The following is a 144,179-nucleotide window of genomic DNA, read 5'->3' as shown; positions in this document are numbered from 1 at the left end:
TTTTGACCAATTGTAATTTTTCTGCAAATAAATGATCTAAATGACAATATTTTTATTTGAAATTTGGTAGAAATGTTGCCAGTAGGTTATAGAATAAAACAAAAATGTACATTTTACTTTAACACATACCAATAAATAGTAAAACCAGAGAAACTGATAATTTTGAAGTGGTCTCTTAATTTGGTCCGCGGCTGTATATAAACACACACACACACACACACAGTGTGTGGCTATTAAATAACAAGACTGTAATTACATGCATATACAAGTTATGCAAGTATAATTAGTTATCTTTATTACAATTTAATTACATCATTAGTCTCATTATTTAATAGCCACACCTTGAGTTTATATATACAGCTCCGGACTTTATTTTTTGCAATCACAGCTTTCATGTGTCTTGGCATGCTCTCCACCAGTCACATTGACTTAATGCCACTCCGTGGTGGTCCTTCATCCACACCTTCACTGACCTGGCTGTGTGGCATGGAGCATTGTCCTGCTGGAAAAAACACTCCTCAGACACACACACACACACACACACACACACACACACACACACACACACACATATATGAGTCTGTTGCGCTTTTGAGTGATTTGCAGACAAATTATGGTTCAACCTAGCCTGACGATGTCATACTCATAATTCTAGTCAGAATATGAGTCTGAGACCGGACTATTGGGCTGTGATTATGGGGCGTGTTTCAACGAACCAGGAAAGAAAATTCCTCTTCGCTGAATTGGATACCTAGAACCAATCAGAGCAACGTAGTATTTCCATCTGATAGATTAAACTTTTACCTGATCCCGTAGGAAGGACGGCAAAAACATCTTTTCAATCGACAAATGCCTTGATCGCGTTTCTCTGTTCCTCTTTCAAAATGAATGCGCTGTCATATCTGTTGATGTTACTTAATTAGCACTCAAGGCTAGAAGCTACCATTCGTTTGAATGTTTTTTTTTCTACGCGTTAGCATAACCTATCAATAATGCTCTAGAGTGCTTCAGTTAAGACCCATAATCCTGGGCAACACTCGTTTTGCGTATACACAACTAACCGAGTCAATGTAGACATATAAAAGTCGTGTAGATAGCTTAAATCATATAAAATATGTCCCACTAAGCTTCCGAGACGGCGCCATCTTTGTTCGATGTATACCGGTATTCTATCTATATCTGTCCATCAACGTATAAAGCCCGCCCTTACAATTTGAATGGTCAGATCACTTTTCGGGGCCGTTTAAACCCTCCCAACTAACTCGACTCCAGACTGAATCTCCAGACCAAAAATTTTGTGGGCGGAGTTCAGGCTGGTATCCAGGCTAGGTTCAACCCACTTTAGGTAAAAGTGGTAAGCAGGTGCTTCTTAATTTTTTGGAAGTACAGGGGTGGGAGGTAATTCTCAACACCTGAAGGGCTCAATGTTGATTCAGCCATGAAGATGAACCCTTCTCTCAAAGCGGTACATATTCTAACTACAGAAATTAGATGAATGATAACTCTATGCAATATAAAAAGCAATATTAAAAACGACATAAAGGAGGGAGCTATGCAGCATGTGAACTCAATACCATAACATTTATTTCAGGCTTACAAGCTATGCACTTAACAGTATTTTAATTCAGATGTAAATGTATATACATCAATAGAGCACTTGAACATGAAAGTATTACTTCATTGTAGTTGTACTAATTTAGAGTATTCAGATGGCAATAGTGTCTTCACTGAGAGACTGTGTGTAATCTGTGTGCCGATGTGAAGACAGAAGAGACAGCCACTTAAATTGTCAAAGTGAGTGACAGGGAAATAGGGGACAGGTTCACATATAAATCCATGAGAGAATGAAGGAACTGGAAAAAGCTTCCGATGGGAATTAATGTTAGCTTCTAAAAATAGGCATGTGATTGACAGCGGCGACAAATCTCTGGCTTGGAAAAAAATATTCTCCCAGGAAATGCATTATTCAACAGTCGTAATATCTGAATTTCAGATGTACTTGTGTTGACTCGCTGGTCCTTCAGGTGAGACCCAGGCCATGGGCAGAATGTGAGATTATGATGACAACCCTCAACACGAGTCTTCCCCGCTGAAAACGTGGCTTGGCTCAGTTCAGTTCCTGTGGTTCGAGGACTTGGTCTAGAGCTATAGCGACTTTATTGCTTATTAATTCAAGAAAATCTACAACTAGTTAAACCACTTGGTGTGTCTTACGACAGACACAACTTGAGATCAATGGCTGTTGCAAGGGATTCGAGGATTAGTACAGTCGTGGCCAAAAGTTTTGAGAATGACACAAATATGCATTTTCACAAAGTTTGCTGCTTCAGTGTCTTTAGATATTTTTGTCAGATGTTACTATGGAAGCCTGAAGTATAATTACAAACATTTTAGCAAGTGTCACTGGCTTTCATTGGCATTTACATGAGGTTAATGCAAAAAGTCAATATTTGCATTTGCATATTTATCAATGCTTGGAGTTTGTCAGGAATAGTTTTTTTTTGTTTGTCCACCCGCCTCTTGAGGATTGACCACAAATTCTCAATGGGATTAAGGTCTGGGGAGTTTCCTGGCCAATGGACTCAAAATATCAATGTTTTGTTCCCCGAGCCACTTAGTTATCACTTTTGCCTTATGGCAAGGTGCTCCATCATGCTGGAAAAGGTATTGTTCATCACCAAACTGTTCCTGGATGGTTGGAAGAAGTTGCTCTCGGAGGATGTTTTGGTACCATTCCTTATTCATGACTGTGTTCTTAGGCAAAATTGTGAGCAAGCCCACTCCCTTGGCTGAGGAGCAACCCCACACATGAATGGTCTAAGGATGCTTTACTGTTGGCTAGCGCTCACCTTATCTTCTCCGGACAAGCTTATTTGCAGATGCCCCAAACTATCGGAAAGGGGATTCATCAGAGAAAATGACTTTACCCCAGTCCTCAGCAGTCCAATCCCTGTACCTTTTGCTTTTTCCTGGAGATAATGGCTTCTTTGCTGCCCTTCTTGACACCAGGCCATCCTCCAAAAGGCTTCGCCCCACTGGGCACGCAGATGCACTCACACCAGCCTGCTGCCATTCCTGAGCAAGCTCTGTGCTGGAGGTGACCCAATCCCGCAGCTGAATCATGTTTAGGAGACAGTCCTGGCGCTTGCTGGACCAACACATCCTCCGAGAGCCACTTCTCCCAACCATCCAGGAACAGTTTGGTGATGAACAATGCCTTTTCCAGCACGATGGAGCACTTTGCCATAAGGCAAAAGTGATAACTGGGTGGCTCAGGGAACATAACATCAAATGCAAATATTGACTTTTTGCATTAACTTCATGTAGTTGCCAATAAAAGCCAGTGACACTTATTAAATGTTTGTAATTACACTGCAGTCTTCCATAGTAACATCTGACAAAAATATGTAAAGACAATGAAGCAGCAAACTTTGTGAAAATGCATATTTGTGTCATTCTCCTTATAGGTGTACCGCTGAAAGGCCGAAAAACTTGAGTGTATCCCTTCCATTACGCGCTCTGTTCCCAGTGGAAACAGCGATACTGCCATCTGCTGTTACTTAAATATAAGCCTCGGGGGTCAATAGAACACTAATAACATTTTTGTTTATAGTTGATGTAATCATGTTAATTGTATATGTTCATTATGTAATACAATGTGTCTTTATTTTCCAAAGGTATTTTGCGTTTGGAAATTAGGCTGCCACAAACATCAAGACATGAACGTCGACAACACTGATACAGTTTGTGGAGCTCTTTCTCCGACAGATGGCAGTGAAAGCGTATGGTCTCTAACATAGCCTACATGAAGGCGTTGGCCGAGCGGATGATGTACAAAAATGCCAAACAGAGAAAAACACAGCGTAAGAACTGAAATCCAACAGTTGAATGAATGAAGAAGAAAAGATCACTAGTATTAGTGTTGCTGCGACTATCTCTGTGTTACAGGTCAGGGTTTCAGTCTGACCAATATAGATGGGGTGGGATCCGGCGAAGTTGTCAAGACACTTACCTTTAGTGTACTTTGTATACTCTCTAGGTGGCGCTACACTGCGAATGACAAACTTTGATCTGTTGTAGGCTAAACAGAGATCCAATGAATCCTATGTTGCCGAATGGTTTCATCCAGGTTTAATAAGCATCGTCTCTGGGCTTTGTGGCTCACTGTTTGTTTGTTGGAGGATTAACTGGATGCACAGTGGACTATGCTTATTTGTTTGACTAAGAAAGGAAATCGAGATTAACGCCTCTGAGTTTGCTTTAGTTACTGGTGAATGTCTACACCAGATACTATATAGGCCTATCCTTTTTCAGCATTTCTTTAAACATAACCATTAAGGCAAAGAGTCTTTTTCAATGAATTACTCCGCTTTCAACAACGCTGATGGTGGGCTGCTCTCCAATGGGAGTAGCGATGGCTTTCTTAAGTGCTGCAACCTGTCACCTGCGGTCATGAATAACGGCTTTTTCGCCACCACGCTTGACGATCGGAACTACCTCGCGATGCGTATGGTTCAGATCGCGGTCATGTGCATAATAGCACTCACCGTGGTCTTTGGGATATTTTTCCTCGGCTGTAACCTGCTCATCAAGTCGGAAGGAATTATAAACTTTTTGTTGACAGATAGGTCGACTGGCATGGGGGAAATGTCACCTGTGTGACACCTGCATATTCAAAGGATTTGTTTTTGTCCAACATGAAGAAGGGCTGTAGCAAACATATTTTGCATTATTACTGTATCTTCAGTGTTATACTTAATACGTCATGCAGGTATCAAATATTCATTTATAACAAGTGTAGTTCATGGATAAAGAGTTTTATTCAACCAAATCGAACCTATTTATGTACTTTCCCTATATATTTTGCATTATTACTGTATCTTCAGTGTTATACTTAATACGTCATGCAGGTATCAAATATTCATTTATAACAAGTGTAGTTCATGGATAAAGAGTTTTATTCAACCAAATCAAACCTATACATGTACTTATTACTTTCCCTATAGGCCTACAAGCGGAAGGTCACGAACTTTCCGTATAGCCTAGGTTACAGTAAGTTACAAAATCTTTCTTTTCTTTTTTTCCTAACTTTTCGCGACAGGAGATTGAGCTGATATATTCACTAATGACACGGTCAGGTGGTAGAGACCCCTCTGCAATGTTTTAGGTTGATTAGGCTACATTTTATTGGCGCTATATGGGACCGATAACATGAAGATCAAGATTAGTATTTTGAAAAACGTGTCAACCAACAGATATTATATGTAAGGAAACTATCAATAACGTTTTTTTTTAAATATATATATACAGTATATTTCGAAAAAAAAATAGGTTTCTAATACTCCAGAAGAAAAAGAAAAGAAAAATGCGATTGGAATTTCACAGGATCATTTTCCTATAGGTGGCGCTATTTGCGTGTAGAAATCAACGGGTAAGCTTGCTGAAAGGCTTTACTCTGACTCCTCTCGTATGGAATGGTTTCACCCAGGTCTAATCAGCATCCGTGCACCAGTGTTCATGCACTGTGGTCTGTTTAGAAGGATGTCACGGGAAACCGTGAGATATCTACCTTGTACAACTCGGCCCCACAAACACTCTCCGGGATTTTCAAAAGATCTAAGCACTCTTAATTTGGTGAATGTCTACAACAAAGGCAACAGATCTTTTTCTCCACCTCTTTCAACTTTTTGCGTGTCACCCTGAACTTTATCCGAGATGAATTACACGGCATTGAACGTCACCGACACCAGTTTGTTTTCCAACAGTAGCGATGGCTTTTTCAAGTGTTGCAACGCGTCCTCGGTGGTCACGGACAGAGGCTTTGAGGCAACTGCGCTGGCCGAGCGGAACTTCTTCATCACACGCGTGGTCCAGATCGCTGTCATGTGCGTGCTCTCACTCACCGTGGTCTTCGGCATCTTCTTCCTCGGCTGCAATTTGCTTATCAAGTCCCAGGGGATGATCAACTTTCTTATGACGGACAGGAGAGCATCAAAAGATGTCGAGGCCGATATTGTTGGCACGTATTAGAGCAGACATTCCATTTGAGAGATTAACTTAAGTATCATGCGATGTCACTATTCACTATACCTGTCGGTGTACCCAGGGTATAAGATCTTTGTCCAGGCAGACACGCTTGACAAACCCTTGCTTCTGGACTAAGACTCTTGCTTCTGGAAAAGAGGTCAACGGCATTTCCCAATCTTCTGTTTTATGTGTCACAAAATCGGGCTTGCCCATTGTGAATGTAGCCGCGTAAAAGGATGGATGTGTGTCATTACCTTTATAGTTTCTAAGAATAGATAATATGGAAAGGTTTCTGGAAAGTTGACAGTGTGGTGTTTTGGTACACTTCTCCTAACTTTTGTGAGATTTTGGAAAATAATGTAAAATTAATGTTATATTTAACCTGATCAACGTGGTGTGCAAAGAGCCTTTGTATTTAGTTTTGTTTAAATCTGACCCAGAAAATGCTTTCTTGGGTAACATTCCACTAGTGATACAATGCATGTTTTTTGATCGTTGTCCAAAGTGTGATGTAGGCCACAGTATTTTGGAATAAATGCAACTTTGAGCATACAGTAGCTGTCATTCCGCTCCTTTTTATTTAAAGAATTTTACTTAAATACACAACAATACATGAACTGTGAATGGACAGAAATAAGTCTACATATAGAACAGTTTCTTCTTAATAATTTGGGATTTCAAGTGGTGCCTTTTCAAAATTCCTTTTATTCCAAGGAGTCAAAAAGCATTGTAGGAGTGCCTCATTTAAAAACAAAAACCAAATCAGTCTACTTATATTGCAAAATACCACTCATGATAACATGCAAGGAAGACAACCAGTCTTAAATCGCTTGTTAACTATTGATTAGGTTTTTGTGCCAATTTGTCATCAATGTGAGTTATTTCTGTTCATAATGTCCCTGCATTTAATACAATAACCCCCACACAACTTTCCATGTATTTCCTTCTCTGATAGCACACGTAAAGACAGGCAGTCTGTCAAGAGAGGGGAGCAGAGAGGGCCAGAGTAAAAATGTCATTAGTGGCCACAGCAACTTGCCAAATCTGGTTACATCTCCTGGGCTGCCAGCAATGATTGTCCTCATGGACAAAGATTGTTGCTTTAAATAAACCCCTGCATGGCAATAATAAAGCATGCAACCGAGCTGCCCTTAGTGTTATTGAGTTATCGTTCATTATGTAGGCACTGTTCTAATTATGTCATCCATCACTCCTGCACATGTTCCATGCATGTGTACATGGAGAGTGTTTCGTTGGGTGACAGTGAAATAAACACATGTCGATGTAAGTGTCAACCACAGCGCATAGTGCTCAGCTCCTAAGCATCAATGACGTATTAAAAACAATCATCTCTCTGTACGAGCAAACTATAGGAATAGTGTCAGGAATGTATGAACATTTCAAATAACACTTCAGGTGTGGCTACCTCAGCGGGTATTTTTGAGGTCAAAAGCAAACCCCCCCTCCCCTTTTTATACAGACTGAAACATCAGGAACGTCTCGATTCCGGGGCAAAGAAAAGCAAATGTGCCTGTGATAAACAGCCTCGCTCCGCGCGGGTGAGAGTGCGTCATTGTGGGGGTCGTCTGTGGTCAGACTTCTGACTGAGGTGCCTTTCCCAGCGAGCCCAGAGTTTACTAAACACACAACACTAGGGGAGAAAGCCCACGCATTATATTATCAGTCAGGCCAGCTGCACCATAGCGTGTGACGTGTGAGGTCTACCCATCTCACACACACACACACACACACACACACATACACTTGGGAAATGTGGTGTCGTGCTTGTATTGACTTGTCATAACACTTTTAAGAGCAAACATATTTTCCTCTTTATAGCTACCAATGTTCCTAAGTTTTGATATAGTAGTCTAGTTGAATTGGGCTTAATAATTATATAATGAATTCCTTGGTACACAGGATATGGTTGTACTTTATTTGTGTGGTCTTCACTTACACATACGAACATACAGAAGATCATAACTCAACATGTACAATAAAACTAGATAAAGCTAAATATTAATGTAATAATAAAATAAATCAATAAAATCACCTCACATATTTAACGGGGATTTGAAACAAAAAATGTTAAAGCTGTAGGTTAGGACGACTTATTAAATATGCCCTAATAAGGAGAAACGCCTACCTGTGGCTGGAGACAGTGGTATGAAACATTGCCATGAGCTAAATAATTAACTGTCAATCACAGGGCCAACTCTAACAAGCAGTGTATATGTGTAAAAAGAGAAAGAGGACAAGGAAGAAATGCATAAACAGGATGATATAAGGTTATGCACAAGCTTCTCCTAGTACATTTCTGTGAAACTAAATCTGACAAGATATTTTTATCCCACCTTTGCTAGTATCCAAGCAACATACACCACTATTTTTTACTAGGCTTGTCTAGCAACATTTCCAGTGCAACCAGAATGAAAACAGGCAGCAGGCAGAAGAAGAGAAAAATCGAAGCGAGCATTGTGCAAAATCCCTAGGCTGATCGTATGGCAGACTGAGAATGTAGGTCCCAGGTGCTTTTCTGGGTAAAAGAATGAAACATCAAACAGAATTGCTTTTTTGACACAGGCCACTGGTGGAGATGCCACAATTGTGAGAAGACACTCAAAAAGTTGTGCTTGATACATAATAGATAGGAGCCTAGAGAATGCCTTGAATGGCTTGTCCTATGACAACCTTGACGAGTTTGGAGTCTTACAGACCATACAGCCTCAAGACTAAAAGCACCTGAGTTCAGAAACAGCTGTGTCCGCAGGGAAGGGTACTCATTCAGTTCTGAAAGGTTGTTGAATGACCATATGCTGATGTGCATATTTAGATTATTAGAGTCAGTCCTCTCACCAGCTGTTGCACTCTCACAGCACACAACACAGATGGACAGGAATGAAGGGTGACGCACTCTCTACTAAAGAGACAACCTTTTCCACAAGCACGCTGTCCTGATGTCAGTTGCACTAGTGGAAGTTCAAATTTAAATGTTGGTGACAACAACAACATCCTCAAGTAAAAAAATCATGGCCTTTTTCACTGCACATATACAGTAAATGAGCACACGAGAGTTGTTATTACAAAAGTTGCATTTTGAAAGAGTAAAGTGATTGGAAGGGCACCTGGTACGACCACCGCGCCTCAAAACACAAACACGTCAGTCAATAAACGTTTCGTGTGAAGAGGGATGGTTTTTCTAACTACATCAGCTTATCAATAGTACTGATCTGAACAAATTATGTAATAGGACGGGACACGTGCACAGAGAAGCCCTGGGCAAGATCGCATTTGATGAAAGCTCAATCAATAACAAAGACATCCTGGCCTAAACACTGGCATATCAAACAAATACTACGCCTCTAATCTCAGAGGAATTTCATAAACATTGTCTATGTTTGAGACACAACAGGGACCCACAGGCTTCCATCAACCTCACGTCCTACACAAGTCTGCACATTTCTTTGATGTGTGAATGCTTATGCAGCCCTGTAAAAGGATGGATGTGTGTCATAACCTTTATAGTTTCTAAGAATAGATAATATGGCAATGCTCCCGTCATCACTCCATTGTATATCCTATTTTCCAGTTATTTCACTACTCCACTGCCAGAGTTACCCGTTAATTCGTCCTCATTTTCTCATGTCAGTCTCGAACCCTCCAGTAGCCTGTGGTGCTTTTTCTATCCCCCCCCCCCTTCTCTCCCCTCTCTCATGGGCTTGTACAGTGGTGACACTCTCAGGGGTCAGCATCTGAATACTTTCCACAAAACTGGGCCCTGGGGCGCAAATAATAATGTGTCGGGATGCTCTCATTATCGACTGCCCTTCGCCCTGCCCTCTGCTCCTCTCCCCCCCTCGCAGCATCGGCCCCCTTTAGCATCTGAGAGGAGGGGCTAGAACGAGCCCAACACTGGGGCTGCTTTTCACATGCATAATGCTGCATGGATGTCTTCATCATGGTTTCATTCCCTCCATCAACAAGGTTATGCTGGTGTTGCCATTTGTTGGTCTGCTTGTCTGTCTGTCGCTCTGTTCGTCAGCAGGATTACGCAAAAACTACCAGGCCAATCTTCATTGAAATGGTGGAGGGTGGTAGTGCCACAGGCCGAGGAAGAACCTGTTCGATTTTGAGAGCGAAATCCAAATAAAGGATTTTTTTTTTCACTTTCAGTAACAATACGTGATGGGGTGTTTGGCTTTTGACTGAGGTCTGCGCTCTCCATGTGCCCTTCTAGTTTATATTTTTATATAGTTTATATATTTTACTTGAAATTGTGACTGATAGGTTGGTGAGGCAGAATAATACAAGCGTAAGCGGTGACCACTCACCTACTGTCACACTCACAGACACTAACACAGAGTACGCAGGTTTTGTCCATCTCATTAATGATTCCACAAAGGTTAACGTTAGAACACATACACACACACAGTCAAACAAGCAATCAACACTTCAGCATCCGTTATGTAAGACTTGCCACCCTTAATGTGTCAACATTGACATCTACTGGCACACTGTGACCCTTCCTTAAGGCACTTCTTTAAGGCCATCCTCATTAGCTCAGAAGTAGGGGACTGGGATGACATTTGAATCATCATTATAACTGGATGTGTTCTCAACACTGAAGACCATCAATCGCTCCAATATCTAATGAGATAGTATCTTTACTACTTAAGAGTACTGCTTTAGGTTTGGATTTTTGCAGTAAAATCATCGTTCAGCTCCTTCTCCTTGCATCACTGAAACCGACCCCGCAGTATTTCATCAATGTTCCATTACACAAAGGGAACAGGCTTCTCACATTGACAAGTGCAAGTGTGTTGTAATGTTCTAGTCTCTGTTTCCTGTGGCACTCTGCCTGTGTGTGTGTGTGTGTGTGAGACAGCATAATTCCCCAGGCACTATTTCACTCTGTTGGCAGCCAGGGCTGGGATCATGCTCACAGACCAAAGCGAGAGACCAAGCTGTGTGTAAATTTAGTCAGAGCCACAGCACACACACACACACACACATGCACGCACCAGCCATCTTCCCTCAACATCTCATACGCAGAAACATATGGGATGGTACAGCCTTAGGACACAAATAACATGACATGGCACTCTATGATAGATAAATTAGTCTATCTTGCCTGAAAAGGCTATCAAATAATTGTTTTTTCTCCTGCCATTAGCTGCCACAAAGTGCACAAAATCCCTCTCGGTATCATTCTGTTCTACAAAATAATTAGACTTTCCACATAGCAGCAGGACCATCATGAGTAGGGGGCGGGTGGGGGGATGAACTCCCTGGTGCAGAGAGAGGGGACACGAGAGACGTGCTAATCACTGCTCTACTTCCTGCAGGTAAGCTAGAACCCATTCAGGCTCAGTGAAGCATGTCAGGCAAACTGGCCACGCACAGCACAAAGCATGCACTCACTCACACACACAACTTAAGATCCCTCCTGGGAAAGGTATGTGTTGGGAAACAACGATACAGAGAAACAATAGAAAAGGTACAATATGAAGAAGTGAACGATGAAAACATGTCGTTACATTCATTACACTGTTGGTCCTTTATTTGAAAGGTCTTGGCAAAAACAAATGCATCCTGTTCATTTTCTGCAGCGTATTATTGCTAATCCTTTGATGGAATCAAAATCGGAACGGCTGTATGGATAAAACCAGGGATTTGTTTTCACTGAGAATCACAATCAGACTGAACAAACAGCAAACAAACCAACCATCCAATGTACTCTTTTTCTCTGTTTGAGACATTGTGTGTGTGTGTGTGTGTGTGTGTGTGTGTGTGTGTGTGTGTGTGTGTGTGTGTGTGTGTGTGTGTGTGTGTGGGGGGGGGGAGGGCTCTCAGTGATAACACAATCAAGGGCACAGAAAGCTGGCATCAGCTCAAACAAGTTGCAAGGGTACGCTCTGCTTTAAGCTAAAGTGAAAAATACTTGGACGAGGGGGGTAGGATGGGGTGTGTGTGTGTGTGTGTGTGTACGCTTGGCTGGATAGTGATGAGAATACCAAATTGAATTCACACTTAAACAGTTGCCATGCCTCTGGGGCACACTCCTCACTTTGGCACATCAAGATGCCAGGTTGGTTTCTTTCTCTCTCTCTCTGCTGTAGGTAGCGCTCCTTTGCTCCCCTCTCAGCTCACTCCGTAGTCAGCTTACTCAGTAGTCATTAAATCCTATTAAAACGACACTCAGTTGTCGCAAAACATCATTGGAAAACATCATTCATTATTTAACCAACATCTCGAAGCATTATTAAGAGAGCTAGGTACTTGTAGCTATTTACTGCAAACATACACAGCATTACACATCAAAATACTGAGAGCAAACACTGAGCAAATTATCATTCCTAAGCTTTTCATTCTCCAAGTCACTGCTTACACAAAGCACAGGTTTACTTATTATCATTGTAATTACACAACTAAAAAAGGAATACTTCCAATTTAACACCCTGATTAACATACACTATGGGAATAATTATGGCACTCAAGACAAACAAATAGGTAATTATCATTTCTGAACGCACATAGGGCACAGTGTAGGACATTAAACATTACATTCTGAAAGCACATAATAACAGACTGTGGTTATTTGAACCACTAAAAGGCACTTTATACAGGATGTCATTACTGCACTGGAGCAGCAAGGAATCATGGGAGACGTGTGTCAGGTGAAGCAGCCATTGGTAGTAAGGTTGAAGTCGCGTGGCAATCAGGTGAGACACCAGATGACTGTGAGTGCTGCAACAATGCCATTGAGAATAGCCATGCTATAGCCCATATGAAAGGAGTGTCCAGTCATTCGCCTGCAAACAAAGCACATGATGCAACAGACAAAGTGAATGGATGTCAAAGAATATTTCTGACTTGTGTGCAATTTAAGTGAGACTTAAAATGACAAGCAGTAGTTGCAACATGTGCAGATGCAACATGTGCCTAAAGAATTGATCTTGTTTATACTGAGAATTGATCTTGTTTATACTAAGATAACTGGCATTACCTGAATATGACCACGACTGAAGCACTTAATGGAACAACTTTATCTGTGCATGCAGTATTGGTAGTGAACTGAGCTTTACCACAAACATGAGTTCTTGTATTTACAACCAACCAGAAAATGCTTTGTGTACAAACAATTATAACCATGCACTGATGCTTTTCTGAAAGCATGCAATGTACTTCAAATCTAAAAAAGACAGGTTAATCTGTTCTAAAGGATGACCTCATAATTTTTTCTCTTCCCTTTCAAAACCAACTGGACCAAAGCTCAAATGAAACCTGGTCTGCCCTAATGCTGTTCATTTGAAACAAGCGAGTCAAGTTTGTCATTACTAAAGTGTCAACACATTCATCCCTAGAACGATAGCAGTCGCATCAGTGAGATAACCAATTACGCAGGTGAGCAGCTTCATTAATATATATATTTTTTGGAGTACATGATGGCAGTACCTCATTGTAGCCTATAGCTAGCCTATAGATGGAAAAATTAAGCATTGAAGTGATGCCATACCTCCAATTTAATGATATATTATTACTTGTAAAGAGCTGTATCGCATACATTTGCTGCTCCTTCCAGACAACATCATTCCACCATAACAGGAATTCTAAGTGCTTCAGTTAGTCCAAACAAACAGATGGGTCGGAGGGTCACATTAGAAATTGGGTTGACGACAACAATTAAATAACACTGAATATTCATCACATTATCATATCATTAACGCATAAACTTTGACATCCCAAATTTGAACTACAGTTAATATCTTTTTAGGAAGCCTCATTTTGGTAGCTCCAGTCATCAGCAAAAAAATGACCCCAGTCCTGACAAATCCGACACAAACCCAAGTACGAATAAGAAAAAAAATACACTTAACCTCTGTTGGCAAATTTCTACTGGGGAAAACAGCAACAAGTCCGAAAGATAAAAATGGATATGGCCTGGGGCTCATATCATTTGTTATTAAAGTTTATTCATAAACACTTCCAACAAACGCTCTATTATGCACTATGGCACACACTGTGAACCTTCCACCGGGACAGCCATCCTCATCGGTTCACCGGTAGGAGACCTTTAAAAAGTTTATTTATAGGCTTTTATTGTAATAGGATAGCAGATGTTGACAGGAAATGAGGAGGACATAGATTGGAGAAAGGGCCTCAGGAATGACCTCAGCAAAGGCGCGAATGTAGGTCCCTCAAGGGCGGCATCGGATACATCGTAATTAAGTTCTGAGTTCATGAATAATCGGAGAAACTCGTAAGTACTAATTTCTATGATACCACAGTTGTGACATAGAGAGGAGCGTGTTGTACATTAAACATATGTATATTGCATTATTGCATATTTTCGGTTAACATGATTGCTGAACCTCTGTTTGTGACTGAATTTACTGAATAAAATTGACGTAGTATGGCATGCATGTTTCTCTCTACACATATCTTCTTATGTCTAAGGTTCACTGGGTAAGAGGTCGTCTGTCAACAAGACCGCTTTGTACGATTTAATTTTGATGAGAAAACATCAACCATAAAAACAGTGGGCCTCATTCTCGAATGCAGTTGAGAAGAATTTAAGAAGGGACTTCTTCTGAACTCCTCTTCCGGTGGATTTAGGACAATATTGGCCATTCTCGAACATTTTCTGATCTGGGATTTCTTCTGAACATCTGAAAGACTTTCAGAACACGAAATAGCAGTGGTAAATCTGCCGGAGTAGTCTCAAAGGCGATTCCTTAAAAAAAAATGACAAATCGCATTTAAGAAAGTGTTAATGCTGAATTTGTGAGAAATCGTTTGTAATTGCGATCACATCAACTCTACAGACATCCTCGGATTCAAATAATTATAATAATAATAAATATGAGAATATACGTATCATTAACAATTACGTTCACATTTATAGTCATGATTCTACGAGGCATCTTGATGTCATGAAATAAATTAAAGGACTACACCAGGATGCTGCCCTAGACTAGTGAGTGTCGTTTGGCACTGCCATCTGTTCAAGTACAGCAATCCAGACTAGTTTTATTTGCAGTGATGCGTCTGAACACGTTGAAAGAAAGTTAATTTACAGTCCTGTATCCAGTGTTGCAAAACCAGTCAATTGTTGCGTACGCTTTCTTCTACTGTCTATGCCTGGCAAGTGTGAGAGCGCCGAAGTTGCGTAGAGGCCGAGAGCGGTATTGCAGACAGATAGAGATTAAGAAAAATTACTGAGCTGCTTTCGCGTAGACTCGGTCGATTCCCACTAATCACGATACTGCTGTTGCGTGCCCTTATAAGGAGCTGGCGGGGCGTGTATGTATGCAAATCCAGGTGCACATGAACGCGCATTCAACTTAACAAACCACTTCCGGGGGAGCCAGCTTAGAAGACTTCTGCTGCTGATGAACACATTTTCAAGCGTGCAAGAATGCAGCGCAGTCTTTTCCTTACGTTGTTTTTCCGAAGTCCGTAAGAAACATTTCAGAAGAAATCAGACTATGATCGAGAATGAGGCCCAGTGTCTTTGACAGGTTGTCCATTTTTAAAAGAAGCTTCCTTGTTTATGCTAGATTTCCGACCACAGACTTGAATGCATGACGTTATCACGATTTTTAAACTCGGAAGGATGAGCTTACAACATATACTACACAGGGCAGCATTAGACCCATTCTGATTTTGAATGACAGTGCACATCGCAAAAACCCCCTCTTCTTATCAGCAAAATGCTTGTTAACCTGGTCTCTGTCACAATCTGTCCTGTGCCTTATCAAACTGGACTCATCCTTCCAGTTCTCTGACATGATAATGACCCTTTACTGACAGCTGCACCCTGCTGTGATATAATACAGGCCTAATTTAAATCCTCATTAACATGAATGTCAATAAAATGTTTTAAATGTGTTTGCATTCCGCAGTGCACTTTTCCATTAGGTGAACTTACCCCCAGGCCTCACAGACAGCTGGCCGGCGTCACTATGGTTTAGTTCTCTGTGGCCATCAAGCCATCAGAGCATGTTAAGGGTACCAAATGGACTGAACAGGAGGGGCGGGGAGGGGGGACAAACACATATCGATTCCCACACTGGATTACTAAGCTGCAACATGACACACGCACACACATGCATGCGGACAGAAGCACACCCATGCACGCGGACAGAAACACACACACACACACACACACACACACGTGCACAGTAGGGAGACTGATCTATGCATGTGTGTAGAGGCACACAAACACATCATTACAGATTTTTTCACATTGAGCACCTCTGAGCATTTGGCACTGCTTGTGGCTTCTAGCTGATTGAGGTATTTAAATGGCAACCGACACTACCAGCGGCATCTCTGGGGAAATATCCACCTGGAATCATTACCTGTTAGGAAAACAGTTGGGGCTCGCTTGTATCCTCCTAACGCAGCATGGAGAGGAGATGGAAAAAAAAAAACAAGTGCTAAGGATCATCAATAGCCATAGTTCCACTGGTCACAGATCAGATCAGATGCAACGCGTTTAAAGGGTTGGGCATGTGTAGGAAAATTCCACTGGCTTAAGAACAGGGTGCAGCCACCTTTGACCTGCAACCGTGTGACTGTTTTTTGTGTGTGTGGGTATATCGAATGAGAAGCCGACCAGGAACAGGACATGCTCTGGGGGTAGGGGTACATCCACCTGTGTGCCCACACACCCACACCCACACCCACACGCTATCTGATTGCGACAGTCCAACTACATTAAAAATAGATTCAGGGCCACCACTCTGGAACTGGAAGTAGCCTTGGAAGGGTACATACACTCTCAACACACACACAAACACACACACACACACACACACACACACACACACACTCACACACAGGAAGTGAACAAGGAGCAAGATGTCAAGGCCTTCACATAACAGAGAATTTCTCGTTTATTTTGTAGTTCTCATTTATGTTAGGCTAGTGGGCAAACCTGCCACCTCAATGAATGGTTTTCATTAGAATTTAAAGGTCGTGCCATTTACAAGAGTGTGTGTATGCAAGAGGGAGCCAGTTAGAGAGAGAGAGAAAGAAAAAGAGAGAGAGTGAGAGAGAGAGAAGAATCTCAATAAAGACACTTATCCTCTGATGGGCAGAAGATAAGTGTCAGTAGGCCTAGGTTTCCGTGGAAACACAGCCACAATAGACCTCATCAAATAATCCATTTTCTTTATTGCCAACTGTCTCTGCTCACATGCCTCTCGCTGGCCTTTCACTGTTTCACCCTTTCAGCGACAAGCAGCACATCCCTGTGGTCACAGACCATCCCAGACCAATCATTCCAAATTAAGAGAACGACGCGGACAAAACAATAGCCCTCCAGGCGGTCCGAGCCTCTTCTGGACCTTGCCACCCAAACAGTGGTTTTCAGGGTGAGTGGCCGGAACATCCACAAGCACACCATAATGGCGTGGAGCAGAGGCGGAGGCTGGACGACCGCGGACCATCCCTGATCGGGGTCGATAACCACTCAGTGGACTCAGAGAGGGGGCAGAGCAGAGCCGAGGGTAGTGGGCGGGTGGAGTTCCGCCTGAGCAACTGCACCTTAGATTGGCTGGGTTGTTGTTGTTATTGTTGTCATCGTTGTGTGTCTGTTCCCTGGTGTGGATTCAGTGTGATGCACACCTCCCTGCCTCCCACACTTCCAAAGGAATGGTCGTCGTCGCTTTCCTCAGGCCCATAGCGCATTGACGCACGACATTAGGGAGGAATTCGTACAATAAACAAGCTAAACGCACACGCGCAAACACAAATAACTGTCCGAGACTCAGGAAAGGGAGTGTTGATCACCCACTCCTCTAACTTTCTTACTACAGTGCTAATAATTTAGAGATTTTCCTCTTTCAAAAAAAAGAACCTCTGCTTCTTTGGGCCTGAAGAGCTGCTAATGAAATTTCAAATTAAATCTCCTCATCTCGCAGAGGCCGAGAGGGCTGCTTTCAGGAGCTCCCACGTTCCCGCTGACAACCTAACGGAACCCCTTGCAGTGCCTTGGAGCCGTGCTGCAGCAGCTGTGTGACCCGGGTCACAGCCGGGCCCCGCTGTCGTCACCGACGCTCTGTCTCCGAGTGACGTGGGTGCCCGGGCTTACCGTTAGGCATCGCGGGGTCTGAACTTAAGCCGAGATGACTCTCGGCTAAGAGACGTATGCCACTGAGGGTCCTGACCATGTGTGTGTGTGTGGGGGGGGGGGGGGGGGGGCATGCAGTCGAGATAATTGGGGCACAGCAGTAAATGCTCCTCTTCTTTTTCTTGGTTTTTGTTACGTACTTACTCTCTCCCTTTCTCTCTTTCCCTTTTTCAGTTACTAAGGCAACTAGCGCAATACTTTGACAAAAAAAAGAACTAATACAGGGTTACATACAGTTCAACTACAGCTTTCACTATTGGCCATGACTGCGGGGAAAAATATGAAACGCTGTACTGTCTAGAGTCTTCTCTTATCACTTTGTCTGCCACAAACAGCCACAACCCCAAAAAACTGCTCAGTCAGATAAACAGAGGAAGACAATTCTGTCCTCTTGAATACAGGGTCAAAAGAGCCTCTCCTACAAAGCACCCACTTGCATTTCCTCCATTCTGTACCAGTCCACGTGGTTTATTTCATGTGAATACTGTTGCTATTCATTGCTAATTAGTGAATCTAGATGTTTAATATATCTTCAACAGCAAATCTTCAAATCACATATCTGGTGAGATAATATTTTTTTACTTGATTACAACCAAGCCCATCTCAATTCCTCTCCTTACTTGGCCTAAGGCGCAAAACCCAAAACAGGAGAATTCTGGCTTGACTAAGCAAGTTAGATGTTTTGTGCTTGGAGTGTGTCAGAAGAGCCAAACAAAAATAAATAATAAAAGAAAATAACATGAAATTCATTTATTTCGTTCTTTCTTGCAACCTGAAGACATTTTGTGGTTGCAGCACTATCTATTTGTCTGTGATAGTACCATAATACAAGGTTAGAAGGCCAGTTTGAGGAGGGGATAGCGAAAAAGGGAATTGAAAGCATAGAAAAAGTACTCTTGCCACATGAGCAAAGCTGAGGCTACAAAGTAGATCGGACCTACATTAACCTACCCAATTTTCTCCCCGCACAGCCTCTGAATCATAGCTGGCTGTAGGATGAAACTTACAGCTTACGAAGTACAATATGCTCCAGCTCACAGCCAAAATGATGACAGATGGAATCGTATACGAGATGGGATGGGAAGTCAAGAGTGACATCAAGAGATGATGGATGAGAAGGAAAGACCTTGAGACTCTGTTGTGTGTGTGTGTGTGTGTGTGTGTGTGTGTGTGTGTGTGTGAGTGTGTGTGAGTGTATGGCAGATGAAGTTTGGTCCTTTGGTTTGGCTTAGTACTTTATTCCTCTAACCAGGATGTTGAATGCAGATAGGTGTAACTAATGCAGAGGCCAAATAACAGTCAGGTAAAGAGAGAAGCCATATCCTACAAAAACCATGAACCTCAGTAACTCTGCTACACTTAAACACCCTTTATACATCAGGGCCACGAAGCGGATAGATGGTTTCTTTGTGGGAACTTTTGTTGCCAATTTCCAAACTACAATCCCAGCAAAAACTAGGCAAGCTAAAATATAGTCTGTCAGCGGCAGTCTACTCTTAACCATGTTTGACACCTTTTATGGGCCATGCTGCCAATTTTCAGGACTGTCTTGAATGAAATAGAGTAGGCATACTGCCATTTTAAAAAACAAATAGCTTTCTTAATGACTGATCGATAGTTGCTGGTGAGAAAACTGTCCTGTGATAACGCGAAACAGCGACTAGATATTCATAATTTCGATCATCGCTTGGTTAATCTGAACTATTAATATATTTAAGGCATGATATCGTGTGCAAGACCAACAGCTATTTTTTGAACAGGTCAGAGCTTCTTTTAGCATACTGGTGAGTGCATGACTTAGCATTGCCAGTGTGGAGTATTCACATGGTTACCCATCATATCAGACCATCTTTCTGTAGGCTATTTCATTTTTGAATATCAAAAACTCTATAAAATCATTCTTAGAATAGTGGTTTAGTGGTTGGGGCGACTTCTAGAAGCGTGTCCACTAATGTAAAAGAAAAACGAATTGTAAATTACCTTAATTTTTATTTTTCATTGTTTTGTACAGATGCCTACTGTAAGATATTCCACCAATTCTACGAAAAAAAATCAGTGGTAATTTTTTCACTTCCCTTTTTTTTTATTGTTTACTGTTACTTTTTTCTCTTCACTCATCTTTTTCTTTCCTTCTCTCCCTGTCATTACAAAAAAGTATTCCCTCCTTTTCAACTCAACTTGAACTTTGTACATAAATCTGTTCAATGTAAGTTGGCATCTAATGTACACATCCATTTATCCATTTCTCTGTCTGTCTCTCTTGTTGTGGTTAGAGGACATTGGTGGGGAGGTAGGGGCAGGCTTGCCTGCATGTGTACAGGGCCCAGGAGGCCAATTTTAGAAGAGCTTTGCCAGCTCTGTCGTGTCCGAATGTCTGCTCGGAAGATGAAAACCAATTACTGCAAAATTGCTTTTCTGTTCTCCGTTGGGCCAAAGCGTGTCCGAGGGACTGACTCAAATCGGAAGGCTACCATTGCCAAGCTCGGCAGAAAAAGAAAAAAAAAGAGACTCATTCTGTCTGACATGCTACACCACCATTGACAGCCCCTGGCTGAAATGAGAGAAAAATGGCTGGATAAGCATGGAAAGCGAAGCCGACAGGCCGAAAGATCTTTGCCCTTTCTTTCACCACTCCTGCCTTCTCCCTCCCCATCCCAATGTTCCGTGAAACTGTGCTTAGCTACCTTGCTTAGTCACAGACTCACAGGCAAGGGTTCTGCTTAGTCACAGTGTAATAGGTCATGATTGACCCAATGCACGGCCGAAGAGATATGGCTTTAGGATGTAGAAGGAAAAATTACTTTAAAAAGCTGTGAAAGGAGGCCCAATCACACTAAGCATGGACAAAACCTTTAACACAAAGCTAGTGTGTATATTCTATGTACCCTGAAAAACTTTGTAGGCGTTGTTTTTTTTTTCAAAGGAAAGTGTATATAGTTAGACCTATACATATGTGCTCACCTAAGTCTCGATGAAGCGAGAGGTGTTGGAGGAAACATGCCAGGGTCATAGGAATCGAAGTAGGTCAGCGTCCAGGAGAAACTGCAACAGGAGATCCCAGCCAATGAGGAAAGGATCAACAAACTCCAAAACCCTGTTAACATAAGCAAAACAAATCCACATAAGCTTCAGAATGGCAGAGGCAATTAGAATACAAATGTAAAGTTGAAATATGTGTTTTTTGCTTTGACGGAAAACGTCAACATCAACGTTCCTTGAAGTACAACAAGTTTAATTCCGGGAAGATGACTAAATATTGTCTTTCCAATATTTGCTGCTTGCTTCAGACCTTTTATCGCATTTGTTTACTTTTCTACCATTCCAATAGGAATCAAGTGGAAACGTATACCGATTCAATCATAAAAACGGCACACAACTTCACAAACCTAGTAGTTTGACTTCTGCTCCGTCTTCTTTTATTATTTTTTCTGTTTTAAGCTCTGAAAATTAGGTAAAAAACATGATTACAAATGTATTTTTCTTATCAATGAAATAGTTCACTTTAAGAAAGGGGGCTACGAGTTATTTCCTTACCTTTTAATACAACATAGACAAAGGCAAAAAATAATGCAATAAAAGACGCGACGATGACGCAGAGCAGTATGGACAGTATCCGGGCGGACCACTTCTTTCCGTCGCTCCAGTATGTTTGCTGTAGGGGTGACTTAGTCGACATAGAGATGCTTTGCTGAGACGTTGTTTCGTGGAGAGAGGCTTTCTGAAAGTATGTCCCATCAAGTTCATGTCTGCTTGCGTCCTTGTTCAACCCTTTCGCAAATATTAGCCTCTGAGCTAAAGGCTCAGTCGTCAACCTGACACTATCGGCCGCTGCATCATTGTCAACACGGGGCATTTCTGAATGTAAGAAGTTGAAACAGTAAATAGTCAATCACAAAACTAAAATCGATCTGTCACACCTATTAACGAAGACAGTTAGCGGAGTGACTTATCCTTGCTATCGCTACCTGAAGTTTCTGGATGACATCCAAACAACGCACCTCAGCAAAAGGTTCAGTATCCTGAAGGTAAAAAGACCACAAAACAACCCCAAAGATGTTCAACGTGAATTGAAATTTCTCTATGTATACAATCAAAAAGATGGACTTGTTTTCCACCAGCGAAAAAAAAAAACTCCGAGGCTGTCGCAAAGTTTGTTCAAACTTTCAAAACACCGCGGCTTCGGCTTCCGTGTCGAACGGGAAACACCGCCTGTTCTGCTTTCCACCAATAACAATCATAGGCCCAAGTCTGTGCGCTGACAGCACATTGTTTGGCCTTGGTAACTGTCAATCAAAGAGAGAACACGTAGGTAAGGCTGGAAAGAGAACGCATGGCCTTCAGTGAAGACCTCTGTAGGGTTGGCGCCTAACAATAATGTTTTGTCTGTGCCCAGATAATTATGACTTGACAGCTGACAATGACTTAAGACTAAATTAAATGTCATGGCAGAAGCTCTGTGTTTAGAATGTTAGTAGCCTATCCTGAGCCTAAAGGTAGGAGAGTAAAGTGAAGATAATTGAAAAATGTGGTCATTTCCTCAGCACAACCTGCCCTGAAAGGCTTTGTAATGAACACCGAATCAATGTGTTCCCTCTGTCTCTCAAAATGGTCCTGTGACTGCAGATAATGTGATGTTCAGTGTTGTGTCAGTAGGCGCAGGTAATGGTGTTTTCTTTCACAGCACCCAGGAAATGAACTATCTGATACTGCGCTCTTAGTCGATGCCTCTGCCCATTGTAGTGTGCGATTGAAGTCGCACATTTCACACCTGTTTTATTTCCTCCATATGTGCTTCGTTCCCATTTCCCATTATTTTCATTTCCTATTCCTTTCTTTTTCTATCTACCCCATGACAGTCACTGCACCAACTGCCTTGGTCCTATATGCATTATGCTACGCAATTTGAGATTAATTTAGTCTATCTAGATCAATGCTGGCCATCATAACTTCCCTAATAAGACATGTGTTTGGCTAGAAAGGGTTTTCACATCAAGAAACATCAATTTGTTTTTAAGCCACTCTCAAACGAAAAAAAGACAAATGGAAGAGTGAGTGAAAAACTGAGAGAGAGAGGGAGAGGGAGCAAGAGAGAGTCAGTACTGCTAAAAAGCTTAGGAATCTCTTCAGTTTCATAGTGTTTGGACAGTGGTGACAGATTATTGATAATTCTTGCCTATTTTATCAGGATGCAAATCCAAAACACATGGAACAGTGGCTGTTAGGGCATTTCTGTTTTATTATGAAATGTTTAATTTTTGCTACTGAATGCTTTTTCTGTACCTTTTGTTCTCTGTCCAGCTGAGAGGCTTTGGGCTAGAGCCATAGAGAGGGTCCCTCTGTTCTTGTTAACTCTGCCATGCTGAAACAAAGTCTGTAACTGAGACAACTGGGGTTTCACACATGACTTGGTTCAACGGTATGTACTTGCACTTCTACAAGCACTTAACTTGCACTTACAGCATTTATATTCCTGCACTTTTTTTCTATTCCTTATGTAAAATATTACTATTGTTACACTAGGTCTCCCTCTGTCTCACAGGGGTTTGCTGGCCCGCGGGCAGCTTTAACTACACAGTAGCAGGAGTTGGTTGGGCTTGACGTGCCGGGACAGCTTGTACACGACCCAAAGCCTGTCTGGCCTCACGTGGTATGAGACTGTAATCTTTTACCTGGAAGACAAGAGGCGAGGGAAGAGGACTAACAACTCAACTCCTAAACATTCCCCCTTAGATGGGGGTTGGGCTTGGGGCCAGCGCTCCCACCCCGTAAAAAACACAATAGCTACCGAAACATTGACGAAACCCAAGAAATCCTTACCCCTTGGGAAAGAAGCCTCTACAGCACCTCAAGCTTAAGAGATGATGACGACGTGCCTGGAAAACCGAAAGGAGACAGTACGTCCGAAACTGCTTCTGACCTCAAGGCGACCCACCAACATAGCGACATGGAATGTGAGGACCATGTACGCTGGGGGAAAGGCAGCACTGAGATGAAGAAAGAAGGGCTGTCCTGGCAACAACTGGAGCGGAGGGCCCTAGACAGGAGATGATGGAGGGGCTTTGTCGATGGCCTATGTTCTTCTGGGAACTTAAAGGCCTAAGTAAGTAAGGTCTTTATTGCTGGCAGCTTGACTGTTCTCTCCCTTGTACGTTGCTTTGGACAAAAGCAACTGCTAAATGAATAAATGTAAAAGTACATATACTTGTTGAGTGACAACAGATTTTGAAAAAAGTGTTCTGATATGATGTTGATTTGGATTTAAGAATCTTAGACTTCTCTGAACTAGTCGGAGACGGGCAGATCAATCTGATGCTCTGCATTTATCAGAGACTAGAGAATCAGTTTTGTGATGCTAGTCTCCCTCTGTGCACAAAGATGTAAGAATAAAGCCTGGTCCTTTGACTGATCACCATAACAGAGTGTCCTTCTCTGCGGTAGTACAAAATTACCATCAATAGATGCTAGAGGCTAGTGGGTAGGCCACAGTGATCCTTTGATACATTCAGCCAACACCTGTATTTCAACGTAATTGTAAATCAAAGCTGGGCTTACTGGGTCCTACTGTGTACAGTGGATTGGATTCTCCACTCTAAACATTAGCATCAGTTTGCCATTACATTTTATAATTGCTGCACGCTTGCTGAGCATCAGTGTCCCTGGCTCACTGTTGTGTGAAACATTTTCATGAGAAGTGAAAAGTGAGTGTTGTAGGGTAGGCTTGTGGTCGGGGGAAACGAATGCACAGCATCTCAGAAATGAGGTGAAAATTGAGAGTGAAATGAATGAGTGAGAGAGAGTGTAAGAAAGAATGACTGCAGACGCTTAGGTGTCACCCTTCACACTGTTGAGAGTTGTTTATTTTGGTCACGATTATCGATTATTATTGTATTATTATTATATAGTAAGCTATTGCATGGCACCATAAGTATGTAACATAGATTCCTTTTAAACTTGTATTTAGTGCATGTTTTGGGCTGTGATTGAATAGGTGAGAGGGCAAAAATAGTCAATTTTTCCAAGCCCATAAATACTCATATAAGCCTCTCTTAGAGACTGTGGCTGTGCAGTGCTGGGTATGCATGTCTGCTAGGCGGCCTTCTTGCGTAAGAATGGCCTGGGTTTGGCAGCACAAGGTGAGACTGACTGCTGCCGCCTGCTTCGCCTCGTGCTGTGAGGGACATTCAAGGAAATTTGCGCCTGTCAGTTTGTATCTGTCACTGTTCAAATGACTCTGTCGGAAAGAGACACCGCCTCTGGCCCACAGCAGGCATTCACCGTTGACTCTTTCGACGATAAATCCGGCTGGCTTGTTGTGTCTGTGTCACTATTATGAACCATAACACGCATTTCTTGGAAGCGAAAGCACACATCGGTCAAAAATAAAGCACAGATTGGTTGTTTGCTTTAATGGTCACAAGGCAACCATGTCACATATTTCAATTACTGACACACAACTTTAAATTACCGCACTAATGGATCCCAGCTTTGGTACCCACAAGGAAGAAATAAAATGCAAATAGTCTGTGACTGAAAACAAAGAAGACAAAACGCTAATGGGAAGAAGCACCATTAAGACTAACAAGAAGACAACAACACAGTAATGTGTTGTTCTCCGAGTGCCATTTTGCCCCCCTTTTAAAGTCTTCCTTGTTTACCCACCACCGATGGCAAATGGACCCATTAGCATATGCTGCTGCATTCATTGAATAAAAAGCTGAATCAGAGGCTAACCCTCTCCCATCTGAAAATCCAGGGTCAGATGAGGTAGAGCCGGCAACCTGTTATGTCTGTGTCCCACGGAGATGGAGGTCTTGCTTAAGGGACAGTGTCAGAATTGCAGCTTTAAGGTCCCGTCTGCACAACCTCCGCTAATACACTCCCAGCACGAAGACAGACTATTTTTCTTTCCTGGCTAATGTTGGCAGGTTTTTTTCCCCCACAGTTTTCCTTTTTTATGTTTTGACCTTTGGCTATTTTTGTCGTGCCTCTCCTCTCCTCTCCTCTGTGAGTAGGATGTATTTCAGCGATTACCGTTTGAGAAACAGGCCTCCATTAGGACGGATGGCGCCAAAGTGCACCGGTGGGGCTAAAATAAGACTCGGATACAAAGAAAGAGAGCTAGAGGTGCTGTGTGATATTTGCTCATTATGGATGAGGTGGCTGTTGTCCCTCTCTCTTTTTTCCTTTGGTTTTTGTGGAGTAAGTTTAGTAGGCCTGTGGTCTACTCAGTGATGTTAGTACTGTACTGTATGTGTGTTGGAATGGTTAGCTCTAGGTTTGGAAGGTCTGGAGTACAAAGACAAGTAGCTACAAAGATATAAGGAATATAATTTACCAGTACATCTTCTTAAATACTCCAAACCCTGTAGGTCAGACTATTTATATCCTAAACTTAGACTACGTTTGTGTTTGAATGACTGTAGTTTCATACTGGCATGTTAAAGTTTGAGCAATCAGTAATTATCTTGGTTTGGTTACGTTGGGATCGGGAAGGTCTAGTTTGAAGACCAAAATGCACTGAACATCATTCATGCATCTAGTTAAACGAGTGCAACAGGGTGTGCAGTCTGTTAATTGATTTCCCAAATTAATGTTCTAGCTTGTGCTCTCTGACTAGTTCTTTGTTGTTGCTGGTTTTGTTTGGATGTCCATGTTTTGTTCGACGTTTTACTCGGGTCTACCGGGGTCTGGGACTTCTGCCTCCGGTTGTCATGACAGCAGCACTGTGGGGCTCCACTGGCCGTTCCCCCAAATGCAGATTGATCCACGTTCCTGGTCCCTGTTCCCTCCGCTCAGCCAGGGATTCATCCTGAACCCTCAAGAGCTTCTCCTCGGCAAAGGGGCGTGCCGTGCTGTGCTTCACAGGATGCCACAGTTGGCCACCCACCGTCTCGCCCCCTCCTCCCGTGCCAACCTTTTCCACAGGTCGCCTCCCGAGAGTTTGTGACAGTGGCGGTTGTGAGGTCTGCTGGCATGCCCCCTGTGGCGTGAGGAGCTGTCACCTTGCATTCACCTCCTCTTTAGTTCTGCTCTGTAGACTGATCTCTGCTCTTTGAGAGAAGCGTGTGTGAGAGAGAGAGAGATAAAGAGATAGAGATTGAGAGAGAGAAGGGGGGATGCAGCCGTAAGAGTAGCTTCTGGTAGTCACAAAACAAAACCTATGATTCGACACATTCCTGATGTGTTTATACAAGACCTAGAACTAAACAGTCTAAGATTTGGATATAATCCCTGTTATGTTGAGAAAATGACTTTGTGTACCAAAGACACCCTAACCATATACAATGATGTATGTGTGTTTCATAGAGAAGCGCACAAGGGATGTGAATGAACAGGGACACCACATCAAACAGAGGTGTGGGATTGGAAACGTGAACAAGTGGCCTCTCACTTAGGCAATCCATTATTCCTGTTCCACTGTGACATTAATCCACTGTAGCTGGCACTTAACCCAATTAGTTCATGAGAAACATTAGTTGCACAGAGCTGCAAAATGAAAATGAGCTTGATATTCATCATACACAGATATGCAATTGAAAATACTTAACAGGATCAGTATTACTTAAACTATAGTTCACAAGAAGGACATGGAAGTCACTGTTTATGGTGCGCTATTGTAGCCATATAACGTATAGGAGTTATATGGCGGTGACTGGGCGCCATCTAGTGGTGGACATGATATAATGCAAACACTGGAAGCTTAAAAGATTTTTTCTGTTTACCACTCGGTGGGTGTCAGATCAGCTACATGTGTAATATGATATAATCTTGGATGGTATTTGTCCCACATAGGGCCGCCTGACTTAGACAAAGACAGTTAATCTCTTTGGGTATGTCTCCCATGACCTCATTCTATTTTAGAGTAGGTCATCAGTCACAGCCTCACTATTTCTGCACAAAGGGATTTAAGCATGCACATGCTATACAATTATAAGTAAGGTGAGCATAAAAACAAACAGAGTCGAAATTATGACTAAAGTTAAAGTGACAGTATTTGTTGTTTTATTTGATGACAGCCATTGAAAGATCAGGGTTCCAGTTTTGCGGTACAGGAACAAGGTAGAAAAAGAAGGTGTGCTACTCGGTGTCCATTCAGGTTTTCAGTGAATAACGTGCAAGGACAGACAAATCTATCACATGTTACAGGAGTGACGAGAGAGAAGTAAGATGTTAGGTCAAAGAACGGGAAGATACACTTTTCATAGGAGTTGACCCAAGGTCTTCACCACAGTGTTAAATAAAATCTACGTAAACAACATAACTTAAAAAAGGCTCAGGGATCGTAAGGGGTTTGTTAGTTCGGCTCATGTGATATTTACAGTATTACAATGGATGGACGATGTAAAAAATAAGATGTTCGACTTTCGTAGCAAAATATATGTACATTTACAAATTGTTTTTTTAGTTTTGTTCTTTCACACGATTACTTCCTAATTTAAAAAAAAAAGAACGAACTCTCATGACGACGTTCATTCACGTGAACACAACCAGCAGGAAACAACAGTCAGTGTCACAAATGAAAATGCATACTTTTTTTTTTCTTTAGCACATGGGATGGCCATGCTTTCACAGATTCACTCAAGGAGTCTACGACAGTCTTCTCTCCAGAGCTTCCTCCAGTGTGTTGACTTGACACACACATCCCTTCTTCTTTAAGACGTGAATGCAGATTAATACTGACGGATAAAAGTCTGTTAAAAAGTGCATGGTGGGCACTTGCCTAGCTCCAGCATAAAAGAAAAGAAAAACATAGGACAGGGGAAGCTGGGAAGAATCACATTGGAGCTAACAAGTGACAAGTCTGTTTAAGTGCCAAGACTCCTCGCCAGCTCAATTCCTTAGAAGTAGGAATATTCTGGACATCGACTTGGCAAAAGTTTCCAATAAAAAAAAAAACAACAACTATATTACATCCTCAATCCTTCGCTGTTCACTATTAGTCCAGGAACAGAGCTTTAAAATAAAAGGGTTGAGATCTCCTTCAGGGAGAGGAACACCATTCTCCTTTTCCCCTACTCTCTCTGACTTTCTTCAACAGTTAGGTGGTGACCTCCACACTGAGTGACTGAAGCAGCTGATCTTCCAGCTTCTTCCTCATACTCCTCCTCAGCCCATCCATCCGTCTGTAGGGCTGGCTGCGCAGACCTGCATAGATGTATAGAGACACACATGTTGTAAGCAAACTAAATATCTTCATATGTTAGAATCACACTTCTATGAAGGACTGAACTGCATTCATAAATCCCAGTTTTTGGTGCATATGTACATCTGCTAAAAACTATTGTCAACAAATGTTAGAATTTCTCATGCTACTTCCACTCCAGTGTAAGAAAACCCTTTTTGGATAACTCTTGAGAAAGCAACATCTTTTTCTGAAAGTTTGCTCTGGCTTTCAGTCCACCATACTGTTCGTGCATTTGAATGCAATTCAGCTCCTCACTGTCACCATGGCACATGCGTCACAGGACGTGGGGTGAATGAGCGGACGACGTGGTCAGAGCAGCATGCATGCAGAGATGTCCTCTCCTTTCCCACACAGAAGCACAGTGACTCATGCAGTGAGGGGGACAATGCGGGACAATGAATGAGGACTGCCGAGAGATGGACGGTGAAAGATAGTACGTGCGTGCAGTGGAGACGAACGGTCAGAGAGAGACGGTGAGTGCAGGGGAGACGGACAGTGAGAGAGAGAGACGGTGAGTGCAGGGGAGACGGACAGTGAAAGATAGTACGTGCGTGCAGTGGAGACGGACAGTGAGAGAGAGACGGTGAGTGCAGGGGAGACGGGTGGTGAGAGAGAGACGGTGAGTGCAGGGGAGACGGGTGGTGAGAGAGACGGTGAGTGCAGGGGAGACGGACAGTGAGAGAAAGTCGGTGAGTGCAGGGGAGACGGACAGTGAGAGAGAGACGGTGAGTGCAGGGGAGACGGGTGGTGAGAGAAAGTCGGTGAGTGCAGGGGAGACGGACAGTGAGAGAGAGACGGTGAGTGCAGGGGAGACGGGTGGTGAGAGAGAGACGGTGAGTGCAGGGGAGACGGACAGTGAGAGAGAGACGGTGAGTGCAGGGGAGACGGGTGGTGAGAGAGAGACGGTGAGTGCAGGGGAGACGGGTGGTGAGAGAGACGGTGAGTGCAGGGGAGACGGACAGTGAGAGAAAGTCGGTGAGTGCAGGGGAGACGGACAGTGAGAGAGAGACGGTGAGTGCAGGGGAGACGGGTGGTGAGAGAAAGTCGGTGAGTGCAGGGGAGACGGACAGTGAGAGAGAGACGGTGAGTGCAGGGGAGACGGACAGTGAGAGAAAGTCGGTGAGTGCAGGGGAGACGGACAGTGAGAGAGAGACGGTGAGTGCAGGGGAGACGGGTGGTGAGAGAGACGGTGAGTGCAGGGGACACGGACAGTGAGAGAGAGACGGTGAGTGCAGGGGAGACGGACAGTGAGAGAAAGTCGGTGAGTGCAGGGGAGACGGACAGTGAGAGAGAGACGGTGAGTGCAGGGGAGACGGGTGGTGAGAGAGACGGTGAGTGCAGGGGAGACGGACAGTGAGAGAGAGACGGTGAGTGCAGGGGACACGGACAGTGAGAGAGAGACGGTGAGTGCAGGGGAGACGGACAGTGAGAGAGAGACGGTGAGTGCAGGGGACACGGACAGTGAGAGAGAGACGGTGAGTGCAGGGGAGACGGACAGTGAGAGAGAGACGGTGAGTGCAGGGGAGACGGACAGTGAGAGAGAGACGGTGAGTGCAGGGGAGACGGACAGTGAGAGAGAGACGGTGAGTGCAGGGCAGACGGCGTTGGGAGGAAGAGGAGGAGAGAGTGAAGAATGAGGCGAAAAGAGAGAGAGAGGATTTCGGAAAGCCACCTTGCTGAGGAGGAGGAGAGGGCTTTTTTTTGTTTAATAGTGGAAATCCTCGTTGTGGACGGGGTCACTGAAGAAGCGCGAACACCGTTTGGCTGATCGCGCTGTAAATGGGACGGTCTTCAGCACTGCAGCGAGACAACAGCCAATCACAAGACAGAAATACAGCTACTGGTCATTTAAAAAGATCATTTGGGGCACCACATAAGAGTCGCAATGGCAGTTTCTAGGGTTATAACCTGACCAAAAAGGCATTTCATTGAATGTAGGGTACAGATACACTAACATTTACCTATTGGTCTCAAATATATAAACCACCACCATATATTTACACCGACATTTACATTTCTGGATAAAACATGCTCTTCTATCTTTAAACAAAACACAAATAATTACATCTTCCAGGTTTTTCATGACTAGTGAGAAGTGCCTACTGTATAAACACTATGAAATCTACAAAGAAGAAAAATTGACCATGTCCCAGGTGTTAATATTGAGTTGGTATTCATCAACACAAAGTTTCAAATTCCTTATTTCACTACCACATTTCTACTTTAAATGAGAGTGGGAAATAATGACCGCAGTTGCATGGTGCAGAAATGTTTTCCTGTAATGCCTTACACAAGAAATGTGCATGACTTTCACATGTTAGAAGTTTCACCTCTTTGAGTACATGTGCATCCATGAGTGTGATGTGATGTACTTTGTGTGTGTGTATGTGTTTGTGTGTGTGAGCATTTATGTGTATAACTCTGCAAAGTGACTTTATTGACATCATTGAACTGTCACTCTATTTGTTTGTGTGCGTGACGTGTGTATGAGAGAGTGTGTGTCGCTGGTGAGGCCCACTGAACTGTGCCATACCTGTGATGATGTCCTCAATGGCGCCATCTTTGCCCTCGTAGACGTGGCGGCTGTCTTTGCCCTGCTTCCGCCTCAGCTCGGTGATCAGCTCCGTTTGCTGCCGCTTGCCCTTATGAGACGGTGACTGTTGGAAAACATACAGCATCACTCTTCAATCATAGACTACACTGTCAAAGTGTTACAGCATTTCACCCTATAGCCCCAAACAGCCACATATGTTTATACGCATTCTTTTTTTATTGTCACATATATTTAGCGGCTCTACAGACTCCTAAAGTAGTAACAACAACAAGGTATTTGCAGCATTCGAATAGTCAGTAGTGTGGACAGAGTTGGTGACAGGAAGGCATTCTTATCCACACAGCACCACTGTGGCCCGAGGTTTAAATTGACTGAACTATGGAAGATGTGTGGATGGAACGAAAGCCAATAACCACAACTGGCCAGCTGTGAATGAGATCACACTCTTCCCTAGAGAAGAGCACCTCCCATTAAAACATCGAGCTCACGCTCTTCCCTAGAGAAGAGCACCTCCCATTAAAACGTGGCATTGCTCTGAGGAGGTGGATGTTGGGAGCCAAACGCACCTGCGTGTCCTCCTGCTCCTCCATCATGGCCTCCTGTTCCAGAAGCTTCTCCATCATCATCTGCTCCTGCTTCTTCCTCTGCTCGTTCTCCTCGTCTGCTTGCTGCGGGACACACACAAGACAGCAAAGCTCAGAGACGGGACTAACGTTAAAGGCCTTAAAACGCATCTGGTTCTGTGTCATATAAACAGACTACGCCACGCAAAGCGCGACACAGCACAAAGAGGCAAAAAAATTGCCAAAAAGATGTTAGTTGGTATAATTATGATTGCACGATTAAGTGGAACGTGAGTGAGTGTTTGCGTTTGCTCACCCGGTAAGACTTGACGAAACGAACAAACACAGGGAAGAAGACGGAGGGTGGCATCGTCTTGGCAACTTCTCCAAAGAACTTTACAACGTCATCAAACGCATCCTTACAATAGAAAAAGAACAACATTAACATTAGGAAGATAGTACAAATATTAAGAGGCTACAGATTTTGTCATTGACCATTTCATCAGTACTTTCAGTAAGCCGTGGGTGTGTTATTTAACACATTTAACATTATTGAAGCATAATGACCACAAAAAAACGTTTTTTACTTTGTTTAGCACATTCCTACTCTCCGGCTGTATTCACTGTGTCTCTTAACGCTCCGCCTGTATTCCCACCTGTGCCTAGCTACACCTCTACCATTCCCTCATTAAGGCTACACTCTATACGTATTCTCTTTTTGAGAAAACGGTCTTTGTTAGAAACCCAACCGCAATAGAACTGACCTGCCTACAAATGGCTTCAACTGAACAACACCACCCCCCCACCCACAGCTCAACCCGCGGCCCTAACATCAGACGGTGCCCCGTCAGCCTCACCTGGGCGATGCGGGCGTCGTCCTGCAGCTTCTTGAGGCGCGCCTCGGTGTGGTGGACGAAGTCCTTGAGGAGGGAGTTGTGGCCGTGCATGCTGTACTCGCGACGCGTCAGGTCCATGCCCCTCTGCAGCTCCCTCACGTCCAGCAGCACGTTCTCCAGGGACACTGGTGATGCAAGAACATCGTCAGGGTTACCCCTATTCACATACACATGCATGTTCTATGTTCCACCCGGAGTTAACTCCTTGCTCTTACAGCTGTTCATCTTGGCAAATGTTACACCCAGGATGCTGCGCTCGTCTAGTAAGCGTCGTTTGGCTCTGCAGTCTGTGCAAGCACGGCAATCCAGACTATTTTCATTTGTAGTTCCACGTTGGTGGAACGAACTGCCTAGCACTACCAGAGCAGGGGCGTCCCTCTCTACCTTCAAGAAACTTTTGAAGACCCAACCCTTCAGAGAGCACCTCCCTTCCTAAACTGGCACTTCGACTAGTGCTTAACTAGCAATTACAGCGGTTACATTCCTGCACTTCTTTTTCTTTTCTATTTCGTTTAATTTTTTTTTTATTTGTATTGCCTTTGTAAAGTAGTATTTATTGTTACACCAGGGTTCTAATGCTCGTAGCTTGACTGTTCTCTCCCTTGTACGTCACTTTGGATAAAAGCGTCTGCTAAATGACTAAATGTAAATATAAATCTTAATGCAAGTCTAACCTGTACATCACCAACTCGCATGAACATACATGCTCCTACAGCTGTTAAGTCTAACCTCTAACCATCTCCATCTACAGTATGTTCCAGCCTTCGCATATCCTCATCTTATTGCTATTTTGCACTTACTGGTTAGATGCTAAACTGCATTTCGTTGTCTCAGTACTTGTACTCTGTGCAATGACAATAAAGTTGAATCTAATCTAATCTAATCTAATCTAAACTGTATGGTTGTTCTGGTGATCCATTCAGTTCTATGTACTTCAGTTACACTTCACACATTCCTGTGTTAGTAACCTTACCTAATTTAATGCCATTAATGCCATTAGCAATATGCAATATGTAAAAAGAGGCATATGCAGTTGATATACACAGATCAATACTTAATAAATACATGCAAGTGTAAGTATAAATAAGATAATTTAAGATAGAGCTTTAGACGACTTAAATATTAATTATCAGGTGGCCATCTACACTAAATGTCCTTGAGGAACAGTCTAGAACCCTTTAGAATTCTTTAGCTGAATGTTTCACATTCCAAATGAAAAATGCTTTTTGTGCAGAAAAAGGCCTCTTAAATGTAAAAGGCTGACACAAAGGACTTCACCAGCAAAACCTGCCAATAACCGAGGAAGGTCCAAAGATGGGGGCTGGCGTGGGTGGAGAGAAGGTACTGTATGAAAGAAAGAATATTGAATATGAAAAGACAGTCGGATGAACAAGAGCACGAGCCTCACCAGCGGCAGCTTTCTCCACGTAGTGCAGCTCGTTGTAGAAGAGGGACACAATGGGGTACTTCTCCTTCACCACGTTTGATATGTAGTGCAGCAGAGTCAGCTTCCTGTCAGTGGACTTGGTCTCCAGGAGCTGAGGGAGAGCAGAGGGGCCGTGAGTGACCAGCAGGACTTTAATTAGACAGGATGGTACAGACACGCATACCGTACACTCACGAATACAGTATGCACATGGCCTAGAGCCAAAACTGATTTTTCAAGTAAATCAGGAAAGGAAAAAAAAAATGCAGTGAGAAGAGAAGCAGTTGGAGGGTTAGAGGTTTATATGAGTATGTACCTGTCTTGTGTGCAAGAGATACAGTATATTAGCCTGGATACCAGCCCAAACCCCGCCCACAAAAAAAATTGTCAGGGAGATTTGGTCTGGCTCTGGGCTAATTGGGAGAGAGTTTCATCGGTAGGATGAAACCGGACCAATCAAATTATCAGGGCGGGCTTTATACGTTGATGGACAGATACCAACGCTTGAGTTGAATTAACCGGTAGATTCGAACTCCGACCAAGATGGCCGCCTCTCGGGTGCTTAGTGGGGAATATTTTATGTGAATTAAGCTATCTACACGACTTTTTAATGTCTACATTGACTCGGTTAGTTGTGCATGTGCAACACGAATGTTGCAGAGTATTTTTTGTCTTAACTAAAGCTCTCTAGACCATTATTGTTAGATCATTGCTAACGTGTACACAAAAATCCCATTGAAACTAACTGTAGCTTGTAGCCTTAATGCTAATTAATTAACGTGAGCAGGCATATCTCAACAGACATTGACAGCGCATTCATTTTGAAAGAGGAACAGAGAAACGCGATCAAGGCATTTGTCGATTGAAAAGATGTTTTTGCCGTCCTTCCTACGGGATCAGGTACAAGTTTAATCTATCAGATGGTAATAGGCTACTACGTTGCTCTGATTGGTTCTAGGTATCCAATTCAGCGAATAGGCATTTTCTTTCCTGGTTCGTTGAAACACGCCCCATAATCACAGCCCAAAAGTTCAGTATCAGACTCATATTCTGACTAGAATCATGAGTATGACATCGTCAGGCTAACAGTATATATGAGTATGTAACGGTCATGTGGGCAGGAGGTTTATATGAGTATGTAACTGTCATGTGTGCAGGAGGTTTATATGAGTATGTAACTGTCATGTGTGCAGGAGGTTTATATGAGTATGTACCTGTCATGTGTGCAGGAGGTATATGGAAGTATGTAATTGCATTGCGTGCGGGAGGTTTATACTGTATGAGTATGTAACTATAGTGTGTGCAGGAGATACAATATATATGAGTGTCTAACTGTCGAGTGGGCAGGAGGTATATATGAGTATGTAACTGTCATGTGTGCAGGAGGTATATATGAGTATGTAACTGTCGTGTACTCACCAGATCCAGACTCTGTAGTTTGAATCCATAGACAGCTCCTCTCTTACTGCTGTTCATGTAGTTCCCCAGGGCCAGGATGATCTGAGGAGGAGAGTCACAGGCACACACACACAGACATGAATGCACACAGAAATAGAGCCGGACCCCAAAATAACTCATCAGAGAAGCAGACACAGGACAGAGTTTACCTCCAGAATTTTCTTCAGCTTCTGTGAAGACTTGATGGAGACAGAAGCAGCAATGATTGCATGAAGTTGCTGTGAAGAGGAATATGGAAAGATTAGTGTGTTGACCATGGACGTGTGTGTGTGTGTGTGTGTGTGTGTGTGTGTGTGTGTGTGTGTGTGTGTGCATGCGTGTGTGTGTGTGTGTGTGTGTGTGTGTGTGTGTGTGTGTGTGTGTGTGCATGCGCGCGTGTGTGTGTGTGTGTCTGCATGCGCGCGCAGGTGTGTGTGTGTGTGTGTGTGTGTGTGTGTGTGTGTGTGTGTGTAGGACACAGTGTCAGTAAATGAGGAAAGTGAATTTAACTCAAGGATTGGCAGAATCATCTATCTATCAATCAATGAACTCTACCCACACATCTACGTCCACCGCACAGTTCATCCAGTCTTCCATCCATCCATCCATCCCTCCCTCCCTCCATTCCTCCCTCCATCTCTCCCTCCCTCCCTTTCACCCATCCATCCATCCCTCCCTCCATCCATTCCTCCATCCATCCCTCCCTCCATCCATTCCTCCATCCATCCCTCCCTCCATCCATCCATCCATTCCTCCATCCATCCCTCCCTCCATCCATTCCTCCATCCATTCCTCCATCCATCCATCCCTCCCTCCCTCCCTCCTTACCGGCGTGAGCATCTGCATGCTGTCGCTGAAGTTGCCCATGAAGGCCATGATGCTCATGCGCTGCGGCAGCCTCTCGATCTTGCTGAAGAGCATCATGAAGCGGTCCTCGTCCGTCAGGCCGTCCAGGGGCCGCCGCTCGCGCTCGTACTGACGCAGCATCTTCACCTCCGCCTCCGTGGGCATGAAGCGCATCAGGCACTCCACAAAGTCCAGCGGCACTGTGCGCAGGTCGAACCTGCAGGGGGCGCAAGCGCAACACTCAGGCAAAGGGACTATTTACTTTTGTTTGTGAGAGGACAGTTCACACTCTAGACCAGGTGAGGGTGTGCTGAAGGATCAACACTAAGTTCTGAGAGTATGTTTGAACCAGGAAGAGTGTGACATGTTAAACCTAGAGCCTTGTGTGACCACTTGCAGACAACACTGTAGTTAGAAGACATTTCCTCTCTATAAATGGCAAATCTATGACCAGAAGCACAACGTTTCTCTGAAGCACAATGTTCAACACTGAACAGTTTTGTTTACTCACTCAGCAATTCTATTTTAGTATTCAGAATTAAAAGTCAGGAAAAGAGAAAGATACAAGTAGGATCGAACAGAGGAAAATGGATTGAAACAGGATCTGAATGATTGGATCTGGATCATCCTCAAACATCACTGCTGAAGTAAACTTACACTTAGACTTAGAATTACACATGAATAATGTTAATGTAACCTTTAGGCCTATATATTTATGCACATATTACTTTGTTTACTTTTTATATACATTTATGTAATTCTAATTCAAATTATTGCATTTTTTAATTATTGCAGAGTTTAATATCATGTATCAGTTCTGTAATATTCATTATATTATACATATTGAGTCTTACTAAGATAAAGCTGTGATGCAACTCCTCTCTATGAGAGTACAAACTCCTTTCCTCTGATGATCCTATTCAAATCTGACACCAAAACCATAACTCTCGTGGTAATCATGATCTAAGGTTTCTCAGTTCCAAGAATAATGTATAAATCTACAAATCCGTCAACACATTACTGTACATGAGTCTGGGTAAAACTAAAAAGGGGTCACCTTTCATACCAAGTAAACAGTACTATTCACTATTATTAACAGTACCTACTAGTGTAAGTCCTCAGCAGAAAAAGACTAATGTCTGTGAAGACTATGAAAACGATGACTATAACCACAGGTGTTATTAACTGTTGTTATATAGCTCCTATCAGTCCTACTCACCAATGTCAGACACATACTAATTTCACGATTGTATACAAATGAAAAATGTATGAGGAATGTTGAGAGTTTTCATGTCCCCCATGATACCATTAACTTCTTCAATTGCATAATTTTCTCTTAACATGTATATTGGCAGCGTTATTACTCAGAGGGCAAAGTAATGCTAATTCTAAAATGTCTGAAAGTTTGATAAATGATTTCCCTGGGAAGCACTCAGGCTGATTTGCATTCTGGCCAGAGGTTTGTGTTCTGTGTAGACCCCATAGAAGCAGAGGACAGAGGAGCTGAAGAGAATACCGAGTTGGCATGGTAACCCAAGGTGAACAGAATGGAGTTCTCTGTGTCGAATTTAGAAACCTTCCCTTTATACGGTGAACAAACCAACACTACAACTGAGACTAAGACTAAAAACCCAGCATGACCAGACACAAGATGCAATACTAGTTAGTGAAGGAACTACATATAGCTGTGTCTCAGTAAATTAATTGAAATATCACTCAAAATTATAAATATTATTCTTCAAATGTTTCAAAGATGTTTCTAATGTTTCATGACTACCACCTTAGCACGTCTGCATTCTGGCTACAAAATGCCTTTATAGCAAGAGGTTTCTATCTGAGAGTAGGTGGCACTCACGTGTGGATGGCCTTGCAGATCTCCTCTGGGCTCTTGCCAGCCTTGCGCAGCGTGATGGCCAGGTTCTTGGACCTGTTGGCCTCCAGCAGGGACACCTTGTTGGGGCCCTTCTGCGGGGCCTTCTGCTTGCTCATGGTCATGTCCATCGCCGGCCCCTGGGCTTTGGTCTTGAACATCTCCTCAAACTCATCCACGTTTAGGTCCTGGAAGGGTCAGACAATGTAAAGTAAAGAATGCTCAGCAGCTTTTAATAAATACATGAAAGAAAAGAAAATTGACTTGGTTTGCCAGAATATAGGCATTCAGTGTGGCTTGTTTTCGGCAGATGTTCTGATTATCTTTTCAAATGATCTGGCTGGCAGCTCAACAAACTCGCACAGACAGCTAGCTGACAGTGACAGATTGATATGTGGATTGACAGACATACTGCATCTGCCTGCACAAAGGTCACTCCGCACAACTACATTCCAGTACCTCCAGAATCCGCTCGTCGTCGATCTCGTTGAAGACTGTGCCGTTGATCTGGTTGGGTTTGAGGGCAACCCAGTTGAACACTGGCAAACGGAACTTGGTCTTGATGGGCTTCTTGATCTTCACGGCTAAGGAGTGACATAGAACATTCATTGACTTCTCCTTACATCACAATAGACCTCAACATGAGTTAAATAAGTAAGGGTCAGGAGTCTGTTTGGAATGGAGCCATAAAAACAGAGCGAAGACATGACATGGACTAAAATGGACAACACCATCACAACACAATGGAGGGGGGAGAAACTTGCAGAAAGGAAAACCTACAGAAGAGCTTGAGCGGTCCGTCTTTGTGTGCAGAGAAAGAAAAGCAGACAAAGGTTTAAAGAGGAGGAATCAGAAAACGAAAACAAATCACAGATTAAGGACGTGGGAAATATGCAGCAGATTAAGCAACGCTCTTTGAAGAAATGGTTCCATATCTGATCAAAACGGATATTATAAATAGGGGGCTGTAAACCAGTGTAACCATGAACTTACACACACTCTCACTGCACTGCCTTCTGTTACATATCTAACGACACACCCTTAAAAAGTGTACTACCTCGGACTGACAACCCTAACATAACAACCAAGTAGATGAAAAACAAATGCATACAGTAAGCCAATTAGGTCACAACTTTTAAAATGGCAGGTTCAGATAATGAATTTGTTTGTCACGGCATACTGACATAACACCCATATATACTGGATATATGCCATATATGCTGGATATATTAGACCTCCAGAACTAGGGCTGAGAGTGTCTGCCAACCCCACTGATGAGTACCTGTGAGTCCAGAGTTGAAGATGACAGTGGGGGAGCCACAGCCAGGGAGAGGGGGTGCGATGGGGGGAGGAGGAGGAGGCAGGGGACCAGAGATCTCCAGCGCATGGCCAAAGAGAGGTGGAGGAGGGGGAGGAGGAGGGGGCGGTGGGGGAGGAGGTCCAGCAGCAGCTGCTGATGGTCCATTTGATACTGAAGCTGAGGAGAGAGAGAGAGAGAGAGAGAGAGAAAGAAAGAGAGAGAAAGAGAGAGAGAGAGAGAGAGAGAAAGAAAGAATGACAGGCAGCACTTTCACTATTTACAGCTAGCATTTTCACTTCTCAAACATAATACACACACAGGTCATATCATTTCACACATATACGTACATGTAACGCTACTGTACTGATTCTGATAAAGCAAAGTTGCTTACCAAGTGTATCAAATGAGGGCATAAACATATCCCCAGACCCGGGCATAAACATATCCCCAGACCCGGGCATGGGTGGCGGTGGTGGAGGAGGTGGGGGAGGTGGCGGTGGGGTAGGGGTAACTCTGCCCCCCAGAGCTCCTCCTTGACCAGGACTGTACAGCCCAGCAACACCACCAGCTCCTGCTATTCCAGAATCTTCTGGGCCCGGAGAGGACATCAGCGCATGCAGCGGAGGCGGCGGGTCGGGGAGCAGGGTGGTGAGGGCCGAGGAGGACGAGGAGGCCGAGGCACCCCCTTCCCCGCCGCTGGAGTCGCCCCCCTCGCCGTCCCCCTCGCCCCGCTGGGTGATCTGCAGGCTGCTGCGGCGCTCCAGCTCCGTCAGCTTCTTCTCCAGACGGCTCTGCCGCTGGATGGCCTCGTCCTTCTCGCGCACCATCCGCCGCAGCGTGTGCACCTGGGAGCTGGCGTCTCGATACACAGCCTACACACACACAGCCAGAGGAGGGTGTTAGGGGGACACACAGTCAGGAGGTGGACAGAGGAAGAGGGGACTGTGTTAGGGGTTTGATGTGTGACTGAGGAAATGATAATGTATTGAAAGTCGATGTTGGCCAACTGACACTGTGCTATCATGTTATGGTAGTTTCCACAGTTCCAGTTTATAAAGTTCATCCATTTCGTGTTATATTGAAGTTTTTTTTGAGTGTGTGTGTGTGTGTTCACTCCTTAGAAGCATTCTTTTTGTCTATTTTTTATTTTTTTTACAGAGATATATGAAAAAAAGACCCTTTTATACAGAGATCATGCTATATTGGCATGATTGTTATGCCCCAGCCGGCATTCTGGTAGCAGAGGCGTGACATTTAACTTAGCGTCTATAATGCCACGTTCAAGACCACTTGGGACTTGGACATTTCAAACTCGGAAAATTTAACCAGAATGCCACTTGATTTTTGGAGCTCTAACTCGGCTTCAGTGAAGCGTGTCATTTGACCAATTTTAAATCGTAATCATCATGGTACCGAACAGAGACCATGACTATATCAAATATTAAAAATAGTTTTTAAATGTGTGAAGATGCATGAAGAGGCAGTGTGTCAAAATGAAGAGGATTTTTTTTTAACATAATTATTAATACCCAGGAGAGAAGGAAAATCCACTGATGAATCATAAACCACATTATTGTGTTGTGGTCTTGGATGCACCATAACATAACATTGGAAATAATCTAGCCCCAATCTGTTACTTTCAAAAGCAATGACGGGTGCTAGCAAGTAAGTTTTGCCAGGCACATTTATATACATGTCGGATTTGCGCATTCTGACAACCCAGTAGTCTTGCTTCATGTTGGTTAGCTGCTAGGCTGCATCACACCCATATCCCACCTCTCTGGCTCTCCCTTTCACACAGACGTCGATCTGGCTCTGTATCTACATCCACTGCAGGCTAAAAGGTGGAACTACAATGACACCCCCCCTCCCTCCCCTCGTACCTTTTAAACAGAACAGCCCTGATCAAGCTGTATAAAAGTAGCTGGGGTGGGTGTAGAAAAGCCTCCAAGCCTCAGATAACCAAGAATAGCGTTACGATAATGAGTCGGATCACTGCTCTCAACTGACAGCAGCATTTGCATAAAAACAACTGGTATGTGTGTGTGTGTGTGTGTGTGTGTGTGTGTGTGTGTGTGTGTGTGTGTGTGTGTGTGTGGGGGGGGGGGGGGGGGGGGGTCCATTAGAGGACTCACTCGTGTGGACTCCAGCTCCTTGTTCTTCTGCATCAGCTGTTTCTCCAGTTCCACTATCTTGGACATGGCCTCATTCTCAGTGTCCAGAAGCTTATCGGTCAGCTGCAGGACACAGAATTCAACAGTTAGGATTACATCCAATGGCCTGCTCATTTGGAATGGGATTTATTTTGCCCTTTACAAATGTTAAGTAACACCAATAAGTGTAATACTGTATTACTGAGGAAAGTATATTATAAACTCATTAGCTCCCTGTTAGGTTAATAGCATTTTAGTTAAATTGTGTGTTTTACAATGCTGTTAGGTCAGACTGAAGCCCTAGACATTTTGAGAAATCAGGAACTACTTCAGAAAACAGAGGCTAATTAAAAGGAAATAAAAGTGTTGAACACTTTAATTCACATGGACGACAGATCAAGTATATCAAGACAGATACTTTTATTAAGAGACATTTCTTGGTAGCCAACCAAAGACAATCCAACGTAGCCATGCTCTGCAGGAAATCTTATCTGAGAGTTAGAGTGTGTATGTGTGCTTTCATCCTCACAATTACATGTGCGTTAAAAATAAAATTAATTATTATTATTATTATTATTATTATGTATGCAGTGTGTGTATGTGTGTGTGTGTGTGTGTGTGTGAATGTGTGTGTGTGTGTGTGTGTGTGTATGTGTATGTGTGTCTTCATCCTCACAATTACATGTATGCCGTGTGTGTTACTGTGTGTGTGTGTGTGTGTGTGTGTATCTTCATCCTAACACTGACATGTACAGTATATGAGTTTATGGCTGTCTGCAGAGTCTATACTTGACGCGCAAGCGTGCAAGCGCGTGCGTGCATGCGTGCGTGCGTGCGTGCGTGCGTGCGTGCGTGCGTGCGTGCGTGCGTGCGTGCGTGCGTGCGTGCGTGAGTGCTCTGACCTGAGACGTGCTCTCTTCCAGCTCCTCCACGCGCTCCAGCGCAGCGTTCTTGGTCTCTGCGTCCTCCAGCAGAGTGCCCACGTCAAACAGGTTGTCCAGGTAAGCCTGGATCTGCACCTGCAGCTTATCACTCTCAGTGTGCTTCAACCTCTGTAGGGAGACAGACAGGGAGACAGACAGGGAGACAGACAGGGAGACAGGCAGACAGACAGACAGGCAGACAGACAGACAGACAGGCAAACAGACAGACAGGCAGACAGAGAGAGAGAAAACATTAAAACTGCAGGCAAAATGATGCACAGCTACTATATGGACAGCATGAAAGCAGTAAACAGATCTGTTGAATTTTATTTCAGCCAATGACATCGAGTGATATCTGTGAAACATGTTTGGTGTGAAGCTGGACAGACTGGAAGCTGTATAGATGTCTGTATGCCGCTGCTGCAACTAAGTAGGAAGAAATCCGAAATGTGGATACGCATGTAAACTTCTCATCCTTGCCTCTAGGTACTCGTCCAGTGAGAGCTTGGTGAAGTCATACTGCAGATGCACCCTGAAATTCATGTCCTCTACTGAATGCACAACTATGTTGATGAACTGCATACAGGCAACCTGCAGAGAGAGAGAGGGGAAAAAACAAACTCAGTTTAATGGTGTGTGCAGGATAACCAAGCAAAGGCACACACAAAAAAATGCAAAGAGGTCCAACGGCCTACACTGGAATAAATACAGTTAATAAAATAATGCTATTATCATGGTATTACAAATTAGTTATTAAAACCACCATAATAAATTGATAGACTATTTAACATACAGTAATAGACAATTTAATTTAAAAATATAATTGTAATTCAAAATAATCTCCCTGCAGCAAGAAGAGCACTGCACCACTAATATCAAATACTAAGACAGCCTTACAGCAAATCTGAAGACTATAAGAGTGCAATTTTGATCAAAGTGTTTGCCAATTTAGCATATATACTTTTTCCTACAACAGCAGCAAAAAATGCAAAGTTTCCAGGAAATCAGCAAATCCCCACAAACATGGTCTAAAGAATGTTCATTTGCTACACAAAACCTACCATGAAGTCAATGTTGTTGTCCTCGTTCTTGAAATGTTCCATCAGCTTCTCAAACCTCTGGGACTCTGAGCACACCTGAGAGAGGGAGGGGGGGAGAAAGGGAGGGAGGGAGTGAGTGAAGGGGTTGCATGGGAATCCATACCTTGACAGTCATAAATATGCAGTTGCTGTCGTTTCGGTTTTATTCCTGTTAATTTTCTGACACTGAAACAGGCCTTCAAAAAATACATTCTTTTAATTCAGATTTAAGAAGAACAAATAATGGACAGAAAAACAGCAATTTAACATACAGCAGCATCTCTGGCCCTTGCATCACACCCCTTCCACTGATTCAACAGAGTTCAAATAGTGACTATTTTTGTTTTGAGTCCCAGTGGTCGTGGCTCACTAGCGTTTAGCTCACGTCTCCTGTGGATCAGCTATGAGTTTAGCTAACTATGAGTTAACTATCCGCTATTGGCTGAGCCCACTGACTTACCTCTTTGAAGTGGTCGAAGGCTGCCAGGATAATCTCATGACCCCCGCGCACCAGGCACACCGCAGCCAGCAGCTCTAGCACCAGAGCCTTAGTTCTGACGACCCGGCACGAGAGAGAGAGAGAGAGAGAGAGAGAGAAAAAGAGAAATAATGTTGAGGTCAAGAGAAAGAATAAACCAGAATGATTCTTAACCAAGGACACCACTGTGGAGAACCTTAACCCACAACAGCCCATGTTAAATACCCCTGAATCTGGCTGATGGTCTTTCTAGCCAAACAGTCCATCCACCACAACATCAATATCGCCTCCTTATCTCTTGTTCCTTCCAAAACAGCAAGAAATCTCAGTGTCATTATTGATGACCAACTGACTTTCACTGACCACATTGCCTGTCTCCCGGTCGTGCCCCTTTGCGCTATTCAACATCCGCAAAATCAGCCTGTACCTAACACAGTATGCCACCCAGCTGCTGGTGCAAACCTTGGTGAGTTCCTGCCTGACTACTGCAACGCCCTCCTAACAGGCCTGCCGGCATGCATGGTGAAACCACTACAGATGATCCAGAATGCGGTAGCACGTCTGTTGTTCAACCAACCAAAGAGGGCACACATCACCCCGCTTCTCATTGAGCTCCACTGGCTGCCTGTAGCTGCTCGCATGAAGTTCAAGTCACTTACGCTTGCTTACAGAGTGATTGCAGGTTCTACTCCCACCTACTTAAATTATCTTGTAAGGGCAAATGTTACACCCAGGATGCTGCGCTCATTTAATGAACATCGTTTAGCACTGCCGTCTGTGCAAGTAGAGCAATCCAGACTATTCTTATGTGTAGTTCCACGTTGGTGGAACGAACTGCCTAGCACTACCAGAGCCCTCTCTACCTTTAAGAAGCTCTTGAAGACCCAACTCTTCAGATAGCACCTCCCTTCCTAACTTGCACTTCGACTAGTTCTCAACTTGCGCTTCCAGCAGTTACATTCCTGCACTTTTTTTTCTGCTATTTCTTATGTCAAATAGTATTTATTGTTACACTAGGTCTCTATTGCTCGTAGCTTGACTGTTCTCTCCCTTGTACGTCGCTTTGGACCAAAGCGTCTGACAAATGACTAAATGAAAATGTAATTGTAAACCCCTGAATCCCATCCCAGCATCCTCTACATGGGCGGAGGCACTAACAATTTTATCTTTAACAGAGTAAATGGCCAGACTGATGTGAGATTAAAATTCTATTCAGTGATGTTAATCTGTGGATGAATGACAATCTGTCAAGTCCTCTGTTGAAAACGGTTTATTCAGAGAACATTAATCGAGTTGTAATGGCCTTGCAAAGGGAGCCTATCAGAGACACTCGCTGAGTGATGGACTCTGTTGCACTGTTTGTGGCTCAATTTCATCAGGCTAACAGTTCATGGGCAATTTGCCAGAGATGAGTGACTGTGCGTGTTTGTGTGTGTGTGTGTGCGTGCGTGCGTGCGTTAGTGAGAGGAAGGGGGGGGGGGGGGGGGAGTCTCATGTGAAGTTCTCATGTCTTCAATCAGACAGTGAGGTGAGGAGCACACATGATTGCAGGACAGATAAGAGAAAAGACGAGAAAATCCCTCATCAGCCCAGGTCTTAAAGAGGATCCCAATAGGGTTACTAACTGATAAATTAAGGTGTGTGTGTGTGTGTGTGTATGTGTGTGTATATAAGGTGCTTACCTGGGGTTTTTATTGTTAAGGCTCAGAGCAATTTCATTCACAGCGTGTGGATGGGACATGACCATATTAAAACCATACTAGTAGAGAAAGAGAGAAAAAGAGAGAGAGAGAGAGAAAAAAGTAGCAAGGGATTAGGAAACGGTCAACAGGAGGACACAGAGACGAACATGCGTAAAAGGGAAAAGCTGATAAACAGTGTTATTTGTGCAACATCAAATGCAACCGACTCAAGAGAATCAGGCAGCCAAAGAAAGAGGCACATTCTAAAACAGACAATCTTTTCATAGCTTTCACTTTATGACTGCCTCTGCACATAGGCAAGTAGCCATATGGTGTTTGTCAAAGTTTTATCTTCTTCTTTTTCATCCATTTTTGGGTGACGATTTCATATCCTTAGTCTTCACCAATCCACATGAAACTTGGTGTGCTTGTAGCCCCACATGTCTGATACGGTATATAAGGTTTGTGTCCCTATGTGTATTTTGCCCTTGATGCTAGCGCCCCCTGAAGTGGGGTAGGGTCAAAGCACTTTTTGGGCAATAGCTCGAAAACCGTTGATCAAATTCTCAATTTTGTATGGCAAGCTCGCCTCTAAGAGGTGTACTACTCTAGCTCATTATGATTAATTTTTGAGGTCGGCCTCAAGCAAAAATCACCTCATTAGCCAAAACATTGTGATGTAAAGGTTTAAACTTCATGACATTTGACATCCTGTCGGGGGTGGGGGGAGCAACTGACATATTATGAGACAATATCTCAAGAACCACTTAAGCTAAAACTTTGAAATCAAAATTCAGCAGCCATCACATGCCTGTGTGAATAGTCAATCTTCATCACATTTTGTAGGCTCATTCATAATGGCATATCCAAGCTATTATACCCAATTTCAAACAAATCAGCCATAAAACTACAACACTACAACAAGCTACAGCATGTTTTCCTTTGTTCCTCTGACAGATATTCAAAATTCACGTTGTCTTTAAATCCTTACATCCTGTACATTTCCGGATATTAGCACTAGAATATATCTGTTATAGAGTCACACTCATATTCCTCATATACTATATGTATAATCCTCATATTCACTAGACAGGCCGCAAAACTGCAGAATGCTTCACAACATATCCGTGTACTACCACAACACCAGCTAACTATAGTTCCTTAAAGTTTTAATGTTTAAACTTTTGTTATTGCACTGTATGCAAAACATCTAGTTTCAAAACATTCCAGTAGTAACCCTACTTACACAAAGTGTCAAACCTTACATAACAACAACTGTTAGCTATAATACACACGTATAGCGTAATTATTACTCGTCTACTTATATTTATTATTTCGACTACGGTGAGAGTTAATATAGTATTAAAAGCGCAACTAATAGCAGTACTACTAGTAACAGTGTGATGACCGTGTATTACCTGGTAGTTCATGATGGCCCTTAGACACATGATGCACACGTGCACGTCGTCCTTCTTGCACACCAGTCTGGAGTTCTTCAGTGTCCTGCGGCTTGGCAGGGTGTTGGACCTACTGGTATGGGACAAGAGTGGGGAATGGAGTGTGAGTAAATGTATTACCTGTTCAGCTAGGGTGGCCATATTTGAGTTTGAAAGAGGACACTTGCATCTGGCAACACTGAGAGGGCGGTAGACCAATGACAGAGCTCACGCAGGTGGAACGTAAGGGAGATACCTTTCCAAAACTTGTAAGGGCGTAAAAACTAGTTGGTGAAGGACCAAGAGAATCACAAATATCCAACAAGGCAAACTCCTGGACGTTTTAGGAAACCCTGCATTTGGTCAGGTCTTTAAAAGAGGACATGTCCGGGTAAAAGAGGACATCTGGTCACCCTAATTCAGCTAGTCTTGATTAGAAAGAAAGCCCTTATATTAGTACAGAAACAAAGTTAATACGACATAAAAACTAAATTCTAGGGAAACTTCTCAGATGCGACCTGCCCAAAAAACAAATCATCTTGTGATTAAACGGTGTGCTTCAGTGAAAGTTGGCATAAAAGTTTAAGGTCTGCCACAGAGGAAGCCCAGACCGCCATTATTTGTACTTAACATCCAATACACCCACTTGTCAAATTTGACAACTGACATACCTGGGTTGATAAACTGAATGTTGTTGACCCCTAGAATTGAATTTACTGGGTTCATTTGATTATCTACTCATTCAATTTGTCTTTGTAATGCTGTGGTGATCTGACCTGCACACTTACAATCTGGTTTATTTTCTCAAGTGTCCTCATAATGTATGTTCTGTCTGTGTAGTACACATGTACGCGTCTATCTGGGTGTTACCTCAGAGAATGGCGGGTGGAGCGTGGTATGTTGCTGCCACTAACTGGAGAGGGAAGGTTACTATCGCCATGGAGATCCTCAATGGATCGGCTCCAAGGAGTCTCCACGGAAACTTCCGGATTGCCTTCAGGAGCATCACCATCAAACCTGAGAATGAGAGAGTGAGCTTGTAGCTTACTACTTACAAAATGTGTCAACGCAGTCAATAATATTTGAATCTGAAAGATAGAAAATAAGCAAATGGTACAGCCAAGAGAGAGAGAGTGAGACTCAGTCAACAACAATAAGCCGCACTGCACATGGTACAGACTCACTCAAGAATTCAATACATACTGGAACACAGTCAAACCCTTTATGAGGACAACAATAAGGCAATACTGGGGTTCATTAATACATTCACTGAGCACAAGCACACACACACACCCACACACACACACACACACACACACACACACACATACACACACACACGTACATTAGGGTAAGCTACTCACGTGACAGCATATTGAGCAAAGGACAGATACTCCACCAGAACGTCCAGACCCTTATTCTCCTCATTCAGGAATTCTCTCACCCAGCTGAATGTGGAACAAGGGCACTTTAAGTCATTAAAAATACAACAGGCCTAGACTACCAGCTGCTATCCCCCCACACATACACTTATGCACACACATACTCTAGTGCACAAACACACACACACACACTGACACACACACACACTGACACACACACACACACTGACACACACACACACACACACACACACACACACACTCTCTAGTGCACACACACACACCGAGGCACACACACACACACACACACACACGCAAGTACACACACACACACACACACACACACCAGTGCACAAACATACACACACACACACTCCAGGTCACATAACACACACAAAACACAAACAAATGCTCACACACACACACCAGGCCTCCCACTACAAGTGATCAATGATTTATGAGCTGTGATTCAGTTCAGTTGGGAGCGACTCGTGACTCACCCGATGTGATTGGTTCGCAGCGAGATCTCCAACTCGCGGAGCACTTGGGTTGACTCCTGCACTCTTCTGCGAAATTTCTGTGGAGAAATGACACACATGACGCTGCTGTCGCTGCTGTCCAAACTAGGTCACGAAAAAATACTGTGGCCATTGACTTTTCGGGAGGGCAGTCACTTAAGCAGTTAGCCAACTAAGCAGAACCAGTGTGTAGCTAGCGTCCAGAGTTGATTTGAGTTCTAAGTTGATTTCAGGTTTGTGAAGCTTTTCTGTGTGTAAGATATGGGTGTACGGTTCTGATGTTCTGTGCAGTACTCCTGCAAATGAAGAGTGAATTATGCAAGAGCCTGATCTGCCTCTGGAGCCTCTGTTGGGAAGTAACCTTTCAGCATCATATGTATTACTGGCACACATAAATACACACACATACACACACACACACACACTACAAATGTACAGTAGAGACACAAACATAATCTTGCGAGAATGCATACAACAGTGAGTTTAAAAAACACTGTCAATATTCCCATCAAGAGATAACTAAATCACACTCACACACACACGTACACACTCTCTAACATGTACACACACACAGACACACAGACACACAAACACACTCTAACTTGCACACAAACAAACATGCAGTATTCTCAACAGACTGTCATGCTAAGGTCAGAGGTATGTAGAGGGGTCAGATGGTTTCCAGGGAGATGCTAACCTTCCTGGTGACAGCTGGGTCCAGGAAGCTTCTTAGCTTCTCGATATACGTGTGTGGTGGGTTCTTCACCTGGAATCGTTCCTATTACACACACACACACACACACACACACACACACACACACACACACATTAAATCTTGTTTTATTCACAATTCTTTTCTTTAATTAATAACCAGTTTTTTTCCCAGAGACATTTGCACTGATGGGAAAAGGGGCTAAGTCCTTATTCACACACGTGCATTATTAAAGACTTCTTCAGCACGCATCACCTCTCTTTCTCTCTCTCTCCCCTCTTCCCCTCCTCTTCTTCGCTGGCGTCTCTCAACATTATGATAAAAATCTCCCATTTTCCGTCCGCACCGTCTATCAGCCTGGCATCTACATGCATCCCTGCCCTAATTCTGCCAGCATTCTCTGACATAATAGCAAAACAGTCATTTATTATTTATGTCATCTCTCATCCCGGTTTTAATTTTTTTTTTAGTCCCTTTCTTTTTAAACGTTTCCCTCTTGGTTCAGCTCACAAAGTAGCATCCACCCATGTCTGGCATGCACGGATGTGCCGACGTCACGGTAACCATGGCAACACGTGGATGTGTAGGGAGGGCCGCTGCTTCTTCTGAAGAAGCCTACAGTAGACATTAACTCTGCAGTAATGAGCTTGTTTTACAGGAAGGTGTGGGGTGACAGGGATTATAATTAAGTTTTGCCTTGTCTTGGGGTGATGCCTTAATGTTGGTAGGGGTACTATGAAAATGAAGGCGTTGTTTGTGTCCTTTTTTATTCACTCTCTCTCTCTCAGTCACACGGACATCATCACACGCTCTCACCTGGTCGCATATCAGCTCCCATTTCTTCTCATTGTCGTACTGTCGCAGTAGTCTCACTTTGTCAGGAGGCAGGTTCATTGAATTCTATGATGGAAATAACCACACACAAACACACACATCACAGTTTCCAAATGATTTCTCATACCTCAGTCACCACAAAGAAGTTATTTAAATACATCGTTTGAAGGTAACACAATCAATCCATATCAGATATCGCATCTATTCCACCACGCTAGCTACCTATAAACCTAGGCCAAAACAAACATCCCCCATCAAACACACCATGTGTAACCCTGTGTGGAAACACATCGAGCATGATAATCAGGCCTAGTTTCTTTTGGAGACAGACCACAACACAGCTTGGTGACTCGGTTGCATGCATATATCTCTATATATGTGTGTGTATGCGTGTGTGTGTGTGTGTGTGTATGTGTGTGTGTGGATGCATGTGTGTGTAAGTGTGTGTATGCATGTGTGTGTGCGTGTGTGTGTGTGTGTGCTCTGAGCTCCAGTTCAAGAGCAGATGGGCCAGTGGGTTGGAACCGCAGACGGAGCGTGTCTGGATGCGTGGCACAGAAACAGAACGCCCCTCACGGTCAATTAGCAGTTTAATCGAAGGAAGCCTTTTGATTCGAAGGGACGTGGCTGAGGTCTGCCACTGAATGTATACATACACATACACTCTGTCTATGTACATAGAACAAACATCATTATGCATATGAAACTTACACACAGAGCGAGAGAGAGAAACACACACACAAAAAGCACACACTGAAAGCATTCAGTGGTGAGGAGGAGCCTGCCTTGCCATTCCTGCCGGGATGGAATTTGTGATGCAAATCCATCAGAAGATGGGAAAGGCTTTCACTGATTCCCCATATACATTCTCTCTCTTCATATCTCTCTCCCGCTTCATCCCTTTTGCTCTCTTCATCCTTCTCTTCTTCATATATATCTCTCTCCATATCTCTCTTTCTTCATATCTCTCTCTCTACATCTCCCTCTTTCTTCATATCTCTTTCTATCTCCATCTCTCTCTTCATCCCTCTCTCTCTTCATCCTTCTCTTTCTTCATTTCTCTCTTTCTTCATATCTCTCTCTCTACATCTCCCTCTTTCTACATATCTCTTTCTCTCGCCATCTCTCTCTTCATCCCTCTCTCTCTTAATCCTTCTCTTTCTTCATTTCTCTCTCTCCCTCTCCCTCCCTCCCTCCCTCACAGGCACATGCTTATGAACAAGCAAGGTCTGGCTGATTTGCACCCATCCATGTTCACCATTAAACACTGTCTTGCTTCTGATTCTGAATGCTGTTTTTTCCCCCCCTTTGATTGATGAACACTGTTTTTAGGATAAGAGGTTGCCATACTACTCTTGAGTATCATGTTCGTAATTGAATCATTCAAACTTCAGCTGTCAATGCAATTGGGTCCAAATGAAGGACTCCATGATAACAACTTGTTTTTTCTCGAACTCTCCTTAAGAGGTGAGCTCCTAAGACCATACCGCCATATTGTCATTAAGTCCCCCATATTTGAGCAGTCCACGTCTAGACCGTCCTGCACCGAGATGTCAGTGTTAAATACCAAAACAGGAGCCATAATCAGATCAGGGACCCCACTGGGAACCCCCTGCCCCCAAACCCTCTCCCTCCCCAAATCACTCCATCCCATCTTATAACTGGCCAGGGCTTGACACAACTGAGAAGTCTCTGATCTCTTGTGCTTAGATTAAGGCAGCGCCCCACCAACGAGGAATTTCAGTGCTACCCCTTTCAGGGTGATATTCAAGGGGTGCATCTTAAGGAGCTGGGCCTACTGAGCTAATCTTGATTAGATCCCATAGGACTGATGTCTGTTCGGGATTACGAGTCCACAATATAGTGGATGTTATTTCTACACTACCGGTGAGATTTGTGTGTGGGTGTTTTCCCGTCTTGAAACATTAGAGTTATCCATAACAGAGCTCACCATTGAGGCCCCTCTCCTCACCACATCTCACCCGTTTTCTCCGGTTTACATTGTAGCAAAACAATGATTCGCAGCAACCCCCGTGGTCGCAAACGATGTCACAGTCTATTGTGTCCACGGATGGTCAAACTTGTTGCTGAAAGAATACATGCATTCTAGCTACGTCACGGAGGATACAGTCAACTCAAGCCATCGAGGCCATTTAAATGCACGGTGCTACTCACAGTCCATGTGGTTGAATGGCGCAGCCATTGCAACCCTACGGTATAATTCATTAACATGGGAGACATAAGGGGTGATTTGCTGACACGTCCAAGTCAAACGTTTTGATGGTCAGGTGCAGATAGATTTCTTTCAGAAGGGCAATGGCCCATAAGAATAAAGCGACCACTAAGAAGCAGACATGCGAAAAAAGGGGGAGGCAGAGTGAAGCATTTAATTAGCCGCTATCACACAGCAGCAAACATCATCAAAGCAAGCTGTGACTGCCACACAATGGATATGCGCTACCGTTAGCGTCGGCAGCCTGTAACTCAAAACAAGAGCCATGACTATGAGAAGATCTACACGTTGTGGGCAGTGTGTACAAAACAGCGGATACTGAGGAAATGGGTTTTTTTTTACCAAGGCAATTGCGAATCTCTCCTCCAATTCTGCAGGGTCTGGCATGGGTAGTTTGGGGGGCTTGTTCCTCGCCCTGAAGTCTGTGAGCTGGGCATCCATACTCTCAGCATTCCCCATGTTATTGTCCGCTGTTTTCCTCTGTTACAGACAGAAACACGTTTTCCCACAGTTTCCTCCAGAAAAATACAAGTCGACTGGAGAAATCCACGATGAACGAACGCCTGAATCACATTAAAGTCTTGTTCCCACGGATGAGAATTCAGAAACCTGCAGAACGTGATATCCGATGCGTGGCAAAAGCACTACTACATTGTTAATCCGTGATTTTTGTCGGTCTCTCCATTCATCTTTCCACGGTGGAACAATGCACAGGTTCACAGCGGATCAAAGCCGCATCCCTACCCGTATCGCGCACAATAAACGCCCCACTCCCAGTTTGCGCTATTTGCGATAGTGTGCATGATTCATATACGGCAGTGTGCGATAGTGTGGAGCGATCTGGCTAGTTAATCCTGCCTGTGGCTACAACAGACGGAGTTCGACATCCACACATTAAACAGCAAAGTCTCCATTCAGTGCCCGACACAATGAACCCTTTCAGCTTAGAACCCCCGCTGGGGCGTGCCAAAAGCCGCGATGGATAGGCGAAGGGAGGCAATGTTTTGTTCTGTTGCATGCTGGGAATCGGAGTCTTTGAAGTGGTATAATATTAAGGCTACCCTCGCCAAGGTTTATGATTCAATTCGGCTTTAACCGGTATCAGCTCTCAATGATAGCCTACTAAACCGTACTACTCAAAATGAATCCAAATTGTGTCTGTCCGGTGCTGTCATATCCTCCCCCCGGCACATCCATATTGTAGGATACACATGACACGCGCCAGTCATATTAATATGCAGGCCTAGAAAATTACATTTCACACGGCCCAATAACCATGTCACTGAGTGGGAAAAAATAATTAATTAAACTCGGCATGCCAGAATTCTATGGACATTAATTGTTGTTGTTTTTTAAAAAACAATTTGTTAAATTATATATTGAGTAGTTGTAAGTCTGACAAGTCTCTCTATCGTTAGCGGAGACAACAAAGAGGAAAAAAAGAGGTCAATCCAATGAAGTGTGAGAAATTGTGCCACTCGGGCGCATTGGTTTAAGCCTGACACCTAGTGGTGGAAGCCTTTCATAGTCTGTTTGAAGGAAAAATGCTTCAATAAAGGATAACGACACACCAAACTCAGGAAGATTCAGGTTTATTCAAGTGGGCAGTGCTTCAGTTAGTCTTAAATATGAAATAAAATAACAGTTTCTTTTTCAGTGAGAGAAATGCCATGCAAAGGACTTGTTTGTGACCCAACAGTTTCAGGCCTTAGAAGTTATTATAGAAGTTATTAATAGCAATAAGCAAAGGCACTTACTCCTAATTTTTAATTGAATAAGTAAATAGTTTCTATCACTTTTTCATAATTAGACAGTATGCTAGGCTACATGAGAGCACTCAGCATGACTGAGCAATCCTGTACAAACAAATGACTAAAGCATGAACTTGCTCACCTAGGGGACTCCTATGAGATTCTCTCAGCCAAATTCAAATCTACTCTACGGGACCGACCTGGTGCTTCTAACACACACGAGGACCAGAGGACAGAGATTACAAAGATTACATTCAGAGGATGGATGCTTCTGCACCATTTAAGTGTAACACAACAATATTCAACAGACTCAAGTGCAAAAGCAAAAGCAAAACAAACAAAAACAAATCAGGTTGTGATATTCACGCAGAATAGCAAAACCAAATGCTCGCTTTCCTTTTAAACAATCCAGCACATCACGAATATGTCTAACTAATATGTCAACTTCGTAATAATTAAAAGATTAAAATAAAACAAGCAAAACTCTCACTGTCGGTTCTGACTGGTGTCGTGGCCAATTCACACCAAACACATCAGAGTATTTGACTATTTTATACAGTAACGTCTCCAGGCACATCTAGATAACATTCACACCCAGTGCAAAACACCAAGCTCGTATCTGAATATTGTATAGGCGCTCTCATAGTGGGACTGCTGTTCACCAGCAGACAAGGAAAGTGGGTTATGCCTGAATATTACATGCAAAGAACAACAGTGGGTGAAAGGAGACATCCCATACATGATGAAAGACTTGTTACTAGGAACATAAAATGACTGGATTAAATTGTTGAAGATTATGCATAATGGACAAATATTAGAGGTTATTTTTTATCTCTTTCATTCCTCATACTTCCTAATACATAAAAATATATACTAAATGCATGCATGCATGTTTAATTTGTTTTGAATGACTTTAAGAACAGACAGATGAATTACTAGTTATTAAACCAAAAACGCACAGAAAGGAATGTCTAGTCTTGGAAAAAGAAAACCAACAAAAAAAACACTTTGATTGATTGATCAATCAGTCACCCAAACGATTAGCTTGACAATCAACCAATCGACCAATTGACCAACCAATCCATCAGTGTTCTTGAGTAAGAAAGATGAAAAAGTGCACAAAAGTTAAAGAGGGCAGGTGTTTGTAGTAAGAGCACAGTAAGAGTTAGAGCTTTAAGGCAGGAGGAAATCATCGCTCCTTTTAGTGTCCACTTCTCCTCGTCTCCTTCTTTTCCTTTCTTCTTCCATCTCTTTATTCCTCCTCCTCCTCCTCCTCCTCCTCTGCTCCCTCTTCCCCCGCCTCTCCTTCCTCTACTTCCTCCTGCATAAACTCCACCATGAGTTCTGCAGTGCAGCTGGCCTCTCCCAGGCTGTTGACTGCCTTGCAGATGTACTTGGCGTCGTCATCAGGGCAGATCTCAGAGATGACCAGACTGCAGTGCCCGTCCTCCTCGTAGTCGATCTGGAAGTGACGCGTCTCCTTTATGGGAAGGTCATCCTTGTACCACACCACATCCGGATCAGGATACCCTGTGTCCACACACACACGCACACACAAACACAAACACATACACCACACACACACACACACACACACACACACACACACACACACACACACACACACACACACACACACACACACACACACACACACACACACACACACACACACACACAGAAATGCACACACATACATAAACAGAAAGGCACACACAAACACAAACACAAACACAAACACAAACACATACACCACACACACACACACACACACACACACACACACACACACACACACACACACACACACACACACACACACACACACACACACACACACACACACACACACACAAACAAACAAACCACATAGAAAACACACATAGAGAGACAGAGGGAGAGAGAGAGAGAGAGAGAGAGAGAGAGAGGGAGAGAGAGAGAGAAATAAAGGGTAAATAAAAACTTGTCTGGTACGTAACAATAGCAGGTAAGCCCATTCCATTCCCTTTATCAGTATATTTGATCCCTCGGATCGCACCACTCCAGATCTTGGTGTTGTTAGCACCTAACTCTGCCAGTTCAGCCACAAGAAAACTGCTCAGAAATGTGCACCTCTAAGGCATCTGAGGAGCCCTGTTTTTAAGAGTGTGGGCACACTAGTGGGCATTCTCACCCTCTATCTTGACAATGGGTGGAGGGGCATCTCTAAGGATCCCTGTTTTTAAGAGTGTGGGCACACTAGTGGGCATTCTCACCCTCTATCTTGACCATGGGTGGAGGGGCATCTGAGGAGCCTTGTTTTTAATAGTGTGGGGACACTACTGGGCATTCTCACCCTCTATCTTGACAATGGGTGGAGGTGCATCTCTAAGGATCCCTGTTTGTAAGAGCGTGGGCACACAAGTGGGCATTCTCACCCTCTATCTGGCAGTCAAAGCGAGCAGCGCTGCCCTCCACCACCTCCACATCACGGATGACACTTTTGAAGGTGGGAGGGGCAGGAGGCCGGGATTCATCCTCCAGAGTTTCCAGGAATGAAGCCGGGGCATCCTCTGCGCACACACACACACACACACACACACACACACACACACACACACACACACACACACACACACACACACACACACACACACACACACACAAACACACACACACAAACACACACACAGAAAGGCACACACATAAACAAACAGAAAGGCATAGACATACACAAACAGAAAGGCACATGTGCACGCACGGACACACACACAAACAGAAACACATATACAAACACATACACAGAAAAACACACACACATTATGTTTACAGTCTTATATATACAACTGCACACACTAAAAACACGTATTCCAGCACAGAGGAATGAATCTGATGACATTACACCGACCGACTGCACCAGATAAAATCTTTACAAACAGCTACATCCAAATACATAAATTAAAAAAAAACACAACAAACCGTCAGTGGGCGATTTCTTTGGCCCAACTCCACCCATCATCCCCATGGAATGGAATCTGGAGATGGCGCGCACAGCATTTCCTGTTTTCTGTTACAGTGGAAAAAAACACTTGTGTGAGACCCCTTCAGAACGTCTTTTGACAGTGAACAAACTAACTAGTTTACATAAATAACCAATGACGATAGAGGTATTGACAATAAGAGAGACATACCAAAGAAGATCAAGAGAAGAAAACAGAACTTTTCACTCACCTGCCACTTGCGCCTCAAGATGTACTTCTTAAGCGCTTCCTTGGACAGTTGTTTGGCCTCCATTTTAGCCGTATCCTGCTTCAGCCATTTGTGATCCAGACATTGTACACAGGTGAGACGAGCCCTGCGGAGAACCGACTCATAGTTAATTAATGTTAAACGAGCAGGAAGTGCTCTGAATTCCAGTTTCTATAATTAAAACTGTGCCCCGCTGGGAAAAGTGGGAACAGAGATGGGGAGGGGCAACTGAGCCAGTGGGACTTGAGCCAGTTTTACCCTCTGAGCAGAAAAACTGAAAAATGTCAATTAATTTAAGGACTACATTTTCCACAACCCCCTTCTTGCTCACTTCATGGACTTCTTCAGGAGACTGCTGATGAAGTCTTTGGCCTCGTCGGAGATCTCGTCAAAGGTGTCGTCCTCGAAGTCCCAGGTGGCGGAGGTGACGTTGGACAGAGTCTCGTTGTCGTTGTCTCCCATGAAGGGTGACATACCGCTGACCCTGGGAGAGGGGTAGCAGAAGGGAGCCGCAAAATGTTAGCCTTACCTCAAATGTATGTTTATGCTGTTCATTTACCTATTTAGATTGAATTTTTCCATTCTAAATCTTAATTCTGTTGGAATACCATTGTGACCACCTCAGCACCAAAATGATTGGTGAAACTGCTCAGCTAATATGAGCTGGAAAGGGCTCTACTCCGCAGTAGCGGGCGTCTCCAAAATAATTGGAATCTTTCCGATATTTTAACAAACCTGTCTGAAAAGTCCTCTGAAAGGAATGAGATGTGCTAGAGATAGAGTCGGGGACACTCACAGGATGTAGCAGATGACCCCGATGCTCCACATATCTGTGGCGAAGCCAATCTCCTCGTAGTTGATCACCTCAGGAGCCACAAACTCAGGAGTTCCAAACAAAACCTTTAGTCCACCAGCATTATCTGTGAAAACATGTTTTCAGGTTTATGTTGGGAAAAATATTCTTCTCAAGGACTTGGAATGATGTATAATACACTTTAACCCTATCATCAGTAATTAACATAGGCTATTGAACATTGCTGTCCATTATTGTCCATTTAAATTCATGAATATTTTGTGAGTAAATGGAAAGTACCTAGCCGCCTGGCGAGGCCGAAGTCAATGAGTTTGATCTTGCTGCCTATCTTGTTGATGCACATGATGTTCTCTGGCTTGAGGTCCAGGTGGACGATGCCCTGCTTGTGAATGAAGGCCACGCCGTCGATGATCTGCAGCATGTATTTGATCACTTCTCTCTCACTCAGCTCAAAGTCCTCGTCCACGATGCGATCAAACAGCTCACCACCAGAGATTCTGAGTCACAGGGACATCCACATAATGAGCACTGTTTCCATAGTGTTTATGGTGAAAATTTGAATTATCTAATGCCATCTAACTTCCATCTCACATTTTGTCTTAGACAGGAAACAAACAACAACACCATGACTGGAAATAGTGTGACAAAGATGTCATTAAAGGTGGCATTTCAAGGTTGGCAGTAGTGGACTGACTGACGTGTAAGTGTTGACATAGGGTGTAGCTGTCCCCTGATTAATACTGTAATTGATTACATCGATTAGATTTACTCGTCAGCTGTGGATTGAATCTAAGGGTTTTATCATGCTCTGAACTAGCCAAAACAAAGTGTGTGCTCTATTCTGTCACAATGGTGCAAATATCTATTAAACAACACTGACCAGATTGCATAGGATTATGTGGGGCATGGACCCAGACCTGCTCAATACTGTTTATCACCACTTTCCACTGAGAGACCGCCTGAAATATTTCTGTTCCTAGAGCAGTAAACAAATCGTATGCTGGGCGAGACTTGGATCTGGGCTTTTTTCCATCACGACTGCCAAGAGAAGGGAAAGTGCTTCAGCTTTCTCTCTCTCTCTCTCTCTCTCTCTCTCTCTCTCTCTCTCTCTCTCTCTCTCTCTCTCTCTCTCTCTTTCATTCTCTCTCTTTCTCTCTCACTCTCCTCTTTCTCTATCTCTGTCTGTCTGTCCTCCCTTGCTTGTCCATTCTTACTCTTGGCTCTATATAAGGACATGTGACAGACATTTGGCCAATCACGTGCAGAGGGAACTGGCATTTTTGTTCTCTCCTATAAAAAGCAAAAATGAGTGAAATGATCAAGGAGCTAGTGCGTGTGTGTGTGTGTGTGTGTGTGTGTGTGTGTGTGTGTGTGTGTGTGTGTGTTTGCGTGTGTGTGTGTGTGTGCGTGTATGTGCGTGTGTGCGTGTGTGTATGTGTGTGTATGTGTGCGTGTGTGTGTGTGTGTGTGTGTGTGTGTGTGTGTGTGAACATATTCACGTGATGCTTCGGAGAGAACAGCCCAAAACAGTCTACCCTCCGCTCACCCAAGAACAGCCCATTCCAGTCACAAACAAAACAAGCTTAGCTCAACAAAATGTGATCGTCCCTCTCCCAAAATAAAACGGTTCATGCAATAACTGGTCAGCAGTTTAGAGCACAAATTAAATTATGCAGTATTGAATTATCTAAAACTTGTAACACATTTAACACCAAAGAGATGTCCTAGAAAAACAGCAAACACTTACAACTCCAAAACCATGACCATGTCAGACTTGCCCTCAAAGGCGTCCACACACTGAACCAGCTTTGGGTGATGGAGGCTGTTCATTATGTCGATCTCCATCCGAACATTATCTTTCTCCTTGACAGAAAAGGACTTGATGAATTTCCCGGCCCACACCTTTTTCGTTGCCCTCTCAACCAGTTTAAAGACCTGTCCAAATTTGCCCCTATAGGATAGAACAAGGGAAGAAAAACGGGTCAAAAAAAGAGAAGAGAGAAAAGAGAGAGAGAGAGAGGAGGTTGGACAGTTAGGTTCATTTTCGTGTTGTGTTGTTGGTTTCTAAGAGAAACGCAGAGAGGAAGTAAAAGAGAGAGACAGAGAGCATCACTCACGTTCCCAGTCTCTCCTCCACATCGTACAACTCCTTGACGCTACAGTCTTTCTTCACAACCACGTCTCTGTATTCCTGTTCTTTCTCTGTACCAGCAGTTTAGAGGGAAAAAAAAAATATGTCAAAGTGCCAAAGCTTCCAAAGGCAGTTACAGAGTCTCATCAAGTAGTTTTGACTTAATGTGAAGTGACATAACTTAGGTTGAGTGTTTCCCACCAGGATACATAGATATGATAAGGTTACATGAATAATGGTTAGAGGGAAGAATAGAGATACAAAGGAACACCCACCACCATCATCATCTGCAGCCTCAACCTCTTCTCCCTTTGTCTCTGAGGAAAGACAGATAGATAGATATAAATATAAATCAAATAAATAGAGAGATAGATAGATAGATAGATACATAGTGTGAGGGAAAGAGTGAGAGGGTTTTGTAATGGTAAAAACCCCTCTCACATTAAGTTGATCACAGGTCCCTTCTGCATGCAATACTGCCAAATGTCCATTAGAGGGCTCTCTTTCTCACCTTTCACCTTCTCCACACCAGCTGTGACAGGCACAGACTCTGCACCTGGCTCCCCAACTCCGCACATGTTGACGGCCCGCACACGGAACTTGTACTGCCTGTCCGGGAGCAGGTTCTGGACGGAGTAAGAGGTGCTGTTGCAGGAGGCCAGCTCTGTCCATTTGTTGTCCACAGAGTTCCAGATCTCCAGGTTGTACGACTGCACGACGCTGCCGCCATCGTACGTAGGGCCGTACCATGAGAGCGTGAGAGAGGATGCACGGATGTCACTGGCAGCTGGGACCCGAGCTGGAGGATCAGGCTTGTCTAGGGGAGAATGGATAGAAATGTATGTGGATACGCAATTAATTTGTCACTCTTCCTTTGCAGATTTTTCAGACACAGAAATCAACTTTTTCCTTCAACATTCCTTCAAAAAATGACACAGTATCACCATACTTACTTGCTTATCACTATACTTACTTATGTAAGTACTTACATAGTTACCTACAATAAGTACAATTACGTAGCCCTAATCCCATCATATATACGTATGTAATGTGTTTCACATATTTATCAGTGTATCTTGTTATGAATCCCCCTGTCTAAGTGTCTGCAAAGGGGCATTATGTCAACAACAACATAGTAACTCCACAAATCAACCAGAAAATCAGGGGGGAACATAACTGCTTGGTATAGGTTCCTCATTCTACAGGGTAGAATGCTATTCCCACCTCATAAATCATCCCTTTGGCGAGATAAAACAACGAGGTTGTATAATTGGGGGCCCTGTATCTTCAAACAAACATTGTATACCTTTATGAAACAATATATATGACACAATGTAATCTAAAGATGTGATCAAAGGGTTGAATATAGCTGCAAATGAATAAAGATTTATTGTTCGCTGGTGTGTTTCTACGCTTTGAACAGCCTTGTATGGTAAGGCGAGACTGACTCCAGCGAGACTGTAAAAGGGAGCCGCTTGTCCGTCAGCAACACGTTTACAACCTCGATCCAATAAACACACTGGCAGTAGCCGTATGATGTAGCTGCTAAGATCAGGCTGTGAGGCAATTACCACTATAATAAAAACAGCAAGCTGAGAGGTAATGGCGAAGGAATCAGACAAGGTACCACCGCAATAAAAACACAAAGCTAATGCTGAATGAATCAGAACTCAACACAATACAGTGCCTTATACATACCACAGTAAAAAAAGACTCAGAAACACTTTTCAGAAACATGTTAATGTAGGCAGATTGTAGATATACTGAAATCTAGTTTTCAGTTTGGAATATTGCCTGCATTTGGGGCCAACACACAAGCAGCTTGTATGAATATTTCTACTTTCACTTTATATTGACCTTTAGTTTTTGTGTGTGTTTGTATGCATTCTAGCCTATTTACCCGTACTGTAAAGAAATGTCACCATTGCTCTTCACCTTGCTCTACTCACCCTTGTAATAGTAACCTTATGATAACATTTTATACCCACTAAGTTGTTCTACAATACTAGAATGCTTGTATGTATCATGTATATATCATCTTTATGTTTGAATGTATGTGTACATTTGCATCCAGATACTCTCCCCGCCCCCCCCCCCCCCCCCCTCTCCTCCCTTCCCTTCTGCCCCCCTGCCCCCTTTTTCCTCCCTCTACCTCTCTACCCGGCCAGCTCCAAGCAGATGGCACCCCCCTTAGGAGGTTCTGCTAAAGGTTTCTTCTTCTGTGTGTGTGCCTGTGAACATGAGGCGTACCTATGACGGAGAGGTTGAGGGAGGCCTGCTTGGTGCCAAACTTGTTCTGCAGCTCCAAAGTGTAGCTGCCGCTGTGGTCCGGCTCGCCCGCAACGATGGTCAGCTGACTGCTGTTCTCTGTGGTCTCAATGGTGATACCGCCACTTCCTGACTGGATCTGAAGCAACAATGACCCTGAGGTTAGTCTCTGTGTCTCCCAGCCAACTCCCTGGTTTCTCTCAAAACACCTGATCTCATATTAAGCCAGTACCAATATTCATAAAGAGTTTTAGTGTTCATCTTGTCCTCACTGAAACATTAAGTCAGACATCAAAGGCACATTAACATAAACCAGTCTTGAGACATGTTTTATTTAAATGAGTTTTGTGGTGTGGCTCCCTAGTCATTATGCGGCTCAAGATAGAAGATTTCATTATGAGGATGTGGAAAACAAGATGTTCTGCTCTCTGTCTGTGAACATAGGCCAGAGTAGGGCCCCAGACAACTGATATTCTACCAACCTATTGTTTTTTGTCAGACACTGGTGTATAGCTTTTAAGTTTCACCAGCCAACGAGTTCGTAAAATATGTATCCTAATATGGAAATACCGACTGCAGTTCAGAAAGCTCTTAAGAGCACTTTGAAATGATTTTGCTCTTCTAAAATTCTGAGCCAAGCCATGACACAAGCCATGTTGGAAAGCTGCATTACGCCCTAGACACGCTACCTTTCCCTCTTATAACCTTGAGAAATATGCGGACAAAGGGTTGTCTTATGGAGACAGGGTTCTCTTCTAAGGACACAGATCCCTTAAATGTTCTAGACACCACCATTAGATGTTCTGACAAGAGCCTTCATTTGCTCTTCCCACGATGGATAACCAAAGACCCCATTAAGATACAACACGTTTATTTTCTTCTATGCTGTTCTTTCTCCTTACCGGCTTTTTGAACTTCAGCCAGGTGCAGGTGATGGGCGTGGCCCCAATGAAGTTACACACCAGGTCCACTTTCTTCCCAGCCAAGATCTTCTGGTCACTTGGGAACTGGACTATCTGAGGACCGGAGCCTGAGAGGTCAACAGGAGAGAGAGAGAGGGGGGGGGGGGGTCATGTGAAGGTCTGAAACACAGACACACACACGCTTTCTCTCTCTCTCTCTCTCTCTCTCTCTCTCTCTCTTTCTCTCACTCTCTCTCTCTCTCTCTCTCTCTCTCTTTCTCTCACTCTCTCTCTCTCTTTCTCTCACACACACACACACAAACACACAGACGCTTCTACACAAACAGAAATTCTAATATAAATGAAACAGGAGAAGAACACTGGAACCAGCTGTTGTGATTAGAAGCCCTGCTGAAAAGGGGAGAGTATTAAAAACATCCCAAGTAATGCTGCCTTTGGACAGCATCTCTTTATTTATATAACAGATAAGTGGAGCTCACAGGCAGTACAATAGGGCAACAGGGCCTGAGTTGTGACTGATGGAGTGGAGAGTGATTCTGTAAATTAGTCCAGCTTTTTTGTTGTTGTTAATTTAACTGCTTCCTGGAATATTCTGGAAAACTCAGACAGAGAAGACTTACCCTGTTTGGTTGGAGATTTGGGGGCTTGTTTCTTCTTTATAAGGGCCTCATCTACAGAAACACAAGGCTTAGATGTTATGAACATATCAGCAAAGTAAGTTGTTAAAAGTGCTGAAATACCCAGACCAACATTTGAAAACAAAAAACAGCCCCCTCTAAATCTGGTTTAAAGTTATGCCTCTGGGAATGGGTTTCCAGTTGAAGTTAGAGAGAGGTTTACTATTATCTTAGACACACACACACTTATGGTTTTGAAATGCACTCATGTACTGATGGAATATAGCTGTACAGGACAGATGTATTTATACGTGTGAATGATGTGGGCATATGGGAGAGGGAGTGCAGAAGCTCCAGAGAAGGGAAGCTCTCTCCCTCCAGCGTCCCAGACCAAGGGCCTGCCTCATGTGGACGCTGGATGCTGGAATTCCCCTTTTATGGACATGCTATAAATAGACCTCCGAAAAGGATCCAGGAAATGTCCTGCACTCTCTCTCTCTCTCTCTCTCTCTCTCTCTCTCGCTCTCTCCCTCCCTCTCCTTCCTTTATCTGTTTCCCACTTTCTCATCCTCTCTCTCTCCCTCCTTCTCTCTCTATCCCTCTATCTGCCTCTCCTCCATTCTCTCCTTTAGTATTTATTCTAGGGGTCGATAGCCGTCAGGAAACAATGCAGCGGATTGTAAACTCTCTCCAGCCTCCAGTGAGGAGGCTCTGTTCTGTTCCCTTGTGCTCAAGCACTGGGCCATTTTAGGCCATTTTCCTCCCCTGCTCCACCTAGTCAGTGCCACCCTCCTCCTCAGTGAGTTACGGCCTTCCTCCTCTCCTGATCTCTGGCTGTTTGTATTTCCACCACATGAAAGACCAGCACCCGTCTTTTGCCCCCCTCTCCTCCTCTCCTCTTACATGTTGATGTTGCAATGCCTGTGTAACCCTAGATGTTACTTTGTGTAGATGTGACAGATTTATAGAAGTCATAAAATTGTTGGTTAATGTTCCAAAATATCAGCTACACCACCCCCCCCCACCCCCCCGCATTTACTCTGACCCCTTAATCCCTGCAGATTAAATCTTTGACTTCATGCAATGGATCTGAGTGAGGAAATAGACAAACAAATGGAAAGACCACCACCACTATCACCTCCATCATCACACACAAGCCTAGACCCCCCAGTCCAACACAAACACCCAACTCAATCCAGCTGCTGCCAGCTACGGTGACACAAAGGGTCCAAAATACTGCCACAAATCCGAGCCAACAGGAAGCACAGGAAGGGCTCAAGCTCTCAGGTGACAGACCTTTATTGTCTGCCCTGTTCCTGAGTGCAGCTGACTGACACCGTGTGCACACTGTGCCCACTGAGGCTCATGGGATTGTAGTTCATTGGCAATCAAAACAGCCAGTACATCTAAGTGTGCTTCGCAGAGCAGAGAACTCACTCAGGAAGTGAAGGGGGTGGGGGACAGAGCACGTGCCTTCGGAGATGGGTCAAAGGTTGCATCTGTGTCCTGTACTGTGTCTCAACCTCACCTCTAACTTTTGGAGCATAAAATCCTGAAATCTCAGCCCCCCCCCATCAAACAGCTTGGGGAGGACTGAGCTCCAAAGCTCCCCCAAATCCATCCATATACAGCTTGCACCCTGCTAGAACTGGAGTTAAAAGCAAAAGCCCTTGAAGAGAGAGAGCCCAGAGGTGTGTCTGATAGCAGGGAGAGTCGGCTAAACCCTGTAATCCCACACAGACACACTTTAAATTACGGCTCATGGTGTGCAAAGATTAACCAGAGGAGGAGGGTTCAGCTATCGAGATTGTACAGAGTGGGAAATTCTTCCTTGAACGAAGGGGCTCAGGATTCGTCAGATAAGAGGGAGCTAAGATGTGCCTTAACGTGACATTCTTTATTGGTGAGAAGAACAATACTGAATGGCTAGTATTGTGCTGAATAAATTCAAGGACTGTGATGTCATGCAAGCTGAAGGTAGCTTCCTTTTATGGAATAGCATAGATTGTGTGGAGACAGTACATTGTGTGAAGATCACTCTCTGTTGTGGGCGCAGACTTCTTGTCACCCGAGGCGGCATCTGTGGGTTCTCTAGATTACATAAGCAAAAAAAAATGAAAAAGGACAAATGTTAGACGATTTAGCCAAAGATCAGGCTTCTTTGAAAAATTCCAACATTGCATTGCCTAACTCTCTTGCACTGGCGCTGGATATCAAACTGTTGTGTTCAGTGCCTTTTAGGGGAGATTTTCCTGGAGGAAAGAGAGAGGGGGCGGGGTGGGGTTCTGGAAAGACTCACCGGAGACCATGACTTTGCAAGAGCACTCAGCTTTCCCGCTGCGTTCTCTGCTTTACATGTGTAGCGGCCAGCATCCTCTGGCAGTGCCTTGTCTACGGTGAATGAACATTTGCCTCCTGAAAAGGTAACAGACACAATACATGATATGTAGTTAAAATGCAAACTCTTAATTCCCCTCATGGGACAACCCAAAAGAGAGTAACACATCACAAAACAAAGACAGGAGGAGACATATCACCAGCTAATGCCTGGATTATCTGTAGACTTGGTTCTTGCACATGCCAAATAGTACCTATGAATTGGAACCACCTTGACCATTGGCTCAAAATGTCAAAAAACATCAGGGGATCCCAATAGCTTTCTTATGATAGTTTATGTCAGCCATTGAGGTTAGATTGAGATTCAGAATTTGGCTGGTGGGGCCTTCTGGTTTTCTGCGATCTCATTGGCTCAACTGTTGCAGGAAGTTGAACACAGTTGTTCTGGTCTTCCGGGAACGGCATGTCAAATAACTAATGCAATTAGCATTATGACTGCGTCTATCCTCATTAATTACCATCATGCCAATCACCACAAAACGACAAGTCCCTATGTGCTGGCTGGTAGCCCTACTTGACATTTTCTTTCTCAGAAATCTCACTGGCGTCACATGTCCCCTGAGCGTTTGAGTCATATTAAGAGTCCTTCTGGAAGGCCCCTTCAACTCTGAGAGTCTTAAGAGGCTCCCCTGTGTGCACTGCACCAGGATACTCAAATGAGCTCCAGTCTTCAATGATGACCCTGGAAAATGTCATATAAGAAAAGCGTCCCTGCTCGCTATCCCCCAGTGTATGGCGACACTAACGAACATAAACATGAACTCTCCCCCATGAGTAGATGTGGAGTCCCAGTGATGTGGATTTTGTGTTCGGTTATGTCATCACCCGCTTCATATATAGTGCACAGGGGAGTCATTGACAGGGGGCAATAATTGGACACAGCTTGACATGTGTGGACAGGAAGGACAATAATCCTTCTCATTTGTTCATCGCCTTGGTGAATACCTTCCATTTGCAACCGACTATAGCCATTTGTTATTGTATTAACTGTCTGTCATCATCACCATTTGCAAAGTCAATTGTGAGTCTGCATGGAGACCAGTGTGCTCATGACAGCTAGTATTTAAGGGATATGAGCTCGTCTGGCACTTGTTTGATATGCGCTGGACTAAACTAAACTCATCCAGAGGATTAATTAGGGATTCCCCGTTACCATACATATCAGGGGATCCTCCGCTGGTATTCCAGAACTTTCTAATTGTGTCACAGCAGAACCACAAGCCTCTTCTGTCAGCAGGGCAGGAGGGAAGCCTGGGTATTTTATTGTTTATGTGTTTATATGTGTGTGTGTGTGTGTGTGTTTATGTGTGTGTGTGTGTGTGTGTGTGAGTGTGTGTTTGTTTGTGTGTGTGTGTGTGTGAGAGAGAGAGAGAGAGAGTGAGTGTGTAAGTTTGTGCATGTATATCTGTGCATCTGTGTTTGTATAAGGAGGGGGGGATTCAATAACCCCTGGATCAGATCAAATGACCCTCTGTGTGAGCTCAAAGCGCTGAAATAACAGCCCCAACTGGCAGGCACCCGCTCACTTCTTGCTTCAGGCTCCATGAAAAACAATCCTCTTTAAAGCGATCCCTGTTCCTCAGCTGAGGATAAACCCACTACTGTTGCTATCGTTCAAAACTCATACCGCTCGCTGTTTTCAGGGTCGTCGAAAGGAACAGTTAAAACCCCTCAGCTTTCGTACAACAGGCTTCAGTCCATTGGAAGCCCCTGGGAACCACCCACGGGGAAGTGTTACACAACTTCAAATTGCTCTGCTTAAGTGCTCCACATAACAACGGCCAACGAGCTTATCAAAGTAGGATTTCCTGTTTTTGAGCAAATTCCTCTCAATGCCATACATATGATCCCTGGAGGACAGAGACTTTAGCATTTTTTGAAAAACAAAAACAACAACTTTTGGTGCTTATTATTTTATAATCAAGCTGTTCCGCAGATACGGGCAACCAGGACTCACCTTCCTGAGATAAGATGATGAATTTGGACGGCTTGATGACTTTACCATCTAAAGACCAGGTGATGGTGGCAGTGGGGTCAGAGGTCACCTGGCACTGCAGGTGCAGGCGCTGGCCCTCCGCCACACTGACGTCGCTGGGCGTCTGGCTGAAGTTGGGCTGCTTCCCTGCGGGGGCTGCCTTCTTATCTGGCAAGCTCACCACCACCTCCTTCTTCTGGGGGAGCCCCGCATCGGCCGGTTTCGTGTTCTTGTCTGTGGTGCTCGGCTTCTTCTCGGGGACCGCCTTCTCCGCCGCCACCGGTGTCCCCTTCTTCTCTGGTATCCCCTTCTTCTCTGGTGTTGCCACGTCCTTCTTTTCCACCGTAGCTTTGTCTAGCTTCTTCTCTCCGAGCCTGCCGTCAACACCGTTGATGCCATTTTGTTTGTCCTTGGTCACTGGGGCTTTGGGTGTTGGGGTCTGGTCCTTTGTGGCGTTCTTCTCTGCGTCGGTGGGCTTCTTCAGCATGGCCCTGAAGTCGACGGGGCCGCTGCTGGCAGGGCTCGCGCCGGGTGCCGGTTTGGGGGTGTCGCCCCCCCTTTTCCCCAGCATCGACCTGAAGTCCACTTTCTGGGGTGTGGCGGCCTTGACCTCCGGGGCGGGCCGTGGCCCGACCTTCTTAAGCTGAGGCGTATTCATGTTGCCCCTCGGCTCCTGCTCCTGACAGACGTTCCCTGTGTGGCTGGAAGCTGTTGCTGCGGTAGCGGCAGCGGCGTGTTTTGCTTTTGCCTTCGCGTTATGTGTGAGCAGCGAGCGGAAGTCCCACTGCTCTAGCTGATTTTCCCGAACCTGCTCTTCGCTGCGCTCCCTGGTGTGCACGTGCCTCCTGAGCAGGGGTCTGGGGCCGCTGTGGTCCTGGTGCTGAGAGTGGACCTCGGGGGCTGTCTGCTGGAGTTGGCTGGCCTCTGCTTGCTTCTCAGAGTCCCGCTCTCCCTGCTGCTGCTGCTGCTGCTGCTGATGGGGTTGCTGGGATTGGGGCTGTGGCTGGGGCTGACTGGAGGTCCTGCTCCCTCTGCAGCTCTCAGACTCACTGACTCTCACGGTCCTGTCCGACAGTCCAACTCCCACTGAAACCCCTCTGGGGCTGGGAGAGGGGAGAAGGAGTGAGGGAGGGAGGGAGGCAAAAAAGAGAGAGAGAGAGATGAGATAGAGCGCAGGGAGGAGGGCGATGGAGGAAGAGTTAAAGGGAGGGCTGGAGAAGGGAAAGAGAAAGAGAGAGAGAGAGAGAGAGAAAGAGAGAGAGAGAGAGAGAGAAAATAAGAAAGAGAACGAACAGAAGTGAAAAAAATAGCAAAACACAGGGAGGAGGTGGAGGGATAGAGAGAGGGATTGTTTAAAGCCTCGGCCCTCTATTCTATAATAGGTTAATTGGAGACAGGGACACATATCATGGCTGCATGGCATCACTGGTGACTCCCGTGGCCTTATTTGGGAAACACGTCCAGACCGCGGGCCTTCAGGCAGGGCTTAAGAAAGGGAGCAGGCTCCAGTCTGGGACTGCTTCAGGGAAAAGTGGGGGTCGGGAAGAACTGGAGGAACGGTGAAAGGGGGTTGTCCCGCAGGACAACCACAGGGGTAAAGGGGACTGGCCATGAGGGGACACTTACAGAAGGGGTGGGCCTCTGTTGTGGGGGTCTGGTGCTTGGCGGATGGACAGAGTGACCATGCAGCTGGACCGGCCAACAGAGTTCCTACAGAAGTAGACATGGAGAGGAATGAGAGAGGTTTGCTGTTAAGGGTAGGGAAGGAGGAAGGGACAGAGAGATATTGAGAGAGATAGAGAGAGGGAGGGAGAGAGAGAGAGACAGGGAGAGAAAGGATTGGTGGTTTCACAGTATTTGAAATCCTGTTCTCCCTGTACTTGGACAGAAACCAGCGCGAAAAAACTCTGGATTTTCTGTGGGTGTTTATTTGGACATGCCTAACCTTTTGACCTCTCAGTCACAGTCCCTTATTGGACCGTCTTACAAAGGCATCCCACCAATCAGAGCTCAGTCGCATGTCTCCCACAGTTTATGTTAAAATGTTACATGTGCTTCCTTATATGGAAATAAACATCTCTGTTATTCTCCCAGCTGGTATCTGTACAAGTCTGTGTGTGCGTGTGTGCGCGCGTGGATGTGTGTGTGTGTGTGTGTGTGTGTGTGTGTGTGTGTGTGTGTGTGTGTGTGTGTGTGTGTGTGTGTGTGTGTGTGTGTGTGTGTGTGTGTGTGTGTGAGTGTGAGTGTGTGTGTGTGTGAGTGTGTGAGTGTGTGTGCGAGCAAATGTCTGTGTTTCTGCAAGTGTCTGTGCACAGGAGAGTTAAGGGAGGACACAACGCAAGTGTCTCACTTAGATTTAATAGCTTGGCACTGTTATTCCTGAGTCTAACATTAAGTGATTTTCCAAGGGGAAAAACAAGACCAAAAAAAATGCCACAGTTAATTTCTCACATAGGTTGGAATGAGTTGGTATGTTCCAACAATAACATAAAACCTGGATTAGAGTTAAAATTAAGCATAGCAAACCTAGCCAAGTCTCATGTTGTCAAAATGGGGGCTTTGAATCAACTAAATATGATAAGACACTGATCTATGAAGGAGGTACAAAATGTTCTCTCTCTTCATCTCATACTGGGTGTATAAAGAGAGTACATCTCATTATTCATGGATGAGGAAAAGGGAAATCCTCAGTCCACTCTTATTTAGACTATGTACTCTTATTTTGACAACTTTAACATATAAACATATTTACATATATACATACATATAACCTACTCCCTGTGTTTCTAAAATACGTGTATACGGTTTGAAGTACTCCTCTATCTAATAAACTGTATATACTGATTCACTGTGTACATATGGGCTTTGGGGGGCATTTTGTTTTCAGGCCATGTGTGATAAGACTGACACATATACAGCACTTCTTTGGAAGGGCTTGAAATTCAGTTTGATGTGAATATCTGTGAGGTCTGGTGGGGCATAAGTACACCTGTCTACCCTCTGGTGTGTACCTGAGCCTGATGTGATACTCTCCTGCGTGGTGCGGTGCGACCCTCCTGATGAGCAGTGAGATGATGTTCCTCTTCTGCACGAGCCTCAGCTCCTCTCCGGACACCAGGCCCACGCCGTCCTTCATCCAGCCGAACTCAGGGAAGGGGTCCCCAGCGATGGCGCCAGAGATGAGGACGTGCTGACCCACGACCGCCACCACCGGCTTTGGCCGGATGATGAACCATGGACGGGTGCCCCCCGAAGGCTCTGGAAACACCAGAAGGTCAGTGACTTGGAGACGGGATCCAAACCAGTGACATGAGCTTTCTATTTCCTGATAGTGGGATTCCCCTGTTTGTGACAGGGGTTTTCTGCTTGACTTTAACAAACATGGTGTGTGTGTGTGTGTGTGTGTGTGTGTGTGTGTGTGTGTGTGTGTGTGAATGTGTGTGTGTGTGTGTGTGTGTGTGTGTGTGTGTGTGTGTGTGTTTGTGTGTGTGATCCAGAGCCTGATCGCTGTGGTCATTGCACTATAGCTTGCGCTGGGAGAGACAGTCTTTCCCCTGGAGTGTCAGACAGTAGGGTTTTGCAAACGAGCATTCGCAGTTGAAACATTAACCAGACGCACACGAGAGGCAAATAGAGGGAGAGGATGGCTCATTCCTCACTGTCATTTATGTACACACTTTCAGTCAGTTATGCAACGACACTCGGACGCGGAGAACTCTCCTGTCCAGCTCACGTGCCTGTTCAGGTGCTCATGGAATATAGCATAGCTAAGCCTCATATAGCATTTATTGTCTTGTTCTTGTGTATGCAATTCCTGTCTCTTATCTTCTCTTGGATTCCTTGTAAGCAATTGTACTTCATGACCATTGGAACCATTAGAACAGTTTGGCACTATCTATCTGGAACTCAGAATTGGAAAAACTACCAATTACACTGTGCTCTATATCTGCGGTACGGTATGGATAATGTGTGTGTTTTATGTGTGTGTTTGTGTGTTACCTTGCACCTTGAGCATTGCTTCAGTTCTCACAACACCTTTATGGTTCCAGGCCACAAAGATGTATTTCCCAGAATCCTCTGGGAAGACATCCCGAATGCATAGATGGCATTCATTGCCATTCCTTCTGAAATTAAAATCTTCCGACTCCAAGATCTCTTTCCCATTATGCAGCCAGAAGACACTGGGCTCAGGGTCACCTAGGAAACACATAAGAAGTTTATATAATCATTAATCTTGATCGGTTTGGTTTGTGTATTTGGATAGAGCACAGCCTCAAAGGAAAACAGGCATTTTAAGTTATACCTTCATGAACAAAAAATATGTCTTAATTTCTTCCTAATCGAAACACATCATGGTTATCATCCTTATAACCGCGTAATGGTTATTACACGTTGCGTTTAAAACTGAGTATAATCCGGCCTTTAAGGGTTCTAGGAAAACAGTCGTGGCAGTGTTGCCGCCCTGGCATGATTCTACTTGGATAGATATAACAGAGAAAATGAAGAGCAACTGACTCCGTGAAGCATGAATGGAATGTTCCGGAACAGAAGAGAGGTGGAGCAGAACCTGTTAACCTGTTAGGTCTGATTACAGCTGAAAGATAGGCCAGTAAAAATGTGTGTGTGTGTGTATGGGCTTATGTGTCTCCATAAGCCTCTTCAGACATTATGTGCCTATAGAGGAGAGGGTATGTTAACATTTGTGTGTGTGGGGGGGGGTCCATCTATACATAGAGGTGACTCTATACATAAGATGATGTGTGTAGAGTACTTCACTCTTCACAACATCTTCGGATCTTGGTTTTTATTATTACCCCGTAAATCTGAATATTTTTCACTGACCTTTCACCTCCACAGTCATCCTCACAAAGCTGACGTCCATAACTGTCTGATCCTCCATACCTCTCAGCAGGACCGGCGCTCCTGCAGTCCTGGAGCTGCCACCAGGAGGCGTACTCACAGTATTAGATCCACCACCAAGGACTTTAGAGCCATCTGCTGAAACCAAGACACCAGTAAGTCCACCCAGTTTCCTGGTTCACTCCATTTTCAAAATCGGTTCTAGATCGGAACTTTGGGCTCCTAGCTAAAAGCCTAAAAACCCTTGTATTTCTGTGGTTTGTTCTGTGGTTGTATTTCTGTGGAAATATGTCCATATACTTGTACGCAGCACACACACATCTGAGTGAGTTTGAATGTGTTGGTTCAGTGAGTGGAAGTATGTTCATATACGTGGGCGTAGCACACACACATCTGAGTGAGTTTGAATGTGTTGTTTCAGTGAGTGGAAGTATGTTCATAAACGTGGGCGTAGCACACACACATCTGAGTGAGTTTGAATGTGTTGTTTCAGTGAAGGTGAATTTGATAGAGAGATGAGATAGAGCGCAGTGAGGAGGGTGATGGTATCTGTACAAGTCTGTGCGTGCATGAGTGTGTGTGTGTGTGTGTGTGTGTGTGTGTGTGTATGTTTATCTGTAATGTTCCAGGGCACAATGGGCCTGACAGTGCATGCAGTTGCCTGTGTGTCGGGGAAGAGTAGAATCCCCAGAGCAGGGGTGGCTAGTGGAGGGACTGTGTTTATAAAACACACTGTGTGGTCTTCCCTCCTTTGACACGAAAACCATATAAGTCCAAGCCAAGGCCTGGACCCCTCAGATCAATCAAGTGTTTTCCCAGAATCCCCTGCTTCCCTCCTCCGCCATCTGCCAGAGGTGTGGTTTATAACTATGGATTTCTTCCGGCAATGTGGCTTTGTGTGGTGATAAAACAGGAGGATAATAAAAAGGTAAAATAGTATAGTATCAGTTTACACAGTTGGCTGCACTGTGTGAAGTAACACAAACACACACACACATACACACACATGCACACGCACACACACACAAACACACACACACACACAGACACAGACACAGACACGCACAGATACACACAGGCACACACACACACACGCACAGACATGCCTGGTGGAAATAAAAGAGCGAGGATCAGATGAAACCAAGATTAAATAAAGATAAAACCAAGCAGGGTGATGCAGGACATCTAGTGGTCAAACATGAACACAACATAGTTGGTCTGAGGCTATTTCCTTGAGTTCTCATGGAAGGAAATGGGATATGAAAAAAATCCTTTTTAAGAATAAAAGGATATTTCAATAAAAAGCCAATATACGATAAAAGTAATATATAAAGAAATGATGGAAAGATGATGTCCATCAAATCAACCCAAATTACAACCAACTTTTCACCTGCCTCAGAACATTGAAAACTTAGATTCTTACTGTAAGCACAATATTTTTCAAGTCAAGTATATGAATGTCCCTTTTCTTACCTTGATTGTGCAATTTGGCTTTAGGGTTTTCTTGATTCATCAGGATAAATGTTGTATACTGGTCTCTCTTCTTTGAACCTGACTAAAGCACAATAAATGAACATCTCTACACAGTGAGGGTAATGACACAAAGCTACGAGGTGTTCTTTACACGGCTTACACAAAGAATACTGAAATGTTCCAATACTTGTTACAAAACACGTGCTTGGCTTAGGACGGCATCAGTTTGTGAACACTTCAAACAAGGCCACATATGACAGATGTTTCACCATTCAAATGCAAAATTTCAAATATGCACAGTATATCTACAGGCTTTTAGGCAAAACAGTCTCGTGTAAAGAAGACTCAACTATAAATCTCTGTGAGTATATGAGCTTTTGTAGTACCAAAAATCCAATCATATATAAGGAACGAAATGTACAGTGCTCTGAGGGTGTCAGCCCAGACTCTATTTAACATGTTGTTATCGAACAGAATCCCATTTACCTGCCATAACCGCCATTCTTCCCTGATATGTCCCAGTCCTAGCTGGAGAGGTGTAATGCCTGAAGTCCTCCCTAACACTACTCTGACCTCCACACAGAAACTAGCATCTGGGGTCGTTGCCATGGACACACTAGCATCAGGGGTCATTGCCATGAACACACGATCCACAGTTTTGAAAGATGCGGCTGACCTGTGCCGCGACAGCAGGGAACTGGGATGGTATGGCCTGCCATGCTGAAAATATTACTGTTCACATGATTGAGCCCCTTCTCTTGTCTCCTTGAAAAGAGACCAAAAGGACTGCACCCTGTGCAACAGACTTTAAAAAGTGTTTGAATACGGACTTAGTGTAATATCTCACATGGTACTGAATTTTGTGTTCTAGAGGGAAATGCTTCAATGAATGTACCGTAGTCTTTCTATGTATGCAGAAAACATTTATCTATGCTTCAACTGTCATGCTGAACCTCTTTTCACATTAAAGCAAAGCTGTTATACTAGCCTCTAAGCACTTTTAAATATTAAATATAATTGAGCACAGAAAACACACCCATCAAAGTAAAAATCAAGACAAAATCAATTATATCAAAACAACAATAAAGATAGCATGCAGCATACCTGTTACTAGATCAGAACCAGTCAGTAAATGCAGGACAGTTTGGATCCCATCTCGTCCCCTGCAGCAGAATGGTTGATCTCAGAGTTCTATGGGCATTGCCAGTAGGCTGTGGGGTGAGCTGACTGATACTGTGGATCTTGTTGGTTCCTAGGACTTGAGCTTTGGCTGAACTGATACTATTTTTCTGACAGAAAAGAAAGAAAAAGAAAGAAAAGAGACCTGGAGATTTTCAAACATTCAGCCTCACGAAGTTTGAGGGCATGAAGAGAATATCTGCTGAGAAAGAGAAAAAGTTCAAATGAAGTGCATGAATGGAAGAAAATCTCTTTGTAAGTGGTTCCTGACTTTTTACCTTCACACCAAAGCTAAAGTAAGGTTTGTATTGATGTCAGAATCTGAGGTGGACAAAAAGACCTCTATGTGATTCAAAGAGGTCATTCAGTCATGAAAAATCCTGTGTGAAATATTATTCTTAACAAGGCTCCAGGAAGGGCTCCGGAAACCTGGCTATACCATGACTATAATCTAAGTTCAAATATAATCACAATTTCAACCTGATATATTTTCATAAATTTCAGCTTGATTTATTTGGATAAAATAATTTCCATCATTCTCATGAGGATTGTATTCCTGACACCACAGTTTTTCTTAACAAAATCTATTTTAATAATAGCACTACTTTCTTTTGGATATATTGCTAATAGTTCTAGTTTGTGCATTGTTGCTTTGTTACACATCTGGCAAAGTTGCAAATTTACAGACGAAATTTAAATCATTTCTGAGGATCAAGCTATCTGTTTTACAGATACGTACACTGCCAGTCAGTGATTTGAGTGATTAACTGGTTATTTCATAAATTGTTTCATTTTGAAATATAGGCTATAGAATCTGATTCTGAGTACAATGACTCCTGCCTAGGAGGTTAGAAAAGTTGTTGCACTTGGACCCTTTTATCAGATCAAACTGTATTTGTACGGTGGGGCACACAGAGATAAATAAGACAGGCAATGACGTACTAACCACACTGGCACCGTAAAGGACTGCTCAGCACGGTTATTGTCAAACTAAGAGACAGCTGCTGGGGTGGGTTACAAACATTTGTAAGGACACACAGATTTTGCAGAGATAAATAAGTCAGGCAATGACGTACTAACCACACTGGCACTGTCATGGTAAAAAGTGTCCGGGCGCCAAAAAGTGTCCGGGTGACGTAATATTGGCTTTTGAGTGACAGTTGCTATACCAACGCTAGAATTACGTCACCCGGACACTTTTTTGAAGTCACAGACTTACGCTGCATTAAATACCTCAATAACACTATTTACCCCAGAGCATCTCGCATTACTTTGCTACCTGAGACCAGCTTGCCTTTATTTTACCTACAATAAACCAAGCAAAACAACCATGTGCTTGATGGTTGACTGTGTTAGGAAAGTTGTTGACTCACTAGTTTGTTATAATATCTAAGTAAGAACATTCAAACAGGTTTCGCTAGGTTAAGCCGCTAGCATCTCGTCAGCGATTAGCAATTCCTCTGTTATGCTGCTTTAAGAAAGTCCTTAATGTGCTGTAATTATGAGACTAATTTGCCTTTCCTAACAGTTTGGTGAACTGTTCTACCTTGTTCTTACCTTCCTGTTGACTAAGCTATGGCTCAGAGTCCTTTCCTATTTGTCATGTATTATCTTTTCCTTACAGTTAGGTTGAACTGTGGTTAATTAAACTATCTTCACACCAGCATACTTTTCCTATCCACCAAGTGGCCCATGGAAAAGCATCACAGGAGTGAGAGACGAGAGGCGCGCCACCAGACAGGGCAGGGCAACCTCCACGCCGGGTTTGGCATTGTTGTCTCACCCCCCTGCTCCCACCCAAGAAGGATAGGGACAAAGCGGTAGTGTACGTGCTCATATTTGTTTTCAGTTAAGGGGAGGCTAAGTAATTAAGCTCTAATATCATGATAAGGTTAACAGCGGTTTATTACAAACACAAATAAGTAAACAGATACATGTTACAATGAGTGATAAGCGAGATCAAAGAGGTATGTTTTAAGTGTATGTTTAAAGGTTTCCAACGTTTCAGCCATTCTAAGGTATTCTGGCAGAGTATTCCAAAGGCTGGGGGCATAGAAACTAAAAGTTGCTTTCCCATGTCTCTTTGTCCTGGCTTGTGGAACTGTTAGGAGTTCCGTGCCAGAGGACCTCAGGGATCTACTGGGTGTGCACCTTGTGAGCATGTCTGTTATATATTCAGGTGCATGACTATGGAGTGATTTATAGAATAGTAAGAGAATCTTGAAATCTATTCTGAAACTAACAGGTAACCAGTGCAGTGATTTTAATACTGGTGTGATGTGTGCTCTCCACTGAGCCCTAACACTGCTGCATTCTGTATTGTTTGTAGTTGACTAATGGCTTTTTTTGGTAGACCAGGCAAAAGCCAGTTACAGTAGTGTAGCCTGCTGGTGATAAGCGTGTGCTTTCAGTGTTTCAGTGTCAGAGAGAGAAAAAAAGGTTGCACCTTAGCAATGTTTCTTAGGTGATAAAAAGATGTTTTAATTATATTTTTGATGTGCGTTTCAAAATTGAGATCTGAGTCAAATATGACACCTAGGTTTCTGGCTTGGTGCTTGGTGTTAAGTGCTAGTGTTTTTAAATGTGCAGATAGTTTCTCTCGTTCGTTTTTTTCACCACTGACTAATACCTCTGTTTTATCTTGGTTAAGCTGTAGAAAGTTTTGTGACATTGTTAGATAAATTATATTCAGACGTTTATATTGATGAGACAGAGACCAGCAATCAGAATTTAAAATAGTACTTTTATATCTTTTGCAAAAGAGGGAGATGTGTCACAACCAAATATCATGAAAAAACTCCAAAGATGAGCTGGGCGCAGCCAGCATTATGTGAGTAGAAAAAAACAGGGCGGTATTCTCCCGTCCCATCGCTATAGAAGCAGTGATCTCAGAATATGTCCTTGAGAGTTGAGCAGTGTGCATGATAATCAGTACAAAAACAGGTGGTTTGCCTCAACAAGACAGTCAAGGCCTCAGCCTGTCAGCACACAGGAAAAGCAAGCGGATTAAAATACAATAACAATGTCTTCATTACAACTTCTCTATCAGACATCCATACATTTATATCAGAAAAACTATTTTTCAAACAATCAATAGAGCTGTAGTTGTTGGGTGTTACGTAAGGGATAATGTATAGAACACAGGTCATTGTCGGGAAAATAAGCCCAGACAGGGCGAACAGCACCCCGACGCGAAGCTATCGGTTAATAACTGTCGCAGAACTTTGGGAAGCCCCATTCAAGTGAATGGAGCACTCTACAGCATTAAAAAGAGCCGTGTAATAAATAAATATAGAGCTGGGTGTCATCTGCATAGCTATGATAGTTGATGTTGTTTATCACTGGTTTGTTCTGGAAAATGAAGAGCAGTGATTTAATGATACTATTTGGATCAAGGCCCATTACCTGTAGCCTGGTGTAACCAGACACATATTCACTTAGCGTAATCCCAGTGAGTAAACTACTAAACTGTAAAGAACCATTACACAACTATTTCCTCTGTCCCTATCCATCTTAATCCCAGTGAGCTGTTTCTAGTCCACAGCAAACATAGAGGTTGTTATAATTTAGTTTTTTTTCATAAGACTAGGTGTTCAGACACGGAAAAGTTGCGACTCGAGGGTGACCTCTCGAGAAAAGCATTGGCAGTTCCACTGAGCTAATAGTGGAATGGATGATCTGTGGGAGAAGCAGATATCCCGATGACGAGGTAGCACTTGAAGTGTTCATTGCTTACGCTGTGCTAGTGGCTTAAGAGGGTGTTTTGATAGTAATTGTATAGCATAATAAGGACACACCCCGAAATGTAACCTGGCTTCTTAGTGCTTTGCTTGATGTGTTGTTGACCTCATACATGAGATCAAAGGAGGGAATGTAAGATAATTTCAGTTCAGTATAGGTTTATTAGGAAGAATAGGTACAATCCTTGAAATGTGTTCAGAAACCAGAGTCCTTGAGTGGAAAAGCAGGCCTAGAAAGGTCAGGTCATTACAACAGTAGCTTCTAGCTGTTCAGGACAGGAGAGGGCTGTCCAGGACAGGAGAGAATGTGACTCTTGATACATTGAAGGTCCCTAAGGAGATAACATGGTCAGCTACTCCCTGAGAGACAGAGGTGCAGAGGCCTCACACAATATATGTGACATTAATGTCTATTTCTGCGAACAACAGATACACCAGGGTAGGGATCCCATGACCCCCACCTGTTGACCACGAGGAGCCCACAGATGACAGCAATAAAAGATAGGCTATAAGAACTGAGACTTTCTCTGTAACAGATCAGACTCCGGATATCTCCTGTTAACTCAACTGTATTTGTGCTTCAACTTATCAAGAAAAGCTCTACCTTGTTACACCATAATCTTCGTACTGGCGAACTTTTCCAAGTCCTAAACCATCACGCAGAGAGTACAAAACTATTCTCTTACAAGTAGCAGAATCTGGCTGTTACAAATTTGATGAATGTTGAACATAGCATTAAAGAGAGTTTCATCAGATGTTACAACTGAACTCTTACCCAGTCTGGGTTAAATATTCAACCGGTTTTAAAAAAACAGCGCTTATCTTGTCTCAGAGGTGTGGCAAAATAATTCAGTCCATACTGTAGACGGACTTTTACCTTGACAGCCAGGAGCACGTAACAATCATGACTGAGAGATTTCCGAAGATGAGGATAATTTTCTGCATTATTTTTACTCTGTTTTATGGTAAGTGATATGGTTGATATGTTAACTTTCACTTTTAGTAAGCTTAATGCAAAGCCTAATGTTGAGAACGCTGATTTGAAATTTGTGGACTCGCATAGAACAAAATGCCCTAGATCCTATGGAACTGGCCCCCTGTTCACTTGTGGAGGTTCCTTTCAGTTCTTACCGAACCGCTTTCTGAATAAAGTGCACAATTTGTATGAAGAAAAGTTTTGCACTATCATGATATATGATTAGTAAATTTAGTGTGTAGCTTAATGTTTAAGGTATCTGGCTGATTGCTGGCTGATGTCAGTAGATAAGTTCCACAGTGTATTACTATGACTGTGACTACTATGAGACAAGACATCATGTTGTATTCTGAGTGTGAGCGCATTGTTTGGTTTATTGAATTAACAATTCACTTTGAAGATTTGATAGAAGATGCATTTGAAAGAAGGAAGCGAAAGTATGTGAAACTGGTAGCGGAAGAGAGGCAACAAGTTTGGCAAGCATGCAAGCACAAGATCAGTGGAGATAGGACTTGTCTGTCTGAGGCTGCTGAAGAAGTGGAGTACTGAGGATGAGACTGGGTAGAGTTGTAACACTTCTTGCTTTGCTTTGCTACAAAAAAATCGCCAGTAGTACTTGCGCTTAATGCGCTCTCAGAGGTGTGGCCAAATTAGCCAGTTCTTAGTTGCACTTTGACTTTGACAGCCAGGAGCACTCTCATAAATCATTACTGAGATATTTCTGAAGATAAGGACCATTTTCTGCATTATTTTCAGTCTGTTTTACGGTAGGCGCTATGCTTGATATGTTAACAAAATGTAAAATGTAATGTAAATAGTTGCATCAGAGAGGAGAGCTGTTTTGCAGCGCAAATGGAACAAGCACTATGTGAATTATTTACCAGTCGGTGGTCTGTGCTTGCGGTTGGGGTTTGTGTGGGGGGACTTTGTCCCCAGGACAAGCGAAACACATGACAGGCCTGCTTGTAAATAAGCCTTACCTACCTTAGGTCACATGAAGGTAGTTCCAGACAACTTTATTACATTTCTTATTTTCCTGTGGTACCCATTTGCAGACACTAAAGTCAGAGTTTGACATTTTTATGAGATAATATGTTAAACTGTAGTGTGGCATGTTATGCATATACATACATACAAGGGGCTTTTTTAAAAGGAAAGAAAAAAATCTAGCTGCTTAATGCACTGCTGAATACTGCAAACTACTACTGCAAAAAGACAGCTGTCGGAGAGCGATTTAATAGCCCTATTACCAAGACTTGGTATTTTTTGCTACTGAGCTCCACCCTGAAGTTGCAGATTTCAGGTTGTGCAGAGTGCTAGTTGTTTGTTGCGTGAGGTGGTGCAATAAATCATTACGTAGTTCTCCCAAGAGGTCTTGGGCCCTGTACCCCAAAGTTACATGTTACAATACCGGACCACCAGGTGTGATGTGGCAGTGACACAGACGCCATCCTCCGAAACTGCTATTTTACGGTAAAATTGCTGCATAATATTACTTTAAACTGGAATATGTGAAATCTTAATGGTCTCAATGGTTCTTGTAATTTCATTCCCTTTCACTTGGCTCATCTGATTGTATGGCTCATGCAGCTTAAACTGTTAAACTGTTGTTAAATTAAGCAATAAGCCCCAAGAACAATCAGTTTTAGAAGCCTTACTTGAATTTGGACTTTTTAGCAATTGCGGAATAACTGCATAACTGCACATTGTTTTATCAAAAACATAGTTAGCTGAGTAATTGAATGCACAAAAGAGAGAGACCTCACACTTAATGTCACATGTCACATGATTTATAATATCCGTTCTTTTCAGGTACATCCTCAAAAACCATCAATGTTGCCACTAATGGAATAGTGACATTACAGCCCCTGGTTGAAGGAGAGATAGAAGACATTCTGTGGAAGCACAAAGGCAACAAGATGGTGGAGTGGGACACAATGACTGCAATCCTCAGTGAATATTTGAAATTCAAGGGGCGGATTAAGTTGGACGTAAAAACTGGGGATGTAACCATTAAAAATGTGACCAAAGATGACAGTGGACTGTATGACGCAGAAGTTATCATTCAAAAAAAGATTTACCCCATACAGCACAACGTTGAAGTAATTGGTAAGCACAACAAGCTTATTTCACTCTGATTCAGTGCTGATATCTCAACCATTCTGAAAGGGGAACAGTCATTCTCTACAGTATCTTAACAGTTATTGAGGTAAACAGACACACGTCGATCTCTATAGGAATTCTTTGCATGTTGCCAGACACTTATTATAACATTATGCGAAAAAAGCGTTTTTCTTTGATGCAGAATCTTGCCACATGGGATTACATCGTATAGCCATCTTGTGGTTGCCAGTTATAGCGTTCTAATTCAATACTGGACCAATTTTGATTGTCAATTGTTGACAAAAATACCTCTATTTGTGTATGTGTATAAAATGTATGTGATGTTAAATAAGATAATATTCAGGTTCAGTTTGATGAATGTTTATGACTCACAAACAATTCAAGCAGTAATACAAATAATTCTTATACTGTAAACATGAAGATCTAGTAAATATATTCGCCAAGATTCTGACTGTGAGAAATGCATTCTTTGTAATAACACTGTACTGGATCTTTCACCTCCAAATGAATATGCTAGTGCAGTGGCGGTTTTAGGGACTTTTTCAAGTCACGTGGGGGGCGGCACGACCAAAAAATAATAATAATCTGAGCTGCGAAGCGGTTTTCTATTATCTATCATATCACTGTGTGGGGAATTGGCAGATTGGCACCCCCTGCCGCTGCAGGCGCTCCTGCTTGCGCCCCTGCTTGCTAAGAAGGTGCGTCTATGTGTGAAAAGGGGGAAGGGAGCGCGGGGAAAAGTTCATCTCTTTCATGAACTGGGTTAATGTTAGTGAATTCGAGGCCCACCACGAGTGAGATTTTGAGGGAGAACAAGTTATATATATACTGGTTGGAGATGGCGGAAAATATCACGTGGGGCAGTGACGTCATCAGGTTGCGTGAAACCGTGCAGACGAACACCAGCCCCCGTACCGATTCAAATCTACTCACTTTCTACCCCGGACTGCGATCGTTGCGGAAACAAGGTGCGGATAGAGAGTGTTCGTGGGCTATCTGTATTAGCTATCCGTATCAGATTGACAAACTAGGCTCCATGTAAACGACCTCTCAGTGTCTCCCAACTGAAACGGACAAGTGGGGGGGTGGGGGGATCCACTGTAGGCTATAGTCACACCTCGACTTTTTTTTTCTCCAAAAAACGCACATTCATAATATTATAATTACAGGCCTATAATTCCTGCACGTTTTTTGTTTTTCTGAATTGTGTGAAATGGCTTATATACAAATAGGTAAAACTGAACGATGATGTGTCACCAAGGGCCAGTTTACCAGTAATAAGTTGAATGCATGCATAGAATTCTAGGCAGTAACCAAGCAGCTAATTGTTCCTCCCTGAAAGAAGTTAACATAGCGTCTAATGACAGATATTTAGCATGTAGGCAGTAAGGGCATGTAAGGGCATGTTTATTCCCATTGATTGCCTTAAGTGTGTTATTTAAAGTTCTCTAAAATGATTTGTGCCATTGTGCAAAGTTTATCTTTCATTTATTTAGTTATAATAAAAAAAAATATATATATATATAAATCCGGGGGGTCTCGCCCGGGGCGTATTTCCATGTAGAACCGCCACTGTGCTAGTGGGATGTTATATCACACAAAAATCAGAGGGTTGAAAAAAATATTGACATCCCCCTCATTAAATGCCCTTTCCTCCCTGTCTTGTAATGTCTCAAAATACTTCATCTGTTTGTTGTAGACACTGTCACTGAAGCAAAGATCACCTGCCTAAGCGATGCAACACTACACTGTGAGGCAGAGGGTGACTTTCTAGACTACAGCTGGTCTGGGCCTGGACTACAGACTGCAGAGATGAGGGGTCAGACTGGACCACAGATCAGTAAGGAGAACCAGGACTCAGTCTACACCTGTGTGGTGATCAACACAGTTAGTGAGAGCAGTGTGACCTACCATGCCAGTGCCTGCTTTACCTCAGGTGATTACTTCCATTTCATGATATAACTATCTATGATCCTCTCATGGAAGCATGATGGTATTGCTGTTAGTTCCATCTTGAACATGTTATTGCATGTTACATGTCCACATGGAAATTTAAACAAAAACACCTCATCATTCAAAGCAGATTTAACAATAACAGTCATTCTGTTGTAGACGCAAGAGATCATCAGCTCATCCTACGTGTAGTGTCTGCTGTTATTGGAGTCATTGGAGTTATTTGTATTGGTGCTGCTGGGTTGGTCTATTACTGCTACAAGAATAAATCAAAAGGTAACTCTCTACAAATACAAACTATTATATGTGATTAAATATGTAGACTGAAGATTCCCTTAAATTCATCATGTAATGTATTTATATCTGAATAACAGGGAAGAAACACACTGAAGAAGAGAAAAATCATGAGACAACTGGAAACAAAGAGAAGGAAGAGAGCACAGAGACTGTACCATTGGTCAAAAAATTAGTTGAAAATGAACCTCCAAATGAACGTGCTGATGTTAAAGACCTTATAAACAAATTTGATGCTTTAAGTGATGACATTAAGGCCCCTGATTTCCACATGAGGAACGTGGAGGGCACGTGTGTGAATGACAGAGACACAAACACAGGGACAGAGAAACAAAACCAGAGTACCATCAACAAATCCCCCTCTGGATCAACAGGAAATGTCAGCACTGATGCCACAGATACACAATCATGTGAAAGGTTGGAGAAGAGTGTGAATGTAGGAGACAATTCAAGTGTAAAACCAATTATAACAGGCAGTCAAGCTACTCACACAGCAGGAACAAATACCTGTGACAGGTCTTCAGAAGCTGAGGATAGAGTTCAAGGTGATGTTCAAGATGACAAAATGGATACCACTGTAGGGCTCAGTAATGATGACGTCAACAATATACCGACAGTTCAGGATGAACCTGCTATTCATGATGGAATGAAACAGCATGAAGAAATGAACAGCCATCCCACAGCTGTAAAGAGCACAAACTCTTCATATGTTTCCAATGAAGGTGAACCTACAGTTGATGTTCAAGGAAATGGAAAACAACTTGATGAAATGGCTGCAGAGAGCCCAACAACTGTTAAAGGCCTAATACAAAATTATAACCAAAAAAGTGTTATAAAGAAACATCGAAGCTCACCTTTATCTCAGGTTAATTTTGCGAGGAGTGATAGAGTGTTAGAAGATGACAAAAAACAGCCCCATAAGGAATCAGACTCTGCACCACAGACTGATGAGAGTGCTGAGCGTGATCATCATGCAGATCCCTCCTCTGGACCAGCCAGACAGTCTGGAGACGCTGATGCTTTAAGTGATGACATGAAGGCCCCTGATTCCCACATGAGGCACGTGGAGGGCACGTGTGTGAATGGAAGAGGCACAAACACAGGGACAGTGAAACAAAACCAGAGTACCATCAACAAATCCCCCTCTGGATCAGCAGGAAATGTCAGCACTGATGTCACACTGCTATTATTAAGTCCAAAAGGATGGAAAAAAGAAACCAATACCCATTTTGGTTCCATGAAAAAGGACCGGATACACACAGTAACAGAAGAACAAAACCAGACTACCATCAGCAAATCCCCCTCTGGATCAGCAGGATATGTCAGCACTGATGCCACAGATACACAATCATGTGAAAGGATGGAGGGGAGTGTGAATGTAGGAGACAATTCAAGTGGAAAACCAATTATAACAGGCAGTCAAGCTACTCACACAGCAGGAACAGATACCTGTGACGGGTCTTCAGATGCTGACGATAAAGTTACAGGTGATGTTCAAGATGACAAAATGGATACCCCTGTAAGGCTCAGCAATGATGATGTCACCAATATACCGACACATGAAAGGCAAAAAGAGAGATTAGGGGAAGGGGGTAGTTTAGATGGACAATCCACACATTCAGTTCAGGATAAACCTGCTATTCATGATGGAGTGAAACAGCATGAAGAAATTAACTGCAATCCCACAGCTGAAGAAAGAACAAAGACTTCTGTTGTTTCCAATGAAGGTGACCCTACAGGTGATGTTCAAGACCATAAAAAACTAATAGGGGCAACGGAATTAGGAAGTAGTCCAGAGAAAAGGCCAGACTTACTGTCAGCTCAGGTAAATACTGTGAGTGGTGTGAGGAAGTCAGTAGATGATGAACAACAGCCCCATAAAGAATCAGACTCTGTACCAAGGTCTGATGAGAGTGCTGATCCTAATCATCATGAAGATCCCTCCTCTGGATCACACAGACAGTCTGGAGACGATGATCAGTCATTTAGTGATGACAGTAAGACCCCTTGTTTACACATGGGGAACGTGCAGGGCACGTGTGAGAATGAAAGAGGCACAAACACAGGGGCAGTGAAACAAAACCAGAGCACCATCAACAAATCTCCTTCTGGATCAGCAGGAAATGTCAGCACTGATGCCACAGGGACACAATCATGTGAAAGGCTGGATGAGAGTGTGAATGTAGGAGACGATTCAAGTGGAAACCCAATTATAACAGGCAGTGAAGCTACTCACACAGCAGCAACAAATACCTATGACAGTTCTTCAGATACTGAGGATAGAGTTACAGGTGATGTTCAAGATGACAAAATGGATACCACTGTAAGGCTCAGCAATGACGACATCACCAATACACTGACACATGAAGGGCAGACAGAAAGAATAGGGATAGGGGGTAGTTTAGATGGACAATCTTCAAATTTAGTTCAGGATAAACCTGCTAGTCTGCACTCTGATAACAATGCTGAGACTTCCTCAACATGCCCACATGCAAATCCCTCCTCTGGATCTCCCAGACAGTCTGGAAACACTAATGGAAATGAGAAAGAAACAAACACAGTAGCAGAGGATCAGAACCAAACTGCCGACCCGTCACTCTCTGGATCAGCAGGAAGCATCCGGAATGATGTTGTCATCAATACATTACCACATGGAGGTCAGGAAGAGGGAATGCAGGTTGACTATAGTTCAGGCGAAGATTTATAGACGATAGTTATCGAGACTTCACCAGATAACAAATATACCAAATTTCCTGAAGAACCAAAAACGTATGCTAATTATTCCAACACTGCTGGTGACAAACCTGTGATAATACTGAAATAGCAATGACTCAAGGTAAAAGTGTTAGAAAGGCCAGAGACCGTAGCTATTTGCACATTTGTTTTCGCAGCATCTTGTGATTTGGTCAGTTCCTTTCCGAGTCCTGTGAATTGCTATGCTGCCTACAATAGCGATGTAACCCCCCATAAACTGCATTCCGTCTCCAGAGGTGTTCTTGCAGACACACCAGGGTGATGCCACCATGCCTGAATCTCAACCTATACAGTCCTTATCAACTGTGAACAGTTTTACAGTATCTGTGAAGTAAACAAATACAGATGATGTTCCCACTGATGAAGCCAGCTTCCCCCCAGCTCAGCCAAATGATGAGCAGAGTCCAGGGGAAAACACTGAATAATCAGTCTCTGTCTAAAACGCTGAGGGAAAATGCTGAACCGCTCTCCAAAGATCACTTGAACCCAGAAGCAGAGAAAAACCCCGAACATACGAGAGCGAAATACTGATGATCCAGTGATTACACAATCTGCTGGCACACATTCCAGTAGTGATACTGTACACTTGACACAAGTCACCTCTCTATAGACACCCCAACAGGACCCCCAGACCCAATTCAAAATGCTTGTAGAACAACTGAAAGAACCTTCAGACATCCCCTTAGGCATCAAATCAAATCAAATCCAAAATCATTTCATAACCTTATTATTATTATGCATTGTTTCTTCTTTTGTATAATCAACCAATATTTTGTCATTTGTGTACATTTCCAATCAAAACCATTGTTTTTAAGTTCTGTATGTAAATTAAAAGTACAGTTTTTACCAACCTTTTGTACGTTTGTATCAGCAGAAAATAGTATAACGACAGTTTCATATTTATCTTGATGATACAAGGGGCATTATCATAATTATCCTTGGTTTGTTTCAGGCAATGTATATTTCAGGAAATGTTTTGGCGTGTAAGTATCCAAAGGGAAGGGCACTCTTGGATTGCTTTGAGGCAGTTCTTGCATTCTGTCACAGAAATGTGAGGCATGTGGACGTGCTGCTTTGAAGATATTCTGATTAAACTGTACTTTTAAAATAGAAACAATTATAAGACATGAGCTCTAAAAACACCTCTTTCGTTTTATGACATACAGCATGTGTTATATGTGTCCCATAAAACCTGCATATGTTTAGTAGCATTGCTTGATGATCACTAAATAAGTCCATCTTACCAAGCATCTTCATCAGTCACAAAGAAATGCTACTGCTGGACTTGGAGTGCCAGTTTCAATGATATGACAAGAAGCGGCCATATTTTCTATCATAAAGCATCTATTTGGACAACAGTGGAGATTGGCTATACTTCCTTTGTTTTAAATTTATATTTACTATTTTGATGCACTCCTCTTTTCAATATGTATGCGGTTAATGTAAGGTTTTCATGCAATCTCAGATTTATTTTTTAAATGTAAAGCATTCTTCCATTTAAAAGTCTTATCCATCTATTTTACTGTTTCTATGATAATTTACCTTCTCATCTGTAAACCTCTGAATTGCCATTGTTAATGAATATGAATAAACTTGCATTGCTTTATTGTGTCTCAATAATGGGTCTTTCATGTCACCAAGTTTTTTTATTTTGAATTACAGGGTGGTATCACTTTTATCCAAATCATTACATCAATGAATCCAAAGCATTGAGATGCTGGGTGGCCCCTAATGCTGCCATGGGGAAAGAGAGAGAGAGAGAGAGAGGAGAAGTGAAAATGAGAGAGAGAGAGAGAGAAAAAGGAGAAGTAAAAATAAGAGAGGGAGAGCGAGCTTTCAGTCATTAGAATTATTACAGATGGTAATCTTGGCATGGTTTCATGTGAGGTCACACACACACACAAACAGAGAGAGAGAGAGGGGAAAGAAATGTGTGTCTGAATGTTGACCCTAAGAAACACTTTTTTTTCTTTACATATTTTTTATTGGTTTAGACAAGGAAAAACATTACAAAGCACACAACAACAATCCCCACCCTCCCCCCACCCACAGCAGACAGCAATGAACACATATACATACAACATAAAAGAGTAAAAAAAATTGGGGGAAATTGTCCACAAGATTATTTAAGAATGTATACAAAGTACTGTCTCCAGTCCACTACATGCACATAGGTATAATTAAATATGAGTACATAATTCAATGTATTGGGGCTATGAAGGAGGTCTGGTCTGACTCCAAAAAATACCCAATTCCCCTGAGGTCTTCTGGCGGGTAGTCTATGAAAGGTGACCAGATCTTTGAAAACAACCCCTCCTTTCCTCTTATAATAGCCACCAATTTTTCATGTGGGAGAATGTTAAAGATCTCTCTGTACCATAATGTAAGAGTTGGTGGGCACTCTTTAATCCAGTGAAGTAAGATGCATTTTTGGGCAGATAAGAGGAGCTTCTCAAGGAGTGTGTATCTTGGAATAGGGAGATGTAGCACCCTAGAGGGGACACCAACAAGGAAGACACTTGGATCTCTGTTAATCTCAACTTCAAGGACCTCACTGATGACTTTCGCAACGTTCTTCCAGAATCTAGCTATAATTTTGCACTCCCAGAAACAATGAAAATAGGTCCCCCTTTCTGATTTTCACTTAATGCAAAGAGGAGAGATGGAGCGATCTATTTTATGCAAAATAACTGGGGTGATATACAGCCTATGAAGTATCTTATACCTCAGTCTATTACAGGTTGATGCTGAACTGACCACATCTATTGCCTATGTCCAATCATCCTCAATACATTCAGTCCCCAAGTCACTTTCCCATCTGCAGGGATATTGGGTAGCTCATATGTGTCAAAAGAAAGTAGAGAGAATAGTACTACAAAAGAAAGTAGTAGAGAATAAAAAGCAGAAATGAAATGTTTCAAACGTTTGCGGTTCAAAAGGATTGTTTCTGGATCATCAAGATTAGGAGCAGTGGGAGAGAAGTTAGCAAGGGAGGATATAAAGTGTCTTATTTGTAAATACCCAAAGAAATGTGACTTGGGAATATGAAACAACTCTTGTAGTTGTTGAAAAGACATGAGGGCACTGTCTTTAAATAGATGATCAAGTATATAAACTCCCTTATCTCGCCATGCAGAGAATACACATGAGCCAAACGCCTGCAGGGAAGTCAGGGTTTTGGATAATGGGGGACAATATGGATTTCCTCTTTTCCCCACCTCGGTATTTAGATATATCACGTCATACTCTGATGCTGCTGTAAATAACAGGGTTATGTTTTATTTCAGGGGTAATATTATTTGAATCACAGGTAACCAGACTCCAGGGGAGTATGGGTAACAAGCCCAAGAATCAACACACACCTCTCCCTTGACAAAAGAATGTAACCATGACCAAATGTGGCGAGCATGGCAGGCCCAATTATAAAAAATCAAGTTGGGTAAAGACCGGCCTCCCATATCTGCAGGTAGCTGTAGTATTTTTAACCTCTGCCTTGGTTTTTTGCCATGCCAGATTAACTTGGAGACTGCTTTCTCTAGTTCTCAGTTGACTTTTTTAGTTAGGTACAGAGGAAGCATCTGCAAAGGGTATAGAAGTCGGGGAAGCACATTCATTTTGATGAGACTAATTAGCCCAAATAATGACAGAGAAAGATTATGTCAACGTTCCAAGTCTCCTTTCACTGCAACACAGACAGGGGAAATTTTTCAATTCCACAACTACCTCAGGGCAGGGGAGATCTTAACTCCAAGATATATAAAACCAGAGGCTGACCAGGTAAAAGGGAAGTAATTTGAAACCTCAGTTTTGTTCAAGCAACCAAGTGGCATGGCTTCAGATTTGTTCAAATTGATCTTGTAGCCAGATATAGTATTAAACTCTCTGAAAGTGGTCATATTAGCTGGAATAGATAAACTAGGAGACGTCATAAAGAGGAGGATGTCATCAGCATACAAGGCAATTTTATGCTCCCTGTCTCCCAACCACACCCCCTTCACTTCTGCATGTAGCTGGAGAATGCCAATGGTTCCAAATCCAAGGCAAAGAGAAGAGGGCTTAGTGGACATCCCTATAGCACACACCTCTAGAACACAGAAAAAGGCTCAGAGCGACAGCCTGGTGGTCTTCTGCTCATCTCAACAACGTAGTTCTTCAGCAGGCCTGTGTTTAAGTCCACCAGGAAGGGGTGGGACGGTTCTGTTCCCTGTCTGCGGTTCTCCACAGGAACACCTGGAACTACCCGCCTCTCCAGTGGGATGGCCACCTCCATTGGTCTACTGACACAGTGTAATATCTCACATGTGACACCTTTCTATGCAGAAAACATTTATCTTCGCTTCAGGTGTCATGCTGAGCCTCTTTTCTTTTTAAAGCAAAACACTTACGTATACTAGTCCCTGAACACTTTTAAATATGAAATATATTTGATTACAGAAATCACAACCATGAATCAGAGTCAAAATCAAGCCAAAATCATTTATATAAAAAAAAATCCATCAAGATCGCATAAATCATTCCTGCATGAAGTCAAAAAAAGTTACTAGATCAAAATCAGTCAGTAAATGCAAGACAGTTTGGAGCCCTTTTCTCCTGCAGCAGAATGGTGGATCTCAGAGTACTATGGGCATTGCCAGTAGGCTGTGGGGGTGAGCTGACTGATACTGTGGATCTTGTTGGTTCCTAGGACTGTCAGCTTTGACCGAGCTGATACTATTTTTTCTGACAGAAAAGGAAGAAAAGAGACAGAATATTGTCAGACATGCAGCCTCACAAAGTCTGAGAGCATGAAGAGAATATTGAAATAGTTCAAAACGAAGTTTGTGGGTTGTGGGTTGTGCCGATGAAACATTTGCCAAACAGCTTATTCTGGCAAACTTTTCATGGGCGCAACCCACAAACTCAGCTCTGCAGCTCATCCCACTAATGCAAGTTCCTTGCAAATGTGGCACCATTTGAAAGGGGAGTAAACATGCTTTCCACGTTATAAGATGTATTGCAAGAAGCATTGTTACAACTAAGAAATAATCTACCAAACACAAATTTCCTTAGTTTCAGGTGTTGTCTGTGAGTTTCATAGGATGTTACAACTGACCCATTACCCAGTCTCTGTGCTTGTTTTGTTTCAGATGTGTGGCAAGATGATCCGGTTTTTAGTTTCACTTTCACATTGACATTCGCACTGTCAACAATCATGACTGAGAGATTTTCGAAGAGGTGGACCATTTTCTGCATTATTTTCAGTCTGTTTTACGGTAAGCGCTACGCTGGATATGTTGACCAAATATACTATTACAGGCTATTAGTAAGCTTAGTGCTTAGCCTTATTTTCGTGAATGTTGAGAACCCTGATATGACATTCGTGGAGTCGCGTCTAACAAAATGCCCTATTCTGTCAAACTGGTTTGGCATCCCAGAATTATTTTGGTCACTCGTGGATATTTTCGTTCAATCCTCACCAACCTCACTCTCTAAATTATATTGCAAAACTTTTATGCAGAAAATATTTGCATTATAATTTATGATTAGTCAAATTAGCGCGTACCCCATGTTTGAGTAATCTGGTTGATCGCTGGCTGAGTAGACAGCTTCAAGTTCAACAGTGTATCACTATGACTATGACTGCTATTAGACCAAATATGATGTTGTATTCTGAGTGTGAGCTCCGTGTTTATTTTATTGAATTAACAATTCGCTTTGAAGATTAGATAGAAGAAGCATATTAAAGGAGGAGGCTTAAGTGTGGAACTGGTAGCAGAAGCAACATGATAAGGCTGGCAAGCTTACAAGACCAGTGGAGGTATTGTCGGACTGAGAGGCTTTGTAGCTAAATCATCCACAACACTTCTGTTGGATTTTGGTTTTCGAGGACCTTCACTTAGAAGAGCGGTTATCTAAGGCTGTTAAACAAGCAAACCAGTGGCCGTGGCAAAGACGCTTGCAGAGACTTCTTGGGGTTGTGAATTCACCTGAACTAAAAATGAGAGATGTGAAATCTTGTTGAGGTGTATCTGTTTTTGTCTCTTGTAGTGGCATGTGTTCTAACTCATCATGAGTATGGAGGGGAGTGGGTCTGGGACACCAGACATCACTGTTGAGCCTTAGGGAGGTCTAGGGTGACAAATTCAACAAAGCACTGATGGGGGAAGGTGCCTGCTTGAAAACCCTAGTGAAATGCTCACGAACAGCTTTGTCGTTGTATCCTGCTGCTCAGGTTTAATGGTTGGGCAGTCCCCAACCAAAGGCACAAGGAATATAACATCTTGTCCTGTGTGTAATTAAAAATGAATAACATATATATTTTTGTGTCAAACTAAATACCAGTGTTTTTACGCAGGCAGCTGAGGTGGTTATAGTTACTTTATGTAATAATAGAACAATGATGTAGGCTACTTTATTTCAACCAAAAAATATTTTGTCCTTAATGTGTCTATTTGTCAGAAATATGTTGTAAGTAAATCAGGGTTATCAGTCTATGATCAAGCCTATGGTACTTATCATACTTGACCAGCTTCATTCGAAAAGCTGAATCTGTAGGTACGCTAGATATGATTCTGGTATCCAATTGCATGCAATGTCTGTTACAATAATCTCCATCCAACCTCTCCTAACATTTGATAAGATAATTGGAATATAGCACATTGTATCCAGCTAAGAAATATAATCCAGATAGGAAATCACTGATCACAACCACGTTACCTGTGTCCTGCCAAAATCAGTTGTGAGGTCAAAATCTTTGGCAAAACTTACAAGACCCATAAACGACTTTTGTCTATAACAGACATTGGAATTTTGAATGTAGCATGCTGATGACATTACAAGTGTTATCTGTGACTTTCATCGGAGGTTACAGCTGGCCTCGTACCAGGTCTCCCATAATACTGGGTGTTGTAAAATATCCAAGCCGTTTAAAAAAAACACCTGTCAACAATTACTGTCAACAATCATGACTGTGAGATTTCAAAAGAGGAGGACCATTTCCTGCATTATTTTCAGTCTGTTTTACAGTAAGCGCTATGCTTGATATGTTAACCAAATTTTGGTTCTAAAGTTCTATGATTAAATAGTTTCATCAGAAAGGACAGCTGTTTTGCAGTGCACAAACGGAACAAGCACTGTTTGCATTATTTGCCAGTCAGTGATCTGTGCGTGCGAGGGGGTACCCCTCCAGGCCAAGCAGGACACATGACAGGACTGCTGGTAAATAAGCCTATACAACATACTGCAGGTCACATGAAGGTAGATCCAAACAACCTTATTCCATGTCTTATTTTCCTGCGGGACCCATTTGCAGACACGAAAGGCGGAGTTTGACATTTGTGTGAGTGGGTGGAATTGCAAATATGTTTAACTGTAGTGTGGCATGTGACTGCTGAATACTGCAAACTACTTCTGCAAAATAAGCCAGACAGTCCATGGCACAAAGGGCCTGTCATCTGTCTTTCATGAATATTACCCCACCCATCATACCATATTGCTTGTCAACGTGAAAACGCTTGTACATGTACATATCCTTAAACTCACATTGAAAACTGAGAAAGTCTGTTAGTCTTTTAGTTTAGTTATAGACAGATATTACATTTCATGTGAACATAATACTGTTTGAATAGCAGAATACATAATGCCAGACTTTGCCAGACTTTGCCGACAAAGACTGCAGTCTGGAGATTGATTTTATAGCCCCATGAAGCAAGAGTTGGTATTTTTTGCTACTGAGCTCCCCCTTATGTTGCAGAGTGCTGGTTGTGCAGTGTGCTAGTTGTTTTTGCGTGATGTGGTACAATAAATCATTACGTAGTTCTCACAAGAGGTCTTGGGCCCTGAACCCCAAAGTTACAAGTTACTATACTGAGCGTTTCAGGTGTGCTGTGGCAGTGACACAGACGCCATCCTCCGTATTACAAGTCAGTATACCACCAAAATTATTTCAAAGCTGTTATTGTACAGTACAATTGTTGCATAATGTTACTTAAAACTGGGAAATGTGAAATCTTAATGGTCTTCATGGTTCTCATAATTTCATTCTCTTTCACTTGGTTCATGTGGCTGGTAGGCTCAGGCAGCTTTTTAAAACAGTTGTTGACTCTTTACTTGAAATTGGACTTTTTATAAATCCATTGCCATAATTTCCATAACTGTACATTGTATTATGAAAAAGATAGCTAGCTGAATCATAAAATGCATAAAAAAGAGAGACCTCACTCTTAATGTCAAATGTCACATGACATAAATGCCCCCCAATGAATTTATAGCTAAACCAAATAGCCAATATAATTTCAGATGTATTTCATACAATCATTTTATTTCATTGCATTGCTTTATATAAATATATGAAATAAACATATTTGTATTTTGACCTATTTTACACTCAATTGAGGAATTAGACAAAAAGTGCATGGGATTAGATTTGCAAGGCATTACAGTAAAATGCCCTGTATTGTTATTCCTAGGCTTCTTCTTCTTCTTCTTCTTCTTCTTCTTCTTCTTCTCACCTTTTTCTGCGATTAATTCAGCCTGAACCGCTTAACGTAGAAACTTCATTCAAACTTTGTCGCGTAGGTCTGGTAAAGGACACTTATGCTATGTATTTTTCACTTTTCTAAACTTTAAACTTTTAAGTTATTAAATAAAAACGAATCTAAATTTTCCCATTGACTTACATTGGGCCATTATGACATCATAATAGGGTCATTAAACTGGCTTGCACCTGTGCTTCACTGACACCTGCGCCAAATCCAAGGAACCTCTTCTCTGTCCCTCTCAATTTAACTGTAACTAGGAACATTAAGACACCTTCCATTCTCTACTTTTTTTCTCTCCATCTCTCTATATTCCTCTCAGTCTACTTTCTCTCACACTCAATCTCTATTCTTCACTCCATTTTTATCTCCTTTTTTCAATATTTTCACTCTCTTTTTCTCTTTCACTCTTGTTCACTCTTCTTTCCTTCTTCCACTCTTCTTTCCTTTCTTCTTTCCTTCTTCCCCTTTTCTTTCCTTTCTTCACTCTCCTTTCTTTTTTTCTTCTTTCACTCTTCTTTCCTTTCTTCTTTCCTTATTCAACTATTATTTCCTTCTTTCACTCTTCTTTTCTTTCTTCACTCTTCTTTCTTTTCTTCTTCCACTCTTCTTTCCTTTCTTCACTCTTTCTTTTCTTCTTTCCTTCTTTCACTCTTCTTTCCTTCATCCTCTCTTCTGTCCTTTCTTCACTCTTCTTTCCTTTCTTCTTTCCTTCTTCCACTCTTCTTTCCTTTCTTCTTTCCTTCTTTCACTCTTCTTTCTTTTCTTCTTCCTTTCCTAACTTTTGCATTTCATGCACTGGTATTTCCTTCAGGAAATGCATTTTCTAGTTATGTTTTCATTATTGTAAAATCACCTGTAACTACAAAGTGGTATGCTTCCATCAGCTTAGAATGAGCTAAGTATCTACATAGGGAGCAAGGCTGCCATGTTGCATCATCATGGTTTTACTGTAGCCCAGAACAGGCAAACCAAAACACTGGCACTAGAGTGGGCTTTTCACCTTTTTATGGCACCTGACAGCCAATGTAGCCTCTCCCACACACTTGGGAAAGGAGAGAATCACAGACTTAGTCCTTAAAGAAGAACATTGCATATTGTGTTTTGGTCAAACCTAGGAAAAGTATAAAGAAAAGGTCTATTATAAAATAATTGTGTCGGAGAGGAGAGCTGTTTTGTAGTGCGCAAACGGAACAAGCATTGGGGGGGAATGCAAGACACATGACAGGCCTGCTGGTTAATAGGCCCAGGGGCGGACTGGCCATCGGGAATACCGGGGAAATCCCCGGTGGGCCGATGGCCCAAAACACCAGCCCATTATCATCATGAACCGGCCCACCGCCATCAGGCCCACTCGCAGCGCGTATCAGTACAATATAATGTTTAAGGTTCTGCAGACAACATTAATCTAGTTTTCTCTAAGAAATACAGATGATGAGAAGCACTGACTGAATTTTATACTCCTACTTGCAATCTGTCTTCGCACCTATGGTGACTATTTTTCGATTTTTTTTTTTTTTTACGTTACTTCTTAAATGTGTTTTACGGACTTCGGAAGTTCAACTTAAGAACATATCTCTACGTTATTAATGATGAACACCTGAAAATTGGTTCTTACACAGCCGAAGTGTTCTCAGCTGTCACTGCATGAAATGTGGGATTTACAACAGTTTTTGACCCTGTGTATTGCCGTAGAAGCCCACATTGGTGTGAACCCCCCCCCCCCCCCATTCCCCTTGGCCAGCCCTAGCTTTTGTTAAGTGAATTGAATTGACCTGGATCGAAAACAATTGGAAACCACTTACAGATTCCGATTAGCTAAATTTGCGTCTGGATGGAAAGGTGTTATCTTTCCCCATCCCACCCATGCTAAGCCATTTATAGCATAACCTGCGATCTACCGTGGAAAACAGAAGGCAGGCGATTTCGACGTCTCATCTTTGCTCCTTGAATGTCGATGTGTAATAGCATGGTGTTATTGAAACTTACTACGTGTAAAAAAGACTAGAAATTGAACGTTTATTATTCGAGTCTAAAGTTTCTAATGTTGCCTCGGGCGTAGGGATGGGAACCGAAACCCGGTTCTTGTTTAGAACCGGTTCCTAATGAGCCGAATCTTTGGAATCGTTAGCCAAATTCATAACCGGGTCTGTTAACGGACCTCTGTGCCGTTTGCGCATGCGCGAACTCTCCCTTTAAAAAATCAGACCGCAGCAGAAATGGCAACTAGACAGAAGCGATCTAAAGTGTGGCTTTATTTCACTCGAACAAATGCAAACATGGTCACTTGTAACGTCTGTACAACATGTATTTCGTCAAAAGGAGGAGGTACATCTACTATGAATAAGCACTTGAGCACACAACATGGTATTAAATTACAAGATTGTCATGTTTTTGATGCCTGCAGCAGCTCAACTAACGACGGCGCTTCATCCCTAACTTACCAAGGTAAACTCCTCAAAATGTTTTATCATAACGGTGTTACTCGTGTGTTATCAGCAAACGTTTGCGTTGTCGTGTTAACCATAACTAAACTTAGCATTTAATTGCTTAACAGAATGGGCGATGTTGGACATTGTCATATAACTTAGGCTAGCTTAGCTGTAGAATCTTCTATTTTCAGCTGTTGGCTTGAGGCAGAGGCAGTGCTTGCCTCCCCTCTGTTGGTTCTAGAAAGTTTGCTGATAACACACGAGTAACACCGTTATGATAAAACATTTTGAGGAGTTTACCTTAAGTCAGGGATGAAGCGCAAAAGACTCCGTCAATAATGGCGTTGTCTAGCAACGCGTGCAGCTCCCTAGATATGGATACGTTTCTCTTTCAATTCAGTGGCAGCAATAGTTAAGTTTTAAATATACTGAATGCCTAGTTTGCGAATCATCTTTGTTCAAATACGTATGTGAGGCATTGTGTGCATGATACAAGTAAGTATGTTTCAGTACGTTATTGTGTTTGTAGTGGGTTCTACATTGCTATTAGAAGCGTTAAGCATAATAGTTCGCGATTAGCCAAACAACCAAGCAACCTACAAAAAAATATACAGTCCTTTACTCAATAACAAGGGCTTCATGTCAGATCAGAAAATTCAACGATTTTGTTAGTGCCATTTTATTGCCAGATTTAGTTTATCTCAAGAGTGCAATGAGGGAGGGGTTTAGATTGGACTAACTTAAACTAAACCTGGATGTATTGTAATATTCCAACAATTATGAGACATTTCCTGAGGTATATCTATATAGGGGTTGTTTGCTATTTCACTCATACACTCATCTGATACAGTATAGATGAGTGTATGAGTGAATGAGTGAAATAGCAATCAACAGTGCTCTGCAATGTCAATGTATAGCTTTAGAGTTGACACTCTCACCACATATGCATTTAAATATTGTTGTTTTATATTTAGTGGCAAGAATGTCTGTTTTTTTTAATAAAAGTTTTTGGTTATTTATGTAAACATTCTGTTTATGGTGTGTACAGCATTCTAGATATTTATATAAAAGAACATTAATGTAAAAAATCCGTTTGTGCTCTTTTTTCACCCCTTACCCAATAAGAATCGATAAGAGAATCGATAAGGAATCGAATCGATAAGCAGGAATCGATAAGGAACCGGAATCGTTAAAATCTTAAAGGTTCTCATCCCTACTCGGGCGCCTTTAAGTGAACATAGGCTAATTAAAACTTCACATAAGTCCACTAAACAATTCCGAATTCCCACGCTCCAGTAACAGAAGAGAAATACGCCAGAGGAGGGAGGAATGATAAACCAGTGACTTGCTCGCGCTGATGAAATAATTCCTCACCAGCAACATGGCTAAGTGGTAAGACACGGGTACTCACTACCATTAACCTGAAGAGCGCAGGTTCGAAGCTCGCGTAAGATTTCAAAATCTACCTGAAAAGACATAGGTTTGATATTCACGTGTGGCAAACATGTCCCAAGTTGCGAAATGACTATCTCAAAATCAGAGTAAGCCCGACTCTGTATAATTACATGCCAAAAGTGAATCTCAAGAACACTACAGAGAGGAAGCTCCGGAATATGAGTGGAACAGCCTCGAACGTGACATTGCAACCCTCGAACTCTGAAACTGAAAGGCAAAGCAAGAATCGTGACAACCCCGAAATCAAAACCCTAAAGACAGAACTCTGAAAACGGAATGCAAATCAAGAAATGTGATAACCCAAGAGCAAAACCCTAAAGACACAATATTATTTAAATTATTATCGAGTACATTTTAATTTCGTTTTTATGGGGCAATAGCTGTAAATGGAAGGGGATACGTTTTGTCAGTTGAAAGCTGACCAATAGACATAATCTCATTCCGTCTCATCACAAGACGTTTTAATTCAATTCCTTGTCGTTTTCAACCAATGGCTGCAGCAGGGTGTGTGTGGCTAGACTGCTGACAGTCAATATGCTAATAAGAGCATTTCACACCTCTGTCAGCGGTAGTGATGGGAATTTCGATTCACTTAGAAGATTCATAGTCCTTTGAGTGAATCACTAAAAAGATCCAAATCTTTTGAGTCCTTTGAATCTGAATCAGTAGAAATTTTGTCGCTGAATGAGCCCAGCAGCCCACTCCCTAGTGCCTAATGCGCACGCTCACAGCAAACCACTGTAATGCAGTTTTGAGGATATCCAGGGGAAATACGCACACACACACACACACACACACACACACACACACACACACACACACACACACACACACACACACACACACACACACACACACACACACACACACACACACACACACACACACACACTCACACACACACACACACACACACACACACACACACACACAGTAAGCCTAGATACATTGAACAAATTGTAACATGATAGGCTTGGCTGGTTAGGCAGCTTATCAAAATTAAATATGTAATTTCGTAAATTGTGAATGGATAATTATTTTTTTATTCTTACTTAATTTAATAATTTAATTGTCATGTTTACAATAAATACATTTCAAGAAAATTGGTTCAGACGAGTTACAATCGATTTTGACTGAAAGAAGTCATCAAATGATTAAAGTCAGCTTATCTACCTTACCGCACGTTAAACACGGCCTGAAAGTAGCGTTAATGCTGTTACAAACGTAGAAAATTAATCTGACGACGGGCCTGCTTGCTGTATCAATCAATTGAGGTTGGGTGAAAGACTTACTCAAAGGACTCAGGTGAAATGGGTCGGACTCGTAGGCTATCCGGTTGGGTGAAAGACAACTCAAAGGATTCAGGTGAAATGGGTCGGACTCGTATCCGGCTGGGTGAAAGACTAACTCAAAAGACTCAGGGGAAATGGGTCGGACTCGTATCCGGTTGAGTGATAGACTAACTCAAATGACTCATATTGAATGGGTCGGACATATTTGAATATTAAAAAGGATGCAAACATCGGAGATGTCGCCAACGCGACTATCAGTCTCAGATAGCAGTCACGTTGGCGACATCTCCGATGTTTGCATCCTTTTTAATTTCACCTGAGTCCTTTGAGGTTAGTCTTTCACCCAGCCGGATACGAGTCCGACCCATTTCACCTGAGTCTTTTGAGTAGTCTTTCACCCAGCCGGATACGAGTCCGACCCATTTCCCCTGAATCTTTTGAGTTAGTCTTTCATCCAGCCGGATACGAGTCCGACCCATTTCCCCTGAATCTTTTGAGTTAGTCTTTCACCCAGCTGGATACGAGTCCGACCCATTTCCCCTGAATCTTTTGAGTTAGTCTTTCACCCAACCGGATACGAGTCCGACCCATTTCCCCTGAATCTTTTGAGTTAGTCTTTCACCCAGCCGGATACGAGTCCGACCCATTTCCCCTGAATCTTTTGAGTTTGTCTTTCACTCAACCGGATACGAATCCGACCCATGAATTCGCTCAGTCTATGGATCTGGATCTGTGTACAGCTCTGTCTACAGGAAGTTCTTATTCAACAACGCAGCTCCGGGTCCGTATATCAATAGTTATGCTTAATCTAAGTTACTATGCAGATGAAAAACGGATGGGTTAATGTTGTTATAGAGTTTGATGACATTCGTGCATTGTTTTAATAATGTCGTCCGTAGCAGCCAGAACCGAAAGATTCGGGTTAATTGAGACCACGGACTCGTGACTCATGGGTGAATGTAAGGATTCGGATCTTTGAATCCGATTGACTCAGATTCAACCACCACTAGTCAGCGGGAGGTGAGAAGTAACACATCGCCCCCCTCCCCCCTCTTGGCCTGTTTGCGGGAAATTCCGGTAATTTGCGGCAGACGGATATTTCGGGGGAATGTCCGATATCAACCAGGAATGCTCATCATTCGTGGGTGTATCACAGCGTTTACGGGCCCGATAATCTTGCTTTTCGTGCAGTGTGTGCCGATTGAGGTAGAGGATTCTGGGATTCTTACATTTGGATTTGCATACATACAAGCAACACGCCCAGCCAGGGCACGCAACCATATTGAAATGTGCAGTCAGCCCTAGCCCTTAACACGGATGAAGCACAGCTTGCTGCTGCCTCTGTCAATCTCTTCCGTCAGTCTGATTTAGTTTTAGGTGTTATTACATGTCAATTACTCTAGACTACATTTTATTTGGAAAACCACTGACTGGTGACAGTGATGGGGTAAGATGTGGCGTTGACCTTGCCAAATGTTAGCTTGCTATTCGCAGATGAGGTAACGTTCCCTACAGCAAGCCTAGCTAACGGTATGTCTTAAATTGAGACCGTTATGATCTGGTAAAATAAGCAAGCTGTTGTCAACATCGAGATTATCTATTTTAACATGTTAGCCGTAGTCACTTGCTTACAATCGATGAGCAAGCTATCCATGGTGGTAGTTGTAAATAGGGCAATCTTTTCTAATAATGTAACTGTGTCAAATAAGTTAACCAGCTAGTTTGTTATGCTAAAATCACTGTGTTACACCACCAACACTTACATTATAAACAATGTTAATATGTTATCTAGATTGTTAATATGTTATCTAAAGGTGTTGAATTGGCCAAGTAAAGCTTGCGTTTCCAAACACTCACATTATAAACAATGTTAATATGTTATCTAGATAGATGATTCTGGAATAAAACATGGATAAATGGATACAAAATAAATGAAGGGACATTTATAATAGACAAAAAATTGCGATTAAATATTGTAATAGTTTGACAGCACTAATTTCACGTATATTTATCTAATACGCTTTGAGTGTACTAACCAAGCTTTGTAGTTATACGTATAACCATCTGATCTGATAACCATCTGATCTGGGCCTCGTTTCCCGAACGCGCACTTAGCCTAAAAAGCACTTGAAATCGCTCGTAAGAGGATTCCTACGTTGCAGACGGGTTTCCCAACGCCACACTTAGCTTAAGTGTATCTTTCGCTGAGAAGAATTCTACGTGTGGTCAGGACCAGTAGTAACTTCACACTTAGCGATTTAATCCACCAGGGGCGTCGTTCGACCGTCGTTTGGAAGAAAGGGGAATCAAAAAAAAAAAACATGGCTACTTGAAGCGAGGAATATTTTACATGAATAAAGCTATCTACACAACTTTTTATATGTTTATAATGACTCGGTTTGATCGGAAATGTGCTACGCGACCAATGCAGAGTATTTAGGTCTTGACTGAAGCTTTCAAACAGTAGTTTGATGGCACATTTAGCGCTTATGCCACCACTCCATTGGCTTATATGGTAGCTTCTAGCTAGATGGTTGTATATTATGTAGAAGAAATCCAAACGATGTTTCTGTGTATAGCACATCATGAGAATGTCATTGTTTCACCTGCCTATTCCCATCAAAATAGAAATAAAGAATATTGAGTATTTGAAAATAAAGATTAGGCTATACAAAACTAGTGCATTGCCCGTAGGAATTATGCATTCTGTAGTGTTAGCAGACGTAGGGCTGTTGGGTAGTGTAATGGCAAGACATATTTGCACTCCACATAGGTACAGGTTACACTGAAGTATTATTGTGATGCATGTTTCCTTTTCATTAAGAAATGTGTTAATGGTAGCCTTTTTGGAGAGTTACCAACAAATAAAGTTTGAGATTATGTAGTGGATGCAGTTGAATATACTGTAGATGTCAACGTTGCTGTCTAAACTATAAACTAAATGTCATAAAGAAAGACATTATTTAAAATGAAGTTATGGTTGAAATAGGATCACTTCTTTATTGTAAGGGTAAGTGTAGGGCAAGAATGGTCATGCAGTTGGACTCAAATGTAGGTTAATTTTATTGAATGTATGTAGCCTACTGTACTGTATGACTTTGAAGATGCTAGCTTTGACAGCCCACTCTCAGACAGATCGTAATAAATGTCCTTACAATGGGAACACAGTTTAAATAGGCTTCTCTGCTGGAGATGGCGTTACTATCCCCGCCCCGAATTTAGTGCACATTGCACGTTCGATGCACGCATAGGCTAGCTAATTTCACAGCAATTAACGTAAACAGGTTAACCTGACGTAAACAGCTCCTAAGAGCTACTTAAGAACTCGTGCACGTTGCGCTCGTGCACCTGACTTTAAGTTGATGGTTGGGAAACGCACGTAAATACAAAGTGCTACTTAGTGTACGATGTCGCGAAAATCCACGTAGGCCGTTAAGATACATCGTTATCGGGAAACGAGGCCCAGATCTGATACTATTCATCTTGCAAACTATACCTACCTTGGAGTGTTACAATAGCCAGTATCATTTTATTCCATGTGTCCATCCAGGCAAATTGGTGGATCCAAATGTTATTAAAAAACAAGCATATATGATGTAATTTCTTTGTAATCAACCAAAATAATGTTAAGTGTATGGGTATTTTTCCCAGTAGGCCACTGACCGATACGTGCGATCCATTGAGTGGGCAATGCGGTGTGTACTGAGTGGGCAGCGCGCTGTGTACTTAGTGGGCCGCGCGCCGTGTATTGAGTGGGCCGGTCTGACAGTAACTACCGGGCCACTTTTTCCCCCCAGTCCGCCCCTGAATAGGCCTAGACACTGTAGGTCACATTAAGGTATGGGACTGAAGGGACCGGCCATTTGGGATTAAGACTTATTATAAAACAATTGGGTTCTAGCGCGTAATTTAGCTGTTTCTGATTGGACGAGAGACGTTCCATGCTATAGGTTATTCGTCAACATACCTACAGTTACGGGTCTTTTCACAGCTAAAAATAAATCACTCCGCGATGAAACATTTGCATTGATGATAACCAAAGTTTTTAAAATTCCAAACCAAGAAGTTGACAATGGAACTATTTTTTGTTGCGGAGAAACAATGGCGAAATAAACCATTTTGAATCAATAACTTTGTGTTGAAATGTTAATTTGTTGACTGTAGAATTGTTTTATAAAAGCAATATAGCACTCGTGGGAGTGGGGTAGGTAAGGGATAATCCCACGGGTGTTGTTGCCTACGCCACTCGGCCTGGCGGCCTCGGTGGCTACGGCCGAACACCACCCGTGGGATTATCCCTTACCTACCCCACTCCCACTCGTGCTATATTGCTTAAATAAGGATATGCCATAGTCAATAATTCAATGTATCTTATACCTAGTTACTTAAGTTAAAATGTAGTTATTTCTGGACAGAGAGAGATTGTCCTGGGGAAAGAGGTGTGACAAGTGGTCACTCCCTTTTCCCCATCAATGGGCCTTGTCTCCATGACCCATTTGAATAGACGATAACACCCCTTAATATCAGTGTATTTAACACCCTGTCCCTAGAGGGATAATTAAGATATGCTGAAGGTGAAGCGCTGAGAGGCAGTGTGGATTTTCAAGCCTCTGTCTCAACAATGTCGGCCGTCATTGTTCAAGAATAAACCTGGATCATGACTGGCAAATCAAGACTGGTCTCCAATATATTGGTTAAAACGAATTACCATTAGGACATGGGCTGAAGCAGTGCAGTAGGGTTTAGGGGGATCTATTAGCAGAAAAGGAATATAGTATTCATAATTATGTCTTATCACTTTCACACACTAATCACACAACCAAAGAGGGCACACTTCACCCCGCTACTCATTGAACTCCACTGGCTGCCGGTAGCTGCTCGCATTAAGTTCAAGTCACTTATGCTTGTCTACAGAGTGCTTGCTGGTTCTGTTCCCACCTACCTCAATGCTCTTGTGAAGGCAAATGTTACACACAGGACGCTGCGCTCGTCTAGTGAGCGTTGTTTGGCACTGCAACCTGTGCAAGCACGACAATCCAGACTATTCTCATTTGTAGTTCCACATTGGTGGAACGAACTGCCTAGTACTACCAGAGCAGGGGCGTCCCTTTCTACCTTCAAGAAGCTTTTGAAGACCCAACTCTTCAGAGGGCACCTCCCTTCCTACCTAACTGGCACCTGGACTTATGCTTAACCTGCACTTCTTTTTCTTTCTATGTCGTTTTTCTATTTCTTATGTAAAGAAGTATTTATTGTTACACCAGGTTTTTATTGCTCTTAGCTTGACTGTTCTCTCCCTTGTACGTCGCTTTGGACAAAAGCGTCTGCTATATGCAGTGGTGGGTAGAGTACTGAAAATTGGTACTCAAGTAAAAGTACAATTACCTCCTTCAAAATCGACTTGAGTAAAAGTAAATATTCCAATTGGAAAACTTACTCGAGTAAGAGTAAAAAAGTACTCTGTTTGAAAGTTACTCAAATTACAAGTTACTTTTTTGTGTTGCACAAGAAATGCACTCTTGACACATTTCTTCACAAGTTGCTTCATTGTATCATGTATGGTTTTTTTTCATTACACATTTCATAGATCGCATAGAAAATAACAGTAGGCCATTAAAAAGATTGACCATGTAGGAGATCTCATTCTTTCTCATGGAGGGAAATGCCCTCTCTCTCTCTTTCTGACTGCAAAAGCATTGTTATTTACAAGATCATCCCGGTTAGAGAAAAAAGATGCCATGAATCACCTGCCATTTTACACAGTTTTGACTTATTCGTGCTAGCAATTCTGACAGTATAACTTAGCTGCCATTTGCAAGCTAGCCAAGTAAATAAACATGATGCTGACGGTGAGTTGCACAAATATTATTACATTGGAGTGGGGGCTGCCCCAGGACTGTCAGGAGGACCAGTAGTAACTCTAGCTTCGTCCTTCTTCTCATCCATAGTGGCGGCGATTAAAGTTATAGTCGTAACGGTCGACCTGAAGTAGTCTCCTGCGCGGCTATGAAATGACAACAATGTTGCAACCTGTGGAGGGAGCGTCGATAACGCATAGCTAACTGACCTCTCCGTTTGTACCCTCTGGTTGCCGTGTATGCTTGTATTCCAGTAAACAAAGATATGTGTACTTTTATCACAATACTCATTTTAATGAAAGCACGATGGAAATTTAACTGAGTAAAGAGTAGAATTCTAGTTCAAATATTTACTCGAGTAAGAGTAAAAGTGCAGACTTTATAAAGGAACGCAAAAAGTACTCGTTACCCGAAAAATGTACTTTTTTACTCATTTGTAAATGTAATCACCTGTAATTACATAGTGTTATTTTTCCATTAGCTTAGAATGAGCCCCTTGTATCTACAAAGGGAGCAAGTCCGCTATGTTGTGCCATCATGTTTCAAATTAAATTAAATTAAATTAAATTAAATTAAATTAAATTAAATTAAATTAAATTAAATTAAATTAAATTAAATTAAATTAAATTAAATTAAATTAAATTAAATTAAATTAAATTAATATATGCTTCATCCTGTCTTCTTACTTTCTTTCTTGCCTTAAAATTCTTATACCTAATTTATTCTTTTTAAGTTGAGCAGACACTGAGCACAGGAGATTTCATTACTGATTAATGCCCTTTTCATTATTACATGACAATACACTTCAAACTTGAACTTGAAACAACTGCAGCCCAGAACAGGCAAACCAAAACACTATTTGCAAGGGAGCGAATCACAGACTGTCTCTTTAAAGAAGATCCCTTGGCTTAAGGTTAACCCTTTCAACAACTGAGTAGTCACTAACAGTCAAAGCAGTCGAGCTTCAATGGCTATTTTGTCATTTGAATTCATACTGGGTGATTTTATTATACTTTATATCTCTTAGGCTTTGTGCTGCCATCTCCACTAAAGAGGAACTGATTTACGTCGTATGCCAAAAGTATGGTTGCATCTCTTGAGTCTGTCAAAAAGACCTAAAAACACTCTCTTTTTAATCTTTTTGCATGTTGTGTTTTGGTCAAAACTAGAAAATGTGATTGGCTAATGATATACGCCTGGGGACATTTTTGCTTGTATTGTTTTAGTTTTTTTAACAAAAGTATTAGTAATTTCTCATAAATCATTGACCTCATAATAGGTGGATATTTGACCCTAAATGATTTCTAATACCCGTTCTTTTCAGGTGCATCCTCAAAAACCATCAATGCTGCCACTTATGGAAAAGTTACAATACAGCCCCTGGTTGAAGGAGAGATAGAAGACATTCTGTGGAAACACAATGGCAACAAGATGGTGGAGTGGGAAAAAAAGGCTGTAATTGTCAGAGAATATTTGAAATTCAAGGGGCGGATAAAGTTGGACGTAAAAACTGCGGATGTAACCATTTCAAATTTGACCAAAGTTGACAGTGGATTCTATGACGCAGATGTTCTAATTAAAGGATATTTAATCCACATATGGCACAAAGTTGAAGTAACTGGTAAGCATAACAAGCTTTATTCACCTAATGGCACATCCTGAAAGGGGAACAGTCATTCTTTACAGTCACTTTACAGTTATTGAGGTAAACAGACACAGGTCTAGCTCTGTAGAGAAAACAAGCGGTTTACTTTGATGCAGATTCTTACCCCATAGCTATTTTGCGGTTGCCGGTTATAGCGTTGTAATTCAACAATGGACCAATTTTGATTGACAATTGTCGACAAAAATACCTTTACTTGTATAAATGTATGTGATGTTAAATTAGATAATATTCAGGCTCAGTTTGATTTAACATTTATGTCTCACAACCAATTCAAGCAGTAAACCAAATAATTCCATTGACTAGAAAAATAAAATAAATATATTCAATACATATTATGTGAGTTATGAATTTTCTGTAATTACACTGTTCTCAATCTTTCACCTTCAAATGTTTGTCCTCTACCGTCTGTCCCCCCCCCCCCCATCCCTATTACATTTCCTCTCCTCCCTGTTTTATAATACTTTTGTAACATTTTATGTGTTTGTTGTAGACTCTGTCACTAAAGCAAATGTCACCTGCCTAAGCAATGCAACACTACACTGTGAGGCAGAGGGTGACTTTCTGGACTACAGTTGGTCTGGGCCTGGACCTGGACTGCAGACTGGAGAGATGAGGGGTCAGACTGGACCACAGATCAGTAAGGAGAACCAAGACTCAGTCTACACCTGTGTGGTGAACAACACAGTTAGTGACAGCAGTGTGACCTACCATGCCAGTGACTGCTTTACCTCAGGTGATTATTTCCATTTCATGCTAAATGGCCACGTGGAACTTTAAACAAAAACACCTCACCATTCACAGCAAATATAACAATAACAGTCATTCTGTTGTAAATGCAGGAGATCAGCTAGGTGTAGTCCTAGGTGTAGTGTGTGCTGTTATTGGAGTCATTTGTGCTGCTGCTGCTGGGTTGGGCTGTTATTGCTATAAGAAGAAATCAAGAGGTAATTCTCTACAAATACAAACTATATATGTGATTTCATATGTAGAATGAATATTCCTATAAATGCATCAAAGTTATATATTTATATCTGAATAACAGGTCAGGAACACACTGGAAATGAGAACGAATGCGACACAACTGGAAAGATTATACCCAACCCAAAGAAGGAAGAGACTGTAGTACTGCTCCCTGGAAAAACTTCATCTTTTGCAGTAACACAAAATACCTTGGATCAATCCTTTAACTCAGTTGAAGGTGAACCTACAGGTCAAGTTCAAGGCAGGGTAAAACAATTTGAAGGAATGGCTGCTAGGAGCCCAACAACATGTTATGTTCCTATGAATGTCCCGGGCTCCTTTAAGGAATCATACTCTGCACCGAAGCCTGATAAGAGTGCTGATCCTGATCATCATGCAGATCCCTCCTCTGGATCGCCCAGACTGTCTGGAGACGCTGATCATACATTTACTGATGAAAATAAATCTCCCCTTTACGGGCCTGACGCCACAGCCAGCCCTGACGCCACAGCCAGCCCTGACGCCACAGCCAGCCCTGAGGGCACAGCCAGCCCTGACGCCACAGCCAGCCCTGAGGGCACAGCCAGCCCTGAGGGCACAGCCGGCTCTGATGACGCAGCCTCCCCTGACGCCGCAGTTGCCCCTGATGCTGCACCCAGCCCTGATGCTGCATCTACCCCTTATGCTGCAGTTGCCCCTGACCGCAAACCGGCACTGACGGAGCAGCCGGCTCTGACGCCGCAGCCAGCCCTGAAGCCGCAGCGGCCCCCGAAGCCGCAGTTGCCCTTCATGGCGCAACCGGCCCAGACACGGCAGCCGCCCCTAACACCTCAGCCGGCCCTGAAGCCGCAGCCGCCCCCGAAGCCGCAGTTGCCCTTGACGCCGCCTCCACCCCTGATGCCACAGTCGCCCCTGATGCCGCACCCGGCCCTGACGCCATTCCAACAACTTGTTAGTGATGACAGTGAGTCTCCCCTTTATGGCCCTGACACCACAGCCAGCCCTGACACTGCAGCCGCCCCTCTTGCCACACCAGTCCGTGATGCCACACCAGGGCCTGATGCTGCATCTACACCTTATGCTGCTGTTGCCCCTGACCACGCAGCTGGCCGTGACCCTGATGGGGCAGTTGCCCCTGACACCGCAGCCCCCCCTGACGCTGCATCCGGCCCTGGCGCTGCATCCGCCCCTGATGCTGCAGTTGCACCTGATGGCGCAGCGCGCCGTGAGACATCATCTGCCCCTGACGCCACAGCCGACCCTAATGCCCCAGCCGCCCCTGATGCCCCAGCCGGCCCAGACAACGCATCCGCACTTGATGCTGCAGTTGCCCCTGAGGGCGCAGCCGGCCATGACCTTGATGGGTCAGTCGACCCTGATACCGAACCCGTCCCTGACGCCATAGCCAGCCCAGACACCGCCCCTGACGCTGCAGCCGTCCCTGACGCTGTTCCAACTTGTAATGTTCACATGAATGGGCCGGGCCCCTTTAAGGAATCAGACTCTGCACCAAAGCCTGATGAGAGTGCTGATCCAGTAGGTCCCCTCCTTTCCACATGACAGTGTGGAGGGCACTTGTGAAACAAACACAGGGACAGTGAAACAAAATCATCAAATCCCCCTCTGGATCAACCTGAAATGCCAGCACAATTGCCAGTAGCATGCTATCATTGTATAGCTGGCTCAGACACCTCGCAATTCCCCTCAGACATTTTTTTGTGTATTTCTCTGTAAAACGTTCTCTGGCTATTTTCATTTGTATCAGCATTAAAATAGCGTGACAGCAGTCGAATATTCATCTTGATGAGGCATGGGACACCTGAAGAATCCACAGATAAATCCTCTGAGTCAAAACAAATGACAAAACATGCACATAGACATCTCTGTATGTTCTTAACTAGCCAAACACTTCTTCATGTTCTTTACAGAAGAACTGGACTGATTCTTTATGACTCACAGAAACAAGGCTAAAAGACCCTTTTGGACAGTAGATACCGGTAATCTACTTGCCTACTTGCAGATATTGTTTGGAGTAGATATTATTGTTATCCTCTTGGTTTGTTTAAGACAAAGTATATTTGAGAAAATAGTTTGGCGTGTAAATATCTAAAGAGATGAGCACTGCTGGATTGATTTGAGAAAGTTCTTGCATTCTGTCACTGTAATGTGAGGCATGTGGACGTGCTGCTTTGAAGATATTCTGATTTAACTATGTGCTCCACAAACACCTCTTTCATTTAATGACATACAGCATGTGTGATATGTGTCCCTAAAAACCTGCATATGTTTGGTAGCATTGCTAGATGAACACTAAAGAAGTCCATCTTACCAAGCATCTCCATCAGTCACAAAGAAATGCTACTGCACTTGGAGTGCCAGTATCAATGATGTGACAGCAGGTGGCCATATTTTCTATCATAAATCATATAATTAGTTATACAACAGTTGATGTTATTGGCTATAATACCTTTGTTTAAAAATAATAATAATGTCATCCAAATCTTTTTGATGCACTCCCCTTTTCAATTTGTATGTTTTTACTATTTTTGTAATGTAAGGTTTTTATGCATGTTCAGATTTCTTTTACATTTAAAGCATTCTTCCTTTTGAAAGTCTTGTATGTACCATCAATTTAACTTCTTCCTCTTTTTCCTCTATTTATTTAACTTCTGATCTGTAATGCTCTGAATTGTCATTTTGAATTAATATGAATGAACATGCCTTGCTTTACTTAGTCTCAATTATGGGGTCTTTCATGTCACCAAGTTTTTATTTTGAATTACAGAGTAGTATCACTTTTATCCAAATCATGACATCAATGAATCCAAAGCATTGAGATGCTGGGTGGCCCCTCATGCTGCCATGAGGAAAGAGCAGATGGAAGCTCTCTTCAGATTGCAGTCCACATATGTCCACCAGCTCATCTCTGAGAGAGAGAGAGGTGAAGAGAGAATGTTTAAAAGAGTTTTACAGGCGGTGGTGTAGTGGTCCCTGGGGAAGTGGGTATACTCTTAATTTGGCAATTTTTAAGCAGCCCATACAGCACAGGATAAAAACCATGTTTTGAGAAGTGGGTAAACGCAATGCTGACTGAAAAATAAGTGGGTATACTCCGTATACCTGCGTCAGTGGCGGCTGGTGGTTTTTAAAGTGAGGGAGGAAGGACTGTGCGCCGGGTTGCCATTGGCCTGCTTATTCCGTTGGTGGCATAAGTATGTGAGATACAAGTTGTTTCAGGGTGTTTTTGTGGACTACAGTACTACAAAATAGCAGGCAGGGATACAATTGATACAAAGCCACCAGTGTGGCACCATTGTACTTAAAAAGCTGGTGGGCAGCATGTCTTTGGACTAGACAAGGCCAGAAGGAAAGGATGCAAAGCCAATTAGTCAAATCAGGCCTACTCTTGATTTGAAAAACTACATTCTAAATTTTGGGCCTACAATTTGGCCTATTTCCCCCCTCAATTACTAAAGCTATTGGTTATTATTTGACTCATTTTATTTTCAGCTGCAATTGTTTTAAGAAAAATTAAGACACAAGACCAAAAGTGATGCCATTTAAAATGCTCTGCATCATTCACTATCATCCTTTCCACAATATTAAACAACAAGTTACAAAGGCAACAAGTAAGAGAACATTATTTCAGAACTATTAACATGGGCTGTTATATTAGCCTAACATTGTTTGTGGCAAATGTGGATGTTAATGGATGTTTCAGAATGTTGGTCAATGTGTAGGCTAATTAGAATAGATACGAAACACATCGCGTTCTGAAACATTCATTAACAATTTCCATTCAGAATTTCAGCTGAACGTGAACAGTCAGACTAACAATAGGCGTATGAACGATTTAAAAACAAAACAGTACAGTCGAATGGTTTTACCAATGGGTTTAGGGACTTGGATTTTTGGAACAGGTTTCCCTGTTGTTTTGATACTAACCTTCTCTCTGTAGCTCAATGAATGAAACGGTTTGTTCAATAAAACATGAACAATATCTTCGTTTTCCATTGCACATCCTCTTTATTTGCCATCTTTCTACAACAATCTTTGACATGTTATCGATAACCTTCTGCAGAATGGTATTAATGTCTAATCCCCTCCCTCCAACGCCAAATCCGTTGTTTATTGGTTAAGCGATGTTGGCGCAGACTCAGACGCTAGGGATGTCTTTCCTCCCCTGGGCAATGTCACGAACCGCCAGTATCAGGGACAGATTACATTGATCTCAATGGGAGCCAAAGGGAGGACGTCCTCTGTGCAGTAATTTCTTGTTACGATAGGGGGTGCTAATGTTATTTTAACTTACGGAGACAAATTATAATATGCATAGTATTAAATACTGATATCAAACTGCATTTTTAAAGGAGTTTAGTCAGTTCAATTACAAAAATACATTTCTCAAAAAGTTTTGGGAGGTTCTTCCTCCGTTTCCTCAATGGAAGAACCTCCTCTGACCTGCGAATACCCTGGACTACACCACTGATTACAGATGGTCTTCTTGTCATAGTTTAATGTGAGGTCTGCGGTTCTACCACATATACATGCTCCAACCCTAACTCTACATGCTGGTCTCTGTATGCTGGTACATGAGCTTTTGTTCATGAATAGAAAGGTGAAGAGTGCTGATATCTCACCCATTCTGAACGTCTCCACACATGTGACCCTGCCTCTCTGCAGATTGGGATGGCCAGGCATCCAGTCAGTGTAACCCCAAGAGGAGCCGTCTAGCCACTCATACTGCTAAACACACACACACACACACACACACACACACACACACACACACAAACACACACACACACACACACACACACACACACACACACACACACAAAAGGGGGGAAAGATATGTGTCTTTGAATGTTGACCCTAAAAAACACTTCTGTTGACAGTACCCAAACTGACCAAATCATGCCAGTAGGCTCATATCATGGAATTCAGTTGCTGATATTGTTACACAGCTGTTTCTTTGATTGATAGATGAGCAGGAGCAGGAGGTGGGGTATTCATTTTTGACTCCTCCCAGCCAGGTTAGGGCAGGGCTGTTACTGGCTATCATAGCCATGGAGACGATGCGTGTGTTTAGGTCGGCAGTGGTCACTGTAGCAATATGGCTATCATTATAGACGTCCTGACAGAAAGACTGAGACAACATGTGTGTGTGTGTATGTGCGACAGAGAGAGAAAGTTTTAGAAGTGGCTCTCACCTCTGCCTCACTGAAGGTCATAGTGGTTGGGTTGAACTGGTAACACCTGCCATCAATGATTTCACCTGAGCACGTCACACCCACAGGGAGTGTCTCCTTTAACCAAACAGCTTCAGCAGAAAAAGGAGAGTTTTTACGCCAACGCTAATCTACATCTATGGGCTCATATACTGCCCACACACTGCATGCAAAACTAACCTGTGTCTGTCTGCTTGGCTGGGTCTATGATGTCGTTCCTCATTTTAAAATGGGAGTAATCCAAACTAGGGCTGAACTAACCTGGGTGAGGAGAAGAGCCTGCTAGAGACAGACCTGAAATTAATTCTGTATCATCGAGACACAAGAAAATTAAAGAAATTCTCTTTGTAAGTGGTTCCTACTTCTTTTCCTTTACCGCAGCTAAAGTAAGGTTTGTAGTATAGTAAGCATTCGAGGGGGACAAAAATACCTTCATGTGCTTATAATAGGTAACTCGGTCATGAAAGATCCTGTGTGAAATATTACTCTTAACTAGGCTCCAGGACGGGCACCGGAAACAGGGCTATAGCATGAATATAATCTGAGTTCAAAGAGCAATTTCAACTTGCTTTAGTCAAACACTTTTTTCTTTCTGATGCATTGCCAATCGTTCCAGTTTCTGCATTGTTGCTTTGTTAAACTCGGGCAGCCTACAGCTGGCAAAGTGGCAAATTTACATCGGGAATAGATGAAACGCATAATCTAATGGTCAGTCAGTGACTTGAGTGATAAACTGGTAATTTCATTGCCACAAGTTTGGACAATTTTTTGCCCTCTAGAGCAGGGGTCCCCAACCTTTTTTGCACCACGGACCGGTTTAATGTAGGGATTTTTTTTTCACGGACCGGCTTCAAGGTGTCATTTTACACGTCATCCATTCATATTGATGTGAATCATTCAATTGCACCCGTGAGGCAAGCGCACATTTGATAGAATGATCCCCGGTCTGCTCATACACAAAAGCTAACATTAACGTTAGGTGGAGTTAATTTGCTGCCAATGCCATTGTATTACGAACGTTAAGTGCATGAAAAATACAACTCACCAAAACTCTGATTCAGTGCTTGGTCTCCATGTGCCGAAGCAGTTTTAAAGGCTTCATAGGTGCTAGCTTGTCGCCACATATTAAACAGAGCGATTATTGGTGCGTGAGAATCACCTGTTGCGATAAACCCGTATTTTAAGTATGACTCCTGGTATTGTCTGTTGAAAGAAGCTTTCTTTTTTTGAGGTAGTATGCTCCTCTTCTGGCTCCTTAGTTGGCCTTTTCACCTTTGCAAAGAAGCTCTCCAAAGATGTTTTTTTTTTTTTTTTACTTTAATTTTCGCTAGATTGTGGGCTTATTTTTTGAGTGACGTATCACTTGAACGAGACAAGCGTCTTGACGTGACAAAAGGCACAGGCGAATGTGACGTCCGGGAAAATCCGGTCGTTTTTAAAAATAAAACACCTTTCAGACGCTAATAATTAATACAGCGGAATTGATATAAATTATTTATTCTTTCTGTGCGGCCCGGTAACAAATGCCTCACGGACCGGTACCGGGCCGCGGCCCGGTGGTTGGGGACCACTGCTCTAGAGGACTCACAGCCAGTTTTCTATAACATTTTTTTCTGTGTTTTTGTTTTTGTTTCCTCAGTTGTGACCTCACACCTTTTGTGTTTACTTCCAGCCTTTGTTTGTTTTGCCAATATCTATACTAAACTGTTCACCAGATGGTCATATGACTCATTACCCAGCATAAGTATTTATACCGGCCTTCTGGCAAACTCATCACTGAGGCTTTGTGTTCTTTGTGCTAGTTGTACCCCCTGCTGGAGGTACCTTTTGTCTTTTTTTTTGTGGACATTCTTGGTTTTCTCTTTGCTTGAGCACTGTAAGCCGCTTGAGCCATTTTTGTACTTGTATTTTTGATACAAATTCCCTGTGATTATCTGCCCTGTTTTCCCCGCTTGAGATGTCTTCTGTTTTTGCACGTTTTTCTGTGCTTTTGGATGTGTTCTTGATTTTGGAAATTAAAAGACCACGAATGTTCAATCCCTGACTCCGCCCTGACTTTCAAGTTGTTTCATATTGAAACATAGGCTAAAGAATCTGACTCCAACAATATGACTCCTCCCTAGAAGGTAAGAAAAGATGGTGCATTTGGACCCATTTTATCACGGGTTTGTTGTGGAAAACGAAGAGAAGTCAGGTGTTGTCTGTGAGTGTCATCGAATGTTACAACTGGCCTCTTACCCGGTCTCCCCTAATACTGGGAGTTGTGACAAATCCAAGCGGTTTAAAAAAAAACCCACTACGCTTATGTTATCTCAGAGGTGTGGCCAAATGAGCCAGTAGTTGGACTTTCACCTTGACAGCCATTAGGACTTTTGTCTGAAACAGATATTGAGACTGACATTTTGAACTTAGCAAGCTGATGCCATTACAGGTGTTGTCTGTGAGTTTAATCGGATGTTTCAACTGACCCCTTACCCTGTCTCCCCTAGTACTGGGTGTTGTGAAATATCCAAGCGGTTTTGAAAACAACTACACCTGTTGGAACACCTTATCTTGTCTGAGGTGTGGCCAAATGTTCCGGTCCTTAGTTGGACTTTCACCTTGACAGCCAGGAGCACTGTCACTGTCACGATCATGACTGAAGGATTTCCGAAGATGAGGATTATTTTCTGCATTATTTGGTGTCTGTTTTACGGTAAGCATTACACTTGATATGTTTACAAAATATAATCTTACAGGCTATTAGTAAGCTTAGTGCTAAGCCTAACACTCATGAATGTTGAAAAAAATGATTTGACGTTCGTGGACTCGCATTTGACAAAACGCCCTAGATCCTGTCGAACTGGCTCCCAGAATAATTTCAATCAATTGTGGATGTTCTCGTTCAATCCTCACAAAACCGCTTTCAGATTTATTGTGCAAAATTTGTATCAAGAAAAGGTCTATGATAAAATAGTTATGTCGCAGAGGAGAGCTTTTTTGTAGTGCACGAGCTTAAGTCTGTGTGTTTTCCCAAAGCTACAAGCATTGGGTGCTTTGTCCCCGGGCCGAGCAAGACACATGACGGGCATGCTGGTTAATAAGCCTATATAACATACTGTGGGTCACATAAAAGGTATGCGACATGGGCTGAAGCAGTGCAGTATATAAGGTTTAGGCTGATATATTAGCAGAAAAAGAGTAAGGAGTGTTCATAATTATGTTTTCATTATTGTATAATCGCCTTTAACTACAAAACGCTGTGTTTCCGATAGCATACAATGAGCGCTTAGTATCTAGGGAGCAAGTCCATCATGTTGCGCCAAAATTTTTCAACTGTAGCCCAGAACAGGCAAACCAAAACACTGGCACTAGAGAGGGCCTTTCACCTTTGTATGGCACCTGATGGCCACCATAGCCTCTCCTGCACTCTTGGGAAGGGAGAAAATCACAGCCTGTGTCTTAAAAGAAGCACATTGTGTTTTGGTCAAACTTACAAAAATGTCATTGGATATGATATACGCCTGGAATTTGTAGTCTGTGTCTTTAAAGAAGTTCCATTGGCTTAATGCTAACCCTTTCAATAACGGAGTAGCCTGCACAGTCAAAGCAATTAATCTAATATGGTCATTTTTGTATTTAAATTTATACTGAGTGATTGTATTATACCGTATACCTCCTAGGCTCTGTGCTGTCCATCTCCAAAAAAAGGAAAACTGATTTACCACATATGCCAAAAATCAGGGACGTGCACAGGAATTTTGAAAGGGCAACACATTATTTTTTTTTTCACCGCCGCTGCCAAGCCCCCGTTCCCTGATCGCAAATTTTGACAAACTCTCACTAACCGCCGCTGCCAAGCCCCCGTCCCCTGATCGCAAATATATTTCCTTCGGAGGGGCAACTTCAGTCGAAGAGGGCAAACGGGCAATTGCCCGAGCAACCTTAGCCCACTCCTGTGCCCGTCCCTGCCAAAAATACAGCTGCATCTCATCAAGTCAAAAATACCACAGGTCAATCAAAAACTTGCCACTAAGCGCACTCTCAATCATGTTTTTTGCAAGTTGTGTCTTGGTCAAACCTAGAAAATCTCCTTGACTAATGATATTCGACTGCTTGTTTTTGCTTGTATCTTCTTTGTTTGTCCAACAATAACACGACATTTCTCTTTAAACATTGGCTTCATAGTAAGTGCATATTTGACCCCAATGGTTTCTAATATCGTTCTTTTCAGGTGCATCCTCAAATACCATCAATGTTGCCACTAATGGAAAAGTTACATTACAGCCCCTGGTTGAAGGAGAGCTAGAAGACATTCTGTGGAGGCACAATGGAAACAAGATGGTGGAGTGGGACAATAAGGCTGGAAACGTCAGTGAATATTTAAAATTCAAGGGGCGGATTAAGTTGGACGTAAAAACTGGGAATGTAACCATTAAACATCTGACCAAAGATGACAGTGGGTTGTATGACGCAGTACTGATAATACAAGGAAAGTTAATCATCAGAAAGCACAGAGTTGAAGTAACTGGTAAGCGTAACTTTATTCAATTAATGGCACATTCTGAAAGGGAACCAGTCATTCTCTACAGTCTCTTTACAGTAAGTGAGGTCAAAGGTCTATATCTGTAGGGTCCTTTCCATGTTGTCAGACACTTATATTACCATTATTATTACTCTCCTCCCTCATAATGTCTTATAATACTTTTGCAACATTTTATCTGTTTGTTGTAGATCCTGTTACTGAAGCAAAGGTCACCTGCCTAAGCAATGCAACACTGCACTGTGAGGCAGAGGGTGACTCTCTGGACTACAGCTGGTCTGGGCCTGGACTGCAGACTGCAGAGATGAGGGGTCAGACTGGACCACAGATCAGTAAGGAGAACCAGGACTCAGTCTACACCTGCGTGGTGAACAACACAGTTAGTGACAGCAGTGTGACCTACCATGCCAGTGACTGCTTTACCTCAGGTGATTATTTCCATTTCATGATATAACTATCTTCAATTCTATTATGAAAGCATGATGGTATTGCTGTTAGTTCAGCATTGTACAGGCTATTGCAGGTTACAGGACTAGATGGAACTTTAAACAAAAACACCTCACCATTCACAGCAGATTTAACAATAACTCATTCTGTTGTAGACGCAGGAGATCATCAGCTCATACTACGTGTAGTGTCTGCTGTTATTGGAGTCATTGGAGTCATTTGTATTGGTGCTGCTGGGTTGGTCTTTTACTGCTACAAGATCAAATCCAGAGGTAACTCTCTTCAAATACAAACTATTACAGTATATGTGATTAAATATGTAGACTGAAGATTAGTCTAAATGCAAATCGAAGTAATGTATATATCTCTGAATAACAGGGCAGAAACTCACTGATCCTGATCATCATGCCGGCACTCGTGCCACAGATACACAATCACATGAAAGGCTGGAGGAGATTGTGTATGTAGGAGACAATTTAAGTGGAAAACCAATTATAACAGACAGTCAAAATGAGAACAACCGTGAGACAACTGGAAACCCAAAGAAGGAAGAGAGTGTACCATTGCTTTCTGGAGAACCGCAAGGTTCATCTTGTGCAGTTACACGAAATACCTGTAATCAACCCTTAAACTCAGTTGAAGGAGTACCTAGAGTTGATGTGAAAGTAACACACTTTGAAGGATTGATTGCAAAGAGCCCAACAACTCGTAATGTTCCCAAGACTGTCCCGTGCCACTTAAAGGAATCAGACTCTGCACCAAAGCCTGATGAGAGTGCTAAGACTGGTCATCATGCAAATCCCACCTCTGGATCACCCAGACTGTCTGAAGACGCTGATCATACATTTAGTGATGACAGTAAGTCCCCTCTTGATGATGACGTCACCAATACACGGATACATGAAGGGCAGACAGAGAGAATAGGGGAAGGGGGTAGTTTAGATGGACAATCTTCAAATTCAGTTCAGGAACAACCATTTTATGGTGTAATGAAACCGCATGAAGAAATGAAGAACACAAAAACCTCTGATGTTTCCAATGAAGGCGACGTTCAAGACAAAACTAAATCATTTGACCAAGGAAGTGGTACCAAGAGAAGGTCAGACTCACCCTCAGCTCAGGTTGATAAACAAGAGGCCAATCAAAAAATGACAGTCTCAGATTCCTCAACTGGATCACCCAGACAGTCCGGATACGCTTATAATTTTAGTGATGCCAGTGAGTTTTCAGGTGACAAGAATATGGTGGGGTTGTGTGGATATGGGAAAGGGAAAAAAATAGCAACAGAGGAACAGAACCAAACCGCCGACTCGTCACTCTCTGGATCAGCAGGAAGCATCAGGAATGATAGTTCAAGTATTATCCAGACTTCAACAGATAATCAAGATCAAGAATTTCATAAAGAACAAAAGACAAATGCTAGTTCTTCCAACACTACTGGTGACAAACCTACAAATGAGGTTAAAGCTGAAATAGCAATGACTGAATGTAAAAGTAATTCAGCATCTGTGAAGTGCTCAAATACTGATGATACCACTGATGCAGCCAGCTTCCCCCCAGCTCAGCCAATTGATGAACAGAGCACAGGTGAATGGATGGAGGAGAGCGTGAATGAAGGAGACAATTCAAGTGGAAAATCAATTATAACAGGCAGTCAAGTTACTCACACAGCATCAACAAATATCTGTGACGGGTCTTCAGACGCTCAGGAGCGAGATACAGGTGATGTTAAAGATGACAAAATGGATACCACTGTAGGGCTCAGTAATGATGATGTCACAAATATATTGACACATGAAGGGCAGGAAGAGACAATAGGGGAAGGGGGTAGTTTAGAGGGACAATCTATACATTCAGATCAGGATAAACCTGCTGTTCATGATGGAATGAAACAGCATGAAGAAATGAACAGCGAATCCACAGATGTAAAGAGCACAACAACTTCTGATGTTTCCAACGAAGGTGAAACAGGTGACGCTTCCGCGGCCCCTCATGCCACTGCTACAGCTCCCGCGGCTCCTCCTGCTGCTGCTACTACTACTCCCACAGCCACCGCTGGTGCTACTCCCACAGCCACCGCTGCTATTACTCCCACAGCCACCGCTGGTGCTACTCCCACAGCCACCGCTGCTATTACTACTCCTACAGCCACCGCTGCTATTACTACTCCTACAGCCACCGCTGCTATTACTCCTACAGCCACCGCTGCTATTACTCCCACAGCCACGGCTGCTATTACTCCCACAGCCACCGCTGCTACTCCCACAGCCACCGCTGCTACTTCCCTGCAGAACCGCTGCCGACACAGACAGAGAGGTCAACCGAGACGCAGCAACTACTTCCAACCCAGACCCTCCAGCACCGGCATCAAAGCTGACCCGTCACTCTCTGCATCAGCAGGAAACATCAGGAATGATGACATCATCAACATATTACCACATGGAGGTCAGGTAAAGGCAATGCAGGTTGGCGATTGTTCAGACGATGACTTATAGACGATAGTTATCCAGACTTCAACTGATAATCAAGATACAACATTTCCTGAAGAACCAAAAACACATATGCTAATTCATATGCTAATTCTAGAAATACGCGCAAATCTCGCTGTAAGTTATGTTGGGCCCACGTCGTCATGTTGTCCTCCCAGTCCTGCACTGAATTCGGGTGGGGGATAGTAACGCCATCTCCAGTCAGAGTATTTAAACTGTGTTCCCATTGTAAGGACATAATTAGATTACGATCTGTCTGAGAATGGGCTGTCAAAGCTAGCATCATCGAAGTCATACAGTAGCCTACAGTACAGTAGGCTACATACATTCAATAAAATGAACCTACATTTGAGTCCAACTGCATGACCATTCTTACCCTACACTTACCCTTACAATAAAGAAGTGATCCTATTTCAACCATAACTTCATTTAAAATTATTTCTTTCTTTATGACATTTAGTTTATAGTTTAGACAGCAACTTTGACATCTATATTCAACTGCATCCATAAGTTATGTTGGGCCCACGTCGTCATCCCAGTCCTGCACTGAATTCGGGTGGGGGATAGTAACGCCATCTCCAGTCAGAGTATTTAAACTGTGTTCCCATTGTAAGGACATCATTAGATTACGATCTGTCTGAGAGTGGGCTGTCAAAGCTAGCATCATCGAAGTCACACAGTCACACAGTACAGTACAGTACATACATTCAATAAAATGAACCTACATTTGAGTCCAACTGCATGTCCATTTATGGTCTCTGTATACCTTTGAATCACACACATAATGTCAACTATATTTGTATGCCGGACCGTGTGTAAAAGCATTTTTTTGTGGATATGAGACGTGGATCATACATACAGTACAGTACATACATTCATTAAAATTAACCTACATTTGAGTCCAACTGCATGACCATTCTTACCCTACACTTACCCTTACAATAAAGAAGTGATCCTATTTCAACCATAACTTCATTTAAAATTATTTCTTTCTTTATGACATTTAGTTTATAGTTTAGACATCAACTTTGACATCTATATTCAACTGCATCCATACATAATCTCAAACTTTGTTGGTGTATCTCCAAAAAGGCTATACAACATTAAAACATTTCTTAATGAAAAGGAAACATGCATCACAATAATACTTCAGTGTAACCTGTACCTATGTGGAGTGCAAATATTTCTTGCTATTACACTACCCAACAGCTGTACCGACGTCTGCTAACACTACAGAATGCATAATTCCTACGGGAACTGCACTAGTAACAATAACAATAACAAAGTAGTGTCACTTTTATCTAAATCATTACATCAATGAATCCTGATAGTAATGTTTATACCATACTGTTTATTTGCTGGAGACTCTGTCTGAGATATGAACAGTCCAGGAAACAGGTTTAATCTTGTACAGTGTTGCGCACAAAGGGAGACAGACAGAATATTTTCTAATCAGCAATATAATTTCAGGTTACCACTTTACCATGAGGCTCCCTTTATAAAGGTTTATAAATGATTTATAATTAGGTTATTAATTAGGTTGTAAACCCTTTGTAGGTCATTAATAAGCCCCCCCCCCCCCTTAAAATTGCATTACATGGGAAGCACAACAATGGTCTTATTGTCTTGACAGTGTTCCAGAGTTGATATAGACATAAAGAAAAATATATTTAATTGTGCTTTCTTGGTTAGCTAGTGATGTGATGACGTAGGTCAGAAGGTCACAGACCTGTGCACCCACGGCAAATAGGGAGCTGGAGTTTGGATATATTGGATATGGGGGGCTCTAGTGGGGGGGGGGGGGGGGGGGGGGGCTCTAGTGTTTCCCTTACCGTACTGGTTAATACCCCACTCCTTTTGAACGTGTTCTTCCTATGTCATTTGTGGATGTTGTGTCTGGATTCTACTGGATGTCCTAAAATTTCCCTCAGGATTAATAAAGTAACCATCCATCCAAGATCAAGTTACTGCTTACTACTCATTAATCTTACTAATGAGCTACTAACATTTATAACTGGCAAAAGGGAGCCTTATTGTAAAGTGCGAAACACATCATCATTTATTAATGCATTAATAACATTTATAACTGGAAAAAGGGATCCCTTATTGTAAAGTGTGAAACACATCATCATTTACTAATGCGTTAATACCATTGGCAACTGGCAAAAGGGAGCCTTATTGTAAAGTGTGAAACACATCATAATTTATTAATGCGTTAATAACATTTATAACTGGCAAAAGGGAGCCTTATTGTAAAGTGTCCTAACTCCTAAGTCTGTCGTTTTTTTAAACTGGGAATATTCAACAACAAGCTTGAACTCATCCAGACAAGAGGGATAGTGGCTACAACCAAAGAAGAGTGGAATAAGTTTAATATCGGCTTCTTCCTTTAGTGCATTACAAACACATCGGGCATTGATCTGGCCAATGTAGGAAGTTAGTTACTGATATTCTAAAGAGCAGGATTCAGTCAATGTCAGTGGATTAGAAACACCACACACACACACACACACACACACACACACACACACACACACACACACACACACACACACTGATCTGTACCGGACAGCAGGGATCTGGGATGTTATGGCCTGCCATGCTGAAACTATTACTGATAACATGATTGAAAATTGTCTCCTTGAAAAGAGTTGCAAAGAATTGCACCCTGTACAATGGACATGAAGTGTTTCAATACGGACACAGTGTAAAATCTTACATGTGACACTGTAATGTTAATGAATTTTGAGTCATAGAGGGTAATGACATGCAGCCTAACAAAGTTTGAGAGCATGAAGAGAATATCTGCTGAGAAAGAGAACAAGTTCAAATGATTTTGTATGAAAGAAATTCTCTTTGTAAGTGGTTCCTACCGTTCTACCTTCACACCAAAGCTAAAGTAAGGTATGTAGTTATGTAAGCATCCAATGCGGGCAAAAAGACCTTCATGTGCTTTCTAGAGGTCATTCAGTCATGAAAGATAATATGTGAAATATCATTCTTAACAAAGATTTATTTTTCTCTTAACCAAAATTATACTTTACAAAATTATATAATTAAATTATACTTTTTGATACAACAATTTACAGAGGGAATATAAATAGCTGAAACACATAATCTATCTTCTGAGGATCAACCTTTCTGTTTTACAGATATGTACACTGCCAGTCAGTGATTTGAGTGATGTGAACAGGTCATCAATTGTTTCATTTTGAAACATAGGCTATAGAATCTGTCCAAAGATTTGACTCCTGACTAGGAGGTTAGAAAAAGTGGTGCATTTGGTATCACTGGTTTCTTTTGGAAAACGAAGAGAAGTGATTTATCTTTTATTGTTCCCAATACTATTTGGATCAAGGCCCATTACCTCTAGCCTGGTGCAACCAGACACAAATTAATTTGTGTAATCCCAGCAAAACTAAACTGTAAAGAAGCATTGCACAACTATTTCCTGTGTCCCTTCCCATCCTAATCCCAGTAGGCTGTTTCAAGTCCACAGCAAATATCTCAGTGGCAGTGATCAGGGAAAGAATAATCTGGCTGTTATAAATTTGATCGACAAACGACCTTTGTCTATAACAGACATTCAGACAGACATTTTGAATGTAGCATGCTGATATCCAAACGGTTTTGAAACACCTGCGCTGATTTTATATCAGAGGTGTGGCCAAATGAGCCAGTCCTTAGTTGGACTTTCACCTTGACATCCAGCAGCACTCTACAATCATGACTGAGAGATTTCCGAAGATTAGGACCATTTTCTGCATTTTTTTCAGTCTGTTTTACGGTAAGTGCTATGCTTGCTATTTTAATGTAATCTTACAGGCTATTAGTAAGCTGAGTGTGTATCTTAATGTTCGTGAATGTTGAGAATTCTGGTTCAACGTTTGTGGATTCTCGCATGTATCAAAATACCCTACATCCTGTCCAACTGGTTTAGCTGATACATCCCAGAATAATTTCAATCACTTGTGGATGTTTTCATTCAATCCTAACCAAACCATTTTTTTAATTGTGTATGAAGAAAAGGTTTATGATTAAACAGTTGTGTCGGAGAGGAGAGCTGTTTTGTAGTGCGTAAACGGAACTAGTAATGGCCGAGCAAGTCACATGATGGGCCTGCTGGTAAGTAAGCGTTTACAACATACTGTAGATCAAATAAAAGTATATGACATGGGCTGAAGCAGGGTAGTATATGCTTTAGGGTGATTTATTAGCAGAAAAAGGAATATAGTATTCATTATTATTTTTTTGATTATTGTATAATCACCTGTAACTACAAAGGGCCTGATTTACTAACATGCGACCGCTGCTTAATCTGGGTTCGCACTTTAACGCACAGTGTTTTTGCGCATTTCCCGTGGTATTTATCAAACCAGATCTGCGCTGGGCAAACTGTGTTTACTCCGCCCTATATAGGGCCTGATTAACTAACATGCGACCGCTGCTTAATCTGCGTTCACACATTAACGCACGGTGTTTTTGCGCATTTTCCGTGGTATTTATGTGGAGTGGAGATAGATATATTGGTTCACGTTCGCTCAATCACTGAACCTGATTCAATGTATGCGGTGCTATATGCCCGCCATCACCTACAGCGAGATGTTTAAAAGAACACGATTATAAAGAATATGCTATTGGTGGCATTAATGCATAAACTGTTTATTATAACAATAAAGATGTGTACATGGCGAGATTAATAATTTCTACAAGGGACATGGGTTCACTACAATATATATGGACGTGGGTGCAATCAATGGTTCCGATTACGTTCGGAAAGTTTGCGATTTCAAAAAAAGTCCTGTTTGATGTCTCTAATTTCAGCTATGGCAGTGGGGAAATGTATTGACCAGTGCGCCGTATCAATGCGTCGAGCACCTGGGTGAATATTTGGCTGAGTGAAGGCTGAGATATACCAACTGCAGATGCTATAACTGATTGAAATTATCCGGAGGCCAATATTTGCAAATTAGTGGAACTGATGGAATGGAATGTGATCGCTGGGTGGAGGGTTAGATGTCTCTCTGATCTGGACTGGTCCAGTAATTGAAGTATTGCGTGGCTGGTTAACCTGTACCGTCTAATGATTTGTGGTTCGCTTAACTAAAAATGTGTTATATGAGTTGAAAAAAATATTTCTGTGCGCTGTCTCTTTCTGCGCGCGCTGTCTTTCTTCGCCTTGCTCTTATAACTGCTGCCATATCACGTTTTCAGACTCAATGGAAATGCGCTTCCTGGTTAAGACGTGCTTTTATGAGGCGGAGAATTATCCCGCAAATTGGAGACGTGCGCTCGACAGGCAGTTTAGTAAATACAACGCAATACATCATTAGGCGCACTTACCTTCTCTCCTCCCATTAAAGTGCGCTTCACGCCTACGTTACCACCCACGTCCACGTAACCTCCCCTGTTCACACCCACAGGCGTTAATATGCGCTGCGCCCCCTTAGTAAATACCGTTTTATGTTTATTACCGCTATTTTACGCCAGAAATGGGCGCATGCTTGTTAGTAAATCAGGCCCAAAGTGTTGTGTTTCCGTTTGCTTAGAATGAGTCCTTCATAGCTACAGGGGGAAGTCCGCCATGTTGTGCGATCATGTCTCAACTGTAGTTTAGGGCAAACCAAAACACTGGCACTAGAGTGGGCCTTTCACCTTTTTATGGCACCTGATGGCCACCGTAGCCTCACCCACACACTTGGGAAGAGACAGAATTATAGTCTGTGTCTTGGGAGTCTTGGACTCTTTTAGATATTCTGACATGCCTTGATATTTCCCCTAACTAAAAACAATGAGGCAAAAGAGGCACGTATCATTATATTTTAGAAGACCTTAGCAATAATAACATGAGAGTAAAAGGAATATAGTAAAACAAAATCCAAACATACCCTTACAAAAACCTCAATATTCCCCCGGAGGAAGCGAAGACCTCTAAGGGTTTTAAAGAAGCACATTGCACTTTGTGTTTTGGTCAAATCAAAAAAATGTCATTGGATAATGAAGTACGCCTTGAAATCGTATTTTGCTGGGACGTGCACAAGAATTTTGAAGAAAATTGCGCTGACCTGACAAAAAGCCTGATTGTACTCAAGATTATTGCTCTGGGCCTCGTTTCCCGAAGGCGCACTTAGCCTAAAAAGGACTTGAAATCGTTCGTAAGAGGAATCCTACGTTGCAGACCGGTTTCCCGACGCTGCACTTAGCTTAAGTTTATCTTTCGTTGAGAAGAATTCTACGTGTGGTCAGGACCAGTAGTAACTTCACACTTAGGATGCAACATTGGCTTATATTTAATTTAAAAATGACGACAGTCTTGTTTCGTGCTCTACACAGTTGTATACATATATATTTGCAACCATGTTCTTCATTGAAACTTGTTTTAAATCGCTAGTTTCATAGCTCATACAGTCACGCATGACGTACGCTTCAACCACCTCGACACCTTAACCAGGGGCGTTGTTCGGCGTTACTATCCCCGCCCCGAATTCAGTGCACATTGCACGTTCGATGCACACATAGGCTTGCTAATTTCACAGCAATTAACGTAAACAGGTTAACCTGACGTAAACAGCTCTTAAGATATACTTAAGAACTGGTGCACGTTGCGCTCATGCACCTGACTTTAAGTTGATGGTTGGGAAACACTCGTAAATAGAAAGTGTTACTGAGTCTACTATGTCGCGAAAATCCACTCAGAACGTTAAGATACGTCGTTATCGGGAAACGAGGCCCTGTGCAAGATCTGTTGGATTACTCAATTTCAGCAAAAAATCTAAATCTGTATTCATGGATTATGCCTCCATCTCAACCTTAGCCCCCACCTGTGCATGTCCCTTGAATTTTGTGTATTGTTTAACTGTATTTCGTTTTTTGTTTAAAGCCCCATTATGCAACAATTATGCTTCAGGATTAGGGTTAGGATAAGCAGTTTAACCTTAAAATTGGGGCTCTACAATGACTTTTAATATGGAGGCTCTTGTCCGTGCCATTGGCATAGCAGGGTCCATAGGCATATAACTGCGTTCTGTAGTTTTGCCTGCCGCAGCCCGCCGACCTGACTTGTTTGCTTTCTGCCGATCTAGTAAGTAGCTTATTTGCCGTCTTGCTTAGTCTTGTGTTGCACTTGCTTGATGTTTGACTGTGTAAGGACAGTCGTTGAGTTACTAGTTTGTCATAATGTCAAAGTCAGCACATTTCAAGAGATTTCGTTAGTTTTAGCTGCTAGCATACCTTTAGCGAATAGCTATTGATCCGTTGTGCTGCTTTAACAATAACATGAAATAGTAATTTCTCATGAAACGATTGCTTCATAATAAGTGCATATTTGACCCCAAATCATTTTGAATATCTTTTCAGGTACAACCTCAACAAACATCAATGTTGCCACTAATGGAAAAGTCACATTACAGCCCCTGGTTGAAGGACAGATAGAAGACATTCTGTGGAAGCACAAAGGCAACAAGATGGTGGAGTGGGAAAATACGGCTGTGAACATCAGTGAATATTTAAAATTCAAGGGGCGGGTTAAATTGGACATAAAAACTGGGGATGTAACCATTATAAATATGACCAAGGATGACAGTGGATTCTATGATGCAGAAGTTATTATTCGAGGAAAGTTAATCAGCAAACACCACAGAGTTGAAGTAACTGGTAAGCACAACAAGCTTTATTCACCTAATTGCACATTCTGAAAGGGGTCTATATCTGTATGGATCCTTTGCATGTTGTCAGACAATTATAATAACATTGTGAGCCTGTCAGTGACGAAAACAAGAGACATATTCCCAATGGGATTACATCGTTTAGCCATTTTGTGATTGCCGGTTTTAGCGTTTCAATTCCATCCTGGACCAATTTTGATTGTTAAAAGTTTCACCCAAGAAGATCTAAAAATAGGATCCATTTTGAAAAATGCTGAAATTTCCCTTTAAGGAATTGTACAGACGACAAAAATGCCTGTACATGTGTATGTGTATAAGAATATTCAGGCTCAGTTTGATGAACGTTTATGACTCACAAACAATTCAAGCAGTAATAGAAATCAGTCTTATAACTAGGAAGATCAAATAAATATACTCACCAAGATTCTGAGTGTGAGTTGTGCATTTTCTGTACTTATACTGTTCTCGAGCTTTCACATCCAAATGTATGTCCTGTACCATCTATCACAGTGAGTAGTTAGATCACACAAAAATCAGAGAGGTGAAAAAACGAAACGAAACGACACAAAATGAAAAATGTCTCATAATAGTTTTGTAACATTTCATCTGTTTCTTTTAGACCCTGTCACTAAAGCAAAGGTCACCTGCCTGAGCAATGCAACACTACACTGTGAGGCAGAGGGTGACTTTCTGGACTACAGCTGGTCTGGGCCTGGACTACAGACTGCAGAGATGAGGGGTCAGACTGGACCACAGATCAGTGAGGAGAATCAGGACTCAGTCTACACCTGTGTGGTGAACAACCCAGTTAGTGACAGCAGTGTGACCTTCCATGCCAGTGACTGCTTAACCTCAGGTAATTACTTCCAATTCATAATATACACCTATCTACAATTCTCTTAAATAAGTGTGATGGTATTGCTTTTAGTTCCACCTTGTACAGATTATTGCATGTTACATGGCCATATGGAACTTTAAACAAAAACGCCTCACCATTCACAGCAGACTTAACAATAACAGTCAATCTTTTGTAAACACAGGAGATCATCAGCTCATCCTAGGTGTAGTGTGTGCTGTTATTGGAGTCATTGGTGCTGCTGGGTTGGGCTATTACTGCTACAGGATCAACGCAAGAGGTAACTCTCTACAAATACATGTGAAAAATATGTGATTTCAGAAGTAGACTGAAGATTACTTAAAATACATCAAAGTAATGTATATATTTCTAAATAACAGGGCAGAAACACACTGAAAATGAGAACAGCCCGGAGCAGCTGCTGCCTTCACTTCTTCTGAGCATTTGGGGTCAGCAGAGGCGGAGGCAGCGGCAGCCTCAGGAGACCCCGCAGCTGCTTCCTCCCCCTCAGGAGACCCCGCAGCAGCCTTCGACTCAGGAGACCTCGCAGCTTCTTCCACCTCTGGTAAGCCCGCAGCAACAGCTGCTTCAGCCTCAGTTGAGGCCACAGCCGCTCCCTCCGCCGCACATCCCTCTGTTGAGCCAGGAACAGCCGCTGTCTCCACGGCAGCGGCTGCTTTGGGGTCAGCAGAGGCGGAGAAAGCGGCAGTCTCAGGAGACCCCACAGCAGCCTCCGTCTCAGGAGACACGAGACCCCGCAGCAGCCTCCCCATCAGGAGACACCGCAGCAGCCTCCGTCTCAGGAGACACCGCAGCAGCCTCCGCCTCAGCAGACCCCGCAGCAGCCTCCGTCTCAGGAGACCCCGCAGCATCCGCTGTCTCCCCATCAGGAGACCCCGCAGCAGCCTCCCCATCAGGAGACACCGCAGCAGCCTCCGTCTCAGGAGACCCCGCAGCAGCCTCCGCCTCAGCAGACCCCGCAGCAGCCTCCCCGCAGCATCCGCTGTCTCCCCATCAGGAGACCCCGCAGCAGCCTCCATCTCAGGAGACACCGCAGCAGCCTCCGTCTCAGGAGACCCCGCAGCAGCCTCCGCCTCAGCAGACCCCGCAGCATCCGCTGTCTCCCCATCAGGAGACCCCGCAGCAGCCTCCGCCTCAGCAGACCCCGCAGCATCCGCTGTCTCCCCATCAGGAGACCCCGCAGCAGCCTCCATCTCAGGAGACCCCGCAGCATCCGCTGTCTCCCCATCAGGAGACCCCGCAGCAGCCTCCGCCTCAGCAGACCCCGCAGCATCCGCTGTCTCCCCATCAGGAGACCCCGCAGCAGCCTCCATCTCAGGAGACCCCGCAGCAGCCTCCGCCTCAGCAGACCCCGCAGCATCCGCTGTCTCCCCATCAGGAGACCCCGCAGCAGCCTCCGTCTCAGGAGACCCCGCAGCATCCGCTGTCTCCCCATCAGGAGACCCCGCAGCAGCCTCCATCTCAGGAGACACCGCAGCAGCCTCCGTCTCAGGAGACCCCGCAGCATCCGCTGTCTCCCCATCAGGAGACCCCGCAGCATCCGCTGTCTCCCCATCAGGAGACCCCGCAGCAGCCTCCGTCTCAGGAGACCCCGCAGCAGCCTCCGTCTCAGGAGACCCCGCAGCATCCGCTGTCTCCCCATCAGGAGACCCCGCAGCATCCGCTGTCTCCCCATCAGGAGACCCCGCAGCAGCCTCCGTCTCAGGAGACCCCGCAGCAGCCTCCGTCTCAGGAGACCCCGCAGCAGCCTCCGTCTCAGGAGACCCCGCAGCATCCGCTGTCTCCCCATCAGGAGACCCCGCAGCAGCCTCCCCATCAGGAGACACCGCAGCAGCCTCCGTCTCAGGAGACCCCGCAGCAGCCTCCGCCTCAGCAGACCCCGCAGCAGCCTCCCCATCAGGAGACACCGCAGCAGCCTCCGTCTCAGGAGACCCCGCAGCAGCCTCCGCCTCAGCAGACCCCGCAGCAGCCTCCGCCTCAGCAGACCCCGCAGCAGCCTCCGCCTCAGCAGACCCCGCAGCAGCCTCCGCCTCAGCAGACCCCGCAGCAGCCTCCGCCTCAGCAGACCCCGCAGCATCCGCTGTCTCCCCATCAGGAGACCCCGCAGCAGCCTCCATCTCAGGAGACACCGCAGCAGCCTCCGTCTCAGGAGACCCCGCAGCAGCCTCCGCCTCAGCAGACCCCGCAGCATCCGCTGTCTCCCCATCAGGAGACCCCGCAGCAGCCTCCGCCTCAGCAGACCCCGCAGCATCCGCTGTCTCCCCATCAGGAGACCCCGCAGCATCCGCTGTCTCCCCATCAGGAGACCCCGCAGCAGCCTCCGTCTCAGGAGACCCCGCAGCAGCCTCCGTCTCAGGAGACCCTGCAGCATCCGCTGTCTCCCCATCAGGAGACCCCGCAGCAGCCTCCATCTCAGGAGACACCGCAGCAGCCTCCGTCTCAGGAGACCCCGCAGCAGCCTCCGCCTCAGCAGACCCCGCAGCATCCGCTGTCTCCCCATCAGGAGACCCCGCAGCAGCCTCCGCCTCAGCAGACCCCGCAGCATCCGCTGTCTCCCCATCAGGAGACCCCGCAGCAGCCTCCATCTCAGGAGACCCCGCAGCATCCGCTGTCTCCCCATCAGGAGACCCCGCAGCAGCCTCCGCCTCAGCAGACCCCGCAGCATCCGCTGTCTCCCCATCAGGAGACCCCGCAGCAGCCTCCATCTCAGGAGACCCCGCAGCAGCCTCCGCCTCAGCAGACCCCGCAGCATCCGCTGTCTCCCCATCAGGAGACCCCGCAGCAGCCTCCGTCTCAGGAGACCCCGCAGCAGCCTCCGTCTCAGGAGACCCCGCAGCATCCGCTGTCTCCCCATCAGGAGACCCCGCAGCAGCCTCCGCCTCAGCAGACCCCGCAGCATCCGCTGTCTCCCCATCAGGAGACCCCGCAGCAGCCTCCATCTCAGGAGACCCCGCAGCAGCCTCCGTCTCAGGAGACCCCGCAGCATCCGCTGTCTCCCCATCAGGAGACCCCGCAGCAGCCTCCGTCTCAGGAGACCCCGCAGCAGCCTCCGTCTCAGGAGACCCCGCAGCATCCGCTGTCTCCCCATCAGGAGACCCCGCAGCAGCCTCCATCTCAGGAGACACCGCAGCAGCCTCCGTCTCTGGAGACCCCGCAGCATCCGCTGTCTCCCCATCAGGAGACCCCGCAGCATCCGCTGTCTCCCCATCAGGAGACCCCGCAGCAGCCTCCGTCTCAGGAGACCCCGCAGAAGCCTCCGTCTCAGGAGACCCCGCAGCATCCGCTGTCTCCCCATCAGGAGACCCCGCAGCAGCCTCCATCTCAGGAGACACCGCAGCAGCCTCCGTCTCAGGAGACCCCGCAGCATCCGCTGTCTCCCCATCAGGAGACCCCGCAGCATCCGCTGTCTCCCCATCAGGAGACCCCGCAGCAGCCTCCGTCTCAGGAGACCCCGCAGCAGCCTCCGTCTCAGCAGACCCCACAGCAGCCTCCATCTCAGGAGACCCCACAGCAGCCTCCGTCTCAGCAGAGCCCGCAACAGCCGCTGTCTCCGTCTCAGGAAACCCTGCAGTCGCTTCCTCCGCCTCCGGAGACCCCGCAGCAGCCACTTCTTCCGCCTCCTGAGACCCCACAGCAGCCTACGACTGTGGAGACCTCGCAGCTTCTTCCACCTCAGGAGAGCCCACAGCGGCCGTTTCCTCCACCTCAGGGGAGCCCACAGCAGAATATGCCTCCGCCTCAGGGGAGCCCAAAGCGGCAGCTGCCTCCACCTCAGGAGAGCCCACAGCAGCAGCCGCCTCCATTTTAGGAGAGATTTTCTGGGTAGCCAGCAGCAGGTGCCACTGATGAAGCCAGCTTCCCCTCAGCTTAGCCAAATGATGAGCAGGGAAAAACAATAAAGAATGAGTCTCATTGTGAATGCTGAACCGCTCTCCAAAGATCACTTGAACCCAGAAGCAGAAGAAAAAACCCTAACACGACAAATACGAGAGCGAAAGACTGATGATGCAGTGATTACACAATCTGCTGGCACGCAAGCTCATTCACACAGTGATACACTTGACACAAGTCACCTCGAGTCACCACCTGAAGCCGTTCATGATAGTGGCTACATTACCTTTGTCTTTTCACCCACTCCTCTTTCCAAAATAAATACGGGTTTCTCAGGTTTCGTTTTTTAAATGTAAAGCATTTATACATTCAAAATAGTTTTATTTACCATCAATGTTACCTTTTCCTCTTATTATTCTATGTTCATTTATCTTGCCATCTGTAAGGCACTAACTTACCATTTTGTATGAATATAAATAAACTTGCCTTGCCTTTCTTTCGTGTCACCAAGGTTTTATTTATAATTACAGAGTAGTATCACTTTTATCTAAATCATGACATCAATGAATCCAAATCATTGAGATGCTGGGTGGCCCCTCATGCTGCCATGGGGAAAGAGCAGATGGAAGCTCTCTTCAGATTGCATTCCACAGATGTCCACCAGCTCACCTCTGTGAGAGGGAGAGGGAGAGAGAGAGAGAAAGGAGAAGAGAGGAAAAAAGAGAGGGAGAGAGAGATAGAGAGGAAGAGAAGAGGAAAAAAGAGGGAGAGAGAGAGAGTTAAAAGGCGAAATATTTTTGAAATACTGTTCCAGATGGTCTTCTTGGCATAGTTTAATGTGAGGTCTGCGGTTCTACCACATTGACATGCTCCAGCTCTAAGTTTAAATCCTGGTCTCTGTAGACTAGTACATGAGATTTAGTTCATGAATGGAAAGGTGAGGAGTGCTGATACCTCACCCATTCCCAACATATCCACACATGTGACCACATGTGACCCTGCCTCTGTAGATTGGGCCAGGCATCCAGTGAGTGTAGCCCCAAACGGATCTCATACCGCAAACCAGTGGCGGCTCCTGAAAAAATCACCCTTATAGACAAGCTGCCCCTGCCGCAGACCCTACACACAACACACACATGCTCACATGCACACAAGCTCACATACACTCAGACGAGAAAGAAATGCATGTCTTTGAATGTTGACCCTAAAAAACACTTCTGTTGATAGTACCCAGACTGACCAAATCATGTAAAAAGGCATGCAGCTGCATCTTTGATTATTACATGAGCAGGAGCAGGAGGTGGTGAAATAACCTTTTTGACTTCTCCCAGCCAGGTGAGGGCGGGGCCAATACTGGCCGTCATCACCATGGAGACGACGTGTGTGTGTAGATCAGCACTGGTCACTGCAGCAATAAAACCCTGTCAATATATTATGGCTTTGTGCTGATAGTGTGTGTGTGTGTCAGAGAGAGAAAGTGAAGCCTCACTGAAGGTCAGAGGTGTTGGGTTGAACTGGTAACACCTGCCATCAATGATTTCACCTGAGCACGTCACGCCCACAGGGAGTGTCTCCTTTAACCAAACAGCTTCAGCAGAAAAAGGAGAGTTCTTACACCAACGCTAATCTACATCTATGGGCTCATCTACTGCACACACACTGCATACAGAACTCACCTGTGTCTGTCTGCTTGGCTGGGTCCATGATGTCGTTCCTTATTTTAAAATGGGAGAACTCCATACTATGGCTGTACTCATCTGGAGAAGGAGAAGAGCCCATTAAAGTGACGGAACAGAAATTAATTCTGTATCATTGAGACACAAGTAACATGTAGAAATGGCCAACTAACTCTTTTGCTTTTACTGAAAAAGAGATGCTGCTCTGCTATTTTATGATTATAGCTTGATTGAGTAATACTAGTCCCTGAGTGCTTTTAAATCTTAAATATATTTGATAAGAGAAAAACACACCCATCAATCAAAATCAAGACAATCAATTGTATCAAAACAATTAATACAGATGGCATGCATCATATCTGTTACTAGATCAGAACAAGTCAGTAAATGCCATCTCTTCCCCTGCAGCAGATTGGTGGATCTAAGAGTTCTATGGGCATTGTCAGTAGGCTGTGGGGGTGAGCTGACTGATACTGTGGATCTTGATGTTCCTCAGACTGTCAGCTTTGGCTGACCTGATACAAGTTAATATGGTTTATCTTTTGAATATAAGGATTTCCAGCATTTATATGATGATTGTATTCAAGACATCACCAATATCTATTTTAATAATAGGACTAACTATGTCCTGTTAACATACCCATCTTAATCCCAGTAGGTCCACAGCCAACATAGATATCGCAGTGGCAGAAATCAGGGAAAGAGTAATCTGGCTGTTAAAAATTTGATTACAAAAAAATGACTTTTATTTATTTAAATTTTGACACTGAAACTTTGAACGTTCCGTGCTGATGCCATCACGGTCGTTGTCTGTGCCTTTCATCGGGTGTTACAGCTGGCCCCTTAGTACCCTGTCTCCCCTAGTACTTGGTGTGGAAATATCCAAGCGGTTTTGAAAACACCTACACCTGTTGTAACACCTTCTCTTGTCTCAGAGGTGTGGCCAAATATCAGGTCCTCAGGTCCTTAGTTGGACTTTCACCTTGACAGCCATGAGCACGGTTAACAATCATGATTGAGAGATTTCCGAAGATGAGGGTCATTTTCTGCATTATTTTCAGTCTGTTTTACGGGACGTGCTTTGCTTGATATGTTAACAAAATGTAATCTTACAGGCTATTAGTAAGCTTAGGCTGAATCCCATTTCTCCCGCTACCCCTTCGTCTTTCCCCTTCCCCTCCGTTTTGCGCGTTCATGTGGAGGGGTAGTGCTGTCCCAATTCACGTTAAGACAGAGGGGTAGGGGAAGGGGAAGCGCTTTCTACCGCTCCAAACGGAGATTTTCCGAGGGCACACTTCAAACGGAGGGGTAGACTGATTTCCCTCAATGCATTGCGAACCCGTGAGCATTAAAGAAGAAACATCGCGAGAGTCAATTTAAAAATGTCGGAAACAGCAGGGAAAGCATCAAACAAATGAAAGTATTTTCTTTGTAATTCATGATTTTAAAACTTGTTTGATGAAATGTTGCATTGTGTAAATAAGAGCTGCAGGCACCATGATTGTTTATGTCTGGTGAGTGACAGCTGTCGCTCTCCGGTAACGTAACAGCTGACGCAGCGTACTGATGACGTACGTAAGTGTTGAAGTGCTATCCCAATTCGAAGGGCTAGCGTTTCAACCCCTTCCACTACCGCTCCGTTTGAAAAAGCGAAGGCGAAGGGGTAGGGGTAAGGGTAGCGGTAGAGATGAGAAATGGGATTGGGCCTTAGTGTGTAGCCTAATGTTCCGTGAATGTTAAGAACACTCATTTGATGTTTCTGGACTAGCATACAATGACAAAATGCCCTTGATCCTGTCAAACTGGCTTCCAGAATAATTTCAATCACTTGTGGATGTTTTTGTTCAATCCACACCAAACAACTTAATGTTCATGAATGTTGAGAACACTAATTTGATGTTTGTGGACTCGCACTAGATCCTGTTGAACTGGCTCCTAGTATAATTTCAACCACTTGTGGATGTTTTCGGTCAATCCTCACCAACAACTTTCTGAACTATAGTGCAAAATGTGTATGAAGAAAATGGCTATGATTTAGTAGTTTTGTGGCAGAGAATAGCTGTTTTGTAGTGTGCAAACGGGAAAAGCATTGGAGGGGACTTTGTGCCCAGGCTGAAAAATAAATGCTGTGGGCCTGACTTTACAACCTACTGTAGGTCAGATAAAGGTTTGTAGCATGTGGAACCCTCCATTCCAGTAGACAGGGTGCTCAAAAATGAATGCATTACAAATATGTATGGATCCGCCCCGTGATTCAGATCCGATCCAAAATGCAATGGGTTCTTCCTTGGCCCTACTACACCTTCAAGTTCCATTAAAACTGGGCTGGTAGTTTTTCCTTAAAGGTGCACCCTAGGATTTAGGGTGATCTATTAGCAGAAAATGAATATAGTATTTGTTATGTTGATAATCACCTGTAACTACAAAGTGGTGTGTTTCCATTAGCTTACAATGAGCTCTTAGTATCTACATAGGGAGGAAGTCTGCCATGTTGCGCCATCATGTTTCAACTGTAGCCCAGAACAGGAAAGCCAAAATACTGGCATTAGAGTGGGCCTTTCACCTTTTTATGGCACCTGATGGCCACCGTAGCCTCTCCCACAAACTTGGGACGGGAGAGAATCACAGACTGTGTCTATGAAGAAGTTCCCTTGGCTTAATGTTAAACCTTTCACCAACGGAGTAGCCACTAACAGTCAAAGCAATTGATCTTATATGGCTATGTCATTATTTAAATGTACTGAATTATTGTATTAAACTGTATATCTCCTAGACTTTGTGCTGCCATCTCCAGTAAAGAACAACTGATTTACAACATATGCCAAAAATATGGCAGCATGTCATAGTCAAGTCAAAAATACCACAGGTCAATCAAATAAGCACACTCTCTATCTAGTCTTTTTGCACCTTGAGTTTAGGTCAAACCAAGAAAATGTCATTGGATAATCATGCACACCTGTGGACATTTTTGCTTGCATTATTTTAGCTTGTTTTACAATAGCATGAAACGGCCATTTCTCATAAAACATTGGCATAATAATAAGCATATGCCGCATTGGCAACATAATAAGTACATATTTGACCCCAAATGATTTATAATCTCCATTCATTTCAGGGGTATCATCAAACACCATCAATGTTGCCACTAATGGAATATTAACATTACAGCCCGTGGTTGAAGGAGAGCTTGAAACTATTCTGTGGATGCATGATGGCAACAAGATGGTGGAGTGGAACAATAACACTGTTATCGTCAGTGAATATTTAAAATTCAAGGGGCGGATTAAGATGGATGTAAAAACTGGAGATGTAACCATTCTAAATATGACCAAAGATGACAGTGGATGGTTTGACGCAATAGTGATACAACAAGGAAGTATAAACAACATAAAGCACAGAGTTGAAGTAACTGGTAAGCACAACTAGCTCTATTCACCTAATGGCACATTCTGAAAGGGGAACAGTCATTCTCTACAGTCTCTTTAAAGTTATTAAGGTAAATCGACACAGGTCCATATCTGAAGTGATCCTTTTCATATTATCAGACACTTATTATAACATTATTAGGGTTCTAATTCAATACTGGACCAATTTTGAATTTGAATTGTCATTAGTAAAAGTTTAGATTCAAACATATCTAAAAATAGGGCCCAGGTTGAAAAATCCCGAAGTTTCTCTTCAACACGACAAAAAAATACCTGCACTTGTGTATATGTATGAGATATACAGTATGTGATGTTAAATAAGATAATATTCGGGCTTAGTTTGATGAAAGTTAAAACTCACAAACAATTCAAGCAGTAATGCAAATAACTTCTATAACCAGGAAGATCAATTACATACAGTATATTCACCAAGATTCTGAGTATGAGACGAGTCATGCATTTTCTGTAACAACACTGTACCTGATCTTTCAACTCCAAATGTATGTCCTGTATCATCCATCACAGTGAGTTAGATGTTATGCTAGATCACACAAAAATCACAGAGGTGAAAAAAGAACACCCCCCACCCCCCCTTATTAAATGTCCTCTCCTCCCAGTCTTATGGTGTCTCATAATACTTTTGTAACATTTGATATGTTTGTTGTAGACCCTGTCACTAAAGCAAATGTCACCTGCCTAAGCAATGCAACACTTCACTGTGAGGCAATGGGTGACTCTCTGGACTACAGCTGGTCTGGGCCTGGACTGCAGGCTGCAGAGATGAGGGGTCAGACTGGACCACAGATCAATAAGGAGAACCAGGACTCATTCTACACCTGTGTGGTGAACAACACAGTTAGTGACAGCAGTGTGACCTACCATGCCAGTGACTGCTTTACCTCAGGTGATTACTTCCATTTCATGATTTAACTATCTACTCTTAAGTAAGCTGGATGGTATTGCTGTTAGTTCCACCTTGTACAGGCTATTGCAGGTTACATGACTACATGGAACTTTAAACTAAAACACCTCACCATTCACAGCAGATTTAACAATAACTCATTCTGTTGTAAATGCAGGAGATCATCAGCTCATCCTTCGTGTAGTGTCTGCTGTTATTGGAGTCATTGGAGTCATTTGTATTGGTGCTGCTGGATTGGTCTATTACTGCTACAAGATCAAATCCAGAGGTAACTCTCTACCAATACAACTATTATATGTGATTAAATATGTAGACTAAAGATTCCCTTAAATTCATTAAGTAATGTATTTATATCTGAATAACAGGGCAGAAACACACTGAAGAAGAGAAAAAACACGAGACAACTGGAAACAAAGAGAAGGAAGAGAGCACAGAGACTGAACCATTGGTCAAAAACTTAGTTGAAGATGAACCTACAGGTGAAAGGCTGACACAAGAAGAGCAGACAGAGAAAAAACCCAGCGATGATGCCATCAACAATATACAGACATATGAACGTGTTGATTTTCAAGACCTAATAAACAACATTGACCCAGGAAGTGCTATCAAGAAATATCCAGGCTCACCTTCATCTCAGGTTAATACTGTGAGGAGTGATAGAGTGTTAGTAGATGATGAACAACAGCCCCATAAGGAATCAGACTCTACACCAAAGCCTGATGAGAGTGCTGATCCTGATCACCATGCAGAGCCCTCCTCTATATCTTCCAGACAGACTGGAGACGCTGATGCTTTAAGTGATGACAGTAAGGCCCCTGATACCCAAATGAGGAACATGGAGGGCACGTGTGAGAATGAAGGAGACACAAACACAGGGACAGAAGAACAAAACCAGAGCACCATCAACCAATCCCCCTCTGGATCAGCAGGAAATGGCAACAATGTTGCCACACTGTTATTGTTAAGTCCAAGAGGATGGACAAAAGAAGCCAATACCCGTTTTGGTTCCATGAAAAAGGACAGGAAACACACAGTAACAGAAGAACAAAACAGCAAATCCCCCTCTGGATCAGCAGGATATGTCAGCACTGATGCCACAGATACACAATCATGTGAAAGGATGGAGGAGAGTGTGAATGAAGGAGACAATTCAAGTGTAAAACCAATTATAACAGGCAGTCAAGCTACTCACACAGTGGCAACACATACCTGTGACAGGTCTTCAGATGCTGAGGATAAAGTTACAGGTGATATTCAAGATGACAAAATGGATACCCCTGTAAGGCTCATCAATGATGATGTCACCAATATACTGACACATGAAGGGCAGCAAGAGAGAATAAGGGAAGAGGCTAGTTTAGATGGACAATCTTCAAATTCAGTTCATGATAAACCTGCTATTCATGATGGAGTGATACAGCATGCAGAAATTAACAGCAATCCCATGGCTGTAGAGAGAACAAAGACTTATTATGTTTCCAATGAAGGTGAACCTACAGGTGATGTTCAAGACCATACAAAACTAATAGGAGCAACTAAATTAGGAAGTAGTACAGAGAAAAGGCTAGGCTCACCTTCAGCTCATGTTGATACTGTGAGGAGTGAGAGGAAGTCAGTAGAGCCCACTCAGGAATCAGACTCTGCACTAAAGTCTGATGAGAGTGCTGATACTGATGTTTCCAAAGAAGGTGAAACTACATGTACTACAGGCAATCAAACAACTCATACAGCAGCAAAAAATACCTGTGACAGGTCTTTAGACGCTGAGGATGGAATTACAGGTGAT

The 144,179-nt window shown here is 43.1% G+C and overlaps 7 protein-coding genes across 7 annotated transcripts; 4 read left to right on the top strand and 3 right to left on the bottom strand.

Annotated features, from left to right (window-relative positions):
- Window positions 1-5,715: 5,715 nt before the first annotated feature.
- On the top strand, window positions 5,716-6,030 carry rprmb (reprimo, TP53 dependent G2 arrest mediator candidate b; the record flags this gene model as incomplete). Its single annotated transcript, XM_080851384.1, has 1 exon — window positions 5,716-6,030. The coding sequence occupies one exon, from the start codon at window positions 5,716-5,718 to the stop codon at window positions 6,028-6,030; it is 315 nt and encodes a 104-aa protein (XP_080707510.1).
- A 6,137-nt stretch (window positions 6,031-12,167) lies between these two features.
- On the bottom strand, window positions 12,168-21,842 carry arl6ip6 (ADP-ribosylation factor-like 6 interacting protein 6; the record flags this gene model as incomplete). Its single annotated transcript, XM_080851383.1, has 4 exons — window positions 12,168-12,839; window positions 21,128-21,260; window positions 21,553-21,606; window positions 21,701-21,842. 4 exons carry the CDS (start codon window positions 21,840-21,842, stop codon window positions 12,746-12,748), a joined length of 423 nt encoding a protein of 140 aa, XP_080707509.1. The 3' UTR covers window positions 12,168-12,745.
- A 9,214-nt stretch (window positions 21,843-31,056) lies between these two features.
- fmnl2b (formin-like 2b) lies at window positions 31,057-54,132 on the bottom strand (the record flags this gene model as incomplete). The annotated part of the gene is made up of 27 exons (XM_080851673.1): window positions 31,057-31,148; window positions 31,885-32,008; window positions 32,472-32,573; window positions 32,785-32,886; window positions 33,326-33,489; window positions 34,773-34,902; window positions 36,210-36,290; window positions 36,398-36,466; window positions 37,056-37,290; window positions 38,929-39,131; window positions 39,403-39,527; window positions 39,724-39,744; window positions 40,226-40,414; window positions 40,635-41,115; window positions 42,379-42,480; window positions 43,299-43,448; window positions 43,800-43,910; window positions 44,381-44,455; window positions 44,859-44,952; window positions 46,559-46,635; window positions 47,977-48,088; window positions 48,865-49,011; window positions 49,359-49,442; window positions 49,877-49,953; window positions 50,592-50,672; window positions 51,423-51,506; window positions 54,016-54,132. The coding sequence occupies 27 exons, from the start codon at window positions 54,130-54,132 to the stop codon at window positions 31,057-31,059; spliced, it is 3,429 nt and encodes a 1,142-aa protein (XP_080707799.1).
- Window positions 54,133-56,676: 2,544 nt separating this feature from the next.
- On the bottom strand, window positions 56,677-74,677 carry mylkb (myosin light chain kinase b; the record flags this gene model as incomplete). Its single annotated transcript, XM_080851382.1, is given in 22 exon segments — window positions 56,677-56,954; window positions 57,842-57,976; window positions 58,383-58,470; window positions 58,635-58,758; window positions 58,984-59,136; window positions 59,449-59,572; window positions 59,746-59,963; window positions 61,214-61,417; window positions 61,584-61,668; window positions 61,873-61,914; window positions 62,109-62,414; window positions 63,848-64,004; window positions 64,768-64,895; window positions 65,409-65,459; window positions 67,444-67,494; window positions 67,705-67,743; window positions 67,746-67,820; window positions 69,760-70,880; window positions 71,404-71,487; window positions 72,789-73,035; window positions 73,777-73,974; window positions 74,620-74,677. Coding segments are annotated over 22 exon segments (3,966 nt in total).
- A 7,256-nt stretch (window positions 74,678-81,933) lies between these two features.
- Window positions 81,934-121,516, top strand: LOC308374885 (CD48 antigen-like; the record flags this gene model as incomplete). The annotated part of the gene is made up of 3 exons (XM_080850846.1): window positions 81,934-81,994; window positions 120,754-121,050; window positions 121,254-121,516. The coding sequence occupies 3 exons, from the start codon at window positions 81,934-81,936 to the stop codon at window positions 121,514-121,516; spliced, it is 621 nt and encodes a 206-aa protein (XP_080706972.1).
- Window positions 82,631-86,091, top strand: LOC308375227 (CD48 antigen-like; the record flags this gene model as incomplete). The annotated part of the gene is made up of 4 exons (XM_080851319.1): window positions 82,631-82,644; window positions 82,738-82,772; window positions 83,818-84,114; window positions 85,829-86,091. 4 exons carry the CDS (start codon window positions 82,631-82,633, stop codon window positions 86,089-86,091), a joined length of 609 nt encoding a protein of 202 aa, XP_080707445.1.
- A 17,562-nt stretch (window positions 121,517-139,078) lies between the features above and the next one.
- LOC308374962 (CD48 antigen-like) lies at window positions 139,079-142,401 on the top strand (the record flags this gene model as incomplete). Its single annotated transcript, XM_080850964.1, has 3 exons — window positions 139,079-139,122; window positions 141,166-141,458; window positions 142,139-142,401. The coding sequence occupies 3 exons, from the start codon at window positions 139,079-139,081 to the stop codon at window positions 142,399-142,401; spliced, it is 600 nt and encodes a 199-aa protein (XP_080707090.1).
- Window positions 142,402-144,179: the final 1,778 nt, after the last annotated feature.

The sequence above is a fragment of the Sprattus sprattus genome (genome assembly GCF_963457725.1).
Source record: "Sprattus sprattus genome assembly, chromosome: 14".
In the NCBI taxonomy this organism is placed as follows: Eukaryota; Metazoa; Chordata; class Actinopteri; order Clupeiformes; family Clupeidae; genus Sprattus; species Sprattus sprattus.
Note: the sequence above shows the minus strand (reverse complement) of the source record. Positions and strands in the feature narration are given on the sequence as shown.